Below are 144,179 nucleotides of genomic sequence, written 5' to 3' on the forward strand. Positions count from 1 at the left end.
AAATGTACACTGTTATACAAGCTGTTCACTGACTACTTTACAGGCATCAAAAGTATCATAGCTTCAGTATTGTCCCATTAAGGCTACTTACACACCAAGACGTTGCATTTTAGGGGACGTTATGGTCGCATAACGTGCCCCTAACGCAACGCATGGTGGTGCTGAAGTTGGACGTCAGATTGAGCTGCGTTATGCAGATCTCAAAGCAGACGCTTCAGGTTAGTGATAAGAAGTCCGGATCTTTTTAAGGATTCGTATCATTTGAATCGGATCATTGAAAAGATCCGGATCTTTTAACCGAATTATTTGAATCATTTTACTAGGGAAGCAGACTGGATGTAATGATTAGCAGGACAGGACTTTCCCTGCACTGTACATTCTGTATGTTCCTGTTTCTCCCAGACAGACATCCACTGTGAACCGAATGTTTCATTGTGATGATCCGGATGATTCGACTCACAAAAAAGATCCGGATCAAATGAAAAATTCGTTCATGATCCGGACAACACTACAGTTCCACCACGAGTCACCACAGTGCAGTGAATATTAATTAGACATGTGGCTGGCCGCAGAGGAGGAGGGGAGACCTCCTCCTCCAACATTACGGAGCATGTGCAAACAGCCTAATGTGGCTTAGCCCAGTATAACGTACAGCATGCAGCACTTTGTTTAAACGTGCTGAGTTACTATGTAACGCAACGTGTGCACTGTGAACAGCACATTGATTTTACAGTGCTGTGAGTTAGGCTGCGTTACTAGCTGCTGTAACGTGGGACTTTAACGTCCCGCTGTGAAACCAGCCTAAAAGAGATCATAAAATAATTACAAAAATATAAAAGGCGGACTCACTATTTTGAGATATTGTACAGTGGGATGCGAAAGTTTGGGCAACCTTGTTAATCGGCATGATTTTCCTGTATAAGTCATTGGTTGTTACAATAAAAAATGTCAGTGACCTCCTTAAATACTCTTTCTCATACTTGGATTCACCTGACTATGTAGGTCAGGGGGTCACTGAGCTTACCAAGCCAATTTGAGTTTCAATAATTAGTTCTAAAGGTTTTGGCATCAATAAACTTTATTTAAACAATTATTGCACACGTTCTGTAAATACAATAAACTTCATTTCATAAATATCACTGTGTGTGTCTCCTATATGATCTATTTAACCAACGATTTATACAGAAGAATCATGACGATTAACAACGTTGCCCAAACTTTCGCATTCCACTGTATGCTGTAAAATGCTGCAGAAGATGTCAGCGCTATATAAACACACAGCCATAAATAATAGATGATTGACCCTGCCCCAGTCTCGCATGGTGCATTTCCCGATCATGGACTTGGCAAAGCGCTGCTGCCAGGAAGCAGTTTATACAGAGAGATTTGAGAAGTAAACCTTACATTGGTGTGAAAGTTTTCCCGCTAGGTGACCAGGGTGCTGCGAGGGATTTGGGTGGCAGCGGCCCTGGGGACAGGATTTGGACTGACTGAGAAGAAGAGGCGTGACTGCTCAGAGGAATTCTTATCTGCAGGAATGCAAGCTTGTTATAACCCGTCCTCTGAGTGGCCTCCACCTCCTCCTGCTCCACCTTTGTCTGCTGCTGCTGCTGCTGCCGGACTGACAGGAAGCAGGTCTCAGGTAATCAGAACCTTTCTGCCAATCTTTATCCCGAAGTTCTGTCCACACACGTTACTGGGTTATCGACTGGTCTGCCTCTTCTATAGGGGGGGGGGGGGGAGGACTGTCTACACCATGCAAGGGTTAAAGAATGTCTAGCCATGAAATGCACAGTCCTGGAGACTATCCTGCCAGATAATGACGTAGCATTAAGAGATTCATATACACACTACATTCCAGCCTACAGGATCTGAGACACTCCACTGCTTGTGTGAGCTGTGACATGGCCAACGCTGTCATCTCTCCACTCGTGTGTGCGATAGACAGGTGACAGACGCCTGGAGAGATACCCCCCCCCCCCCCTCATATAGACAGGTGACAGATGCCTAGAGATACCCCCCCCCTCATATAGACAGGTGACAGATGCCTAGAGATACCCCCCCCCCTCATATAGACAGGTGACAGATGCCTAGAGATACCCCCCCCCTCATATAGACAGGTGACAGACGCCTGGAGTGACACCCCCTCTCATATAGACAGATGCCTGGAGAGACACCCCCCTCATATAGACAGGTGACAGACGCCTGGAGAGACACCCCCTCATATAGACAGGTGACAGACGCCTGGAGAGACACCCCCCTCATATAGACAGGTGACAGACGCCTAAAGAGACAACCCCCCCCCCCTCTCATATAGACAGGTGACAGACGCCTGGAGATACACCCCCCCCTCATATAGACAGGTGACAGACGCCTGGAGAGACACCCCTCTCATATAGACAGGTGACAGAGGCCTGGAGATACCCCCCTCATATAGACAGGTGACAGACGCCTAAAGAGACAACCCCCTCCCCTCTCATATAGACAGGTGACAGACGCCTGGAGATACCCCCCCCCCCCCCCTCATATAGACAGGTGACAGACGCCTGGAGATACCCCCCCCCCTCTCAAAGAGACTGATGAGAGGATTAGGTGAGGTGTAAAATGTGGCAAATTTTTGAGAAATGTTTAACTATTTCAAAATGTATAAAATTAGTGAGAAAAGAGAATTTGAGTCATTTACTATGATGTGTGTAAGACAGGTGTGTAGGGATGTTTCATAAAACTATATCTTCTAATTATGCTAACCCTAATATTCCCATATCCCTCATTCCCATATCCCTAACACTGTATTCCCATATCCCTAATATTCCCATATCCCTCATTCTCATATTCCTAACAATGTATTCCCATATCCCTAATATTCCCATATCCCTCATTCTCATATCCCTAATATTCCCATATCCCTAATATTCCCATATCCCTCATTCTCATATTCCTAACGATGTATTCCCATATCCCTTATATTCCTAACACTGTATTCCCATATCCCTCATTCTCATATTCCTAACGATGTATTCCCATATCCCTAATATTCCCATATCCCTCATATTCCTAACACTGTATTCCCATATCCCTCATTCTCATATTCCTAACGATGTATTCCCATATCCCTAATATTCCCATATCCCTCATATTCCTAACGCTGTATTCCCATATCCTTAATATTCCCATATTCCTAACGCTGTATTCCCATATCCCTCATATTCCTAACACTGTGTTCCCATATCCCTAATATTCCCATATCCCTCATATTCCTAACGCTGTATTCCCATATCCCTAATATTCCCATATCCCTCATATTCCTAACGCTGTATTCCCATATCCTTCTTATTCCCATATCCCTCATTCCTAACGCTGTATTCCCATATCCCTTATATTCCTAACGCTGTATTCCCATATCCCTCATTCTCATATCCCTAATATTCCCATATCCCTCATTCTCATATTCCTAACGCTGTATTCCCATATCCCTAATATTCCCATATCCCTCATTCTCATATTCCTAACGCTGTATTCCCATATCCCTAATATTCCCATATCCCTCATTCATTTGTTATGTACAGAATGTAACAGCATGCACATAATCACACATTTCACCTACTGGTAGATTCAGGACTCTCAACTTCCCCTTTAGATTTAGAAGCTTATGAGGAGATCATATCATTAAACTCAAAGTCCTGTGGTGTTTTTAAAGGATACCCGAGGTGACATGTGACATGATGAGATGTGTATGTACAGTGCCTAGCACACAAATAACTAGGCTGTGTTCCTTTTTTTTTCTTTCTCAGCCTGAAAGAGTTAAATATCATGTATGTAAGTGGCTGACTCAGTCCTGACTCAGACAGGAAGTGACTACAGTGTGACCCTCACTAATAAGACAACAACATAGGAAATCCCATCATGCTTTGCACAGCATCAGGGAAAAAAAGCCCGGGCAGTTTTCTTTGATGGGTGGAGCTTAGCTAAAAATGCATCTAAAAATTATGAAGTTCTGATGCTGTGAAACTTTTAAAGAAACACCAAGCCTTTTCAGTTCTGAGTAGATTTTTAGTCTGGAGGTTCACTTTAATTGGTTTAAAAAAAAGTTCTGTTACCTTGGGCTTCTTCCAAGATTCACCCCCTCACAGTTTCAGAGGAACCTCGGTGTCCTCCCGATAACTCCCCTCCCCTCTGTTATGCCGCTGTCCCCTGAACTACTGCGTATACCTCCCGATCGCACTTCCATGGACGGGAGCATTCTGCCCATGTGTAGTTGCAGGATGTATGAACTGTGTATGTACAGAATGTTCCCAGCCACAGGAGTATGATCGGGGAGGTATACACAGCCAGGACAATGCACAGCGTAGGGGACTGGCAGAACACTGAGGGACCCCAACACAACAGGGCTGAAAGAAGTCCCAGGAACGTTTAACTTCTTTTCCCTGGCTAAGGTTTACTTTAACAGCTTAAAGACCAGGGCTTAAACCCCCTCTAGTGACCAGGTCATTCTTTACAAATTAGGCCACTGCAGCTTTAAGGACGCGCTGCAGGGCCGTACAATTCAGCACACGTGACCCCCCCCCCCTTTTTCTGCCCACCAACAGAGCTCGCTGTTGGTGGGCTCTGATTGCTCCTCCAGTGTTTATTTTTATAAATATTTTTGTTTTTATTTTCACAATAGATTTCCTTATTTATTTATGTATTTTTTCCCATATCTTCCCTCCCTCCCACACTCAGCCTATGGCAGCAGATCGCTCCTGCGTGTCTCATGGGGACAGCCGTGTCAGACGGCAGTCCCCAGTACAGCGCTGCCGTAGATCGCAGTGCTGTACACAGTAAATAGACGCGGTTTCGCCGTTTAACAGCAGTCTAGAGACTGATGACGGAGTGGAGCTCTATCATCCAAGTGGAGATGCGTGCGATCTCCTGCAAATCCCCGCCCCAGGACCTAACACCGATCGGTCATGGTGCTGCCGCCATGGTCATGCCGATCAATGTGATGCGGTCGCCTGCAGGTTAAAGTACACCTGCAGTGAGAGGGCTATGGAGACTGCCATATGTGTTTCCTTTTAAACCATACCAGTTGCCTGGCCGTCCTGCTGATCTCTTTGTCATCACACCTAAAACAAGCATGCCGCTAATCCAGTCCATTTTCGGTCTGGAACCTTTGATCTGCAAGCTTCAGTTCAGGGTGTATGGCTAGAAGTACTAGAAGCAGTGTACCAGAAAATCAGCCACGTAATGTGCATTGTTTAGAAGGAAATAAATATGGCAGCCTCCATGTGTCTCTCACTTAAGGTGTCCTTTAAGATGACTTGTATGGTTGCCTAATGTTTGTGTTGCTGGCTGCGTTTGGAGTGACATGTCTAGCTTTAATGTCACTTTTCTATTTGGGAAAGGGGGGGGGGGGGTTGCAGGAGTTAACATTTATAACAGTAACAACAACAATATTTGTTTTTACGCATTTGCTGTTTATCTGCAGATGTACGATAGCCAGCATGGAGCCGGCAAAAAATGTAGTGAAGATCGCCATCCAGATGATGGGCGCCTACCCCCAACTCATTGAGCTCAACCAGGTAAGTATGATCTGTTCTCACTGGAAGCGTCAGGCAAACCAGAATCATTTTATTTAACTTTTAGTGATGTCATTATTCTGACGCAAAGAGTTATGGGTAAGTTTTGTTACAAGGTATGCGCCCCCAATACTTACATACACTTTTTTTCTATTTCAGAGCAAGCCTCTGTCTGCAGTCCTGAAAGATGTTTGTGATGCGTAAGTCATTATTACTGGTCATAGTGGTGTTAAGGGGCCCATACACTCAGCCGATTTTCTGGCCGACCGATCGATCCAGATCGATTGATCGTTTGCAAATCGGTTGGCCAATCGACCGATCGATGGCCGATTTCGATGGATTTCCATCGAACTAGCAGGGTGGAAAATTTAGGTCGATCTGATGAGATTGCTTATCAGTTTGCATTGGCCTTAATGGAAATCTGATGGCAAAAAAATGCCATCAGATCGAATTTCAATAGATTTGAAACTGAAATCTATTGGAATTCTATCCTGGTAAAAAATGTTCTAAAAACGCATCCGATAGATCATCAGATGCATTTCTTATCTATCTGCTGCCAATCTGACGGGTGTATAGGCACCTTAAGTTGCAGTCATTTAAAACAAAGTAGATTAGCTGAGTAGTGACCGGCACTACTTGGAGGATTGGCCCTTTAGATTAGGCGGGACGCATTTTGCGACATCAAACCCATGGGTGTCTAATCTGCGTGCTCAGGATGACTGCGTGCAGCATTATGACAGATAAACAAAAGAGAAGTGAAAAACATCTGGCACTGCAGCGATTTAAAGTTGCGTTTAATCCAGACTGTGTTCAAGTGGAATGCATACGCATAGTGGACGAGCCTCAGAAGAAGCACCGCCGTGCGAAACGGCCGTTAGGCTGCCCAAACTACACCCAGCGCCCACTGCCACGCAACACACCCATGGTAGGACTGTAATGTTCCTTATATAGTACTGTTTGCTGTATGCATTCCACTTGAACACAGTCTGGATTAAACGCAACTTTAAATCGCTGCAGTGCCGGATGTTTTTCACTTCTCTATTGTTTAAGTTGCAGTCAGGTGGGGACATGTCACAGTTGATCCCCAACTCAATAATTACTGCTTGCATGCAAACTTAATGCAATTTTATGTAGATAAAGAGGAACTGTAAGCAAAGTTTTTTTCTTTTTTTTTTAACAAAACAAAGGAAAGGAGAGTGTGGTATGAGAGCCTTTGTTAAGAACTCTTTTACAGCTGTCCTGAACAATGAGATGGAGGAAGATTGCGAAGATGTGGAGTCCGTTTGGGTAAATATTCATGGTGGAAATAAAAGTTGCCAATTGCTTATTGGGGTATGCTACAGGCCACCTCTTATTAATGAAGCTGCAGAACTGCGATTACTACAGCAGATTGAAAAAGCTGCAGGTAAAAATAAGGTCATAATTATGGGCGACTTCAACTTTCCAGACATTGACTGGAGTATTGAGGCTACCCACTCTGGTAAAAGCAGCAGATTTCTGGCAGCACTACAGGACAATTACTTGACTCAAATGGTAACTGAACCAACTAGGGGGAATGCGTTACTGGATCTGATCATTTCTAATAGACCAGATAATGCATCAAATGTGCAGGTTCAAGAACATTTGGGAAATAGTGATCACAACATGATAACGTTTGATCTGGTGACTGATAGGCTGTGGGGCTGCTGGAGAGATATGCAAACAGCGTACTTCTCCTGCGTAGACTGGAGCCGAGTGACGGGACCTGGTTCCCGAAGCGGAGGGCGGCGGCATGGGAGCGATCCGAGCGGATGGGGCTGGAGGAAGCCCCAGGCATATATACATTTTTTTACTTATTTGAGCTCTGGTACAGCTAAATGACCAGCAGCAGCAATAATGATGGAGGAGTGACCATGGGGTGAGAGTGTGAGTGATGCTCAGATCATTAGACATTAGAGGCGTGAGCACATAATACTGCGAGTCTAATACATGGTCTGTATGGTGCAGGTGGAACATCAGTAACTCGGAGCAGTACGCCCTGCAGTATGTGGACGGGCATCAGGCATACATCACTGAGCTGGTGAGTACCCTGGCAGGAGGGCACAGAGGTGGCTTGGGGGGAGGAGCACAGAGGTGACTTAAGGGGGATGGGCACAGAGGTGACTACTGTAAAAGTGGGTTTCCTGTATAATTTACTGCATTCTGCTATATGTCACTACAGGGCCTCTTTACTGCATTCTGCTATATGTCACTACAGGGCCTCTTTACTGCATTACTGCATTCTGCTATATGTCACTACAGGGCCTCTTTACAGCATTCTGCTATATGTCACTACAGGGCCTCTTTACTGCATTCTGGTATATGTCACTACAGGGCCTCTTTACTGCATTCTGCTATATGTCACTACAGGGCCTCTTTACAGCATTCTGCTATATGTCACTACAGAGCCTCTTTACTGCATTCTGCTATATGTCACTACAGGGCCTCTTTACTGCATTCTGCTATATGTCACTACATGGCCTCTTTACTGCATTCTGCTATATGTCACTACAGGGCCTCTTTACTGCATTCTGTTATATGTCACTGCAGGGCCGCTTTACTGCATTTTGCTATATGTAACTACAGGGCCTCTTTACTGCATTCTGCTATATGTCACTACAGGACCTGTTTACTGCATTCTACTATATGTCACTACAGGGCCTCTTTACTGCATTCTGCTATATGTCACTACAGGGCCGCTTTACTGCATTTTGCTATATGTAACTACAGGGCCTCTTTCCTGCATTCTGCTATATGTCACTACAGGGCCTCTTTACTGTATTCTGCTATATGTCACTACAGGGCCTCTTTACTGCATTCTGCTATATGTCACTACAGGACCTCTTTACTGCATTCTCCTATATGTCACTACAGGGCCTCTTTCCTGCATTCTGCTATATGTCACTACAGGGCCTCTTTACTGTATTCTGCTATATGTCACTACAGGGCCTCTTTACTGCATTCTGCTATATGTCACTACAGGGCCTCTTTACTACATTCTGCTATATGTCACTACAGGGCCTCTTTACTGCATTCTGCTATATGTCACTACAGGGCCTCTTTACTGCATTCTGCTATATGTCACTACAGGGCCTCTGTACTGCATTCTGCTATATGTCACTACAGCGCCTCTTTCCTGCATTCTGCTATGTCTCTACAGGGCCTCTCTACTGCATTCTATTATATGTCACTACAGGGCCTCTTTACTGCTTTCTATTATATGTCACTGCAGGGCCTCTTTACTGCTTTCTGCTATATGTCACTACAGGGCCTCTTTACTGCATTCTGCTATATGTCACTACAGGGCCTCTTTACTGCATTCTGCTATATGTCACTACAGGGCCTCTGTACTGCATTCTGCTATATGTCACTACAGCGCCTCTTTCCTGCATTCTGCTGTATGTCACTACAGGGCCTCTTTACTGCATTCTGCTATATGTCACTACAGGGCCTCTTTACTGCATTCTGCTATATGTCATTAGAGGGCCTCTTTACTGCATTCTGCTATATGTCACTACAGGGCCTCTTTACTGCATTCTGCTATATGTCACTACAGGACCTCTTTACTGCATTCTGCTACATGTCACTACAGGGCCTCTTTCCTGCATTCTGCTAAATGTCACTACAGGGCCTCTTTACTGCATTCTGCTATATGTCACTACAGGGCCTCTTTCCTGCATTCTGTTATATGTCACTACAGGGCCTCTTTACTGCATTCTACTATATGTCACTACAGGGCCTCTTTACTGCATTCTGCTATATACCACTACAGGGCCCCTTTACTGCATTCTGCTATATGTCACTACAGGGCCCCTTTACTGCCATCTGCTATATGTCACTACAGGGCCTCTTTACTGCATTCTGCTATGTCTCTACAGGGCCTCTTTACTGCATTCTATTATATGTCACTACAGGGCCTCTTTACTGCTTTCTGCTATATGTCACTACAGGGCCTCTTTACTGCATTCTGCTATATGTCACTACAGGGCCTCTTTACTGCATTCTGCTATATGTCACTACAGGGCCTCTTTACTACATTCTGCTATATGTCACTACAGGGCCTCTTTACTGCATTCTGCTATATGTCACTACAGGGCCTCTTTACTGCATTCTGCTATATGTCACTACAGGGCCTCTTTACTTCATTCTGCTATATGTCACTACAGGACCTCTTTACTGCATTCTGCTATATGTCACTACAGGGCCTCTTTACTTCATTCTGCTATATGTCACTACAGGGTCCCTTTACTGCATTCTGCTATATGTCACTACAGGACCTCATTACTGCATTCTCCTATATGTCTCTATAGGGCCTCTTTACTGCATTCTGCTATATGTCACTACAGGGCCTCTTTACTGCATTCTGCTATATGTCACTACAGGGCCTCTTTACTGCATTCTGCTATATGTCACTACAGGGCCTCTTTACTGCATTCTGCTATATGTCACTAGAGGGCCTCTTTACTGCATTCTGCTATATGTCACTACAGGGCCTCTTTACTGCATTCTGCTATATGTCACTACAGGGCCTCTTTACTACATTCTGCTATATGTCACTACAGGGCCTCTTTACTGCATTCTGCTATATGTCACTACAGGGCCTCTTTACTGCATTCTGCTATATGTTACTACAGGGCCTCTTTACTTCATTCTGCTATATGTCACTACAGGACCTCTTTACTGCATTCTGCTATATGTCACTACAGGGCCTCTTTACTTCATTCTGCTATATGTCACTACAGGGTCCCTTTACTGCATTCTGCTATATGTCACTACAGGACCTCATTACTGCATTCTCCTATATGTCTCTATAGGGCCTCTTTACTGCATTCTGCTATATGTCACTACAGGGCCTCTTTACTGCATTCTACTATATGTCACTACAGGGCCTCTTTACTGCATTCTACTATATGTCACTACAGGGCCTCTTTACTGCATTCTGCTATATGTCACTACAGGGCCGCTTTACTGCATTTTGCTATATGTAACTACAGGGCCTCTTTCCTGCATTCTGCTATATGTCACTACAGGGCCTCTTTACTGTATTCTGCTATATGTCACTACAGGGCCTCTTTACTGCATTCTGCTATATGTCACTACAGGACCTCTTTACTGCATTCTCCTATATGTCACTACAGGGCCTCTTTCCTGCATTCTGCTATATGTCACTACAGGGCCTCTTTACTGTATTCTGCTATATGTCACTACAGGGCCTCTTTACTGCATTCTGCTATATGTCACTACAGGGCCTCTTTACTACATTCTGCTATATGTCACTACAGGGCCTCTTTACTGCATTCTGCTATATGTCACTACAGGGCCTCTTTACTGCATTCTGCTATATGTCACTACAGGGCCTCTGTACTGCATTCTGCTATATGTCACTACAGCGCCTCTTTCCTGCATTCTGCTGTATGTCACTACAGGGCCTCTTTACTGCATTCTGCTATATGTCACTACAGGGCCTCTTTACTGCATTCTGCTATATGTCATTAGAGGGCCTCTTTACTGCATTCTGCTATATGTCACTACAGGGCCTCTTTACTGCATTCTGCTATATGTCACTACAGGACCTCTTTACTGCATTCTGCTACATGTCACTACAGGGCCTCTTTCCTGCATTCTGCTAAATGTCACTACAGGGCCTCTTTACTGCATTCTGCTATATGTCACTACAGGGCCTCTTTCCTGCATTCTGTTATATGTCACTACAGGGCCTCTTTACTGCATTCTACTATATGTCACTACATGGCCTCTTTACTGCATTCTGCTATATACCACTACAGGGCCCCTTTACTGCATTCTGCTATATGTCACTACAGGGCCCCTTTACTGCCATCTGCTATATGTCACTACAGGGCCTCTTTACTGCATTCTGCTATGTCTCTACAGGGCCTCTTTACTGCATTCTATTATATGTCACTACAGGGCCTCTTTACTGCTTTCTGCTATATGTCACTACAGGGCCTCTTTACTGCATTCTGCTATATGTCACTACAGGGCCTCTTTACTGCATTCTGCTATATGTCACTACAGGGCCTCTTTACTACATTCTGCTATATGTCACTACAGGGCCTCTTTACTGCATTCTGCTATATGTCACTACAGGGCCTCTTTACTGCATTCTGCTATATGTCACTACAGGGCCTCTTTACTACATTCTGCTATATGTCACTACAGGGCCTCTTTACTGCATTCTGCTATATGTCACTACAGGGCCTCTTTACTGCATTCTGCTATATGTCACTACAGGGCCTCTTTACTTCATTCTGCTATATGTCACTACAGGACCTCTTTACTGCATTCTGCTATATGTCACTACAGGGCCTCTTTACTTCATTCTGCTATATGTCACTACAGGGTCCCTTTACTGCATTCTGCTATATGTCACTACAGGACCTCATTACTGCATTCTCCTATATGTCTCTATAGGGCCTCTTTACTGCATTCTGCTATATGTCACTACAGGGCCTCTTTACTGCATTCTACTATATGTCACTACAGGGCCTCTTTACTGCATTCTACTATATGTCACTACAGGGCCTCTTTACTGCATTCTGCTATATGTCACTACAGGGCCTCTTTACTGCATTCTACTATATGTCACTACAGGGCCTCTTTACTGCATTCTGCTATATGTCACTACAGGGCGTCTTTACTGCATTCTACTATATGTCACTACAGGGCCTCTTTACTACATTCTGCTATATGTCACTACAGGGCCTCTTTACTGCATTCTGCTATATGTCACTACAGGGCCTCTACTGCATTCTGCTTTATGTCACCACAGGGCCTCTTTACTGCATTCTGCTATATGTCACTACAGGGCCTCTTTACTGCATTCTGCTATAGGTCACTACAGGGCCTCTTTACTGCACTCTGCTATATGTCACTACAGGGCCTCTTTACTGCATTCTGCTATATGTCACTACAGGGCCTCTACTGCATTCTGCTATATGTCACCACAGGGCCTCTTTACTGCATTCTGCTATATGTCACTACAGGGCCTCTTTACTGCATTCTGCTATAGGTCACTACAGGGCCTCTTTACTGCACTCTGCTATATGTCACTACAGGGCCTCTTTACTGCATTCTGCTATATGTCACTACAGGGCCTCTTTACTGCATTCTGCTATATGTCACTACAGGGCCTCTTTACTGCATTCTGCTATATGTCACTACAGGGCCTCTTTACTGCATTCTGCTATATGTCACTACAGGGCCTCTTTACTGCATTCTGCTATATGTCACTACAGGGCCTCTTTACTGCATCCTGCTATATGTCACTACAGGGCCTCTTTACTGCATTCTGCTATATGCCACTACGGGGCCTCTGTACTGCATTATACTATATGTCACTACAGGGCCTCTTTACTGCATTCTTCTATATGTCACTACAGGGCTTCTTTACTGCATTCTGCTATATGTCACTACAGGGCCTCTTTACTGCATTCTGCTATATGCCACTACGGGGCCTCTGTACTGCATTATACTATATGTCACTACAGGGCCTCTTTACTGCATTCTTCTATATGTCACTACAGGGCTTCTTTACTGCATTCTGCTATATGTCACTACAGCGCCTCTTTACTGCATTCTGCTATATGTCACTACAGGGCCTCTTTACTGCATTCTGCTATATGTCACTACAGGGTCTCTGTACTGCATTCTGCTATATGTCACTACAGGGCCCCATTACTGCATTCTGCTATATGTCACTACAGGGCCTCTTTACTGGATTCTGATATATGTCACTACAGGGCCTCTTTAATGGGAATGCAAGAAAAGCTCATAGTAATTGCAGGAAAGATACAGCATGTACATGTATTTATGTTTTGTGGAAAAACTGACATTATTGGAAAGTGGCAACATGAGCGATGCTGTACAATTTTCTTGCAATATTCTTGTGCTCATTTTTTGTTTTGCTTGCTTACCAATCTGCAGAAAAATACGATCACGCTGTAAAACTGATCGATTGCACGAAAAGCTCACTAAAACACACAGGAAAAACAGACATGAATGGTGGAAAAGTTGTACAGACTATTACAGAACTATTATAGCTCAAAGAATGCCTTTATTTCATGCATACTTTTTACCTATGTCAATCATTTACAGAAGGTAGTAAAAACAGATTTGACAGGTTTTGGACTAGTCCATCTCCACTTGGGGGATTCTCACAGTTTCCTTTATTTTTTACAAAAGCAATCACTTGAAAAGATCTATACAAATCAGTCAGCAGCTTCTCAGCTGGTTTGACAAACGATTTTGGCAGATGGACTGAGCAACTGCCGGAAATACAAACATAATGGCAAATTCTCCATGAGGAGGTGGGCTAGTCCAAAACCTGACAGATCTGTCAGATTTTCACTAGCTACTGTGACAGCTACATAAGAGTAAAATAATTAATAGTAAGTTTTACTTTGGAAAAAAAATGTGCAGTTTATATGTACGTATTTTACATTTATCTGCTATAGTTGCCCTGGATCAAACACAGTTCAGAATCTTCTGTTCTCGAATGATCAGAATTCTTCCTGTTCTCATTTTCTCTTGCAGAACAGGATGGAAATAAAGAACGGCAGCATCCTGAAGCTGGCCACAGCCCCGGTGAGAGCATGACAGAAGAACCACAGAAACCCCATTTATATTAAATGACGTAGCAGAGGAATCTGCAGCCTTACAGTGTAACTCCATCGGCCATGTTTCCAAACACCAGCATTGTATCTGTGCAGTCACACTGTAGCAGCTGCTCTCCTGAATGCCAATCAGCACTCATAACATTTCTGTGTGACTGCACAAACACTCCTGACTGCAGGAAAGGGACGGAAAGTCCAATAGGTTGTCATTTCTCTGTGTGGGAGCTGGTTGGCAAACAGCAGCCATGTTTGTGCAATGTTAGATTTGGCTGAACCTTCACATGTAGTTTTGAAAATATGAATCGGGGACCCCCGAGAAATTCTGTGTAGTATTATTGCTACAGATACAATTGGAGCGTTGACTACATGACATTACACTACATTGAGCAGTACAGCGCTTGCGGTTCGATCGATGCTCAATAGATTTCTGCTGACCTCCATATACAGTAGATTGGAAAGCATAGTATAAGCGCTTTTAGGGCGATTTGTACAAATCACCTGCGCTTTAAAATTACAAAAAACGCCTCTAGTGTGAACTAGAGCGTCACGTGTAGAGGAAGAATTGATCGCTATTTGATCAAACTCCAATTGTATAGGGATTAATCAGTTTGGTGTATCGGGTGTGGTTGACCTGCGTATGGCCAGCTTCACCGAGTGTAATCCGAGCTGGAGAACTGACGGTTTGCCTCTTCTGACCCTCCCAGCCCCCTCCCTCCCCTCCCCCTCCCCCATGCCTTATAGATATAAACCGCTATTGTGTGTATGATGCCAGCACATGCAAGGAAATGGATGCATTGATTGCTGCGGGCTGCAGTATGAGCAATGCCTGAGCTAAGCACAGCCCAGGTTCTACAGATCCCTCTAGCAATAATGTAAGTAGTAAAGATGGAGACCGGCAGGCTCATTGTGGATCAAACAACCGGAACGAATTACACGGCAAATATCATTCCTTGATCTCTCTTATATTTTTTAAAGTGAACCTGAGACCACAAATTAAAGCATTTAGGTGTGCATGGGGGTTTTTCTCCACCCCCCTGTAGGGCCTGGGCTCCCTTGCCATCCTCCCAGGTTGCCTCAATCCTCTGATGGCCGGCCTGGTAAATCATCCTCAGTCGCAGTCTACTGCACATGTCCTATCGTGCTCATCGCTGGGAGCGTTCTGCACCTGCTCAGTACTAACTGCAGACACACAATACTCTCAGTGATGGGAGAGCGACTGGAGGGTATACCTGGGCTGGCCAGGATCAGAGTGGCCCAGGAGGATGGCAGGTGAGCCCACAGTCTACAGAGGGCTAGAAGAAGCTCCAGGTACATACAAATGATTTTATATTTTGGTCTCAGATTTTCTATAACTTCTCACTTTGCAAAGTATTTATTTATTTTTACCCCTTTACTAGCTTTTGGTAAACTTCCCTTAAAGGGGAACTGAAGACAGAGGTATATGGAGGCTGTCATGTTTATTTCCTTTTAATCAATACCAGTTGCCTGGCAGCCCTGCTGGTCTATTTCTCTGCAGTAGTATCTGAATAAAACCAGAAACAAGCATGCAGCTAGTCTTGTCAGATCTGACTTATAAGTCTGAACCACTGAAACACCTGATCTGCTGTATGCTTGTTCAGGGGCTATGGCTAATAGTATTAGAGGCAGAGGATTAGCAGGGCTGCCAGGCAACTGGTATTGTCTAAAAGGAAATAAACATGACAGCCTCCATATACCTCTCTCTTCAGTTCCCCTTTAAAGGACAGGTGAAAATAAAGTAATGAAATAAACGATTGTATCTATCTTCCTTCTCTTAAAAATGACTTTTTAAGATATTTTAGTTTTATTTTATGTTTAAATCTACTTTTTAAGTTTTAACTGTTTTATTGTATTTGCTCAATGACGTATTCATTAATGTATGCCAGAACTAAAATCTATGAACTATTGAACCTTTTTATCTCTTTCCTGCTCTCGGAAGCCATTTTCTGCTAGGAAAGTGTTTTATAGTTGTAATTTCTTATACAGTGTGAGGGTCACACTGTAGTCACTTCCTGTCTGAGTCAGGACTGAGTCAGACAATTACAATACCTTATATTTAACTCTTTCAGGCAGAGAAAGAAAAAAAGGAACACAACATAGTTCTTTGCATGCTAGGCACTGTACATACCCATGTCAATCTCATCATGTCACCTCGGGTATCCTTTAAGCACTGACACCTTCATCCCCTCACTAGTTTCCAGGTACCACCTCAATCTCCACTCTGCACACAACCTTCTTCTGTCCACCTCTATAATCTCCTGGCATTCACATATACAAGACTTTCCACATGCTTCACCCCTGCACTGGAATCCCCTTACAAAACACATCTATCACTCTCCAACCTTTGAAATCTTCAAGCGCTTCCTCAAAACTCCTTTTTTTCGACAACCACACCCTCTAACTTAGGCCATTTCCCTTCAACCTCTGGCCTAATTGTGCTCCTTACTACATAACCTAACAACACACTGCCTCTAGGTATAAGAGGTTACATTTGTTACTGTTACTACTTCGTCTACCAATTCTGTATTATGTACCAATGTCTATATTTTGTGTATACTATTGTCTGTATTATTACGTACCCCATGTTTTGTTCTTAGGGCCGGTTCACACTCGGGCGATCAGCAAAACGCTGCTACTAATGTATCCATATGGATATATTCACACTGCAGCATTTGCGATTTCGATCATTCATAAATGATGCATGCAGCGTTTTGGGGGCGATTGTGCTGTTATTCTCGTTCTATTGCACGGGAATCACAAGCGCAAATCACGCTGAATTGCAAGCCGAATGCAATCGCGGGCAAGCGGTGCTCCAAGCGCCGAGTGTGATCCGGCCCTTACTCTGTACAACACCACAGAATATGTTTTTGTGTTTTATAAATCAATAATTATAATGGTGACCGGTCAGAAGAGCTCACAATCTAATCTGTTGATGCCTCTGTTTCTCCTGGAAGGATAAAGAGGCGTCCAGCCTGTGTGCCGGCGTTCAGAGCCAAAATCAGGACGTGAAGTCCGAGTCTCTGAGGAAGCTGGCCACGCTGTCCTGCGATGTCACCTTCTCCCAGGAGTTCATCAGCAAGGACGGCCTGATTATTCTCGCCAGGGCCGTGGAGGGGGAGAAGGAGTAAGTAGCTCTAAACATGGAAGGATCTATCAATATGGATGTAGGGATAATAAGTACAGCAGTCACAGCTGCTCCCAGCCTCAGCTTATTACACTCACTCTGTCCATCTCTGATGGAGCAGAACTGGCTCTGCAGACTCCTCCAGCATCACTACAGTACACAGCACTTGAGGAGGGGTGGAGAGGTTGGGGGCTGGTCACTGTACACAAGAGCCTGTTGCACACTGAACAGGGACTGTCTACAAATCTTGGACTACAAAACTTTGTATGATTCCTTATCAGTGGCTGAGCAGGTGCAGTCATTAGAACAATTGTGCAGAGAGCAGAACGTTTTTTTCTCTCAGTGCCCTTAGTTGTCAGTCTCTCAGGACAGGTAAAAGAAACTTCTTCCCACGGGGTCCCAGCACCTTCTGGTCCCCCCTGTGGCTGCATCCCTTGCAGGGTTTATTGTTACGCCCCTGGGCAGGTCCTTGTACCTTCATCAAGCACCAGAGCTCAGGGAAGGGTTCTAGAAGGTATACGGTGGGGGACAAAGCTAAATAACTGGGTGCGACCAGATGCTGAGCCTGCAGGAAAGCTGAGTATTGCAGCGAAACTTCTCAACGCTGTAAATGAGCAAATAGTTTAGGGATCCTCTCCTGTAGAAATTGGCATCACTGACCCTGAAGGGAGGTTTTGCCATCTCTGATTATACTGAGGAGGTGTCCTGTCCAGCTCAGGTCTTCCTCTACATCTGTGGAGGGAAGTGTAAGTACCGGTCTATATTAGGGCTCTTCCACACTGCGATTTTTGAAGCGCATGCATTTTGCCATTTGCAAGTGCACGGTGGTTAACATAAGTATTGGCGGGGCCCTGTACAGAGTGGTGCGATTCGTTTACCCAATTGCAAACTTAGTGCCTGCTGCAGTTCGCCTGCTTTTACGATTAGACGCATAAACGCAAAACGCAGAGCTACTATATATGATTTGCTTTGCGATCTCTCATTTGAAGAAAGTTCTTGGTTCTGTGTACGTAACCAAAGTAATGCACATGGGGCTAATGGGTAAATGGCCAGTGGTCCCCCTACACTAGCACGCTCCTGTACCGGAATTTACTGCATCAGGCCCCATGAGCATACCGCCTATGGGGCCTGCATGCTGTAGTGTCCTGTCAGCCCTGGGGTAGGATGCTGTCGCTCATGTGGGGGCAGGGATCAAGGTCTCAGTAAAATCATCTTATGGTGCCCCATAACAGAACGGAGGGGTGGAGGAGGGCGGCGATGACGGAGGCCACGGTACTTATGGGGCTTATAGATAACCATCTCTGGTTCACTTTAGGAAAGAGTCTGCACAGACCAAGAAGTATTGTTTATTTCTTTGTATACCGAGGACTGATCAGATGATTTTAGCTGGCTGACATTCCCATTTACACTTTTTTTTGTATCTGGTGGTTTTTTTTTGTATCTGGTGTTTATAAAAGCTCATACAAATAAGGTGAGCAAGCAAAAGTATTATTTGCTAAAATCCTTGCGATAAATAGTGAAGACTGCTTTAACCATTAGACTACTGCTCCACGCCAATTGGCGTGCACGTGGCGGCTGCCCCAGGACCGCCTAACGTCAATCGCCGTGCAGTCATGGGGGCGTGTTTTGCAGGGGATCGCATGCACCAATGTGTGTGCATCTCCGTATGAATGACCAAGCTCTGCTCCGCCATCAGTCTCCCAGCGGCGATCTCTGCCAGGAGACTGTTAGACGGCAAAACCGCCGTCTAATGACACTGTACAGCGCTGTGATCTAAGGCAGCGCTGTACTGGGGACAGCCATGTGACACGGCTGTACCCCGGGGGAGACAGGAGCGATCGCTGTAATTGGCTGGCTGTGGGAGGGAGGTTGTTTTACAAAATAGAAAAATACAATATTTATGAAAAAATAAATAAACATACTGGGAGAGATCACAGCCCACCAACAGAGTGCTTTGTTGGTGGGCAGAAAAGGGGGGGGGGGGAGGAATCACTTGTGTGCTGAGGTGTGCGGCCCTGCAGAGAGGCCTTAAAGCTGCAGTGGCCTATTTTGTAAAAAATGTCCTGGTCTTTAGGGGGTTTAAGCCCAGAGTCCTCAAGTGGTGAAACTAAAATTCATCCATCACCCTCTGGGTGGGACGGTGGATAATTGTCTGGTACAGACTTAGATCCGAGCCTGACGCTGTCTTTATGGAGTGTGCGTGCTTCCCATGTTTATTGTGTTCTCCCAGTGTTTGTATACCTTATATACTCACGTATAAGCCTAATTTTTCAGCACAAAAAATGTGCTGTAAGTTACCCCCTCGGCTTATATGTGGGTCAGTGGAGCAGAACGGAGGGTGGAGCAGGTTTTGTTACTGGCAGAGGAGTGTAAGGATTGTGCACTAGTGATCCTGCTCTTACCAGCTGGCTCCCTGCTGTGTCCCCCATCCCCTGCAGCATGGTGTGCAGAGTGCGCTGCTCAACACTACCTGTGTCCCCGGCTTGTGGAGCGGAGCGTGCCAGCAACGTGTCAGCAGTGCAATGATCAGGATTCTTCCTGTGTGGCAATTGCTGTGTCTCATATCTATGACGCCATCTAGTGGCATCTTGAGACACAGCTGTATCATCCTTGGGACACATCTGGCTATGGAGAGGGGACATGACTTGTACTGGAGTCACATCTGGCTACTGTGGAGAGGGCTATACTGGGAAGGGGGCTTATACACGAGTCAATCACCTTTTCCTGGTTTCTTGGGGAAAGTGGGTACCTTGGCTTATACATGGGTCGGCTTATATGCGAGTATATACAGTAAGTTTCCTACAACCCTCCCCTTCTCCTCTCCCCAAAACACACACACTGTAAGTAGGGACATCTTAGCAATACCAATTATTCAACTTTCTCTGCAAAATGCTGTTGGCGTTGCCGGAATTTCTTCATGTATTTTTCTAATCTTCAGATACCACAAAGTCCTTTGCTATGTGAAATGTTTGGTAAGCATGATAGTAAGCATGATATGTGTATGTTCTCACAGCCCCGGAGAGGTGATGTGTTACACCCTGAAAGCCATTGCAGAGCTGATGGAGCATGGCTTTGTGTCCTGGGAGACATTCAACACAGCCTTCATCTACAAGGTATGATGGGACTGCCTGACTGACTGCAGGGACTGGAGGTGCAGGACTGACTGACTGCAGGGACTGGAGGTGCAGGACTGACTGACTGCAGGGACTGCCTGACTGACTGCAGGGACTTCCTGACTGACTGCAGGGACTGCCTGACTGACTGCAGGGACTGCCTGACTGACTGTATGGACTGCCTGACTGACTGTATGGACTGCCTGACTGACTGCAGGGACTGCCTGACTGCAGGGACTGCCTGACTGCAGGGACTGGAGGTGCAGGACTGACTGACTGCAGGGACTGCCTGACTGACTGCAGGGACTGACTGCCTGACTGCAGGGACTGCCTGACTGCCGGGACTGAATAACTGCAGGGACTGACTGACTGACTGTAGGGATTGCCTGGCTGACTGCAGGGACTGGAGGTGCGGGACTGACTGACTGGAGGGACTGACTGACTGACTGCAGGGACTGGAGGTGCGGGACTGGCTGACTGCAGGGACTGGAGGTGCAGGACTGACTGACTGCAGGGACTGCCTGACTGACTGCAGGGACTGACTGCCTGACTGCAGGGACTGCCTGACTGCAGGGACTGACTAACTGCAGGGACTGACTGACTGTAGGGATTGCCTGGCTGACTGCAGGGACTGGAGGTGCGGGACTGACTGACTGGAGGGACTGACTGACTGACTGCAGGGACTGGAGGTGCGGGACTGGCTGACTGGAGGGACTGACTGCAGGGACTAGAGGTGCGGGACTGCCTGACTGACTGGGGGGACCGAACGTCCAGGACTGATTGGGGGGGTTGAATATTGCTTCTCTCTGCTTGCTGCTTCCTGACATTGCTTCGCTCTGCTTGCTGCTTGCTTCCTGACATTGCTTCGCTCTGCTTGCTGCTTCCTGACATTGCTTCACTCTGCTTGCTGCTTCCTGACATTGCTTTGCTCTGCTTGATGCTTCCTGACATTGCTTCACTCTGCTTGCTGCTTCCTGACATTGCTTCGCTCTGCTTGCTGCTATCTGACATTGCTTCGCTCTGCTTGCTGCTTCCTGATATTGCTTCGCTCTGCTTGCTGCTTGCTTCCTGACATTGCTTCGCTCTGCTTGCTGCTTCCTGACATTGCTTCACTCTGCTTGCTGCTTCCTGACATTGCTTTGCTCTGCTTGATGCTTCCTGACATTGCTTCGCTCTGCTTGCTGCTTCCTGACATTCCGCCGCTCTGCTTGCTGCTTCCTGACATTGCTTCGCTCTGTTTGCTGCTTCCTGATATTGCTTCGCTCTGCTTGATGCTTCCTGACATTGCTTCGCTCTGCTTGCTGCTTCCTGACATTCCGCCGCTCTGCTTGCTGCTTCCTGACATTGCTTCGCTCTGTTTGCTGCTTCCTGATATTGCTTCGCTCTGCTTGCTGCTTCCTGACAAGTGCCGTATCCCCGCCCTGACTATTGGCTGCTTGCTGTGCCCAGGTGGTGACCTTCGTGAACATGAATCTGATGCGGGTGGAGATCACACAGCTGGCACTCGTCATCCTGGAGAGCGTTCTGCAGAGTAACACCAAGCAGGCTGATCTGGTGCGACAAGAGGTCCCTGTGGAGCGCCTGCTCTCGCTCCTACAGGTGTAAGTCCCGCCTTACTGCCTGATCCCGCCTGGTGAAGAGGGCAGTCCTACCAATGTTTGTTGTCCAGTTTTGGCTAGGCGGAGTCACACTATCCACACTGTCATGGGGGGGGGGTCTTGGTTACCACATGTGTTTTTTTGGTAGGCGGAGCGGAGTCACGCTATTATTACACTATTATGGGGGAAATGGGAGGGTTCTACAGAGCAGTGGGGCAACAAGAGGGGATGCAGAGGTTGGGACCGCACCGGGGCCCCTGGACCAAAGGGGCCCTCCTTCATCCATCTTATTAGCTTTTCATTGCTGCTATGCTCGAAATGAACTCTTATATAGATGCATGCATTTATTAGTATTAATCCTTACCAAACTGTTTTCTTACTCTAAATACACCTCTCTCTGACACTGCAGCTGTCCTTAGTAGGTTTCGGAGCTTCATATCAATAAGAGTGCTTGGGGACCCGTGTAAAACTCACACTGGGGCCCCAAGCTCCTCAGTTATGCCACCGCTAGAGAGCACTGCCGGGGGGTCATGGGAGCTACACTTGTTATGGGGAGGTGTAGTCACAGTAGCCAGACTGTTATGGGTGGGGTTATGGTGGGCACACTCGTTATGGGTGGGCGGAGTCACAGTAGCCAGATTGTTATAAGTGGGGTCATGGTGGCCACATTTGTTATGGGGAGGTGGAGTCACAGTAGTAATACTGAAATGGGTGGGGTTATGGTAGCCACACTTGTTATGTGTGGGTGGAGTCAATAGCCACACTTTTATGGGTGGGGTCAGGGTGGGCACATTTGTTATGAGTAGGTGGAGTCAGTAGCCACACTTTTATGGGTGGGGTCAGGGTGGGCATATTTGTTATGAGTAGGTGGAGTCAGTAGCCACATTGTTATGGGTGGGGTCAGGGCGGACACATTTGTTATGGGTAGGCGGAGTCAGTAGCCACACTGTAATGGGTTGGGTCATGGTGGGCACATTAGTTATGGGTGGGCGGAGTCAGTAGCGACACTTATGGGTGGGGTCAGGGTGGGCACATTTGTTATGAGTAGGCGGAGTCAGTAGCCACACTGTAATGGGTTGGGTCATGGTGGGCACATTAGTTATGGGTGGGCGGAGTCAGTAGCGACACTTATGGGTGGGGTCAGGGTGGGCACATTTGTTATGGGTAGGCGGAGTCAGTAGCCACACTGTTATGGGTGGGGTTATGGTGGGCACACTTGTTATGGGTGGGCGGAGTCAATAGCCACACTGTTATAGGTGGGGTCATGGTGGGTACATTTGTTATGGGTGGGCGGAGTCAGTAGCGACACTTATGGGTGGGGTCAGGGTGGGCACATTTGTTATGGGTAGGCGGAGTCAGTAGCCACACTGTTATGGGTGGAGTCATGGTGGCCACACCTGGGGGGCGGCATGGAGGGAGCATGAAGAGGGCGAGAACATGGGGGATTTTTTGTTGGTGACCCATAACTTGTAGCTGTATAACTTGTAGCTGTAGTCCTCCATACACCTCAGTGATATCTTCTCCCTCCATCTCTGGCAGGAACAACCAACCTCTGCAGATCAAAGTGATGGCTCTGATTGTGGCGCTGCTGCAGAAGGTCGGGAACAAGGAGCGAGCGGTAAGAGAGGGTGGGTGAGTGACTGGAGGGAATGTGAGCGGAGTTCCTGCAATGGTGTGTGTGAGGAGGAAGCTTGTCACTGGAGGGAGTGGTAAGAGATGGTGGGTGAGTGACTGGAGGGAATGTGAGCGGAGTTCTTGCCATGGTGTGTGTGAGGAGGAAGCTTGTCACTGGAGGGAGTGGTAAGAGAGGGTGGGTGAGTAACTGAAGGGAATGTGAGCGGAGTTCTGTGTGAGGAGGAAGCTTGTCACTGGAGCGAGCGGTAAGAGAGGGTGGGTGAGTGACTGGAGGGAATGTGAGCGGAGTTCTTGCCATGGTGTGTGTGAGGAGGAAGCTTGTCACTGGAGCGAGCGGTAAGAGAGGGTGGGTGAGTGACTGGAGGGGATGTGAGAGGAGTTCTTGTCACTGGAGGGAGCGGTAAGAGAGGGTGGGTGAGTGACTGGAGGGAATGTGAGCGGAGTTCCTGCCATGGTGTGTGTGAGAAGGAAGCTTGTCACTGGAGCGAGCGGTAAGAGAGGGTGGGCGAGTGACTGGAGGGAATGTGAGCGGAGTTCTTGTCACTGGCCGCAGCTGACTGTCTCCTCTCACAGGACATCCTGGACTTCCTCTGGAAGAAGAATATGCGGCAGTTCATACATAAGGTGAGACAAAAAACACTCCTCCTATCCTTGCCAAGCCCCAAATCAGCTGACTAATAGGGGCGGTCACGGGCGGCTCCGGTAATTTCTTTTAGGGGGTGCTCTGCAGGTGCTGGATCTTTTCTAGCGGTAGCTATGAACCCGTCAAAACCCCCCCAAAAAAACAAAAAACACGGGGCGTTGCCAAAAGGGGTGTATCTGTGCGCTGGAAAGTGGGTGTTTATAAGTAATAAAGTTGCCCCAGTATAGGTAATATAGTTCCTCAGCATAAGTAGTATAGTTTCCCCAGTATGGGTAGTATAGATGCCCCAGTATAGGTAGTATAGCTGCTCCAGTATGGGTAGTATAGATTCCCCAGTATACGTAGCATAGCTGCCCCAGTATAGGTAGTATAGCTGCACCAGTATGGGTAATATAGCTTCCCCAGTATAGGTAGCATAACTGCCCCAGTATAGGTAGCATAACTGCCCCAGTATAGGTAGCATAACTGCCCCAGTATGGGTAGTATAGCTGCCCCAGTATGGGTAGTATAGCTGCCCCAGTATAGGTAGTATAGCTGCCCCAGTATAGGTAGTATAGTTGCCCCAGTATAGGTAGTATAGCTGCCCCAGTATAGGTAGTATAGCTGCCCCAGTATAGGTAGTATAGTTGCCCCAGTATAGGTAATATAGCTGCCCCAGTATAGGTAGTATAGCTGCTCCAGTATGGGTAGTATAGATTCCCCAGTATAGGTAGTATAGCTGCCCCAGTATGGGTAGTATAGCTGCACCAGTATGGGTAGTATAGCTGCCCCAGTATAGGTAGTATAGTTTCCCCAGTATAGGTAGTATAGCTGCCCCAGTATAGGTAGTATAGCTGCCCCAGTATAGGTAGTATAGCTGCCCCAGTATAGGTAGTATAGGTGCCCCAGTATAGGTAGTATAGTTGCCCCAGTATAGGTAGTATAGTTGCCCCAGTATGGGTAGTATAGATTCCCCAGTATAGGTAGTATAGCTGCACCAGTATGGGTAGTATAGCTGCCCCAGTATAGGTAGTATAGCTGCGCCAGTATGGGTAGTATAGCTTCCCCAGTATAGGTAGCATATCTGCCCCAGTATAGGTAGTATAGCTGCCCCAGTATAGGTAGTATAGGTGCCCCAGTATAGGTAGTATAGTTGCCCCAGTATAGGTAGTATAGTTGCCCCAGTATGGGTAGTATAGATTCCCCAGTATAGGTAGTATAGCTGCACCAGTATGGGTAGTATAGCTGCCCCAGTATAGGTAGTATAGCTGCGCCAGTATGGGTAGTATAGCTTCCCCAGTATAGGTAGCATAACTGCCCCAGTATAGGTAGTATAGCTGCACCAGTATGGGTAGTATAGCTGCCCCAGTATAGGTAGTATAGCTGCGCCAGTATGGGTAGTATAGCTTCCCCAGTATAGGTAGCATAACTGCCCCAGTATAGGTAGCATAACTGCCCCAGTATGGGTAGTATAGCTGCCCCAGTGTAGGTAGTATAGTTGCCCCAGTATGGGTAGTATAGCTGCCCCAGTACGGGTAGTATAGCTGCCTCAGTATGGGTAATATAGTTGCCCCAGCATAGGTAGTATAGCTGCCCCAATGTAGGTAATATAGCTGCCCCAGTATGGGTAGTATAGGTGCCCCAGTATAGTGGTATAGCTGCCCCAGTATAAGGAGTATAGCTGCCCCAGTATAAGGAGTATAGCTGCCCCAGTATAAGGAGTATAGCTGCCCCAGTATGGGTAGTATAGCTGCCCCTGTATGGGTAGTATAGCTGCCCCTGTATGGGTAGTATAGCTGCCCCAGTATGGGGAGTATAGCTGCCCCAGTATGGGTAGTATAGCTGCCCCAGTATGGGGAGTATAGCTGCCCCAGTATGGGTAGTATAGCTGCCCCAGTATGGGTAGTATAGCTGCCCCAGCGTAGGTAGTATAGCTGCCCCAGCGTAGGTAGTATAGCTGCCCCAGTACGGGTAGTATAGCTGCCTCAGTATGGGTAATATAGTTGCCCCAGCATAGGTAGTATAGCTGCCCCAATGTAGGTAATATAGCTGCCCCAGTATGGGTAGTATAGGTGCCCCAGTATAGTGGTATAGCTGCCCCAGTATAAGGAGTATAGCTGCCCCAGTATAAGGAGTATAGCTGCCCCAGTATAAGGAGTATAGCTGCCCCAGTATGGGTAGTATAGCTGCCCCAGTATGGGTAGTATAGCTGCCCCAGTATGGGGAGTATAGCTGCCCCAGTATGGGTAGTATAGCTGCCCCAGTATGGGTAGTATAGCTGCCCCAGTATGGGTAGTATAGCTGCCCCAGCGTAGGTAGTATAGCTGCCCCAGCGTAGGTAGTATAGCTGCCCCAGTATGGGTAGTATAGCTGCCCCAGCGTAGGTAGTATAGATGCCCCAGTGTAGGTAGTATAGTTGCCCCAGTATAGGTAGTATAGCTGCCCCAGTATAGGTAGTATAGCTGCCCCAGTGTAGGTAGTATAGTTGCCCCAGTATAGGTAGTATAGCTGCGCCAGTATGGGTAGTATAGCTTCCCCAGTATAGGTAGCATAACTGCCCCAGTATAGGTAGCATAACTGCCCCAGTATGGGTAGTATAGCTGCCCCAGTATGGGTGGTATAGCTGACCCAGTATAGTAGTACAGCTGCCCCAGTATAGTAGTATAGCTGCCCCAGCGTAGGTAGTATAGCTGCCCCAGTGTAGGTAGTATAGCTGCCCCAGTGTAGGTAGTATAGCTGCCCCAGTGTAGGTAGTATAGATGCCCCAGTATAGGTAGTATAGTTGCCCCAGTATAGGTAGTATAGTTGCCCCAGTATAGGTAGTATAGCTGCCCCAGTATAGGTAGTATAGCTGCCCCAGTGTAGGTAGTATAGTTGCCCCAGTGTAGGTAGTATAGATGCCCCAGTATAGGTAGTATAGTTGCCCCAGTATAGGTAGTATAGCTGCCCCAGTATAGGTAGTATAGCTGCCCCAGTGTAGGTAGTATAGCTGCCCCAGTATAGGTAGTATAGATGCCCCAGTATAGGTAGTATAGTTGCCCCAGTATAGGTAGTATAGCTGCCCCAGTATAGGTAGTATAGCTGCCCCAGTATAGGTAGTATAGCTGCCCCAGTATAGGTAGTATAGCTGCCCCAGTATAGGTAGTATAGCTGCCCCAGTATAGGTAGTATAGCTGCCCCAGTATAGGTAGTATAGCTGCCCCAGTATAGGTAGTATAGATGCCCCGGTATAGGTAGTATAGTTGCCCCAGTGTAGGTAGTATAGATGCCCCAGTATAGGTAGTATAGATGCCCCAGTATAGGTAGTATAGTTGCCCCAGTATAGGTAGTATAGCTGCCCCAGTATAGGTAGTATAGCTGCCCCAGTATAGGTAGTATAGCTGCCCCAGTATAGGTAGTATAGCTGCCCCAGTGTAGGTAGTATAGTTGCCCCAGTATAGGTAGTATAGCTGCCCCAGTATATGTAGTATAGCTGCCCCAGTGTAGGTAGTATAGTTGCCCCAGTATGGGTAGTATAGCTGCCCCAGGATAGGTAGTATAGCTGCCCCAGTATAGATAGTATAGTTGCCCCAGTATGGGTAGTATAGCTGCCCCAGGATAGGTAGTATAGCTGCCCCAGTATAGATAGTATAGCTGCCCCAGCGTAGGTTGTATAGCTGCCCCAGTATGGGTAGTATAGCTGCCCCAGCGTAGGTAGTATAGCTGCCCCAATGTAGGTAGTATAGTTGCCCCAGTATAGGTAGTATAGCTGCCCCAGTATAGGTAGTATAGCTGCCCCAGTATAGGTAGTATAGCTGCCCCAGTGTAGGTAGTATAGTTGCCCCAGTATGGGTAGTATAGCTGCCCCAGTATGGGTAGTATAGCTGCCCCAGTATAGGTAGTATAGCTGCCCCAGTATAGGTAGTATAGTTGCCCCAGTATAGGTAGTATAGCTGCCCCAGTGTAGGTAGTATAGCTGCCCCAGTGTAGGTAGTATAGTTGCCCCAGTATAGGTAGTATAGCTGCCCCAGTATAGGTAGTATAGCTGCCCCAGTGTAGGTAGTATAGCTGCCCCAGTGTAGGTAGTATAGTTGCCCCAGTATAGGTAGTATAGCTGCCCCAGTATGGGTAGTATAGCTGCCCCAGTATAGGTAGTATAGCTGCCCCAGTATAGGTAGTATAGCTGCCCCAGTATAGGTAGTATAGCTGCCCCAGTGTAGGTAGTATAATTGCCCCAGTATAGGTAGTATAGCTGCCCCAGTATAGGTAGTATAGCTGCCCCAGTATAGGTAGTATAGCTGCCCCAGTGTAGGTAGTATAGTTGCCCCAGTATGGGTAGTATAGCTGCCCCAGTATGGGTAGTATAGCTGCCCCAGTATGGGTAGTATAGCTGCCCCAGTATAGGTAGTATAGCTGCCCCAGTATAGGTAGTATAGCTGCCCCAGTATAGGTAGTATAGTTGCCCCAGTATAGGTAGTATAGCTGCCCCAGTGTAGGTAGTATAGTTGCCCCAGTGTAGGTAGTATAGTTGCCCCAGTATAGGTAGTATAGCTGCCCCAGTATAGGTAGTATAGCTGCGCCAGTATGGGTAGTATAGCTTCCCCAGTATAGGTAGCATAACTGCCCCAGTATAGGTAGCATAACTGCCCCAGTATGGGTAGTATAGCTGCCCCAGTATGGGTGGTATAGCTGACCCAGTATAGTAGTACAGCTGCCCCAGTATAGTAGTATGGCTGCCCCAGCGTAGGTAGTATAGCTGCCCCAGTGTAGGTAGTATAGCTGCCCCAGTGTAGGTAGTATAGCTGCCCCAGTGTAGGTAGTATAGATGCCCCAGTATAGGTAGTATAGTTGCCCCAGTATAGGTAGTATAGTTGCCCCAGTATAGGTAGTATAGCTGCCCCAGTATAGGTAGTATAGCTGCCCCAGTGTAGGTAGTATAGTTGCCCCAGTGTAGGTAGTATAGATGCCCCAGTATAGGTAGTATAGTTGCCCCAGTATAGGTAGTATAGCTGCCCCAGTATAGGTAGTATAGCTGCCCCAGTGTAGGTAGTATAGCTGCCCCAGTATAGGTAGTATAGATGCCCCAGTATAGGTAGTATAGTTGCCCCAGTATAGGTAGTATAGCTGCCCCAGTATAGGTAGTATAGCTGCCCCAGTATAGGTAGTATAGCTGCCCCAGTATAGGTAGTATAGCTGCCCCAGTATAGGTAGTATAGCTGCCCCAGTATAGGTAGTATAGCTGCCCCAGTATAGGTAGTATAGCTGCCCCAGTATAGGTAGTATAGATGCCCCGGTATAGGTAGTATAGTTGCCCCAGTGTAGGTAGTATAGATGCCCCAGTATAGGTAGTATAGATGCCCCAGTATAGGTAGTATAGTTGCCCCAGTATAGGTAGTATAGCTGCCCCAGTATAGGTAGTATAGCTGCCCCAGTATAGGTAGTATAGCTGCCCCAGTATAGGTAGTATAGCTGCCCCAGTGTAGGTAGTATAGTTGCCCCAGTATAGGTAGTATAGCTGCCCCAGTATATGTAGTATAGCTGCCCCAGTGTAGGTAGTATAGTTGCCCCAGTATGGGTAGTATAGCTGCCCCAGGATAGGTAGTATAGCTGCCCCAGTATAGATAGTATAGTTGCCCCAGTATGGGTAGTATAGCTGCCCCAGGATAGGTAGTATAGCTGCCCCAGTATAGATAGTATAGCTGCCCCAGCGTAGGTTGTATAGCTGCCCCAGTATGGGTAGTATAGCTGCCCCAGCGTAGGTAGTATAGCTGCCCCAATGTAGGTAGTATAGTTGCCCCAGTATAGGTAGTATAGCTGCCCCAGTATAGGTAGTATAGCTGCCCCAGTATAGGTAGTATAGCTGCCCCAGTGTAGGTAGTATAGTTGCCCCAGTATGGGTAGTATAGCTGCCCCAGTATGGGTAGTATAGCTGCCCCAGTATAGGTAGTATAGCTGCCCCAGTATAGGTAGTATAGTTGCCCCAGTATAGGTAGTATAGCTGCCCCAGTGTAGGTAGTATAGCTGCCCCAGTGTAGGTAGTATAGTTGCCCCAGTATAGGTAGTATAGCTGCCCCAGTATAGGTAGTATAGCTGCCCCAGTGTAGGTAGTATAGCTGCCCCAGTGTAGGTAGTATAGTTGCCCCAGTATAGGTAGTATAGCTGCCCCAGTATGGGTAGTATAGCTGCCCCAGTATAGGTAGTATAGCTGCCCCAGTATAGGTAGTATAGCTGCCCCAGTATAGGTAGTATAGCTGCCCCAGTGTAGGTAGTATAATTGCCCCAGTATAGGTAGTATAGCTGCCCCAGTATAGGTAGTATAGCTGCCCCAGTATAGGTAGTATAGCTGCCCCAGTGTAGGTAGTATAGTTGCCCCAGTATGGGTAGTATAGCTGCCCCAGTATGGGTAGTATAGCTGCCCCAGTATGGGTAGTATAGCTGCCCCAGTATAGGTAGTATAGCTGCCCCAGTATAGGTAGTATAGCTGCCCCAGTATAGGTAGTATAGTTGCCCCAGTATAGGTAGTATAGCTGCCCCAGTGTAGGTAGTATAGCTGCCCCAGTGTAGGTAGTATAGTTGCCCCAGTATAGGTAGTATAGCTGCCCCAGTATAGGTAGTATAGCTGCCCCAGCGTAGGTAGTATAGCTGCCCCAGCGTAGGTAGTATAGCTGCCCCAGTATAGGTAGTATAGCTGCCCCAGTGTAGGTAGTATAGTTGCCCCATTATAAGGAGTATAGCTGCCCCAGTATAGGTAGTATAGCTGCCCCAGTATAGTGGTATAGCTGCCCCAGTATAAGGAGTATAGCTGCCCCAGTATGGGTAGTATAGCTGCCCCAGTATAGTGCTATAGCTGCCCCAGCGTAGGGAGTATAGCTGCCCCAGTATAAGGAGTATAGCTGCCCCAGTGTAGGTAGTATTGCTGCCCCAGTATAAGGAGTATAGCTGCCCTAGCGTAGGGAGTCGGGGTTATACATCTCCACCTGCTTCTAGTGGTCAGTTGCCGTTCTGCAACCCACCTTTGTGAGTATAATCCATCCGCATATTTTACATACTTCTGGTACTGTGACCTACTGCACCATTTGGGCTTCTTTGTCTCTGTGTTTTCTTTCTGCAGGGTGCAATTTTTATTATCCCTACTTTTTGTGGTCACCAGCTGTTTTGTAACAATTTTGTGTCGGAATGGGGGGAGGGGGCCAGGCAAAGCTGAACTGTAATTCGGCTGTAAACTGTTTACTTTACACCGTGAGGCAGAGAGACACACAGGCAGAAACCCAGAGCTTCAGCTGATGATTATTTACACACATTTGAAGCTATATTTCTGCTTTCTATCATTCTGAACTGATTCCAGTCAGTGAGGACTGTTTCTGTATGCTGGATGTGCTGGGTACAGTCCTCCATAGAAATGCCCACAGTGAGAACTGTTCTCTGTAAATGTCATATTCTTCATATAAAACATGAAAAGATGAAAAAAGCCTTTGCTTTGCTATTTGCCAGTAATTACAGGACATATATGTAGCATTTAGAATTTTAATTAACTTTGATAGTTGTCCTTTAAGGCCCCCCCGCTAGTGGTTTGCCACACTCAAGTATAAGCGCACGTTACAGTGTCACAGATATAGGACAGCACTGCTTGACATGTGCGCTGTTATTATGGGACACCCTTATCATTGTGGCCTAAAGTAGTGTGTGCTCCTCCTGCCTGACACCAGCTGCTGATTCTGCTTCTATAAAGAACCACTATCCCGGAAAAATGTAAAATACATGTAATAACATACAAATAAGAAGTACATTTCTTCCAGAGTACAATGAGCCATAAATTACTTTTCTCCTATGTTGCCGTCACTTACAGTAGGTAGTAGAACCTGACAGGTTTTAGGCTAGTCCATCTCTTCATGGGGGATTCTCAGCATGGCCTTTATTCTTTACAAAGATGCTTGCCAGCCTCCCTGCTCACCGTATACTTTTTTGGCACTTGGACCGTGCAACTGCTATTCACTAAGTGCTTTTGAAAATAAAGAAACACCTGAGAATCCCCTATGAGGAGATGGGCTACTCCAAAACCTGTCCATTCTTTCAGATTTTTACTCCCTACTGTAAGTGACAGCAACATAGGAGAGAAGTAATTTTTGGTCCATTTTACTCTGGAAGAAATGTACTTCTTATTTGAATGTGTTTACATGTATTTTTAATTGTATGATTTTCGCGATACTGGTCCTGTAAACAGATCAGGCCAGAGAGATGCACCGATAGCTTCACCTCTGATGTGCAATCTGCTCTCTCTTCATCTCTACTGCTTAGTACAAACGGTGCAATTTTCGTACTCGAATCGATTATTTCAGACAGGTCCGATCTGTTTTCCGATTGTTTTTCGGATCGATTTTGTATAGAAATGATCGGAAAACTGATCATAAAATCGATCGGAAATCAGATTGAACCTCTCGGAAATAATCAATTTACCCGTCAGTCTGACTGAAGGCGGCAGATATTGCCCAGATCCTGCGGAGATCGTGCAGTTGTGACCAAAATAGAACATTCTTTATTTCTTTCTTCATGATGTGGGGAAGGGAAGGAATGGTAGAAATGGCTGGAGAGCGATCCGTATGCTTAAAATTCTTTTCTTTTTCCAGCAAATTATTCACGGCTGGTCGTCGCTGGGTGATGAAATGAGCCACTATCTCTACGTCCTCCAGTGCCTGAGCCTCGGCCTGCTGGAAGAGCGCGTGAGGACCGCCATGGACCCCAATGATGCTGTAAGCAATACACCGCCATGTGGCTGCCCCTCCTCCGCATTCATCCGGCTGCCCCTCCCCCTCCTCCGCATCCATCCGGCTGCCCCTCCCCCTCCTCCGCGTCCATCCGGCTGCCCCTCCTCCCTCCTCTGCATGAGGACTGCCATGGACTCCAACGATGCTGGAAGCAGTACACCGCCATCAGGCTGCCCCTCCCCCTCCTATGCATCCATCCGGCTGCCCCTCCCCCTCCTCCGCATGAGGACTGCCATGGACCCCAACAATGCTTTAAGCAGTACACCGCCATCAGGCTGCCCCTCCCCCCTCCTCCGCATGAGGACTGCCATGGACCCCAACAATGCTTTAAGCAGTACACCGCCATCAGGCTGCCCCTCCCCCCTCCTCCGCATGAGGACTGCCATGGACCCCAACGATGCTGTAAGCAGTACACCGCCATCAGGCTGCCCCTCCCCCCCACATCCATCCGGCTGCCCCTCCCCCTCCTCCGCATTCATCCGGCTGCCCCTCCCCCTCCTCCGCGTCCATCTGGCTGCCCCTCCCCCCTCCTCTGCATGAGGACTGCCATGGACCCCAACGATGCTGTAAGCAGTACACCGCCATCAGGCTGCCCCTCCCCCTCCTATGCATCCATCCGGCTGCCCCTCCCCCTCCTCCGCATCCATCCGGCTGCCCCTCCCCCCTCCTCTGCATGAGGACTGCCATAGACCCCAACGATGCTGTAAGCAATACACCGCCATCAGGCTGCCCCTCCCCCCTCCGCGGAACGTACAAAAAAGAGGGAAAGGGAGGTACAAAGGGGCGTGGCCAAATCAAATGCAAATCAGTATTCACACACATCAATGAACACTGCCAGATAAAATGGTGGATCTCCTACCTCCACAAATGCTGCAGCATCCTCAAAAGTAAAGAGAACCTGTTATATAGCTTGTAAAAAAAATTATGAAAAGTTCTGTCTTAGAGCAGCAAGCATCGGGGGATGTCTGCTGCAGTAACTCCTCCGCAAGACGGCCGCAGCCATTTTTATCAGAAATGTGCCAAAGCTCTTCAGCCGCAAACACCATAGCGGTTTATTCGAAGGGGGGTGGAGTTTAAGACGTCTAATGACTAGCGCTGACACCCACCGATCCTTGCAGCTCCGACATAGAGCTTTACATTCAAAGTTTTACAAATTATAAAAAAGGTACGCTTTAAGCTAGCCCATCAAAATTGTCCAGTTTCCCTCCTTAGATTGGTCCACTAACACAAGCAATGCAAGCAGACAATTCATGCATGCAACTTAACATTTGGACTGGGAGAAACTATGGTTCTTAAAGGGAAACTGAAGTGAGAGGGATGTGAAGGCTGCCATATTTATTTCATATTAACCACTTTAGCCTACGGGTGTGTTCACTTCGGGAAGAGATTAATTTAAAGGGAACCCAAGCTGAGAGGTATGTGGAGGCTGCCATATTTATTTCCTTTTCAGCAATACCAGTTGCCTGGCAGTCCTCTTGATTCTCTGCCTCTAATACCTTTAGCCACAGCCCCTGAACAAGCATGCAGCAGATCAGGTACTCTGACTTTACTAGATTAGCTATATGCTTGTTCCAGGTTTGACTCGGGCTCTCCTTATACCAAAAGATCAGCAGGGCTGCCAGGCAACTGGCATTATTAAGAAGGAAATAAATATTGCAGCCTCCATATCCCTCTCACCATTTTTCACCACTAGATGGTACTAAAAACGCTATCCTGGGTTACCAGGAAGGGTTCATTTTTTTTTTTTTTTTAACTTTACTTCCTTTATTATGAATGGACATGGCCTCTGATCGGGGTCATGTCCATTCATTCCAGGCACTGCGATTGGCCTTCACCAATCGCCGCCACATAAATGCCAGGAATGAGCGGTGGGCTCGCACTCGCTGCGGCAATACTGGGCATGCATGGCCAGATAGAGCACAGCGGCTCCTAACTGGACGACAATAATCGTCTAGTTAGGAGCCAGGCAACTGGTTTGGTTTAAAAGGAAAGGAATATGGCAGCCTCCATATCCCTGTCACTTAAGGTTCCCTTTAACCTTTCAATAAAAACAACACACATATAAATATATGCATCCAACCAGCCATTCAAGGTGCTACAAACTCTACAATTTCCCCCTCCCTGAAACTGAGCATGTAACCAAAGAATGAGCTGGGCGTGTCCTTAGTGCCCCTCCTCTTCTGTGACATCATCTTCATAACATGTACCGTGTGATAGCTCCTCCACCACATTATACACAGTGACAGCTGACAGCCCATCAACCAAAACGCATAGCAATATGGCCTAAGAATAAGAAGGAACCACACAGTGGCGGTCAATGCGGTGCAAGGAATTCCAAGTTGATGCAAATTCTATGCAGATTTCTGCAGCTTCGAAAATGCATCTAATTTGCATCATCTTATATTTAAATAGTCTCACTGACCACCAGTCCCTTGTGGAGAGTAGAAAAGTTTCTGATTAAACTGCTCTAAGAATAATTACATTTATTTTAACTCTTAGGGCCTGAGCCAACTAACGCAGTTGTGTTCAGCATCTGTAACATTGATGTATAACTGAAAAGCGGACACGACTGCATCAGTGGGCTCAGGCCCTTAGTAAAATTCCCTAATCCAAAAAGTTCTATAGAAATTATTATGCCCGACATTCACTAAGGCTGCTAGTTCTCATTAGGGTCGGTCAATGACGATTTAATACTAATTTTATGCAAATATATGCAGCTAGGGAATTTTATTGGTCCATTTTTGAATAGCATATTTTTGCATAAAGTTTGCATCAACTTAAAATTATTAGTTTATCACTGAACATCCCCACCCTTCAGTGTAACTATCTACCTCACAGGCCAGGTAATTTGTAGATACTCTTCATTCACATATTGTATTTCTTCACCATTGTTCTCATCCAGAACATGTCCAAGTCCTGCCTGCTTCCACCTGCACAACATTTCCAAAGTACCCATCTCTCTAATCGAGCCTGAGGATACCTGAAAAGTTACATTCCTCTGCTTGTCTCAGATCTTTCCCTCACCTCAGGGCCCATATGCAATTCACGTTTTCAACTGAGTTTTCTCCTAGGATAAGATAATTTTTCATCTTCAATTTAAAATAACTTTCCAGCATTTTTCAATTAAAAAAGTACCAAAAAGTGGTTAAAAAGTACTATCAAAATTATTTTAAGTATTTGCTTGCTTTCTAGAGGCTTAAAAGGCATTTTACTGACAAGTTTAAAAATATCACCTAGGAGAAAACTCAGGAGAAAAAGAGAATTACACATGGCCCCAGGTGTTCTCTTTGTCTCAGTCCTTCCCCTCATCTCCGATCTTTCCCTCATATCTGATCTTCTCGTTTCAGGTCTTCTTCTTGTCTTGTTTTAATATGATTGGTGTAATCTATAGTGTAACTCGTTTTTGAATTGTCTTTCTGCAATTTTTTCATCAGTCCTGATTGTGGCCAGCTCTATTTCTTCTTCTTCTCGTCTCCCCTCATCTCAGGTCTTCTACTCATCTCAGATCTTCCCCTTGTTTCAGATCTTCCCCCTCACCTCAGGTCTTCCCCTCATTTCAGGTTTTCTTCTCGACATACTGTAGGTCTTCCCCTAGTCTCAGGTCTTCTCCTCGTCTCAGGTCTTCTCCTTGTCCCAGGTCTTCTCCTCATCTCAGGTCTTCTCCTCGTCTCAGGTCTTCTCCTCGTCCCAGGTCTTCTCCTCATCTCAGGTCTTCTCCTAGTCTCAGGTCTTCCCCTAATCTCAGGTCTTCCCCTAATCTCAGGTCTTCCCCTAATCTCAGGTCTTCCCCTAATCTCAGGTCTTCCCCTAATCTCAGGTCTTCCCCTAATCTCATGTCTTCTCCTCGTCTCAGGTCTTCTCCTCGTCTCAGGTCTTCTCCTTGTCCCAGGTCTTCTCCTTGTCCCAGGTCTTTTCTTTGTCCCAGGTCTTCTCCTTGTCCCAGGTCTTCTCCTTGTCCCATGTCTTCTCCTTGTCCCATGTCTTCTCCTTGTCCCAGGTCTTCTCCTCGTCTCAGGTCTTCTCCTTGCCCCAGGTCTTCCCCTAGTCTCAGGTCTTCTCCTCATCTCAGGTCTTCTCCTCATTTTCCCTCATCTCAAGTCTTTCCCTCGTTACAGGTATTTTCCTCCACACAGGTCTTTTCCTCCACACAGGTCTTCCCCTCAACTCAGGTCTTCTCCATGTCTCAGTTCTTCCCTTCCTCTCTGGTCTTACCCTTGTCTCAGGTCATCTCCTCATTTCAGGGCTTTCCGTCGTCTCAGGTTTTCCCCTCTCAGGTCTTTCCTTTGCTTCAGGTCTTACTCTTGTTGGTATTGGCAGGAAGTCCCTAAGAATAAGGCAGCTCACAAGCACATAGGTATATCCAAGTAAAGCAAACCCCGCTGCTGTAATGTTTTCCAAAATCTGTTGCCTGTGCCAGCGGCTGTGGTTACACTTTCATAATGGAATAAATGGGATATTTCCGTTACAGTTTTATGGATTGTAAACTCTTCCCACTGTTCCTCATCTGTGGCTCCTCTCTGCCGGTCACTTCTCTGGCTTCCACCTGAGAATGAAAGTCACGCCAATAAGATTTGCTGGCAAATCTCATAACACATGTCTGGCTGCCTCTAGTTCAGATCTAATGCTCAGATACACCCCTCGCTCATAAACCACCCGCTAGGGCCAGATCTCCCAGCAGGCACAGTAGGGGCAGCTGAGGCGGGAAGTGACCCCGCCCCCATTAATCGGTATTATGTTACTTTGTCTCTTTCTTGCAGGAGCAGCGCCAGCATCTGCAAAATCTTCGTCTCTCCGCGTTTCCGAATGAGGCCGAAGAAGAGAGCCACCTGAGTGCAGAGAAACGCCGTTCGCTTTGCGCCAAGGAATTCCGCAAGCTTGGTTTCACGGTAGGTGCTTCTGGGTGTGTCATGGGCCATCATTCTCTGTCTGCTGCAAATCCAGATAGGATTCTAAATGCGCCATCTCATAATAGGGAGATACCTGGTGCAGCAATTCATAGATTTTCACCTCAGCCTCACCTCGCCTCCAGCTGTCTGCCAGCTCCTCCCCTCCCAGTCAGTCTAAAACCAGAAATGCCTACTAGAGACTAACTGTCAGCCATGATAGGCGATCAGAAAGCAGCAGGGGCAACTCCAGGATTTTCAAGGGGGGGGGGAGGTTCCTGAAAGGTCTCACTCAGCCACGCACAATACAGTATAATATTATGGTAGGACATTATGCTGGGTACACATATTGCAATTTCCCGTTCGATCGACAGGATCTGACAATTATTTCCTAAATGTACGATCTGCTCGTGATGACAATAGGATCGATCAGGAGCAGTTTTGATACAGATAATAATGAGGACAGCCGACAATGCTAATGAAGGGGAAAGTGAAGCATTCATACAGCAGAGCACAGGGCTGTGCAGATACCTGACTTTAAGTTCCCCAGAGCTGCTCCATGCTCTGTATACACACTGCTGCTCTATGCTCTGTACACACGTTGCTGCTCCATGCTCTGTACACACGCTGCCGCTCCATGCTCTGTACACACGCTGCTGCTCCATGCTCTGTATACACACTGCTGCTCCATGCTCTGTACACACACTGCCGCTCCATGCTCTGTACACGCTGCCGCTCCATGCTCTGTGCACACACTGCTGCTCCATGCTCTGTACACACGCTGCTGCTCCATGCTCTGTACACACGCTGCTGCTCCATGCTCTGTACACACACTGCTGCTCCATGCTCTGAACACACTCTGCTGCTCCATGCTCTGTACACACGCTGCTGCTCCATGCTCTGTACACACACTGCTGCTCCATGCTCTGTACACACGCTGCTGCTCCATGCTCTGTACACACGCTGCTGCTCCATGCTCTGTACACACACTGCTGCTCCATGCTCTGTACACACACTGCTGCTCCATGCTCTGCACACACACGCTGCTGCTCCATGCTCTGCACACACACGCTGCTGCTCCATGCTCTGTACACGCTGCTGCTCCATGCTCTGTACACACGCTGCTGCTCCATGCTCTGTACACACGCTGCTGCTCCATGCTCTGTACACACGCCGCTGCTCCATGCTCTGTACACACGCTGCTGCTCCATGCTCTGAACACACTCTGCTGCTCCATGCTCTGTACACACGCTGCTGCTCCATGCTCTGTACACACACTGCTGCTCCATGCTCTGTACACACGCTGCTGCTCCATGCTCTGTACACACGCTGCTGCTCCATGCTCTGTACACACACTGCTGCTCCATGCTCTGTACACACACTGCTACTCCATGCTCTGAACACACTCTGCTGCTCCATGCTCTGTACACACGCTGCTGCTCCATGCTCTGTACACACTCTGCTGCTCCATGCTCTGTACACACGCTGCTGCTCCATGCTCTGTACACACGCTGCTGCTCCATGCTCTGTACACACACTGCTGCTACATGCTCTGCACACACGCTGCTGCTCCATGCTCTGCACACACACGCTGCTGCTCCATGCTCTGTACACACGCTGCTGCTCCATGCTCTGTACACACGCTGCTGCTCCATGCTCTGTACACACAATGCTGCTCCATGCTCTGTACACACGCTGCTGCTCCATGCTCTGTACACACGCTGCTGCTCCATGCTCTGTACACACGCTGCTGCTCCATGCTCTGTACACACGCTGCTGCTCCATGCTCTGTACACACGCTGCTGCTCCATGCTCTGTACACACGCTGCTGCTCCATGCTCTGTACACACGCTGCTGCTCCATGCTCTGTACACACGCTGCTGCTCCATGCTCTGTACACACGCTGCCGCTCCATGCTCTGTACACACGCTACTACTCCATGCTCTGTACACACACTGCTGCTCCATGCTCTGTACACACAATGCTGCTCCATGCTCTGTACACACACTGCTGCTCCATGCTCTGTACACACACTGCCGCTCCATGCTCTGTACACACGCTGCCGCTCCATGCTCTGTACACACGCTGCTGCTCCATGCTCTGTACACACGCCGCTGCTCCATGCTCTGTACACACGCCGCTGCTCCATGCTCTGTACACACACTGCTGCTCCATGCTCTGAACACACTCTGCTGCTCCATGCTCTGTACACACGCTGCTGCTCCATGCTCTGTACACACACTGCTGCTCCATGCTCTGCACACACACTGCTACTCCATGCTCTGCACACACGCTGCTGCTCCATGCTCTGCACACACACGCTGCTGCTCCATGCTCTGTACACACGCTGCTGCTCCATGCTCTGTACACACGCTGCTGCTCCATGCTCTGTACACACAATGCTGCTCCATGCTCTGTACACACGCTGCTGCTCCATGCTCTGTACACACGCTGCTGCTCCATGCTCTGTACACACGCTGCTGCTCCATGCTCTGTACACACGCTGCTGCTCCATGCTCTGTACACACGCTGCTGCTCCATGCTCTGTACACACGCTGCTGCTCCATGCTCTGTACACACGCTGCTGCTCCATGCTCTGTACACACGCTGCTGCTCCATGCTCTGTACACACCCTGCTGCTCCATGCTCTGTACACACACTGCTACTCCATGCTCTGAACACACTCTGCTGCTCCATGCTCTGTACACACGCTGCTGCTCCATGCTCTGTACACACGCTGCTGCTCCATGCTCTGTACACACGCTGCTGCTCCCTGCTCTGCACACACACGCTGCTGCTCCATGCTCTGTACACACGCTGCTGCTCCATGCTCTGTACACACGCTGCTGCTCCATGCTCTGTACACACACTGCTGCTCCATGCTCTGTACACACACTGCTGCTCCATGCTCTGTACACACACTGCTACTCCATGCTCTGAACACACTCTGCTGCTCCATGCTCTGTACACACGCTGCTGCTCCATGCTCTGTACACACACTGCTGCTCCCTGCTCTGTACACACGCTGCTGCTCCCTGCTCTGCACACACACGCTGCTGCTCCATGCTCTGTACACACGCTGCTGCTCCATGCTCTGTACACACACTGCTGCTCCATGCTCTGTACACACACTGCTGCTCCATGCTCTGCACACACACGCTGCTGCTCCATGCTCTGTACACACACTGCTGCTCCATGCTCTGTACACACGCTGCTGCTCCATGCTCTGTACACACGCTGCTGCTCCATGCTCTGTACACACGCTACTACTCCATGCTCTGTACACACACTGCTGCTCCATGCTCTGTACACACGCTGCTGCTCCATGCTCTGTACACACGCTACTACTCCATGCTCTGTACACACACTGCTGCTCCATGCTCTGTACACACGCTGCTGCTCCATGCTCTGTACACACGCTGCTGCTCCATGCTCTGTACACACGCTACTACTCCATGCTCTGTACACACACTGCTGCTCCATGCCCTGTACACACGCTGCTGCTCCATGCTCTGTACACACACTGCTGCTCCATGCTCTGTACACACGCTGCTGCTCCATGCTCTGTACACACTGCTGCTCCATGCTCTGTACACACGCTGCTGCTCCATGCTCTGTACACACGCTGCTGCTTCATGCTCTGTACACACACTGCTGCACCATGCTCTGTACACACGCTGCTGCTCCATGCTCTGTACACACTGCTGCTCCATGCTCTGTACACACACTGCTGCTCCATCTAAAGTCAACTGTAGCAGGGAAAGAAGGGGGGCGGTGCTGTGAGCTGCAGGATGCCTGCAGATATTCTGGTGTCTCAACTTGTGCCTGTCCCCAGACACTGCACCATCCCTGGTCTGAGGGGGATTCTGGGCAGCTGTAATCCCCCCCCCCCTCCCAAGCAGGGAGGTGTGTCTCCAAAGCAACCATACTCCCGTTGCATGCTCATGTGACTAAAGAGAGGGTCTTTCATACTGACTGGTAGGGGAACAGTGAGCAGACACTAGTCTGGTGATCTATGAATTGTTGTAACAGGTATTTCTATCCCCCCCCCCTTATTTTTTTTTTTAATTCACACACACACACACACACACACACACACACTGTATACACACACACACACACACACACACACACACACGCACGCACACACACACACACACACACACACACACACACACACACACACACACTACACCACACACACACACACACACACACACACACACACACACACACACACACACACACACACACACACACTGTATATATACACACACACACACACACACTGTACACACACACACTGTATACACACACACTGTACACACACACACACACTGTACACACACACACTGTATACACACACACTGTACACACACACACTGTACACACACACACTGTATACACACACACACTGTACACACACCCACTGTATACACACACACTGTACACACACACACACACACACACACACACACACACACACACACACACACACACACACACTGTACACACACACACTGTACACACACACACTGTACACACACACTGTACACACACACACACACACACACTGTACACACACACACTGTACACACACACACTGTATACACACACACTGTACACACACCCACTGTATACACACACACTGTACACACACACACACACACACACACACACACACACACACACACACTGTACACACACACACACTGTACACACACACACTGTACACACACACTGTACACACACACACACACACTGTACACACACACACTGTATACACACACACTGTATACACACACACTGTACACACACACACACACACACACACACACTGTACACACACACACACACACGTACACACTGTACACACACACACTGTACACACACACTGTACACACACACACACTGTACACACACACACTGTATACACACACACTGTACACACACACACACTATACACACACACACACACACACACACCTATCTATCTATCTATCTATCTATCTATCTATATATATATATATATATATATATATATATAATTTTTTACAAAATGTCTTTATAGTCAATTATTGTTGTTAATACTTATCAAATTCATATAAAAAATGCCAGATTTGAGTTGAGAGATTCTTGCTGTGGGGGCTGCACATGTAAATCCCCCGAGTGTGGAAAGTCGCTTACAGAGGAACTGTAGTGAAAATAAAGAAAAGCATAGTAATTGTACAGTTTATCTACTCTAAAAGCTGCCATTGCATTTTATTGCATAGCTGCTGTATTTATATATTACAACCCATCTAGAGATCACTTCTTAACTGCACACATACTAGAAGCAGCGAGAACTCAGTTCCAGCAGTTTGCTAATGTTTACATTACTTTTTCCGATACATTCAGTAAACAAAAGATAATGTTATCACCTCTTCAGAAGCTGCCTGAGCAAAGCAAGGAGCTTTCCTCTGAAGAACAAAGTGTTGTGTTTAACAGTTGGAATGCTGTTCTGCTACACATTTTTTAGTGTTAGTAGATTTTATGTTGTAAATCTTTTAGAGCAAAGAAGAAATGCCAAATTTCAAACCACTTTACAGATAATTTAATTGGATGCAGGGAAAGATTACGCGTTTCGCAGGACCTGCCCGTTTCCTCAGGTCTACAGGGCAGTGTATTATGCAGCTGCGCTATATGCCACTACAGGGCCTCATTACTGCATTCTGCTATATGTCACTACAGGGCCTCTTTACTGCATTCTACTATATGTCACTACAGGGCCTCTTTACTGCATTCTACTATATGTCACTACAGGGCCTCTTTACTGCATTCTGTTATATGTCACTACAGGGCCTCATTACTGCATTCTACTATATGTCACTACAGGGCCTCTTTACTGCATTCTGTTATATGTCACTACAGGGCCTCATTACTGCATTCTGCTATATGTCACTACAGGGCCTCTTTACTGCATTCTACTATATGTCACTACAGGGCCTCTTTACTGCATTCTGTTATATGTCACTACAGGGCCTCATTACTGCATTCTGCTATATGTCACTACAGGGCCTCTTTACTGCATTCTACTATATGTCACTACAGGGCCTCTTTACTGCATTCTACTATATGTCACTACAGGGCCTCTTTACTGCATTCTGTTATATGTCACTACAGGGCCGCTTTACTGCATTCTACTATATGTCACTACAAGGCCTCATTACTGCATTCTGCTATATGTCACTACAGGGCCTCTTTACTGCATTCTGCTATATATGTCACTACAGGGCCTCTTTACTGCATTCTACTATATGTCACTACAGGGCCTCTTTACTGCATTCTGCTATATGTCACTACAGGGCCTCATTACTGTATTCTGCTATATGTCACTACAGGGCCTCTTTACTGCATTCTGCTATATATGTCACTACAGAGCCTCTTTACTGCATTCTGCTATATGTCACTACAGGGCCTCTTTACTGCATTCTGCTATATGTCACTACAGGGCCTCTTTACTGCATTCTGCTATGTCACTACAGGGCCTCTTTACTGCATTCTGCTTTATGTCACTACAGGGCCTCCTTACTGCATTCTTCTATATGTCACTACAGGGCCTCTTTACTGCATTCTGCTATATGTCACTACAGGGCCTCTTTACTGCATTCTGCTATATGTCACTACAGGGCCTCTTTACTGCATTCTGCTATATGTCACTACAGGGCCTCTTTACTGCATTCTGCTATATGTCACTACAGGGCCTCTTTACTGCATTCTACTATATGTCACTACAGGGCCTCTTTACTGCATTCTGCTATATGTCACTACAGGGCTTCTTTACTGCATTCTGCTATATGTCACTACAGGGCCTCTTTACTGCATTCTGCTATATGTCACTACAGGGCCTCTTTACTGCATTCTACTATATGTCACTACAGGGCCTCTTTACTGCATTCTACTATATGTCACTACAGGGCCTCTTTACTGCATTCTGCTATATGTCACTACAGGGCCTCATTACTGTATTCTGCTATATGTCACTACAGGGCCTCTTTACTGCATTCTGCTATATATGTCACTACAGAGCCTCTTTACTGCATTCTGCTATATGTCACTACAGGGCCTCTTTACTGCATTCTGCTATATGTCACTACAGGGCCTCTTTACTGCATTCTGCTATGTCACTACAGGGCCTCTTTACTGCATTCTGCTTTATGTCACTACAGGGCCTCCTTACTGCATTCTTCTATATGTCACTACAGGGCCTCTTTACTGCTTTCTGCTATATGTCACTACAGGGCCTCTTTACTGCATTCTGCTATATGTCACTACAGGGCCTCTTTACTGCATTCTGCTATATGTCACTACAGGGCCTCTTTACTGCATTCTGCTATATGTCACTACAGGGCCTCTGTACTGCATTCTACTATATGTCACTACAGGGCCTCTTTACTGCATTCTGCTATATGTCACTACAGGGCCTCTTTACTGCATTCTGCTATATGTCACTACAGGGCCTTTGTACTGCATTCTGCTATATGTCACTACAGGGCCTCTTTACTGCATTCTACTATATGTCACTACAGGGCCTCTTTACTGCATTCTGCTATATGTCACTACAGGGCCTCTTTACTGCATTCTGCTATATGTCACTACAGGGCCTTTGTACTGCATTCTGCTATATGTCACTACAGGGCCTCTTTACTGCGTTCTACTATATGTCACTACAGGGCCTCTTTACTGCATTCTGCTATATGTCACTACAGGGCCTCTTTACTGCATTCTGCTATATGTCATTAGAGTGCCTCTTTAATCTTGTGCAGAACAATGGCAGCCCGTGGCAGGACTTGTGTCTCACACCGCCGGGACTTCTGGCTCTGGATAACATGGTTTACTTCTCAACACGCTGGCCGAGTGCCTACAGCCGGGTGAGTGCACGACGTGTAGGATGGGCAGGCAGTAATGTGGCCCCTTGTGGCAGCATCTGACGTTATCATCTTTTGGTGTTGGTACAGTTTGTGTTGGAGAACAGCAGCCGGGAGGATAAACATGTCTGTCCGTTCGCTCGCAGCAGCATTCACCTCAGCCTCATCCTGTGTGATATTCTGCGAGTCGGAGAAACAGGTACCCCTGTCTGACTAACGGTCACCTCGTCCTGTGTCACTGCCCTCTCTGCCCTGTATCCTCCTGGTCTGTGCACACCCCTTCCTCCACTCCCCACTGACACCTTCTGCAGCACATTACAGAGTACATAGTCATGTCACTGACTGTCCTCAGAGGAGCTCACAATCTAATCCTACCATAGTCATAGCCTAATGTCCTACCATATTATTATTATGTATTTATATAGCACTGACATCTTCTGCAGCACATTACAGAGTACATAGTCATGTCACTGACTGTCCTCAGAAGAGCTCACAATCTAATCCAACCATAGTCATAGTTTAATGTCCTACCATATTATTATTATGTATTTCTATAGCACTGACATCTTCTGCAGCACATTACAGAGTACATAGTCATGTCACTGACAGTCCTCAGAGAAGCTCACAATATAATCCTACCATAGTCCTAGTCTAATGTACTACCATATTATTATTATGTATTTATATAGCACTGACATCTTCTGCAGCACATTACAGAGTACATAGTCATGTCACTGACTGTCCTCAGAGGAGCTCACAATATAATCCTACCATAGTCATAGTCTAATGTCCTACCATATTATTATTATGTATTTATGTAGCACTGACATCTTCTGCAGCACATTACAGAGTACATAGTCATGTCACTGACTGTACTCAGAGGAGCTCACAATCTACTCCTACCATAGTCATAGTCTGATGTCCTCCCATATTATTATTATGTATTTATATAGCACTGACATCTTCTGCAGCACATTACAGAGTACATAGTCATGTCACTGACTGTCCTCAGAGGAGCTCACAATCTAATCATACCATAGTCATAGTCTATTGTCCTACCATATTATTATTATGTATTTATATAGCACTGACATCTCCTGCAGCACATTACAGAGTACATAGTCATGTCACTGACTGTCCTCAGAGGAGCTCAGTCTAATCCAACCATAGTCATAGTCTAATGTCCTACCATATTATTATTATGTATTTATATAGCACTGACATCTTCTGCAGCACATTACAGAGTACATAGTCATGTCACTGACTGTCCTCAGAGGAGCTCACAATCTAATCCCTACCATAGTCATAGTGTAATGTCCTACCATATTATTATGTATTTATATAGCACTGACATCTTCTGCAGCACATTACAGTGTACATAGTCATGTCACTGACTGTCCTCAGAGGAGCTCACACTCTAATCCTACCATAGTCATAGTCTAATGTCCTACCATATTATTATTATGTATTTATATAGCACTGACATCTTCTGCAGCACATTACAGTGTACATAGTCATGTCACTGACTGTCCTCAGAGGAGCTCACACTCTAATCATACCATAGTCATAGTCTAATGTCCTGCCATATTATTATAATAAAGTATATAAAATATAAAGTCACACCTCTCTGGTAATGGCCTATCATTGCCATCTGATTGGGAGTGAAGTGAAGTGGTGAAGTGAGCAGGCAGCTGTAGGTCACTGAGGAGCAGATCGGCTTAGCACACTAGAAGAATGAGGCAGTTGTACAGCGGCTGCTGGAAAAGATTTTCATTGCACACAGGGAAGACTACGCGTTTCGCAGGTTGACCCTGCTTCCTCAGGTCCGTAACAAGTTGTGCCAAATATTCCAGCGGTATAACATCCATACATTACAAGCTTGCCCATACCTATATACAGTACCTATAGTAAGTATATAAAGAATTCAAAGAAATATTACAGATTATTACCGAGACTGTTACATGTCAGATGAATTAAAAAATAATGATGATAATCATAAAAATAAAATTATTGAGGGCTGGTTCACACTATGAGCGTTTGTGGATTTTTTTTAGGCGCTGGCGATTTTAGAAATCACCCTAAAAGCGCTTGTGCAATGGTTCCCTATGGCCTAATTGTCCATTATTTTTTTTTAAACTATTTTTTTAACTGAAACATTTTAAGCATGACTACATAATTAATTTAAACTAACCCTGCATTTGATTGATTTCACTCGGGGGGTGTGGTTTAGAGCTGAGAATTATCAGCATGTCACTCGGGGGGTGTGGTTTAGAGCTGAGAATTATCAGCATGTCACTCGGGGGGGTGTGGTTTAGAGCTGAGAATAATCAGCATGTCACTCGGGGGGGGGGGGGGTGGTTTAGAGCTGAGAATAATCAGCATGTCACTTGGGGGGGGGTGGTTTAGAGCTGAGAATAATCAGCATGTCACTCGGAGGTGTGGTTTAGAGCTGAGAATAATCAGCATGTCACTCGGGGGGTGTGGTTTAGAGCTGAGAATAATCAGCATGTCACTCGGGGGGTGTGGTTTAGAGCTGAGAATAATCAGCACGGGGGGGGGGGGGGTGGTTTAGAGCTGAGAATAATCAGCATGTCACTCAGGGGTGTGGTTTAGAGGTGAGAGTAATCAGCGTGTCACTCGGGGGTGTGGTCAGAGACTGACGCTCTGACGATCTTTCAGCCTCAGAGACCGGCCAGGGGTTCCTGAACCTCTTCTACGCACAGGAGCATTTCCTGCATGAGCTCTTCTGTGTCTGCATCCAAGTGCTGAACAAGACGTGGAAGGAGATGAGAGCCACTCAGGAGGACTTTGACAAGGTGAGGTTACTGCAGACAGCAGTACATTTTACATAATCATAATTTCGTATTAAAGTTCGCATTTACGATGTGAAAGGTGAAATTTCCTGCCGACTCTTAATTTTACACGTATCTGTAATTATGTTCCGTGATATCGCAATTACGCAAAAATTAGAAATGTGATACTTTGGGAACAAGTCAAAAACATTTCTTCAAAAAGAACTTGTAGATTTTGAGAAAATCTATTTAAAACAATTCCAAGTCATTTTTGGGGGGAAACTCAGTAAAATTATATTTTGCTGCCGTACACTTTAATATACCGTATTTTTCAGACTATAAGACGCTCCTGACCATAAGATGCACCCAAGTTTAGAGGACAAAAACCAGGGGAAAAAAATATACTAAACCTGCTGCATCCATGGTGAAGGGGCATCTTGTGGATTATCCCCCCTTCTGCCTCTTGTGTCTCCCTGTGTCCACCATGTGTCTTCCTCTGTCCTCCTCTATGCCCCTTTGTGTCCCCCTGTGTCCTCCTCTGTATGGACACAGTACAGGGAATCCCCGACATTGCAGCGGGTTGGAGGTTTGTATTGGCAGGCAATCACAGGTCAGGAACTCCCTGCATTTGGACGCAGTGACTTTTTTCCCCACTTTTGGGGAAGAAAAAGCGAGATTTATAGTCCAAAAAATACAGTATACCATGTTCCCTATACACGTTATTAAGATAATGTACAGTGTGAGGTCTACCCCATCCCCCCCCCCCCCCCCCCCCCCAGCCTTGTTACCCTTTTTTCATCCATGTAGGCTGGTGTAGCAGAATTCTGAGCCTGGACTGCACCCTGAGCTATACTGCAATGCATGGTTGTGGGGGAGGGGTGTTCGTCCTCTACCCCAAAGCCCTTGTCCATGCTGAGTTTGCCGTGCCAGGTTCCTGCTGTGTCTCCCCGATGTCTTGATGTTCTCCCCTTCTTCTGATGATCACCTTGCTGTGCTGGTTTCCTTGCGCTGAGATTGCCGCGCCTTGTCTCGCCCCCCAGGTGATGCATGTGGTGAAGGAACAGATATCTCGGACTCTTGCTCTCGCTCCCACATCGCTGGACTTTTTCCGGACAAAGATTTCCGCCCTGAATTACAGTGAAATTCTGCGCAGACGTCAAGAGGAAAGGCTGATCCAAGATGAAGCTCTTTCTCCACCGGTGATGTGAGGAAACACGCGCCTTAGCCAACTTACAGCTAATCTCTTTTATATCTAAATGTAGCACAGTGCAGCACTGAGGTAGGTGTCTGAAGCCTGGCACACACGTTCAATTATAATTGGCCAATCACTGACCAATTTTACCACCTCCCTGTACTACGAGGGTTTATCTACACAATCTGCACATAGTATTCAATATCTGTTGAACCTCATACAACATAGAGGTGGAAACATTGGTGAATGATTGGCCAATCATATGTGAAAGTGTGTGCCAGGCTTTAAGGTGCGTACATACATCCAATTTTGATTTGCCAATCATTGACCAGTTTTATCACTTCCATGTAGTATTAGGTTCAAATTTTGAATACCATGAACAGATGGTGCAGGTAAGCTCTCATACTACATGAAGGTGGTCAAATCGACCAATGATTGGCCAATCAAAATTGTGTGTGTATGCATCCATCCATCAAGCTTAGTACACACTGGCAATTATGATTGGCCAATCACTAGCCAATCTGACCACCTCCATGTAGCTTGGGGGTCAGCAGATATTGAATACTATGAGCAGATTGTGTTTGTGGAGCTAAACCCTCATACTACATGGAATTGGTAAAATCGGCCAATCAGAATTGAATGTGAGTACCAGGCTTTACCCAGGACTTGATCCCTCAGGTGGCATTGCACAGCTGAGACTTTACAGATGCATCACCAGCCTGTAGCCTAGCAAGGTGTTGTATTGCTATGCGGGGGGAGGAGGAGGGCTGATGGAGAGGCGTGGTTGTGACGTCACATGGCGGGCAAGGTAAGTGGGCAGAACAGTGTTCTCAGCTGAGTTGATCCGCCAGGCTGCCCGGGGCATTGGAGGCGGCTGTACACAGGCCAGACACTCTGCAGACGCCAAGCTTCACCTAACGTAACTCTATACAGCAGGCTAGGCAGGCATAAGAGAGGAAGGTCAGATCCTTTCTCAGGTTATTTATTAAGGTGGCCACACACCATACAATATCTGTTCAATTTAAAAATTGCAATCAATTTTTCTGACTGATTGTAACATTTAAAAAATATGACTAATGTACCACACACATATGTTCAATTTTCCCTCAATTATGATAAAAATTATTGGAAGCTCAGAGAAAACTGCCAGGGCATGTATATTAATAAATTAACAATCCAACACACACCATACAATCTTTAGTAGAAATTGAAGAGAAATATCTGGCATTTCGGATCGATTTAAATCGGAAAAAAACAGGAAATCCGATCGGATTTTTCAGTCGAATGAAAAAAAAGCTTTCGATTTTTTTGAGAGATACGATCGTTTTTATTGAATTACTGTAAAATCTGATCATTTTATTGTATGGTGTGTGGCCAGCTTTAGGCATGAACCAGAAGGTCACACTGCACACAGAGGCCCCAAATTAATCTAAAGGTCATGAAAATAAAGCCTTCACACAGGAGACTATAGGATGTAAAGGACACCCGAGGTGACATGTGACATGATGAGATAGACATGTGTATGTACAGTGCCTAGCACACACATAACTAGGCTGTGTTCTTTTTTTTCTTTCTCTGCCTGAAAGTGTTAAATATCAGGTATGTAAGTGGCTGACTCAGTCCTGACTCAGACAGGAAGTGACTACAGTGTGACCCTCACTGATAAGGAATTACAACCATAAAACATTTTCCTGTCCGTAAATGGCTTCTGTGAGCAGGAAAGAGATAAAAAGGGTCAATAATTCATAGATTTTAGCTCTAGCATTCTTCAATGAAGGGGTCATTGAGCAGAGACAATGAAACAGTAAAAACGTAAAAACTAGATTTATATATAAAACAAAATTGTGGGATATCTAAAAAAAATCATTTTTAGGAGAAGGAGGATATATACAATTGTTTTTGTCATCAGTTTATTTTCACCTCGGATGTCCTTTAACCCACTTGCCGTTACAATTCTGGCGGCAAGGGGGAAGCGCAGCACTTTTTTTTATAATTTTCTTTTTTAAAATCATGTAGCGAGCCCAGGGCTCGCTACAAGATAGCCGCTGACAAGCGGCATCCCCCTATCCCCGGTCGCCATGGCGACCGGGCGGGATGACGTCACCGGCGTCATGGACGTCGGGACGTCAGAGGGAATCCCGATCCACCCCTCAGCGCTGCCTGGCACTGATTGGCCAGGCTGCGCAAGGGGTCTGGAGGGGGCGGCGCGGCGGGTAGCGGCGAATCGTCAGCGAGCGGCGGCGATTGGAAACTGCACGCAGCTAGCAAAGTGCTAGCTGCGTGCAGGGGAAAATTTTTTGGGAAAATCGGTCCAGCGGGGCCTGAGAAATCCTCCTACGCAGGTTACCCCGAGCTGAGCTCGGGATAACCGGCAAGGAGGTTAAACCTCATACACACATGCAATTTTGATTGCCCAAAGCTTGGCCAATTTTACCACTTCCGTGTAGTACGAGAGCCAAAAGGCATTCATGTAATAAAGGCGCCTGGAAAAAGGCGCAGGGGATTACTGGTAGTAGAATGTTGGCATAATTACCAATATTCTACTACTTAATTCTGATAGTAAGATATCAGTATTCTTTACCAATATTTTACTATGACTTACCCTAACCTTACTCTCAGAACCCTCCGTCTACTGATGCCTAACCCTCAACCATCCTCCTGGTGGTACCTAAGGTGTCTGATAAACTCGCAGGTGCCGAGGCTTACCGCTATGTAAATTGTGGCATTGCATGGCACTTGCCTTTATTGCTGAAAATCGCGGCTTTTGTAATGGGAGTTTATGGCGACGCCCTTTTTTCCCTGGCGGCTCTTGCGCCCATCCGGTTTCGGGACTACAGATTTTGAATGCTATTTTGCAGTGGAGTGTTCTCATGCACATGCAGCAGCTCTGGGTTAGTGTTTAAAGTGATCGCAAGCCGAAGCTCGGGCTCAAAACCAGATAGATACTTTAAAAGAGGAAAGCCTCAGGATCCCATCGAAGCTTCCCTCGCTGCTGTACAGCCCCCCGTTGCTGAGCGTCCCCCCTTTTCACATCGGGGTCGCGCAGCTCTTCTTCCGCATTAATCACACGAGCGCGCATGCGCAGTAGCATAGAACCCGTGGCTCTGGCTTAGTGCGTATGTGTGGGCGGGCTGGGTCGGCTATTCCGCGGTTGGCTATTGCGCGGCCCGGTTAGGATTAGTGACAATACATTCCCACTAATCTTCCGGGGGGCCGGAATGGCATCTGGGGACAGCACAGCAGGGAGGGAAGTCTCAATAGGATCCTGGGGCTTCCCTCTCTTTAGGTGAGTATCTGATGTTGTGTACACCAGCTTTGGCTCAGGAACTCAGGAATAAATACACAGTGTATTTTGTACATGGAGACAAGTTTGTATGCAAGAAACATTGTAGCTCAAGTCATTTGTGAGTAGGGGACAGTCTGTATGTGGATATGAAAGAAATAATTCTCATTAATACACAGGTGAAATGATTGTGTCTGTGCTCAGGCCCTGCAATGAGTTCCTTGTGTTTTGTCTTATTAGGGAGCTGAGGAAACAGCTGCAGCCGGAGCTCCTGAGTCTGATCAGACAGCAGAGGCTGCACTACCTGTGCGAGGGGACCAAGTTCAGGAAAATCAGCACAAGGCGGAGGCAGGGTAAATGTCTGCATGCATGACGGATCTGGGGAACCACGCTGGATTCAGATTATATACAACTCACCTCTCCACCACAAAACGTAACGCCCCCGCCTGCAACACAATCTCTGTTGATGGCACTTCAATTACTTCCATCCCTCCATCCTGCAGAGCTTGGAGAGCCTAAAGGGTTTTAGCCCCTTTTAGGTGCTCCAAGCTCAGCACCTTAGCGACCCAGACACAGCCTTACTTGATCTGTGGAAGCGGACTGTGGTCCGCGAAACGCGTTATCGTTTTTGTGTCTGAGTATTAAAATATCTCTCCTATATTGGCGTTGCCCCTTCTTCTTAGAGGTAAGCCATTTTACATTTATTACATCCATGGTTATTTTTTGGGCCGCCTTCTCCCTCCCAGTGATATTGTTTACAGCCCCCTAGCTAGAGGTTGCTGTCAATTGTTTGTTTTGTGTAACCAAACAATCGTTTTTTCTGGCGTGCGACCCATACATTTGAAGACAAAGAGCCCGAGTGGGGACGGGATTTCCTCACTGGTTTTTATATTGTGGTTGCTGGTCTTGCAACCCTCCTTTGTGAGTACCTCATCACTTTGTATTGATCCAGAACCTGACATTGATATACTACACCATAAGGGGCTCCTGGTCTCTCTCTGTGTATTTCCTGTATCTGTAGGAAGTCTTGGGACTCCTCTGGACTACACATGTTCCGCATTTGTGCCTGCATGGTTGCTAGCGTAGTAAATGCTGGATGCGTGCGTGTTTGACGTCACACGCACCCTGCGTGCAATGTACCGGCAACCATGTGGGGCGCAAATCCAGAAGAGGAGTCCAGACACATCAGAGAAACTTGGACAGTTAAAGTATCAATGCAGCGGGGGGGGGAAGGGGGAGGGTACACGTACATAGGTTAAAGAGAACCAGAGACGAAGCACCCTTGTGTATTTTACCATTTATATCAGTAAGAACATTAGAGAAAACACTTACCATGCGCTCTGTTTCATCCTCACTAATAAAAGTGTCTGTTATCAGCAGTCATAAGAATCCCAGACTGCGCATTCAATTTGGCTTTGCTAGGAATGATTATTGCTGAGTCATTATAGCAGAGCCACAAGGGGGCAGGCTTGGGCTTGAAAAGACACCAGAGAAGACAGACTCAGCTGTAATCTTTCCATAGCAAAGCCAGACTGAGTGATCAGTCGGGGATTCTTATCAGAGGTGATAACAGTCAGATTAAACAGAGAACAATGACAATGAAACAAAGAGCAGATTAGGTGTTTACTGTCCCCAATGTTCCCACTGATTTATAAGGTAAAATACAAGAGGGTGCTTCATCTCTGGTTCTCTTTAAAGGGGGGGGGGGGGGGGACACCGGCTAGGGGCTTTCGTTGCGTTCATCGTTCCCGATTATTGCATGCATTACTCTCGGGCTCCCAATCTAGCATGTCCAATCCATACATGCGACCAATTTTGGCCCGAAATTGGTTGCCTTGTCGATCAGGTATGCTTTTGGCGGTACTCCTTTTTTTTTTTTCATCCAATTCAATAATTATCGAATTGGATGGTCGATCGGCTGTCCATGTATACAGTGTACAGATAGCCACCTTAACGCAGCACTCAGCTCCGTCCTTTCATCTCTTTCGTTTCAGATAAGCTGTGGTTCTGCCGGTTGTCGCCAAATCACAAAGTGCTGCATTACGGGGACCTCGAGGATAACATTGATAACCCACCAGTAGAAATCCTGGCATCAAAAAGTAAGTGTGACAAGGTAGGAGGAGCCCCAAGCATGCAGGCAGTGCATTGTGGGTAGTTACAGATTGTGAGCTTGTGTGGGGAAGTGATGTAAGGACCTGATACTGGGCCAGGAAGCTGTGTTCAGCGACGGATTGCAGTCTCTCCAGGTCCATCCTAGTCTGTCACGGGTGAAGAATTCCTGTGACACCCTTTCCCATGTTATTGGTTACTAACTAAAAACATGGTTAGAAGCAAAACCATTGGTTAGTGGGTAAAATAACCACTCCCCCTCAAATCAGTGGCCAAGCGAGGCATTCTTGGAGCAACAACGGGAGGCTGAGCTGCTACAGTAAAAATGGCGCCAGTCTTTCTGTAACCAGCAGAGGCCCAACCAAAAGCCACCGGCGCAACGCTGGACCTCACTGCTGGATCTTCAGAGGTCTTAGTGTAGAGGATTAAAGGGAACCTGAGGTGAGAAGTATGTGGAGGCTGCCATATTTACTTCCTTCTAAACAATACCAGTTGCCTGGCAGTCCTCCTGATCCTCTGTTTCTAATACTTTTAGCCATAGCCCCTGAACAAGCATGCAGCAGATCAGGTACTCTGATTCAGCTGACTCAGGTTTTGCTGGATTAGCCATATGCTTGTTCCAGGGTTTTGGCTCAGACACTACTTATGCCAGACGATCAACAGGGCTGCCAGGCAACTGGCATTGTTTACAAGGAAATAAATATGGCAGCCTCCATATCACTCTCACCTCGGGTTCCCTTTAATGCCTTTGTGTACCTCCATAGGGTGTCCTGCCAAGTGACAGACTATTATGTGTTTAGTTTAGCCATAGGTGCCCGCAGTATAAGTTAAGAGCCCCCCCCCAAGTATAGGTAGCCAGATGTGTCCCCCAATGTTGGGTAGTCTCTCTCCATAGTATAGATATGTGCACCGCAGGATCCCTCCAGTATAGCCAGATCTGCCCCCAGTGTTAGGTAGCGCCCCCCCCTCCCCCCATACGCAGTGGAGCAGAAGGTAAGGGGTACGGCTCACCTGTCAGCACTGTTGGGAATTTCAGCATCTGTTCTTAACATCACAGATTTTATGCTTTCCATTAGATGTGAAATCTCTTTTGTCCTTTCAGTTGCTGTTGCGGATATAAAATACATTCTGACAGGAAAGGATTGTCCACACATGAAGGACAAGAGTTCTGGGAAGCAGAATAAGGTGAGTCCTCCGGATGGTGAGTCTCTGTCCTGTTCCCATTATTTCTGCCTCTCAGAATATTCTATATTTGTGCTGTGATACTATCATCTGACTACAAGGTCCCTGTAATACTCACACAGCTGGGCTCAGGAAATGACAGGTACTCTTCATAGTGGAGAAAGTGGCCAATTTGCACTGGGGCATTTCTCACTTTAGTACAATTTCTGTTACTGAACACTGATACAGTCACTTCCTCCTCTGTCCTTATAGCCAACCGCATTGATATACACAATACATGGACATTGGTGCATAATACAGAATTGGTAGACATATTAGTTACAGTAATTAGTGACAAATGTAGCATGGCACGGTGGCGTAGTGGTTAGCGCTCTCGCCTTGCAGCGCTGGGTCCCCGCTTCATATCCCAGCCAGGGTCAACATCTGCAAGGAGTTTGTATGTTCTCCCCGTGTCTGTGTGGGTTTCCTCCGGGCACTCCGGTTTACTCCTACATCCCAAAAACATACAGATAAGTTAATTGGCTTCCCCCTAAATTGGCCCTAGACTACAATACATACACTACATGATACATAGATAGACATGACTATGGCAGGGATTAGATTGTGAGCCCCTCTGAGGGACAGTTAGTGACAAGACAATATATACTCTGTACAGCGCTGCGGAAGATGTTGGTGCTATATAAATACTAAATAATAATAATAACATGATGATCAAAACATATAGCAAATTCCTTTCACAAAAGGGGGAGAGAGCCCTGTCCTTGTGAGCTTACAATCTAAAGCCCCATCTACACGATACGATTCTTTGTGCGATTCGATTACGATTCTTTTTATGATCTGATTAAATCTGACATGTCCGATCGGGATTCAATACAATTCGATTTGCCATTGCAAAACAATTGCAAATCAAATTGAATCAAATCCCGATCGGGTCGTAAAAAGAATCATAATCGTAATCAAATCGCACAAAGAACCGTATCATGTAGATGGGGCTTAAAGGAATAGAGGAAACAAGAGGTGGGGTAGTATTCAGTATGTATTCTTATAGACAGTGTGTTTTTACTAAGGAGTACACCTTGGCCAGAGGATGAAGGGGGATTGTCCTAAGTTACAGCGTGTGCTTATCAACATAAGTGAGTTTTGAGGGAGCCCTTAAGGGAAATCATAACTGAGAGGGATATGGATGTTTCCTTTTAAACAATACCAGTTGCCTGGCAGTCCTGCTGATTTTTGGCTGCAGTAGTGGCTGAATCACACACCTGAAACAAGCATGCAGTTAATCCAGTCTGACTTCAGTCAGAGCACCTGATCTGCATGCTTGTTCAGGGGCTGTGGTTACAAGTATTAGAGACACAGGATCAGCAGGAGAGTCAGGCAACTGGTATTATTTTAAAAGGAACAATCCATATTCTCAGTTTAGGTTCCCTTTAAGGGCTCAGTCACATTGCGTTCCGTTCGCGTGGCCGTCCACGTTGGCTGGGTTTTGTGGCATTTTTTTTTTTCGATTCCTGGCGATTACCTGCCTGCTGATTTTTTTTTTTAAATCAGACTCTACTGCAGCCAAATAGATCATCAGGGCTCCCAGGCAACTGGTATTGCTTAAAAGGAAAAAAAATGGTATCCTCCATATTCTTGTCACTTCAGTTGTTCTTTAACCTCCTTTTTTTTTTCTCCAATCATGTAACGAGCCCAGGGCTCGCTACATGATAGCCGCTGAGCGGCAGCATCCCCCCACCCACTCCGATCGCCTTCGGCGATCAGAGTATGCAGGAAATCCCGTTGAGAACGGGATTTCCTGCAGGGCTTCCCCGGTCGCCATGGCGACCGGGCGGGATGACGTCACCGACGTCACAGGGAATCCCGATCCACCCCTCAGCGCTGCCTGGCACTGATTGGCCAGGCTGCGCAGGGGTCTGGGCACGGGGGGCTCGGCGCGGCAGGTAGCGGCGGATCGGCGGCGATCGAATGTTACAAGCAGCTAGCAAAGTGCTAGCTGCATGTAACAAAAAAAAAAATTATGCAAATCGGCCCAGCGGGGCCTGAGAAATCCTCCTGCGCAGGTTACCCCGAGCTGAGCTCAGGATAACCGGCAAGGAGGTTAAAGGACAAGGTGAAAATAAACGGACGAGAAAAACCTAGTTATTTGTGTGCTAGGCCACTCCATACTGCGCAAGCACACTAGCGGCCTGTCTTAGCCAAAGTGCTTCCGAAGACTTCCAAAGTCTCCCCTACAGTGGCAGAGAGCAGTCTCCGACCCATCGTCCGGAGACTGCTACTGGGGGGCGCCAGCGCTGAAACAGGGCCAGGAGAGGAACAGGAAGGCTATAGGACCCAGAGCCTTCCCTCTCCTTAGGTGGGGGGGGGGGGGGGCACTGTTGCACACAAATAGGGAACTACAAAAAAGTGTTGGCCTAGGGGCTGAAAAAGTATAAATGCGGGCTTTGCTCAAGGGGTAGGTCAACACATCACCATGTATTATTCTGATGGGTTCCAGAAACAATGGAGGTCTGTATGGAGGGGTAGGAAGGTTTGGGGGTAGGTGAAGTAATGGTTGTGGTCGGAGCCATTTCATTGTGTGAACTTTGTGCTTTCTGCCTTGTAGGATCTCATTGAACAAGCCTTTTCCATCTGCTACGATGTGGACAGCTGTCTAAACTTCATCGCACCCTCAAGTAATGATGTAAGAATCTATATATATAATAGACTAAGTGCCTCAACCTTCGAGCAAGAAGAAGAAGTACTTTGCATGAGAAAATGTATGCGTGCTCAATCACCAAGTTTTAGGCTTCTTTTCCACGGACTGTTGAGCTGTGTGCTCAGCAAGCAGTTACCAGGCAGCAGCAAGCAGTTACCAGGCAGCAGCGAGCAGTTACCAGGCAGCAGTGAGCAGATACCAGGCAGCAACAAGCAGTTTCCAGGCAGCAGCAAGCTGTTACCAGGCAGTAGTGAGCAGTTGTAAGAGTTTGAGAGGCATGTTACTGCCTATCAACTGTCCATGGACAAGAGGCCTACCCTAGCAAGTCTGGCTTTGCAAATCTGGCCTAATTGGCTATTCATGAGGCAATGCTCATGCAAATATGCATTTGCTTTTGCATGCCAAACTATGCAGGGTCAAAAAACCAATACTGCAAAGCGGTCGCCCTGCTACATGCCAGTGATGAGCGAAAATGCAAAAATTTGTTTCGATAAATTTTTACCGAATTTTCGCCTAATTTGACAGGCAAATTTTCCATCTAATTTTTTCACGTTAATTTTCGCCTAAGGCCAGTCATTTTCGCATTACTTGCGTATGATTGCGGACATTTTCCACATAAGGGCATTAGCGCCCGCATTCAGAGAAGTTTCTTGCGCATTATTGCGGGCATTTTTCCGTATAAACGTCCGCATAGATTGAATTTCCATGCTGATTATTGTGGACATTTTTCCGCATAAGGGCATAAGCATCCGCATACAATGAATTTTCAATGCTGGTTGAAAACGCAAATATTTCTGAAGATTTTCGTGAAAATTTGCCAAAAAACGAAAACGGGATTTTCGAGGCGAAAATTCGCAAGCAACACTGCTACATGCTACATTAGCACTATCCAGGAGCGCCACGGGGAGGATTCCCAATGCCCCCCTTTTATACAACCAGGGGGACCACAGGGTCCCAGGCTCTCTCACTGCCTGGGAACCACAGCAAAACCCCGGAGGGGGAGGCGCAGGCGACCCCCCCCCCCCCCAAGCGTGGCCAGCGTCGGGGAGAGCCGTCCACACCCACCTCCCAATATTAAAAACAGGCACTTACCTTAACGTCCATTGTGTTCTGCTACATGCGCATTAACTTGGGGGCACCATATGAGAAAGGAGTGAAGCATGGGTCACCCCGAGCTTTAGAGCTCAGGGCTGGCTCACATACAGCACTCCAGAGGGGGGGGAGGACAGGTGCAGACAACTCACTGCAGGGCTCACACCACCGGAGCAAGCCATCCACCACCTGCCTCCAAAGGATACAAACTGCAAAAAATGATTTCCATGAGAAAATTAATGCGCATGTAGCATAACGCAATGGACGTTAAGGTAAGTGCCTGTTTTTAATATTGGGAGGTGGGTGCAGACGGCTCTCCCTGGCGCTGGCCACGCTTGGGGGGGTCGCCTGCGGCACCTAGCCTCCCCCTCCGGGGTGCCGCTGTGGTTCCCGCGGTCGCTCCAGTTGTATAAAAAGGGGGCATTGGGAATCCTCCCTGTGGCGCTCCTGGATAGTGCTAATGTAGCATGTAGCAGTGTTGCTTGCGAATTTTCGCCTAAGTCATTTTCGCATCGAAAATCCTGTTTTCGTTTTTTGGCGAATTTTCACGAAAATCTTCAGAAATATTTGTGTTTTCCACCAGCATCGAAAATTCATTGTATGCGGATGCTTATGCCCTTATGCGGAAAAATGTCCACAATAATCCGCATGGAAATATAGACTATGAATGTATTTTGTAGGTACTGATCTTTTGCAGGAACGGATCTTTTGCAGATAATGATCTTTTGAATGTGTACAGCAACTTTTGTGTGCAGCATCTTGCAAATATTTCTATCTAATGGGGAGTGCAGCTCAATAGAATAGACTGTGTAGGTGTGGCTCTCATACTACATGGAAGGGGGTAAGATTTCTGTCTGATGGGGAGTGCAGCTCCATAGAATAGACTGTGTAGGTATGGCTCTCATACTACATGGAAGGGGGTAAGATTTCTATCTAATGGGGAGTGCAGCTCCATAGAATAGACTGTGTAGGTGTGACTCTCATACTACATGGAAGGGGGTAAGATTTCTGTCTGATGTGGAGTTCAGCTCCATAGAATAGACTGTGTAGGTATGGCTCTCATACTACATGGAAGGGGGTAAGATTTCTGTCTGATGGGGAGTGCAGCTCCATAGAATAGACTGTGTAGGTGTGGCTCTGATACTACATGGAAGGGGGTAAAATTGGTCTGTGATCTTTCATTTTTCCAAAGACTTTTATCTGATGTGTGTACCCACCTTTATTCTTCTTGCTTCAAGGTTGAGGCACGTACTCTATTAGATAGATAGAAGATGCGGCGTATGCTACGACGCGGGACGGCTAGTGATGAGATATTGCTGTATTGTGTGATGCAGACAGCCTCTGCCCGTTCCTTTCCATATTCTCCAGCGCTTTAGACTGTAAATTAGGCACTAACGATGGGGAACAGACAGGGATTGGTCTCTGTAAACTGGAGATGGGTTACATGAGTGGGATTGGTCACTATATAAGAGAGATGGGGGACAGATGGATTAGTGTAGAGATTACTTTGGACACTGTATGGAGGAGGTTGTGTGCAGATGGGATTGGATGCTGTAGAGAGGTGATGGTGTAGAGGTGACATTGGACGCTGTAGAGAGGACATTGGACGATGTAGAGAGGACATTGGATGGTGTAGAGAGGTGATGGTGTAGAGAAGACATTGGATGCTGTAGAGAGGTGATGGTGTAAAGAAGACATTGGATGCTGTATAGAGGTGATGGTGTAGAGAAGACATTGGATGCTGTATAGAGGTAATGGTGTAGAGGGGACAGTGGACGCTGTAGAGAGCAGATGGCGTAGAGATGACATTGGGTGCTGTAGAGAGGTGATGGTGTAGAGAGGACATTGGACGCTGTAGAGAGCCGATGGTGTAGAGGTGACATTGGACGCTGTAGAGAGGAGAGGGCGTAGAGGTGACATTGGACGCTGTAGAGAGGAGAGGGCGTAGAGATGACATTGGACGCTGTAGAGAGCAGATGGCGTAGAGATGACATTGGACGCTGTAGAGAGCAGATGGCGTAGAGATGACATTGGACGCTGTAGAGAGCAGATGGCGTAGAGATGACATTGGACGCTGTAGAGAGCAGATGGCGTAGAGATGACATTGGGTGCTGTAGAGAGGTGATGGCGTAGAGAAGATATTGGATGCTGTGGAGAGGAGAGGGCGTAGAGATGACATTGGACGCTGTAGAGAGGAGAGGGCGTAGAGATGACATTGGACGCTGTAGAGAGGAGAGGGCGTAGAGATGACATTGGACGCTGTAGAGCGGAGAGGGCGTAGAGATGACATTGGACGCTGTAGAGAGCAGATGGCGTAGAGATGACATTGGGTGCTGTAGAGAGGTGATGGCGTAGAGAAGATATTGGATGCTGTGGAGAGGAGAGGGCGTAGAGATGACATTGGACGCTGTAGAGAGGAGAGGGCGTAGAGATGACATTGGACGCTGTAGAGAGGAGATGGCGTAGAGATGACATTGGACGCTGTAGAGAGGAGAGGGCGTAGAGATGACATTGGACGCTGTAGAGAGGAGAGGGCGTAGAGATGACATTGGACGCTGTAGAGAGGAGAGGGCGTAGAGATGACATTGGACGCTGTAGAGAGGAGATGGCGTAGAGATGACATTGGACGCTGTAGAGGGGAGATGGCGTAGAGATGACATTGGACGCTGTAGAGGGGAGATGGCGTAGAGATGACATTGGACGCTGTAGAGAGGAGAGGGCGTAGAGATGACATTGGACGCTGTAGAGAGGAGAGGGCGTAGAGATGACATTGGACGCTGTAGAGAGGAGATGGCGTAGAGATGACATTGGACGCTGTAGAGAGGAGATGGCGTAGAGATGACATTGGACGCTGTAGAGAGCAGATTGCGTAGAGATGACATTGGACGCTGTAGAGAGGAGAGGGCGTAGAGATGACATTGGACGCTGTAGAGAGCAGATGGCGTAGAGATGACATTGGACGCTGTAGAGGGGAGATGGCGTAGAGATGACATTGGACGCTGTAGAGAGGAGATGGCGTAGAGATGACATTGGACGCTGTAGAGAGGAGATGGCGTAGAGATGACATTGGACGCTGTAGAGAGAGGGCGTAGAGATGACATTGGACGCTGTAGAGAGAGGGCGTAGAGATGACATTGGACGCTGTAGAGAGGAGATGGTGTAGAGATGACATTGGATGCTGTAGAGAGGAGAGGGTGTAGAGATGACATTGGACACTGTAGAGAGAAGATAGTGTAGAGATGACATTGGACACTGTAGAGAGAAGATAGTGTAGAGAAGACATTGGACACTGTAGAGAGAAGATAGTGTAGAGATGACATTGGACACTGTAGAGAGAAGATAGTGTAGAGATGACATTGGATGCTGTAGAGAGGAGATGGCGTAGAGATGACATTGGACGCTGTAGAGAGGAGATGGCGTAGAGATGACATTGGACGCTGTAGAGAGAGGGCGTAGAGATGACATTGGACGCTGTAGAGAGAGGGCGTAGAGATGACATTGGACGCTGTAGAGAGAGGGCGTAGAGATGACATTGGACGCTGTAGAGAGAGGGCGTAGAGATGACATTGGACGCTGTAGAGAGGAGAGGGCGTAGAGATGACATTGGACACTGTAGAGAGAAGATGGTGTAGAGAAGACATTGGATGCTGTAGAGAGGAGATGATCATCATTAGTAGAGCAGGTGCTGGAAGTTGGACATTGGGCTATATGAAGATAATGGAGAGGCCTCAATCTCTGTAGTGAAGCCCTGGCTGCTGTAGTTTGGGGATGACTTAGAGATGAAGAGGTGTATTCTTTAAACCCTAGTTGTTATGCGTGCTTTTTACGTAGCACTATACGTAATTTGCATACCTCGCGTTATATATGCAACACATTGCTTGTGTAACAGGATTAGTGAATATACCCCAAGTGTGGCCCTTGTATAGCCAGAATCTTAGTGATGAGTTTCCTCTTGTTTCCACACAGTTCTGTCTGTGGATCGATGGACTGAACACCCTGCTGGGTCGAGAAATGCCCAGTGAGCGCTGTCGTACTGACCTAGATCTGCTGCTCAACACTGAACTCAAACTGCGGCTACTGGACTTGGAAAACATCCCGATTCCCGATCAACCACCACCCATCCCACCCCGTCCCCAGAACTACGACTACTGCTACCACTTCACCTCCGCTGAGGCCTGAACATCATTACAGCACCTACAGGGGCGGCAAAACGCAAAGTGCGCTGAAGACCAGGAACTGATTATTTATTGTAAAACTGTTCAAAGGAAATTACATAAAAAAGCCTTTTACACAATTTTATGTTAATAAAAATTATATTTACAATTCAGCCAGATTAGAATTTCCAGAAGTGATGGGCGAGAGCAATATCAATCATTGTGTCAGCCATCTTAACCCAAGTGAGTGCCTAGAGCAGCCTTTTTTAACCTTTTATGTCAGGAACCAGCTCCACGGCACACCTGCAGATACGGTTCCCGACTGCGGGTTTCACCAGATCGAGAGGGGAAGCAGCCTTATTCAAGCTAACACAAGGCTGTCGCCCCTCAAAGCACTTCTCACTGCCACCACTAGCTGCTGCTAGACACTTCAACAATCCCCACTCTGCTGTCGAGTGGTCTGCACTCCAACGTTTTCGTATTTGGGTCAGCTATGCGCTTGGCCAAATACGGACACACACACACACACAATACAATCGTACAGTAGCAAGGCACAATCAGGCACTGAACTTGTAATGTAAATTACACTGCAGTCTCTTTCTAGGCTGTGAGCTGTTATTTAATAAGCCTGACTTCTGATGTACTAAGTATTTAATATTCCAAAAAGTGGAACAGTGCAGACAAGAATATATACAAAAGATTTACAAAAACAAAGTAAAAATTACAAAGATACACAGGAAACAAAGATACATCCAAGACAGTTTGCATAAAAATAAAACCGGGAGTAAACGTTACCAGTACGGGGTCTAACTTGGTTGAGGGAAGACACAAATTTCTGATTCGATCAGGATCATCTCTAGCTATGCGCTACCTCCAAGAGAAGATGGTTTGTGAAGGTCTTATGCTGGCTCTTATACGCCGATTTGTTGCCCGGGGCAATTGATGTTCAGCCTCACAACTAATGCAATTTTCCCCAAAGTGTGACATCACCGTCTGCCAAGCCCCCTGTCACATCTGGGATAGCTGTGACATGCAAATTCCAAGGCTTTCCTGTCCCACTTTGAACTTTGCAGACTCACTTAGTCAGATTGTATTTTGAGAACAACAAGTATCCTGTTTACACGTACAGACTTCAAAGAAATTCAAACACTTCCAGCCCAATATTCAGACAAACAGGTAGCCGATCACCTGTATAGGCTTCAAAAGTGGTCCGGTAATTGTCTAATTAAGCGTTTCCTTGTTAGAGGCTAGGTAGACATTTCCTAATTAAATGTCCAAGTTCCTTTGCCTATTCAATGTAACTGGTCTATTCAATGCAGACAATGTTAGATTCCTTGCTGGACACTGAATGGAAATGTCATTTACACTGACATACAGAAACTCACATTAGCAGCTTCCATCAGCCAGGTGACTAATTATACCCTGAAGCCAGCTGCCATACACATGTGACATAATACACAGCAGACAGAAAACGGGAAAGTATGCTTCTGTATTATCCCAACATCATAACTAGCTGCTATATCAGGACAGTTTTAACCCTGTAAATACTTTTTGGATCTCAAGGAACCCCTGCATTTATTTTACAGGCGCTATGGTCTTTAAGGGCTCGTCTACAGCTTAGCGCTAGCGTTTTGCGCAAGTGATATTTATACTGTGATTAGCGTGGTAAAAAAAATCACTGGACACTTCCGAGATTCAGAGCGAGTTCGGTCAGCGCTGTATTAAGCACTGCGCCGTGATCGCTCCAAAATCGCTGCAAAAATGCGTTTTGCGATTTGCGCTAATTGCAAAACACCCGCGATTAGCACCAATCACAGCAGTAAGAACACTGCCATAGGGTAAAATAGCGCTAGCGCTTTAGCAGGAATCACCCACTAATCGCTCAAGTGTGAATGGGTCTTAACCCTCCTGGCGGTTTAAAAAAATCTGCCAGGGGGCAGCAAAGTAGTGTTTTTAAATTTTTTTTTTTATGTAGCGAGACAAAGTCGCCGCCGACAATCGGAGATCAGGAGATCCCGTTCAAAGAACGGGATCTCCTGGAGGGCTTCCCCCGTCGCCATGGCGATGGGCGGGATGACGTCATCGACGTCGTGACGTCAAAGGGGACTCCCATCCACCCCACAGCGCTGCCTGGCACTGATTGGCCAGGCAGCGCACGGGGTCTGGGGGGCGGCCGCGGCGCAACGAATAGCGGCGGATCGGCGGGTAGCGGCGGCGATCGGATGCTACACGCAGCAAGCAAAGTGCTAGCTGCGTGTAGCAAAAAAAAAATAAATTATGCAAATCGGCCCAGCGGGGCCTGAGCGGTGCCTCCCGGCGGCATAGCCCGAACTCAGCACGGGCTTACCGCCAGGGAGGTTAAAGCTGGTGTGGCAGTTTATGCCGTTACTATAGTGCCCTTCGTTAGGTCTCTTTATTCTAGTGTTTTTTATTAATGTGCTCATTATTATTCTGACCCCCAATTTAGTGCTTCTTGTTACAGTAGCCTCCTATTATAGTGTGCTCTATCATACTTCCCCTAACCCCCAGGATGGGGAAAATGCCAGGGAACCCCTGCAGAGTACTCAAGGAACGCTGGTTGAGAAAGCCTGGCCTAGGGCCTGGTGAGTGTAAAGGGCCCCAGCAGCCACCTACCTGCCCTCCCTCATCTTACCCTGCAGAGCCACAGCTGTTTCCTTCCCCTCGAATCTCAGCTTGCATTCATCTATTGCTGCTACCACCATATATTTATATATTTCCCATGTTCTCGTGTTTTTCCAAGTTCACCTCCGCTGCTTGTCCCCCCCCCCCCCCCCCCCCCCCCACTTGGGAGCTGCTATCTTGCTGGTAATGTCAGCACTATGCACAGAAGAGAGAATTCACAGCCTTCTAAGTCTTCCTACAACCCATATACTAAAGCGAAAACAAAAAGTTTGCATACAACTTGAAATATTCATAAATTTGCAATTAACATGAAATATTCATATATTGCAAATATAAATCTAATCATAAAGTGCCTTTATTCTTAAAAGAAACCTAAACTGAGAAGGATATGGATTTTTCCTTTTAAAATAATACCAGTTGCCTGACTCTCCTGCTGATCCTGTGTCTCTAATACGATTAGCCACAGCCCCTGCACAAGCATGCAGATCAGGTGCTCTGACTGAAGTCAGACTGGATTAGCTGCATGCTTGTTTCAGGGGTGTGATTCAGCCACTACTGCAGCCAAAGAGATCAGCAGGACTGCCAGGCAACTGGTATTGTTTAAAAGGAAAAATCCATATCCCCCTCAGTGTAGGTTCCCTTTAAGATAAATCAACATACAATCAGTGTAATCAAGCAGTACCATAAATTTGCATACAACTTTCAATATTCATAATTCTGCATACAACTTGCATTATGCATATATTGCAAACAAATATAAGTCTTATAATAAAATGCCCTCATTGTTAGAGTTTGATTGGTCATATAGCCTGATATGTGTAACTAACAATCTCATTACTCCCATATTCACATCAAAGCAGATATCCAGCCTAAAATGTACACTTCAGGGCTGCTCTTGTAAAGTTATAATTACCTGCAGTGACTTGTCTCCCAAAGCCGCCTCCCCCTTCTGTTTTCTCTACCAACAAAGATATTTAACATTAAAAGATTACCCAAGAAGTGTACTTTTTGTGCTGGATATCCACTTTTAAAGGTGTGAGACTATGGAAGATGCCATATCTATTTCCTTTTAGGCCAGAATCACAGTGGTCAGTTGCATACCGCATGCATTGAAATGGGTGTGAACTGCAATGGAGACTTAGCGTAGACTGTAATACAAAGCGTGCCTGCAGCGAGTTAGAATAACGCGATCAGTTACAGCACAGTTCTGTGAACAGGCCCATAGCATTGTATGGGCAGTGAGCTGACATACAGAATTATTCTGCAGCGCAACTGAGCACTGTGAACTAGGCCTTAAACAATGCTAGTTGCCTGGCTGTCCTGCTAATCTTACTTGTCAGTAGGGTCTAAATCACACACCTGAAACAAGCATGCAGATAATCTCGTCAGAATTTGTAATAGACATCTGATCTGCATGCTTGTTCAGGGTCTATGGCTGAAAGTGAACCTTACATGCAAGTATATCAGTTTCTCCTCTGGCTCTGAATGCATCTCGAGAGCCACATAGACTCATACGTATAAAAATCGGCGCGGGAGACTTGGGCGCAGGATACAGCCGATATACGGCTTATCCTGCTGCTGCACAAGTCCCGGCGGTGTTCATTACTATTCCCCCTCCAGGTCCATGTGGATGGTGGAGAATGATGTAATTCAGCTTCCAGCTGTTGCTGGCGGAGGCATTACAGTGTTTTAAAAGTAACTTCAGCTCAGTCCTCTGACTGCACTGAAGTTACTCCCTGTGCGCCGCTATAGCCGTAATCCCTATTACAGCCTATGGTGGCGCCGGCTGCACCCAAATCTGCTGCACTGTTATTCCAGCGCTCGGCATAAACCGGCATGGCGTGGTGCATTGAGCCGTGGGCTGTGTTTGACACCTGTGGGTTAGGGCATACAGTATATGAATGGAGCAGGCTCTGCACTGCTGGCAGGTACAGAGAACAGGTGCGGCAGATAATAGAGGAAGAAGTATAACCTCTTATCTACTTCTGCTATTCTGCACTGTATGGAATGAGTAATAAAACACGTTTTATGCTGCTCCCTCCGTGTCATAAAGCAGGAATACTCCTGTGTCACATGTCACACCTGCCAGCATTGTCTCATCAAAGGGACATATAAACACCTTTATTGGAGGTGACTCACACCTGGTGACAGCGACACCTAATGTCACATACTGAGTGTTGGTTGCTGCAGAAGTCGATAAGAGAGGGGGACCCAGACATTGCTCAATTGTCAGCATCGATATCCAGCCAATTCAATCATAATGATCGAATCTACCAGATATTGACGGCACTTTTGCCAATTAACTCAAGACCAATGGATTAGTCGTGTTGTACCCCTTATTATAGGGGGGAGTAGGTACCCCCAAGATTGGCCTAGTAATACAAAAAAATAGAATGGGTTACCTTGCTCAATGTCATTCAAAAATACAAACTTTTATTCAAAATTTCAAACATTACTGAATGCACAATAGGATTTAAAAACATGCATTTGAATGGCCTTGTTCTAACCTGTGCACAATATACATGCAGATAATGGTGTGTACACACTTAAGATCAGACCAATTTTACCCCCTTCCATGTAGTATGAGAGCCATACTCTACACCAGGGGTGCCCACACTTTTTCGGCTCGCGAGCTACTTTAAAATTCGCCGAGGCCAGGAGATCTACCGACGTTTTAAATGCACCAACCCCCCCCCCCCCCCCCCGAAACGTAGCTAGGTACAGGTCCCCCTCAGTACAGGTTAGCTAGGTATAGGTCCCCCTCAGTACAGGTTAGCTAGGTATAGGTCCCCCTCAGTACAGGTTAGCTAGGTATAGGTCCCCCTCAGTACAGGTTAGCTAGGTATAGGTCCCCCTCAGTACAGGTTAGCTAGGTATAGGTCCCCCTCAGTACAGGTTAGCTAGGTATAGGTCCCCCTCAGTACAGGTTAGCTAAGTATATGTGCCTTCTTCAGTACAGGTTAGTTAGGTATAGGGCGGGCACATGTAATCACTTACCTCCCTTCAACTGTGGAGGCTTGTCATCTCCCCGTACAGGCCTCCCCGTACAGGCCATGTGCAGCAGCGATGCGGGCAGCCATGACACCTCGTGCGCGCAGCCTTCATCACACAGGCTGCTGAGGGAGCGCTCCAGCGGCCAGCGTGAGAGGAGGCGGAAGTGTTGCCTCCAGCGCCGCCCCCAGCCATGACACTGCCGCCCTGGCCTCTCAGCCGCACCTCGCTCCTCTCCTGAACAAATCAGCGGCCAGCAGCAGAATCTGATAGGACGCGGCCAAGCAGCCGCATTCTACAGCTGCTGGCCACAAAATTCAATGGGATGCGGCCATGACGCCGCGATCTACCAATCAGGCGGTCGCGATCTACCGGTAGATTGCGATCGACCTATTGGGCAGCCCTGCTCTACACAGTCTATTCTATTGAGCTGAACTCCCCATCACTCCCCATTGCAAGATGCTGCACACAAAGATGCTGTACACATGCAACAGATCAGTATCTGCAAAAGATCTGTTCCTGCAAAAGATCTGTTCCTGCAAAAGATCTGTTCCTGCAAAAGATCTGTTCCTGCAAAATGCATTCATAGTCTATGATATCTGCAGATCCCATACACACCTTGTTTAACTGACATTCATCTGCAGATCAGATCCACCAGGATGGATCTTCAGATCTGCAGATGATTGTCAGATATGCAGATGAATGTCTGTTAAACAAGGCGTGTATGAGGATCTGCAGATATAGACTATGAATGCAATTTGCAGATACTGATCTTTTGCAGATACTGATCTGTTAAATGTGTACAGCATCTGTGTGTGCAGCATCTTGCAAAGATTTCTGTCTGATGGGGAGTGCAGCTCCATAGAATAGACTGTGTAGGTGTGGCTCTCATACTACATGGAAGGGGGTAAGATTTCTGTCTGATGAGGAGTGCAGCTCCATAGAATAGACTGTGTAGGTGTGGCTCTCATACTACATGGAAGGGGGTAAGATCTCTGTCTGATGGGGAGTGCAGCTCCATAGAATAGACTGTGTAGGTGTGGCTCTCATACTACATGGAAGGGGGTAAGATTGCTGTCTGATGGGGAGTGCAGCTCCATAGAATAGACTGTGTAGGTGTGGCTCTCATACTACATGGAAGGGGGTAAGATTTCTGTCTGATGAGGAGTGCAGCTCCATAGAATAGACTGTGTAGGTGTGGCTCTCATACTACATGGAAGGGGGTAAGATCTCTGTCTGATGGGGAGTGCAGCTCCATAGAATAGACTGTGTAGGTGTGGCTCTCATACTACATGGAAGGGGGTAAGATTTCTGTCTGATGGGGAGTGCAGCTACATAGAATAGACTGTGTAGGTGTGGCTCTCATACTACATGGAAGGGGGTAAGATTGCTGTCTGATGGGGAGTGCAGCTCCATAGAATAGACTGTGTAGGTGTGGCTCTCATACTACATGGAAGGGGGTAAGATTTCTATCTGATGGGGAGTTCAGCTCCATAGAATAGACTGTGTAGGTGTGGCTCTCATACTACATGGAAGGGGGTAAGATTTCTGTCTGATGGGGAGTGCAGCTCCATAGAATAGACTGTGTAGGTGTGGCTCTCATACTACATGGAAGGGGGTAAGATTTCTGTCTGATGGGGAGTGCAGCTCCATAGAATAGACTGTGTAGGTGTGGCTCTCATACTACATGGAAGGGGGTAAGATTTCTGTCTGATGGGGAGTTCAGCTCCATAGAATAGACTGTGTAGGTGTGGCTCTCATACTACATGGAAGGGGGTAAGATTTCTGTCTGATGGGGAGTGCAGCTCCATAGAATAGACTGTGTAGGTGTGGCTCTCATACTACATGGAAGGGGATAAGATTTCTATCTGATGGGGAGTGCAGCTCCATAGAATAGACTGTGTAGGTATGGCTCTCATACTACATGGAAGGGGGTAAGATTTCTGTCTGATGGGGAGTGCAGCTCCATAGAATAGACTGTGTAGGTATGGCTCTCATGCTACATGGAAGGGGGTAAGATTTCTATCTGATGGGGAGTTCAGCTCCATAGAATAGACTGTGTAGGTGTGGCTCTCATACTACATGGAAGGGGGTAAGATTTCTCTCTGATGGGGAGTGCAGCTCCATAGAATAGACTGTGTAGGTATTGCTCTCATACTACATGGAAGGGGGTAAGATTTCTGTCTGATGGGGAGTGCAGCTCCATAGAATAGACTGTGTAGGTATGGCTCTCATACTACATGGAAGGGGGTAAGATTTCTGTCTGATGGGGAGTGCAGCTCCATAGAATAGACTGTGTAGGTGTGGCTCTCATACTACATGGAAGAGGGTAAGATTTCTGTCTGATGGGGAGTGCAGCTCCATAGAATAGACTGTGTAGGTGTGGCTCTCATACTACATGGAAGAGGGTAAGATTTCTGTCTGATGGAGAGTGCAGCTCCATAGAATAGACTGTGTAGGTGTGTCTCTCATACTACATGGAAGGGGGTAAAATTGGTCTAAGATCTTTCATTTATTTTTCAAGTGTGTACACAACATTAGAATTACTGGCTGCTCAGTTATTTGTAGTTCTCATTTGAATTCCTGAAGCTGATTGGACGGTCAGTATGGCTAAGAACTTCTGGGTGACTTTTAAATATAAGAAGAAATGACCAGCTAATAATACTAGCACGCTTGCAGATGTAAAGGACAGCTATTAGCTTAATTTAAGCTGAGATGGGAATAGCTTGTCTAGGTGTTCCCAAGTACTGCTGTATATCTCCCCCTGCTTATCTATTCCTTTAAATGTTTAAAAAAAAAAAAAGTCTTATGCTGTGCATACATGAATTGATCCGGCGGCCGATTAGCCGCCAGATCCACCCCTGCCGCGTGGATCGATTCCCGCTCGTCCCTGCCGGTGGTCCTCATCAGCCGCTCGATTCCCTGAATATTATCAGGTGGTCGATACATGGTACAGAAACGTACAGTGTATCCCCAGCATTACTGATGGGTGTAGGGGACAGGTGTCAGACCAGTGAGTTATGAAAGGGGGAGGGGGGGGGGAATCCATCTCCCTACATCTGTTAACCCTGTGTGTTCTTTCTAGCTCCTGCATGTGACGGCAGGTCTCACTAGCTTCTGATTGTCGCCATGAATGAGCTGCATAACATGAGCACAGATAACATGTGACGCTTTCAGGGAGAGCTGAAGTCTTTGAGAAAAACTGGTGTGCAGTGTGAGGCTACATTTCAAATAAAAAAAGAATCACCTCTGCTAATGGATGCAGATGAAATCTACACAAAACAAAGTACAGCTTTTGGCTCTGATTTTTAGCATGAAAAGTAGGAAGCATGCGTATACAGCTATTAAATAATATTTAGACATTACTTGTACATTGTAGTTTTAAACCACTTGCTTATTGATAGTTGTCCTTTAAGGCTATGTTTTAGGCGGTCTACAAAATAAATAAATAACAAAGGCGAAAAACTAAAAGGAATCCAAAACCGCCAAACAATTTTTAAAGTATTTACCCTTTAAAAAGGACCTTGATCTACGCGTGCTCCTACTAGTGCATTTCTACTTTGGAGCAGACGCAGGCAGCTGCAGCCGTACGGTGCAGATTCTCTATAGAGTACCTGTATGTGAAGGTTGGACAAAAATAATAATACAAAAAAGTTTAAGATAAAACATTTTATTTAAGTAACTTGTAATTCCATCTGTAACAATTACACCACCACCAACCCCCCCCCCCCCCCTCCCTCTCCCGCATCAGATATCCGTGTGTATAAAGAGAGTAAAAAACAAAATAATAATGACAATAATGAGACAGAGATGTGTGCGTCAAACGATGCGGCCATCGCAGCCTCCCGATGTGCTCATCAATGGCTTCAATTCACAAAGCAATACCGCATTCAGCAAGGCAGAAAACAACTGATTTTACCAAGCATTTTATGAAATGTCAATTCACTAAAATGTGTTTCCTCGCGGAAAATTACAATTACAGACTAGTGAGGAAAATCTCACTAATATTATAAATGCGACAGTTTGGATGTTTGTTACTCGATTACACAACAATGGCTGAGCGGATTTGAATGAAATTTGGCGCACACATAGTACATGACCTGGAATAACATACAGGATACTTTTTATTCCCAGAACCAAAAAGAGGGTGGAGACAAATACAAATTTCACTAGGAAAATGTAAACTGCAGCCATTCTTACACTGTTACTGGCAGAGTTCTCAAACTTTGCACAGTTGGTCATTGGGTGACTGGGATTATTATTCAGAAAAGTGGGTGGAGCCACAAACAGCCAATCAGATTTGTTTCATTTCAATGCAAATTATTGATGCCAAAAACAGCAAAGCTCACAAACTTGGTCATTGAGTAATTGTGTGTTAAGGGGCCCATACACTGATCAATCTCAGCCATCGACCGATAGAATCCATACAATCGATCGTAAATAGATTCTTTCAAAACAGTCAATCGATCGATTTGCAGCGGATTTTGACAGATTTGTTCGATCGGTCCGGGCGGAAAATCTGGGTCAATAGACTACTGGCAGTCGATCGATGGCCCATAGAGCTGCATTGGATCTAATTGTCCAATAATGCTTTTCGATCGAATTTCAATAGATTTCATTCTGAAATCTATTGGAAATCTGTTCCTACTGTGTGGTACTCATCAGATTCCTGTCAGATTTGACCTGATAGGCATCTGACAGAAATCTGATGGTCGAATCTGCTGCAATTAGTGTATGGCCACCTTTAGGGATAGAAAAAGTGGGTCGCAGCCAACACCAGCCAAATACGTACCCGGGCAACGCCGGGCCATCAGTTAGTACCTCATAAATGTCAATTGACAAAGATTAGAGCATGCGGTAGCACAAGTGAGATGTTTGGCATCTCCAGCCTGGAGCTGTCTAACTATTACCCATTCGGAAGGTTATAGTGAACCCGAGGGGTGAGTGATATGGAGGCTGCCATATTTATTTCCTTTTAAACAATACCAGTTCCCTGGCAGCCCTGCTGATCTATTTGGCTGCAGTAAAGCCTGAATCACACCAGAAACAAGCATGCAGATAATCTTGTCAGATCTGACAAGAATGTCAGAAACACATGATCTGCTGCATGCTTGTTCAGGGGCTATGGCTAAAAGTATTAGAGGCAGAGGATCAGCAGGGCAGCCAGGCAACTGGTATTACTTAAAAGGAAATAAATACGGCAGCCTCCATATACCTCTCAACTCGGGTTCACTACAGAAGGGAGGAAACAGAGCAGAGAAAAGGGGAAAACTAAACTATTCAGGAAAATAAAGTCAATAAAAACATATTTCCTTAATTTCACAAAATTATTAGGTGGTAGTTAAAAATCGTTAAGAAATAATAATGGTTTATGATTTATGCAGCTTGGAGTTGCACTTTACTAGTCAGTATAAGAACACCTTGCAATAATTCATCAAATACTGAATAAAAAAAATAAAAATAAATAATAAAAAAAAACACATGTGAAAATCTCAGTGAATATTCAGAATAAAAGTCTAAAACAAGGAATGCGGTATTTTACCGGCCCTTTATTTTTCACTGAAGGTGTCTCCATGAATTGAAGCCAATGTCAGGAATGATCGCATAACCTCCAACCCAACCACTTCTGGAATGTGTTTAAGGTTTCTCTGAACATTTTTGGGGCTGTACCGATTACTTCCAAACTGCTCCTCCTCCTCCCCTCTGGCTGAAGCAAAAATAAACGTGCGAGATGATGGACTGTATGGGTAGTAAACATGGAAAACAGAACTTTATTGAAATCTCATTTCCTTAATTACAGTTTAGGGGCTGCAGTTCTAAGTGCGAAGAATAAATAGCAGCCATGTCAGTGTGACATAAATCTGGCACATTCAGCTTCCACCTGGAGAAATCATGACCTTTTGAGCACTATCCTGTTATCAGGAATGTTTGTTCAGCCAGATGCAAGTGTTTTGGCTTTCAATTATCTTTCAGCATACCTGCAGATATAATTCGACTTCTCCAACTGCACAGATAAAGCTCCGATTCATTAACTCTTATGAGGGGAAAAAAAAAGAACACAAATAAGTTCTAAATAGGATTGGTACATTTGCATCCTTTATTATGTCACTTCAGATGCATACACAAAAAAAAGGGCTGCCACAAGTATCATTGCCAGTTTATGCTTAAAATGAACCTGAGATGAGGGGGAATAAAATATATATATAGCTTCCTCCAGCCCCCTCCGCCTCCTAGATCTCTTGGTAGCAGCCCTGTTCTCCACGGCTAGTTGGGCGTACTGTGTGGGAGCCATATGGGGGAGCACTGCACCGTCTGGCCCCGACTTGCCACAGAGAACAAGGCTGCTGCCGGAATAATCTAGGAGGCTTTAGACCGCAGCAAGGGAGCGATCTGTGCGGAGGGGGCTGGAGGAAGCCCCAGGTATGTATAAAACGTATTCCCCCCATCTCAGATTCACTTCAAAGTAGAATTGTAGGGAAAATCCTGGGGGGTAGTTACCTCAGGAAAGGGAAACCTCTGCACCCTAATGAGACTTCCTTCATGTCCCTCTGCCAGTCCGATCCAGCGCTGGCAGCTCTGAACGCAGAGCCACAATATTATTTACATTGCCTGCCTTGCACAGGTGCAGTATCGGCTCTCCACTCGGACTACAGCAGAAATAATCACGGCTCTCACCTGCACAGTAGAGCGGACCCGACCGGGCTTTGCTATTGTCCCCCCCCCCCCCGGAGTCCGCGTGGAGAGCCTTTACTGCACCTGCGGGAGGCTCCTGTGAAATCTTTGGGGGTGCCGGATCCCCTCTGTGCGGAGGAAGAAGGGGAAGCCTCTTAAGAGTCCAGAGGCTTCCCCCTCCTGAGACAAGCACCCCTTAGGGCAGGGGTCTCAAACTCAATTTACCTGGGGGCCGCAGGAGGCAAAGTCAGAATGAGGCTGGGCCGCACAATGGGCGTGATCATGACATCATGTGGGCGGGGCTAACTAATGTAGTTGCATAAAAAAATATGAAATAAATGCACATCATGACTGACAGCGTTACCCCAGTAAATGCACATAAGAGACAGCGTTACCAGTCCAGGGGAGTGCTTACTCAGAGTCAGGCAGGCCTGATGGTGGTGCCTGCTGCTGGTGCTGCTAGGCCGCTCAGCACAGGAGGGCAAAAAAACTATTTGGAAGTTGGCTGGCTACAGGACAGGAGTCAGGAGGACACCCACCCACCTACCTACCGCACCCTGCACCCACCTTGTCTCGTCGGAGTTCCGACTTAAAGTGACTCTGTAACAAAAATTACGTTTTTTCTACCATCCTACAAGTTCCTAAACCTATTCTAATGTGATCTGGCTTGCTGCAGCTCTTTCTACTATAACCATCTCTGTAATAAATCAATGTATCTTTCCCCTGTCAGACTTGTCGGCCTGTGTCTGGAAGGCTGCCAAGTACTTCAGTGTTGAACTGTTCCTCTATGCACACTCCAGTGTGTGTTTTATTTACATAAGCCAGCAGCTTCTCTGCTATCTTATCAGTGATAGAAGAGAGCTGGATAAAAATCCTCCTCTGGAGGCTGTGAAAGGAGCTGGTCTGTCACATACTGAGGAATTAACGACATAGGCAGAGCTGTCTGCAGGAAGCCTGTAATGTTCAGTGCATGAGAGAAGCTGGGGACAGAAGGTAAACACACACAAGTGATCTCTTGAGATTCAGAAGTAAGGCTGTATACAGCCTGCTTGTGTATGGATGTATTTTCTATGTGTGGACATGCTGTACATCAACCTACTTCCTGTTTTGGTGGCCATTTTGTTTGTTTATAAACAAACTTTTTAAAACTGTTTTTGACTACTTTTAATGCGGCGGGGAGCGGTAATTTTGTGACAGAGGGTAATAGGAGATGTCCCCTAACACACTGGTATGTTTACTTTTGTGCGATTTTAACAATACAGATTCTCTTTAAGTTCCGAGTCCTGCCTGCCTCTGCCTGGCTGTCTAGCTGAGCTTCCGGGGGGCTTCAATAGGGTCTAATGATGCGCCAGCCGGGGCTGAAGCCTGGGTAAGCCCCAGCATGGCGCCGCCCCTGGCTGCAGAGCCCCCAATTCCCCCGGGGGGCAATCTGTCCGGCATTTCCTGGAAGGGGCAGAGCTTTCAGCTTCAGCTCTGCCCCTCCTGAGGCTCTGCCCGCCCCTCTCTCTTCCTTCACAGAGAGGGCGGGCAGAGGCGGCGATCCGCTGCGATTGATGTCAGGAGGGGCAGAGCTGAAGCTGAAAGCTCTGCCCCTTCCAGGAAATGCAGGCGAATTGCCCCCTGGGGGAATTGGGGGCTCTGTAGCCCTCATTTTGTGGCGGGGACAGGCGGATTAACTATGGGAGCACTGAATCGAACAAAAGTAGTTCGCTTCAGTGTCTTGCCGGCGCGGTCCGCAAATCAATGTAACGAGGGCCGCAAATGGCCCGCGGGCCGCCAGTTTGAGACCCCTGCCTTAGGGGCACTTTTTCACTAAAGGTACACTTTAAAGCAATTCTGAATTGGACCAAAGAAGTAGATTTTTTTTTTTTTTACCAGGCTTCTTCCAGAACCCTGTATGGGCCCTCTGTTTCCTCCCGGTGCCCTCTGTTGTACCGCTGCCCTCTCTGAAATATCTGTGACTAGTGCTCCAGTTCTGGCACGCCTGGTCCCATCTGCGCACCTCCTCGCTCATGCTCCCTTCGCGGGGAAAGTTATGGGGGCGGTACAGTTATTTTGAGACTCGCGTACGTGCAGAATTCTCCCAGCGGCGGAGGAGGCAGGCGGACAGGACATGTGCAGTAGCCCGCAACCGGAATTCTAGTCGCAGATCTTTCGGAGGGGTAGCGGCATAACTGTGGGGACCCGGAGGACACCAAAGGACCCGACGGGCTGGAAGAAGCCCCAGGGACGTAATAATCTACTTTTTTCTCCAACTCAAGTGTGCTTTAAAGAATGCTTGAGGGGACATAGGGGAGTATTCACTTAACTGCAGTAAGCACAACAGCATGCAGTCTTACATTCCTGAAGTAGATGTAATGCATTGCATATAATGTATTGCCTTCTGCTCTAAGACGTTATCACGCTAATCTGCTCACCGCAGTTAAAGGACAACTGAGGTGACATGTGACATGATGAGATAGACATGTGTATGTACAGTGCCAAGCACACAAATTACTATGCGGTGTTCCTTCTTTTTCTTTCGCTTCCTGAAAGAGTTAAACATCAGGTATGCAAGTGGGAGTTCCTGTCCCGATTGGGACCGGGTCAGACTACAGTATAACTCTCACTGATAAGGAATTATACCCATAAAACACTTTCCTGTCATTAAAAATGTCTTCTGAATGCATTAAAGATATAAAAAGGGTCAATAATTCATAGATTTGAGCTCTGGCATACGTCAATGAAGGTGTCATTGAGCAGAGACTATGAAACCGTAAAAAAAAAAAACAAAAAAAAAAAAACTAAAAACCTTAAAAACTGGATTTAAATATATAATATAACAGTGGGATAGCTAAAAAAAAAAAAAAAAAAAAAAAAAAAAAAGTCATTTTTAGGAGGAGGAGAATAGATACAATACACCGCATAGTGAGATAAACATGTACACATACCGTACCATTCCTACTTGCACCTAGGCTATGCTCTTTTATTTATTAACTTTTCCATTGCAAGGGTTAACAAACTAGTGCTTTATCTATGCAGCAGGGGAAGCTGGATTGCAGCTGCAGCACTCCCGAAAACTAATTAAAGGTCATGAAGCCTCTGTGTGGCTGTTCCAGCCCCAATGACAGCAGGATAATGGGATCAACAGATCATCGTTTCTCTGTGTGGGAGCTAGATGTGAGGGAGGTCATCGCTTCTCTGTGTGGGAGCTGGATGTGAGGGAGGTCATCGTTTCTCTGTGTGGGAGCTAGATGTGTGGGAGGTCATTGTTTCTCTGTGTGGGAGCTAGATGTATGGGAGGTCATAGTTTCTCTGTGTGGGAGCTAGATGTGTGGGAGGTCATCGTTTCTCTGTGTGGGAGCTAGAGGTGTGGGAAGTCATTGTTTCTCTGTGTGGGAGGTCATCGTTTCTCTGTGTGAGAGCTAGATGTGAGGGAGGTCATCGTTTCTCTGTGTGGGAGCTAGAGGTGTGGGAGCTGGATGTATGGGAGGTCATCGTTTCTCTGTGTGGGAGCTGGATGTGTGGGAGGTCATTGTTTCTCTGTGTGAGAGCTAAATGTGAGGGAGGTCATCGTTTCTCTGTGTGGGAGCTAGATGTGTGGGAGGTCATCGTTTCTCTGTGTGGGAGCTAGATGTATGGGAGGTCATCGTTTCTCTGTGTGGGAGGTCATTGTTTCTCTGTGTGGGAGCTAGATGTATGGGAGGTCATTGTTTCTCTGTGTGGGAGCTCAATGTGTGGGAGGTCGTTGTTTCTCTGTGTGGGAGCTAGAGGTGTGGGAAGTCATTGTTTCTCTGTGTGGGAGCTAGATGTGAGGGAGGTCATTGTTTCTCTGTGTGGGAGCTGGATGTGTGGGAGGTCATCGTTTCTCTGTGTGGGAGCTAGATGTGTGGGAAGTCATTGTTTCTCTGTGTGAGAGCTAGATGTGAGGGAGGTCATCGTTTCTCTGTGTGGGAGCTAGAGGTGTGGGAGGTCATCGTTTCTCTGTGTGGGAGGTCATCGTTTCTCTGTGTGGGAGCTAGATGTATGGGAGGTCATCGTTTCTCTGTGTGGGAGCTGGATGAGTGGGAGGTCATTGTTTCTCTGTGTGGGAGCTAGATGTGTGGGAGGTCATTGTTTCTCTGTGTGGGAGATAGATGTGTGGGAGGTCATAGTTTCTGTGTGGGAGCTAGATGTGTGGGAGGGTCATAGTTTCTCTGTGTGGGAGCTGGATGTGGGGGAGGTCATCGTTTGTGTGAGCTAGATGTGAGAGAGGTCATCGTTTCTCTGTGTGGGAGCTAGATGTGTGGGAAGTCATTGTTTCTCTGTGTGGGAGCTAGATGTATGGGAGGTCTTTGTTTCTCTGTGTGGGAGGTCATTGTTTCTCTGTGTGGGAGCTAGATGTATGGGAGGTCATCGTTTCTCTGTGTGGGAGCTAGATGTGTGGGAAGCCATTGTTTCTCTGTGTGGGAGCTAGATGTATGGGAGGTCATTGTTTCTCTGTGTGGGAGCTGGATGTGTGGGAGGTCATCGTTTCTCTGTGTGGGAGCTAGATGTGTGGGGGGTCATTGTTTCTCTGTGTGGGAGCTAGATGTATGGGAGGTCATAGTTTCTCTGTGTGGGAGCTAGATGTGTGGGAGGTCATCGTTTCTCTGTGTGGGAGCTAGAGGTGTGGGAAGTCATTGTTTCTCTGTGTGGGAGCTAGATGTGTGGGAGGTCATCGTTTCTCTGTGTGAGAGCTAAATGTGAGGGAGGTCATCGTTTCTCTGTGTGGGAGCTAGATGTGAGGGAGGTCATCGTTTCTCTGTGTGGGAGCTAGATGTATGGGAGGTCATCGTTTCTCTGTGTGGGAGGTCATTGTTTCTCTGTGTGGAAGCTAGATGTATGGGAGGTCATTGTTTCTCTGTGTGGGAGCTGGATGTGTGGGAGGTCATTGTTTCTCTGTGTGGGAGCTAGAGGTGTGGGAAGTCATTGTTTCTTTGTGTGGGAGGTCATTGTTTCTCTGTGTGGGAGCTAGAGGTGTGGGAGGTCATCGTTTCTCTGTGTGGGAGCTAGATGTGTGGGAAGGCATTGTTTCTTTGTGTGGGAGCTAGATGTGTGGGAGGTCATCGTTTCTCTGTGTGAGAGCTAAATGTGAGGGAGGTCATCGTTTCTCTGTGTGGGAGCTAGATGTGAGGGAGGTCATCGTTTCTCTGTGTGGGAGCTAGATGTATGGGAGGTCATTGTTTCTCTGTGTGGGAGCTGGATGTGTGGGAGGTCATTGTTTCTCTGTGTGGGAGCTGGATGTGGGGGAGGTCATCGTTTCTCTGTGTGAGCTAGATGTGAGGGAGGTCATCGTTTCTCTGTGTGGGAGCTAGATGTATGGGAGGTCTTTGTTTCTCTGTGTGGGAGGTAATCGTTTCTCTGTGTGGGAGCTAGATGTATGGGTGGTCATCGTTTCTCTGTGTGGGAGCTAGATGTATGGGTGGTCATCGTTTCTCTGTGTGGGAGCTAGATGTGTGGGAAGTCATTGTTTCTCTGTGTGGGAGCTAGATGTGTGGGAGGTCTTTGTTTCTCTGCGTGGGAGGTCATCGTTTCTCTGTGTGAGAGCTAGATGTGAGGGAGGTCATCGTTTCTCTGTGCTGGAGCTAGATGTGTGGGAGGTCATCGTTTCTCTGTGTGGGAGCTAGATGTGTGGGAGGTCATCGTTTCTCTGTGCTGGAGCTAGATGTGTGGGAGGTCATCTTTTCTCTGTGTGGGCGCTGGATGTGAGGGAGGTCATCGTTTCTCTGTGTGAGAGCTAGATGTGAGGGAGGTCATCGTTTCTCTGTGCTGGAGCTAGATGTGTGGGAGGTCATCTTTTCTCTGTGTGGGCGCTGGATGTGCGAGAGGTCATAGTTTCTCTGTGTGGGAGCTAGATGTGTGGGAGGTCATCGTTTCTCTGTGTGGGAGGGTCATTGTTTCTCTGTGTGGGAGCTGGATGTGTGGGAGGTCATCGTTTCTCTGTGTGGGAGGGTCATTGTTTCTCTGTGTGGGAGCTGGATGTGTGGGAGGTGATTGTTTCTCTGTGTGGGAGCTAGATGTATGGGAGGTCATCGTTTCTCTGTGTGGGAGCTAGATGTGTGGGAGGTCATCATTTCTCTGTGTGGGAGCTAGATGTGTGGGAGGTCATCATTTCTCTGTGTGGGAGCTAGATGTGTGGGAGGGTCATCGTTTCTCTGTGTGGGAGCTAGAGGTGTGGGAGGGTCATCGTTTCTCTGTGTGGGAGCTAGATGTGTGGGAGGTCATTGTGTGGGAGCTAGATGTGTGGGAGGTCATAGTTTCTGTGTGGGAGCTAGATGTATGGGAGGGTCATTGTTTCTCTGTGTGGGAGCTAGATGTGTGGGAGGTCATCGTTTCTCTGTGTGAGAGCTAGATGTGAGGGAAGTCATCGTTTCTCTGTGTGGGAGCTAGATGTGTGGGAGGTCATCGTTTCTCTGTGTGGGAGCTAGATGTGTGGGAGGTCATTGTTTCTCTGTGTGGGAGCTAGATGTGTCGCTTATAGTGCCAGAAGTTCATTACACTTCTGTACTGTTCGAAAACGCAACTTCAATTAAAAAGAATATACAGGATAGAGAGAAAGGCCAGTCAGTAGGGGAGTGTCATGAACTGGAGGGGAGGGGCTCTTCGTATTCTGATTTACGGTTTGAACTGCTGAAGGGTATGCGATCATAAGAACTGGTCTGCTATGTGTGCGTGGACTCTGTCTAATGATACAATGCTGTGTTTACTTGATAAAACAAAACAATAAAACCTTTGAATTAGAAATAGATGTATCGGTCTCTGATGCACATTTTTCAATGCTGATCAATACCTGAGCAATGCCTGAGTTTTCCTGAAAATATTTGCTACATTCAGCGCACTGGAAGGATTTATGGGTTGTGCATATTCTTCCGTGGCTGATCAGAGGAGTACCACGTACCACACTCCCGGCGTGGCTGCAGCTCCACCTGCAAGAGGGTTTTTCTTTGGCACGCATAAACTAGCATTGCTGTCAAAACCCCTCTTTGCATTGGGAACAAAGAAATGGGCTTTGACGGGCTTGGTGGATGGCCCAGCGTGGTACATGCTTGCAGAACATTAGAGAGAACCCAAGGTGGGTTCTGACAATGCAATCCACATACAGAGGCTGGGTCTGCCTATACTGCCCAGCCTCTGTTGCTATTTCAATCCCCCCCAAGCCCCCCCGCGCTCTGCTGGCCCCCATAAATCCCAGCCACCCTGTCGACACGCAGCGTGTCGCAGCGGGTTGTGTTTATCTCTGTACTGTCAGGCTGCTGCTCCCCCGCCTCCTGCAGAGCTCCAGTCCCTGCCTGCGTCCCTTCCCTCCCCGCTGATTGAAGGGACGCGGGCGGGACTGGAGCTATGCAGGAGGAGCATGCAGAGTGACAGTACAAAGGTAAACACAGCCCGCACAGCGCGGCTGTGATTTATGGGGGATTGCAGAGAGCAGGGGGAACTTAGGGGGGATTGGGATAGCAACAGAGGCTGGGCAGTATAGGCAGACCCAGCCTCTGTTTGTGGATTGCATGGTCAGAACCCCACCTCGGGTTCTCTTTAAGAACTTCTCTCCAGCAGGATTTTCAGAAGCTGCACTTGGTAGGACTTTGTCCTGAAACTGGTGGTCATGCATGTTGAGGACCACGGAGGATCTCCTCAGGAGTGATAGCGCAGGTGAAGCGCCAGGTGCGATTGATTCACAAACACTTTTCCACATTCCATGCAGTCCCAAAGCTTCTTGCCGGAGTGGATTCGCTGATGTGCGGCACAGGCAGTCTTGCTTGTGAACGGTTTCCCGCAGTCAGGACACTGGAATCTCTCCTGGCCGGCAGCAAACCTCTCGGGCTGGTATGATAGTTCAGACGAGGAATACGGCTTTCCCGTAGAATGTACCCGAGCGTGTTCCTGCAACAGGAAATCACTCCTCAAATACTTCCCGCACTCACCGCAAGTCAGTCTCCGCCGCTCCGCATGCATCTTCTGGTGGGAGGCCAAGTGCGAGTTACACACAAAACTTTTCCCACATTCTGAACACCTGAAAGGCTTTTCCCCCGTGTGAGTCCGCTCGTGTATGACCAGATCGGGCCTCCTGATGAAGGCTTTGCCGCACTGGCCACACTGGAACGGCTTGACGCCGGTGTGAATCTTCTCGTGGGCCACGAGGTGCGCTTTGCAGGAAAAGCTCTTGCCACACTCCGTGCAGGTGTACGGCCGCTCCCCGGTGTGCCGCCTCTGGTGGATGACCAGCCGCGACTTGCGGAAAAATCCTTTCCCGCAGTCTGAACAGGTCCAAGGCCGCTCGCCAAAGTGGAGCTTCTGATGCGCCAGGAGGAGGGAGTGCGTATCGAAACTCTTCCCGCATTCTGAGCACACGGTCGGATCCTCTGCACTGTGGATCTTCTCGTGTTTAGAGAGTTCCAGAAAACTGCCAAAACGGCGCTGACAGAAGAGGCAGCTGTACACGTTGGACATAAAGTTATCCATTTCATCAGTACTGGTCTTCACGTGATCCCCATCGGCCTCTGAGCTATCCGCGCTGTGAAGCGCAGGGCCGGCGATGTCTGGAGGAGTGTAAGTGTTGCGGTTACTCTCTGACGGTTCTTCCATGTCAGGGGGGACATTGATCCCGTCTCCGCGCAAGTCAGACTCCATCTTGTATTCAGCATAATCTGCAGACAAGTAATTATCAGCTCCCGAGAGGTTTTCTTCACTGCAAGAACTGGAATCCTCCTTACCGTAACCATAATCATCCTGTAGATGATCGATAAGTGTACCATTATCTGTGTCTATCTGTTCATACTCCTCACATGGGTGGGGTTCCTCCTTAACATAAGTAATGAACATTTCTTCATCGGCTGAACTGGGCTCGTCTTTAATACGAGTAACTGTGATTTCTGATTCAAGGAAGTTTGGTTCTTCTTTAACATATGGAGTTGTGTATGGTGTGTATTGGCCGGAGGTGTAGACTTTACCTTCTGTAAGAGACCAGCGATGTTCCTCAGAAGTAGAAGATGCAGAATGGTTGCTGTCTTCACGTGAGCAGGGTTCCTCTTTAATTAGCATAGCTTTATGTGGCGTATGATCTCTGAAGGAATATGTGCTGGGGTTTGGGAAGTCTCCTTGGCAGGTATTGGGTTCCTTATAGTTCTGAAGACTTCTCCCTTGACATGACTCTGGTATCCTGTCTACAACGGATGAAGGCAAGGAGGTATAGACAGAGTCCGGCAGATTTCTCCCTTCACATGAAAGGGGAGTATCTTCTATAAGAGGTGGATGATGTGTACGGTCTCTGGAACTATAGACAGAAGGGGGGAGACTGCCCCGTTCAGATGAGTGGGGTACCTCCTCCATATGAGATGACTGCGTTGCACGTTCCTCTGATGTACAGACGTGAAATTCTTTGCCGGGTTCTGCCACAACAGACGCTTCTAGTGTGTGGATTTTAGAGGTGGTGGTCTTTCCTCCTCCTTTGTCATCAGGCCTCTGATGGTGGCGGACTCGTCCAGGAGAGGCTGGGCCTGTAGTGAAAGTCTGGGACTCCTCAGCCAATATTTCAATTTGGTCTTCACCTGGAAGGATGAGATCAGTTGTATGAAAACACTATGTATTTATACGCGCACGCACGCACGCACGCACACACACACACACTAGCTAGAGTCTCACTTTAACCACTTCACCTCCAAAGGTTTTTCCCCTTAAAAAGCACAGCAATTTTCCCCTGTCAGCGCTCCTTCCATTCATTTGCTTATAACTGTATTACTACGTATCGCAACAAAACAATCTATATCTCGTTTTTTTTCGCCACCAATTAGGCTTTCTTACGGTGGTACTTTTTGCTAAGAATTATTTTATTCTAACTGCATTTCAGTGGGAATAATGAGAAAAAAAAATGGGGAAAAAAAATTACTATTTCTCATTTTTTAGCCATTATAGTTTTAAAATAAAAACGCTCTTCTGTGGATAAAACCCACACATTTTATTTTCTCATTTGTCCCGGTTATTGCAATGTTTAAAATATTTCCCTAGTACAATGTAGGCGCCTAAATTTTTATTTGTAAATAAATGTGAATTTTTTTCAGTTTTGCGTCCATCACCAATTACCCATAATTTAAAAAAATAACAGTAATATCCCCTCTTGACATACATATTAAAAAGTTCAGTCCCTAAGGTAAGTATTTATGTATTTTTTCCTCATTGTGATTTTTTGTTAATGCATACATTTATTTGCGTACCATGCGAGAGAAGTTTATTTTAAATGTAAGTGTGTCTTTTTATTAAAATGAATGTATGTAGGTATTGGCCACAAGATGTCATTGTGCATCATTTCCTATCAGTCTATTATAAGTACGTGAATAGGAAGTAAGGCGTGGCTGTGTTAATCCGGAAGTTACAATGACCGCAGGTATCTCATTGATGCCGGCAATCATTGAGACGGGGACTTTGATTAATGAATGGGAACTGCACCCTGTGTCGTTATGCGTCCTGTGTCCTTCTGCATCCTCCAGAGGTCCTATATCCTCTGGATTCCCTGTCCTCACGTGCGCTATCCACGATTCCTGTCCCCTCCAGTGTCCCATACACATGGTGCATGCCGCTGATTGCCAGTATCTGCACAGCTTCAGGAAGCATCTACCAATCGGGGGATAATGAAATTAGTGCGACTTAATACCGTGGGCACGCAACTCAAGCTACTGGCAGTACAGCGTGTTCCCCTTAGCAACAGCCGATACTTGTAAATGCCACGTGATAGTGACGTATCGCTACCACGGTACTTCACTAGCGCAGCCACTACTACTTACAAATAACGCTGCCAGTAGTATGCGTAGCACGCCTGCGGTATGATTACGTCGCACTATTTTCCTTAACGCACGTAGGAAGATTTAACTCGCGCGGTTTCAGCACGATACCCTAATGAATCAAGGCCATACAATTTTTTCCCTTGGCTTCCAATATTACCAAATTTGAAGTCTCTACACTCAAGAGACAATGAAAACATTTCTTCATTACAATTTGGTAAAATCCTAAAAAAACTGAAGTTTACAAGTTGGTTTCACTTTGCAGGGAACACTGAAAGGGTTAAACCACTTCGCTATTGTCGGTGAAAGCAGCTCTCAGTACCCCGAAGCATTTTTTTCCCCCCTTTTTTTGCCAAAAAATAAATATATAAATAAAGCATCATTTTGAAATTAATGTTTCTCACTTTGACACAACAAAAAAGTATATTTGAAAAAGGGACGTCAACTTGTACTTTTTTTTCCGCTAAAACTATTATTTTAAACCACAAAAGTTATCATGCTGTGGCTAATCTTTTACAGTAGAGAGCTTTGAGTTTAGTTTCACTTTAAGGTATACTGTAGCTGATATTTAGAGTAATAAATCTATATATCTGTTGTATAAGGCGTTTCCACAATGCCTGAGGTGAGAAGATGACAAGTGATGGGCTGACTTATTAAAGAGAACCTGTACTGAGTAAAAATATTTAAAATAAACACATGAGGTAACTTTAAATGAACATTACAGAGTTACCTTGCCATCAGTTCCTCTCAGAAGCTCACCATTTTCTTCTGACAATGATCCCTTCCAGTTCTGACAAGATTTTGTCAGATCTGAAATATATCAGTTGCTGTCAGTAAAACATCAGTTGCTGTCAGTTATAGCTGAGAGGAAAACGGATGTACCAGGTAATGTTCATGTTTCCCTATGGCTCAAGTGGGCGATGTTACAGTTTAACTGTGTGCTGACCAGAAAGCTGTTATGGGGTAATGGCTATTTTCAAAATAGAGGACGGAAAATTCCCTTGATCACAGTGAACAAACAGGACGCGGGACAGGAGAAAGACACTGAGGAGTAGACTACATGGAAGGTAAGTATGACTTGTGTATGCTTATTTTGACTTTTATTTTCAGTACAGGTTTTCTTTAAGACAGATGCAGAGACAACCGCAGGACAAGAGGAGCCTAAAGCAGCCAGTTACACTTCAGCTGCTGAATGAAACAGGAATCCTGAATTTGTGTGTCAACTGGGGGCAGCTGCAGGATAACATAAAGGACTCTGATTGGTTCCTTGGGGCAGCTGCTGAATGAAACAAGCATTCTGATTGGATGCTCAGGGCAGCGGCTTTATTTCATGCTCTCTGCATCAGTCTTGATAATTTGCCCGCTCTGAGACAGGATGGTAGCTGATCTTACCCGGTGGTGAGAGTGTCCAGCCATCGCTCATGTCCTTGTATCCTTCCAAAGACCCCTAACAAACAAAGAGACAGCATTACCTCAGTCCTAACACAGAGCCTGGGAACAATGCCTGGTTGTGTGACAGGATTTGCTTGCTGGTTTCATTTTCTTACAGCAGTAAAGAGGCCCTGTAGTGACATATAGCAGAATGCAGTAAGGAGGCGCTGTAGTGACATATAGCAGAATGCAGTAAAGAGGCCCTGTAGTGACATATAGCAGAATGCAGTAAAGAGGCCCTGTAGTGACATATAGCAGAATGCAGTAAAGAGGCCCTGTAGTGACATATAGCAGAATGCAGTAAAGAGGCCCTGTAGTGACAAATCGCAGAATACAGTAAAGAGGCCCTGTAGTGACATATAGCAGAATGCAGTAAAGAGGCCCTGTAGTGACATATAGCAGAATGCAGTAAAGAGGCCCTGTAGTGACATATAGCAGAATGCAGTAAATAGGCCCTGTAGTGACATATAGCAGAATACAGTAAAGAGGCCCTGTAGTGACATATAGCAGGATGCAGTAAAGAGGCCCTGTAGTGACATATAGCAGAATGCAGTAAAGAGGCCCCGTAGTGGCATATAGCAGAATGCAGTAAAGAGGCCCTGTAGTGACATATAGCAGAATGCAGTAAAGAGGCCCTGTAGTGACATATAGCAGAATGCAGTAAAGAGGTCCTGTAGTGACCTATAGCAGAATGCAGTAAAGAGGCCCTGTAGTGACATATAGCAGAATGCAGTAAAGAGGCCCCGTAGTGGCATATAGCAGAATGCAGTAAAGAGGCCCTGTAGTGACATATAGCAGAATGCAGTAAAGAGGTCCTGTAGTGACATATAGCAGAATGCAGTAAAGAGGCCCTGTAGTGACATATAGCAGAATGCAGTACAGAGGCCCTGTAGTGACATATAGCAGAATACAGTAAAGAGGCCCTGTAGTGACATATAGCAGAATACAGTAAAGAGGTCCTGTAGTGACATATAGCAGAATGCAGTAAAGAGGCCCTGTAGTGACATATAGCAGAATGCAGTAAAGAGGCCCTGTAGTGACATATAGCAGAATGCAGTACAGAGGCCCTGTAGTGACATATAGCAGAATACAGTAAAGAGGCCCTGTAGTGACATATAGCAGAATGCAGTAAAGAGGCCCCGTAGTGGCATATAGCAGAATGCAGTAAAGAGGCCCTGTAGTGACATATAGCAGAATGCAGTAAAGAGGTCCTGTAGTGACATATAGCAGAATGCAGTAAAGAGGCCCTGTAGTGACATATAGCAGAATGCAGTAAAGAGGCCCTGTAGTGACATATAGCAGAATGCAGTAAAGAGGCCCTGTAGTGACATATAGCAGAATGCAGTAAAGAGGCCCTGTAGTGACATATAGCAGAATGCAGTAAAGAGGCCCTGTAGTGGCATATAGCAGAATGCAGTAAAGAGGCCCTGTAGTGACATATAGCAGAATGCAGTAAAGAGGCCCTGTAGTGACATATAGCAGAATGCAGTAAAGAGGCCCTGTAGTGACATATAGCAGAATGCAGTAAAGAGGCCCTGTAGTGACATATAGCAGAATGCAGTAAAGAGGCCCTGTAGTGACATATAGCAGAATGCAGTAAAGAGGCCCTGTAGTGACATATAGCAGAATACAGTAAAGAGGTCCTGTAGTGACATATAGCAGAATGCAGTAAAGAGGCCCTGTAGTGACATATAGCAGAATGCAGTAAAGAGGCCCTGTAGTGACATATAGCAGAATGCAGTACAGAGGCCCTGTAGTGACATATAGCAGAATACAGTAAAGAGGCCCTGTAGTGACATATAGCAGAATGCAGTAAAGAGGCCCCGTAGTGGCATATAGCAGAATGCAGTAAAGAGGCCCTGTAGTGACATATAGCAGAATGCAGTAAAGAGGTCCTGTAGTGACATATAGCAGAATGCAGTAAAGAGGCCCTGTAGTGACATATAGCAGAATGCAGTAAAGAGGCCCTGTAGTGACATATAGCAGAATGCAGTAAAGAGGCCCTGTAGTGACATATAGCAGAATGCAGTAAAGAGGCCCTGTAGTGACATATAGCAGAATGCAGTAAAGAGGCCCTGTAGTGGCATATAGCAGAATGCAGTAAAGAGGCCCTGTAGTGACATATAGCAGAATGCAGTAAAGAGGCCCTGTAGTGACATATAGCAGAATGCAGTAAAGAGGCCCTGTAGTGACATATAGCAGAATGCAGTAAAGAGGCCCTGTAGTGACATATAGCAGAATGCAGTAAAGAGGCCCTGTAGTGACATCTAGCAGAATGCAGTAAAGAGGCCCTGTAGTGACATATAGCAGAATGCAGTACAGAGGCCCTGTAGTGACATATAGCAGAATACAGTAAAGAGGCCCTGTAGTGACATATAGCAGAATGCAGTAAAGAGGCCCCGTAGTGGCATATAGCAGAATGCAGTAAAGAGGCCCTGTAGTGACATATAGCAGAATGCAGTAAAGAGGTCCTGTAGTGACATATAGCAGAATGCAGTAAAGAGGCCCTGTAGTGACATATAGCAGAATGCAGTAAAGAGGCCCTGTAGTGACATATAGCAGGATGCAGTAAAGAGGCCCTGTAGTGACATATAGCAGAATGCAGTAAAGAGACCCTGTAGTGACATATAGCAGAATGCAGTAAAGAGGCCCTGTAGTGACATATAGCAGAATGCAGTAAAGAGGCCCTGTAGTGACATCTAGCAGAATGCAGTAAAGAGGCCCTGTAGTGGCATATAGCAGAATGCAGTAAAGAGGCCCTGTAGTGACATATAGCAGAATGCAGTAAAGAGGCCCTGTAGTGTCATATAGCAGAATGCAGTAAAGAGGCCCTGTAGTGACATATAGCAGAATGCAGTAAAGGGGCCCTGTAGTGACATATAGCAGGATGCAGTAAAGAGGCCCTGTAGTGACATATAGCAGAATGCAGTAAAGAGACCCTGTAGTGACATATAGCAGAATGCAGTAAAGAGGCCCTGTAGTGACATATAGCAGAATGCAGTAAAGAGGCCCTGTAGTGACATCTAGCAGAATGCAGTAAAGAGGCCCTGTAGTGGCATATAGCAGAATGCAGTAAAGAGGCCCTGTAGTGACATATAGCAGAATGCAGTAAAGAGGCCCTGTAGTGACATATAGCAGAATGCAGTAAAGGGGCCCTGTAGTGACATATAGCAGAATGCAGTAAAGAGGCCCTGTAGTGACATATAGCAGAATGCAGTAAAGAGGCCCTGTAGTGTCATATAGCAGAATGCAGTAAAGAGGCCCTGTAGTGACATATAGCAGAATGCAGTAAAGGGGCCCTGTAGTGACATATAGCAGAATGCAGTAAAGAGGCCCTGTAGTGACATATAGCAGAATGCAGTAAAGAGGCCCTGTAGTAACTTATAGCAGAATGCAGTAAAGAGGCCCTGTAGTGACATATAGCAGAATGCAGTAAAGAGGCCCTGTAGTGACATATAGCAGAATGCAGTACAGAGGCCCTGTAGTGACATATAGCAGAATGCAGTAAAGAGGCCCTGTAGTGACATATAGCAGAATGCAGTAAAGAGGCCCTGTAGTGACATATAGCAGAATGCAGTAAAGAGGCCCTGTAGTGTCATATAGCAGAATGCAGTAAAGAGGCCCTGTAGTGACATATAGCAGAATGCAGTAAAGGGGCCCTGTAGTGACATATAGCAGAATGCAGTAAAGAGGCCCTGTAGTGACATATAGAAGAATGCAGTAAAGAGGCCCTGTAGTGACATATAGCAGAATGCAGTAAAGAGGCCCTGTAGTGGCATATAGCAGAATGCAGTAAAGAGGCCCTGTAGTGACCTATAGCAGAATGCAGTAAAGAGGCCCTGTAGTGACATATAGCAGAATGCAGTAAAGAGGCCCTGTAGTGACATATAGCAGAATGCAGTAAAGAGGCCCTGTAGTGACATATAGCAGAATGCAGTAAAGAAGCCCTGTAGTGACATATAGCAGAATGCAGTAAAGAGGCCCTGTAGTGACATATAACAGAATGCAGTAAAGAGGCCCTGTAGTGACATATAGCAGAATGCAGTAAAGAGGCCCTGTAGTGACATATAACAGAATGCAGTAAAGAGGCCCTGTAGTGACATATAGCAGAATGCAGTAAAGAGGCCCTTTAGTGACATATAGCAGAATGCAGTAAAGAGGCCCTGTAGTGACATATAGCAGAATGCAGTAATGAGGCCCTGTAGTGACATATAGCAGAATGCAGTAAAGAGGCCTTGTAGTGACATATAGCAGAATGCAGTAAAGAGGCCCTGTAGTGACATATAGCAGAATGCAGTAAAGAGGCCTTGTAGTGACATATAGCAGAATGCAGTAAGGAGGTCCTGTAGTGACATATAGAAGAATGCAGTAAAGAGGTCCTGTAGTGACATATAGAAGAATGCAGTAAAGAGGCCATGTAGTGACATATAGCAGAATGCAGTAAAGAGGCCTTGTAGTGACATATAGCAGAATGCAGTAGAGAGGCCCTGTAGTGACATATAGCAGAATGCAGTAAAGGGACCCTGTAGTGACATATAGCAGAATGCAGTAAAGAGGTCCTGTAGTGACATAGCAGAATGTAGTAAGGAGGCCCTGTAGTGACATATAGTAGAATGCAGTAAAGAGGCCCTGTAGTGACATATAGTAGAATGCAGTAAAGAGGCCCTGTAGTGACATATAGCAGAATGCAGTAAAGGGGCCCTGTAGTGACATATAGCAGAATGCAGTAAAGAGGCCCTGTAGTGACATATAGAAGAATGCAGTAAAGAGGCCCTGTAGTGACATAGCAGAATGCAGTAAAAAGAGGCCCTGTAGTGACATATAGCAGGATGCAGTAAGGAGGCCCTGTAGTGACATATAGTAGAATGCAGTAAAGAGGCCCTGTAGTGACATAGTAGAATGCAGTAAAGAGGCCCTGTAGTGACATATAGCAGAATGCAGTAAAGAGGCCCTGTAGTGACATATAGTAGAATGCAGTAAAGAGGCCCTGTAGTGACATAGCAGAATGCAGTAAAGAGCCCCTGTAGTGACATATAGCGGAATGCAGTAAAGATGCCCTGTAGTGACATATAGCAGAATGCAGTAAAGAGGCCCTGTAGTGACATATAGCAGAATGCAGTAAAGAGGCCCTGTAGTGACATATAGCAGAATGCAGTAAAAAGGCCCTGTAGTGACATATAGCAGAATGCAGTAAACAGGCCCTGTAGTGACATATAGTAGAATGCAGTAAAGAGGCCCTGTAGTGACATATAGCAGAATACAGTAAAGAGGCCCTGTAGTGACATATAGCAGAATGCAGTAAAGAGGCCCTGTAGTGACATATAGCAGAATGCAGTAAACAGGCCCTGTAGTGACATATAGCAGAATGCAATAAAGAGACCCTGTAGTGACATATAGCAGAATGCAATAAAGAGGCCCTGTAGTGACATAGCAGAATGCAGTAAAAAGGCCCTGTAGTGGCATATAGCAGAATGCAGTAAAGAGGCCCTGTAGTGACATATAGCAGAATGCAATAAAGAGGCCCTGTAGTGACATATAGCAGAATGCAGTAAAGAGGCCCTGTAGTGACATATAGCAGAATGCAATAAAGAGGCCCTGTAGTGACATATAGCAGAATGCAGTAAAGAGGCCCTGTAGTGACATATAGCAGAATGCAGTAAAGAGGCCCTGTAGTGGCATATAGCAGAATGCAGTAAAGAGGCCCTGTAGTGGCATATAGCAGAATGCAGTAAAGAGGCCCTGTAGTGACATATAGCAGAATGCAGTAAAGAGGCCCTGTAGTGGCATATAGCAGAATGCAGTAAAGAGGCCCTGTAGTGACATATAACAGAATGCAGTAAAGAGGCCCTGTAGTGACATATAGCAGAATGCAGTAAAGAGGCCCTGTAGTGACATATAGTAGAATGCAGTAAAGAGGCCCTGTAGTGATATACAGCAGAATGCAGTAAAGAGGCCCTGTAGTGACATACAGCAGAATTCAGTAAAGTGGCCCTGTAGTGGCATATAGCAGAATGCAGTAAAGAGGCCCTGTAGTGACATATAGCAGAATGCAGTAAAGAGGCCCTGTAGTGACCTATACCTGAATGCAGTAAAGAGGCCCTGTAGTGACATAGCAGAATGCAGTAAAGAGGCCCTGTAGTGACATAGCAGAATGCAGTAAATAGGCCCTGTAGTGACATATAGCAGAATGCAGTAAAGAGGCCCTGTAGTGACATATAGCAGAATGCAGTAAAGAGGCCCTGTAGTGACATAGCAGAATGCAGTAAAGAGGCCCTGTAGTGACATAGCAGAATGCAGTAAAGAGGCCCTGTAGTGACATATAGCAGAATGCAGTAAAGAGGCCCTGTAGTGACATATAGCAGAATGTAGTAAAGAGACCCTGTAGTGACATATAGCAGAATGCAGTAAAGAGACCCTGTAGTGACATGTAGCAGAATGTGGTAAAGAGGCCCTGTAATGACATATAGCAGAATGTAGTAAAGAGGCCCTGTAGTGACATATAGCAGAATGCAGTAAAGAGGCCCTGTAGTGACCTATACCTGAATGCAGTAAAGAGGCCCTGTAGTGACATAGCAGAATGCAGTAAAGAGGCCCTGTAGTGACATAGCAGAATGCAGTAAATAGGCCCTGTAGTGACATATAGCAGAATGCAGTAAAGAGGCCCTGTAGTGACATATAGCAGAATGCAGTAAAGAGGCCCTGTAGTGACATAGCAGAATGCAGTAAAGAGGCCCTGTAGTGACATAGCAGAATGCAGTAAAGAGGCCCTGTAGTGACATAGCAGAATGCAGTAAAGAGTTCCTGTAGTGACATATAGCAGAATGCAGTAAAGAGGCCCTGTAGTGGCATATAGCAGAATGCAGTAAAGAGGCCCTGTAGTGACATATAGCAGAATGTAGTAAAGAGGCCCTGTAGTGACATATAGCAGAATGCAGTAAAGAGGCCCTGTAGTGACATATAGCAGAATGCGGTAAAGAGGCCCTGTAGTGACATATAGCAGAATGTGGTAAAGAGGCCCTGTAGTGACATATAGCAGAATGCAGTAAAGAGGCCCTGTAGTGACATATAGCAGAATGTAGTAAAGAGGCCCTGTAGTGACATATAGCAGAATGCAGTAAAGAGTATGCACGCACTGCGGCAGTAAGACATAGCTGGCGTGCGCAGTCACCTGACCTGGACTTAGAGCGTTCCCATGCACCGTATGTCCGCGTGCACCAAATACGTCTTCCCTCGGGAGTGCGCGTAATCCTACAGGTATAATGTGTCTGCGCCGACTAGAGCTTGTGAACGGGGCTGGTTACAACTGAACGGAGATGGACGCCCAAATGACGGAGGTGCGGTAAGCCTATGCGTCTCCTCACACACACAGGGCATAGATTTCCGAATCAGTTCAGCACTAAGGTATCCTTTACGGTGGCAATATTGCACCTCGCTTATGTTCTGAGTAAGAGGTTTCTATTGGTCCATAACATAAAATCCTGATGCTTCTGGGTCTCCATGAGGTAATGGTGTGTCTCGTGTCATTGCATATCAGTGATTTCCCACAATTCCCTGCTCACCTCTCCAACAAGCAGCTCGGTGATCTTTCTGGTCAGTTCCAGGATCTTCCGCTCGCTGTGCTTTTCAGGCCTGACAGAGAGAGTTGGCGCCACCATGAGGAGACTCTGAGTCTTGCTGATGGGTGTGACAAACTCCCCAGATCTCTTCATAATAATGTAGTCCTATAGATTGGGATAACAACAACTGTCACTTGTGTAGACAGACACGTTCTGTACAGTCCTATCCCAGAATCCTCCTCACCTCTCTAGTCAGGTGTGACTTAGGTCATGTGACCAGTGGTGGAGCTAAGTAGCTAGGGGCCCCAGTGCAAGTTTTACATTGGGCCCAACTAAAGCAATTGATATGGAGCACCAAGATCTGCCAAAAACAGCTGCAGGGATAGAGAGTTATAAGCAGGAAGACAGCTTGCTAATGAATAACACTATTTAAGGCACATATAGAGGTAATCATTACCAGCATAGAACAAATGAAGCACTAATAGAGAAGTTGAAGGAGGGCCCCTATGCTAGTTGCCACCGCTACACCCCCTATTGCTACGCCACTGCATTCGACACTCCCAGAATCCACCTAGTGACGAGAGCCAGGGGTGTGCAGCACCATAAACAAAACTTTAAAGGGGAACTTCAGCCTAAACAAACATACTGTCATTAAGTTACATTAGTTATGGTAATTAGAATAGATAGGTAATATAATTTTTTACCCACCCTGTTTTAAAAGAACAGGCAAACGTTTGTGATTCATGGGGGCTGCCATCTTTGTCATGGGGGCAGCCATCTTTTTGGTTGAAAGGAGGTGACAAGGAGCAGGAGACACAGTTCCAACTGTCCTGTGCCCTGATAACCCTTCCCAGCTGCACACGCTAGGCTTCAAATGTCAAATTAAAAATGTAAAAAAAAAATTTGCACCAAAACAGCAGAACGAGAGCAACAACATCAGAAATCCCATCATGCTTTGCATAGCATCAGGGGAAAAAAGCCCGGGCAGTTTTCTTCTGTGCAGCTAAAAATGAGGCTTGGATAAGAGAAACAAAGTTCTGATGCTGTGAAACTGTTAAAGAAATACCAGGCCTTTTCAGTGCTGCTGAGTCGATTTTTAGTCTGGAGGTTCACTTTAAAGGGAACCAGAGACGAAGCACCCTTGTGTATTTTACCATGTATATCAGTAAGAACATTAGAGAAAACACTTACCATGCTCTCTGTTTCCTCCTCACTGCTAAAAGTGTCTGTTAACAGCAGTCACAAGAATCCCAGACTGAGCAATTAAATCTGGCTTTGCTGGGAATGATTATAGCTGAGTCATTATAGCAAAGCCACAAGGGGGCAGGCTTGGGCTTGAAATAACACCACAGAATACAGACTTAGCTATAATCTTTCTGTAGCAAAGCTAGACGGAGCAGCCTGACTTCTCAGTCGGGGATTCTTATCAGACGTGATAACAGTCAGATTACACAGAGAACAATGAAACAAAGGGCAGATTAGGTGTTTACTGTCATGTTCCCACTGATTTATAAGGTAAAATACAAGAGGGTGCTTCATCTCTGGTTCTCTTTAAGGCCTCTTTTCCACGAGCAGTTGATAGGCAGTGAAAGGTCTCTCAAACTCTAATGACTGCTGGCTGCTGCCTGGCCACTGCTCCCTGCTGCCTGGCCACTGCTCCCTGCAGCCTGGCCACTGCTCCCCGCAGCCTGGCCACTGCTCCCCGCAGCCTGGCCACTGCTCCCCGCTGCCTGGCCACTGCTCCCCGCTGCCTGGCCACTGCTCCCCGCTGCCTGGCCACTGCTCCCCGCTGCCTGGCCACTGCTCCCCGCTGCCTGGCCACTGCTCCCCGCTGCCTGGCCACTGCTCCCCGCTGCCTGGCCACTGCTCCCCGCTGCCTGGCCACTGCTCCCCGCTGCCTGGCCACTGCTCCCCGCTGCCTGGCCACTGCTCCCCGCTGCCTGGCCACTGCTCCCCGCTGCCAGGCCACTGCTCCCCGCTGCCAGGCCACTGCTCCCCGCTGCCAGGCCACTGCTCCCCGCTGCCAGGCCACTGCTCCCCGCTGCCAGGCCACTGCTCCCCGCTGCCAGGCCACTGCTCCCCGCTGCCTGGCCACTGCTCCCCGCTGCCTGGCCACTGCTCGCAGCAGCCGCCTGGCCACTGCTTCCAGCAGCCGCCTGGCCACTGCTCCCTGCCGCCTGGCCACTGCTCCCTGCCGCCTGGCCACTGCTCCCTGCCGCCTGGCCACTGCTCCCTGCCGCCTGGCCACTGCTTCCTGCCGCCTGGCCACTGCTTCCTGCTGCCTGGCCACTGCTCCCTGCTGCCTGGCCACTGCTCCCTGCTGCCTGGCCACTGCTCCCTGCTGCCTGGCCACTGCTCCCTGCTGCCTGGCCACTGCTTGCTGAGCACACAGCTCAACAGTCCGTGGAAAAGAGGCCTTATAAGGCAATAGGTTACAAAGCTATCTGAAAATACAAAATGTAGGCCCCTTTTCCACAGGCAATTGAAATGCAAGCTGAGTGAGCAGTTACCAGGCAGCAGCGAGCAGTTACCAGAGTTTGACAGTCTTTTCACCGCCTATCAACTGCTCGTGGAACAGGGTGTTTTGTACACATATACTATACTGTATGTAGGTAGAAAAAAAACAAAGTCTTGTAAAATTAATACCTTTTAATGGCTAACTGATAAAGTTAAATAAAAGGTATTACTTTTGCAAAGACTTACAGCTTTACTGTAACAATACATGAAATCTACTACACCAAAAACGCTTCACAAAACCGCAAAATGCTAGCTGAAACGCTACAGAAAAAAAAGAAAAAGCGTTTCAAAGTCTGCTAGCATTTTGCGGATCTGCTAGCGGTTTTTGGTCTGCACCAGCCTCTAAGGCCTCTTTTCCACAGACTGTTGATAGGCAGTGAAATGCCTCTCAAACTCTCACCACTGCTCACTGCTGCCTGGTAACTGCTCACTGCTGCCTGGTAACTGCCCACTGCTGCCTGGTAACTGCCCACTGCTGCCTGGTAACTGCCCACTGCTGCCTGGTAACTGCCCACTGCTGCCTGGTAACTGCTCGCTGAGCACACAGCTCAACAGTTCATGGAAAAGAGGCCTTATTCACAATAATTCACCACGTGATTCAAATGTCACCAAAAGTTAAAAACACTGCACTAGACAAATAACTCTGCTGTATACATGTGTGTAACTGTAACACTAATGTGCTGAATGCATTTAGATTGATGTTGGTCTAAGTATACATGTGTACAATACATTTCATATTTTCAGATAGCTTTGTGACCAGTTGCCTTTTAAGTGTGGTTTATGTTTTATTAAGGTTTGCGGAGCCCATTATCTGGTGGACTATGGAGATAATAGTATTTTATTATATTTAGACACGAGCACAAGTGCATTTCGTTTTGGTTTATGTGTGCAGCATCAGGCCAGCGCATAGAGGCTCCATGCTCAGATATACTCATAGTGAACAAAGCTCAGGAGGCACCCGGCTGGCAGCTGCCACAACACAGGAGGCACCCAGCAGGCAGCTGCCACGTCACAGGAGGCACCCAGCCGGCAGCTGCCACGTCACAGGAGGCACCCAGCCGGCAGCTGCCACGTCACAGGAGGGACGGGCAAAGTTACGACACCATGTTTCGCAGGCGTCCCCTGCTTCCTTAGGTCCATGTACCAAGTGAAGGTGAATGGGTGTGAGCGCCTCAGACCCGACGCATTCATCGCACACACACCCGTGACCTGCCCGGCAAATGGCTGCTCTAGTGAATAACTACATTTACAGAGCTTTTAGAGGGCTATCGAGATAACAGCGATGTAATAAGATGCTCTCACCTCTCCGGTCAGCAGGTAGATGATCTCCAGGGTGAGGTGCAGGATCTGCTTGCTGTTCTGGTCCATGCTGGGAGGGTTGGACACAGGGGTCCGGGTGGGTCTCCGCTGATAGCTGAATCTGTCCAGTGTTGTGTCCTGCAGGAGGAAAGACGGGAGGAAGTACTTATATGTTATGAGCTCTGTACAATCCATGCTGGAATAACGGCTCAGACCCCGTAATAGCCAGAAAAACTGTACACATTATCAGCTCCCCCAAGATAAGTTATAAATAAACACATAATCCTGACACAGATCACAAATATACAAAGTACATTACAAGATATCCCTTTTTGTTAAAGGAGTACTGTAGGAGGGGGGGGGGGGGGGGGGGGGGGGTTGGGGGAAAATGAGTTGAACTTACCCAGGGCTTCTAATGGTCCCCGCAGACATCCTGTGCCCGCGCAGCCACTCACCGATGCTCCGCCCCCGCAGACATCCTGTGCCCGTGCAGCCGGTCACCGATGCTCCGGCCCCGCCTCCGGTTCACTTCTGGAATTTCAGACTTTAAAGTCTGAAAACCACTGCGCCTGCGTTGTTGTGTCCTCGCTCCCACTGATGTCACCAGGAGTGTACTGCGCAGCACTGAGCCTGTTGCTGATTGCGGCTGAACGGCAGACTGCGGAAGGACTGTGAGGGACTCAGACATGTTTATACAGCTGGAGGAAGCTGCGGGTGAGTATCACATCTTTTTAGGATATCTCTGGTACACTTTAAAGAGAATCTGTATTGTTAAAATCGCACAAAAGTAAACATACCAGTGCGTTAGGGGACATCTCCTATTACCCTCTGTCACAATTTCGCCGCTCCTCGCCGCATTAAAAGTGGTTAAAAACAGTTTTAAAAAGTTTGTTTGTAAACAAACAAAATGGCCACCAAAACAGGAAGTAGGTTGATGTACAGTATGTCCACACATAGAAAATACATCCATACACAAGCAGGCTCTATACACCCTTCCTTTTGAATCTCAAGAGATCATTTGTGTGTTTCTTTCCCCCTGCAGCTATCTTCCACTGAAGTGTCAGGCTGTTTCTTTCTGCAGAGTGCAGACAGCTCTGCCTGTATGTAATTCCTCAGTATGTGAAAGCCCAGCCAGCTCAGAGGAGGATTTATCCAGCTTGTAAATATAAGAGAGAAGAGAGAAGCTGCCCTAATCTAAATAATACACAGGCAGTGAGCAGAGAGGGGCCTGGAGGGGGGAGATGCATCACAGAACCACAACACTGAAGAACTTGGCAGCCTTCCAGACACAGTCTGACAAGTCTGACAAGAGAGAGATAAGTTGATTTATTACAGAGACTGTGATAGTAGAACGTGCTGCAGTAAGCCAGAACACATTAGAATAGCTTTTGAAACTTGTAGGATGATAAAAAACAGGATGCAATTTTTGTTACGGAGTCTCTTTAAAGGGACCCTAAACTGAGAAGGATATGGATTTTTCCTTTTAAAATACCAGTTGCCTGACTCTCCTGCTGATCCTGTGTCTCTAATACTTTCAGCCACAGCCCCTCAACAAGCATGCAGATCAGGTGCTTTGACTGAACTGAAGTCAGACTGGATTAGCTGCATGCTTGTTTCAGGTGCGTGATTCAGCCACTACTGCAGCCAAAGAGGTCAGCAGGAAGCCAGGCAACTGGTATTGTTTAACAGGAAACATCCATATCCCTCTCAGTTAAAGGGGAACTTTAGCCTAAACAAACATACTGTCATTAAGTTACATTAGTTATGTTAATTAGAATAGATGGGTAATATAATTTTTTACCCACCCTGTTTTAAAAGAACAGGCAAATGTTTGTGATTCATGGGGGCTGCCATCTTTGTCATGGGGGCAGCCATCTTTTTGGTTGAAAGGAGGTGACAAGGAGCAGGAGACACTCTGTCCTGTGTCCTGATCACCCCTCCCAGCTGCACACACTAGGCTTCAAATGTCAAATTCAAAATGAAAAAAAAAAAAAAAAAAAAAATTGCACCAAAACAGCAGGACGAGAGCACCAACATCAGAAATCCCATCATGCTTTGCACAGCATCAGGGAGAAAAAGCTCGGGCAGTTTTCTTCTGTGCAGCTAAAAATGAGGCTTGGATAAGAGAAACAAAGTTCTGATGCTGTGAAACTTAAAGAAACACCAAGCCTTTTCAGTGCTGCCGAGTCGATTTTATAGTCCGGAGGTTCACTTTAAAGGACATCAGAGGTGAAAATAAAACCGATGAGAAAAACAATTGTTTCTGTCCTCCTCCTAAAAATGACTTTTTTATATCCCACAGTTTTATTATATATTTAAATCTAGTTTTTAAGTTTTTACTGTTTTGTTGTCTCTGCTCAATGACACATTAATTGAAGAATGCCAGAGCTCAAATCTAAGGCCTTATCAGTGAGGGTTATGCTATAGTTCGACCTAGACAAACTGTCACTTGCATACCTGATTAACTGTTTCAGGCAGAGAAAGAGAAAAAGGAACACAGCCTAGTTATTTGTGTGCTAGGCATCTTATCATGGTACCTCATGTCCTTTAACACATTTCCCTACTCATTCACAAACAATAGATACGGTATACAACATCTAATCAGTGCTCTGGTGTCCATATTGTCCCCTTTCCATGGACCTCACCCTATCTGAGAATATTGGGTCTGGAGTGACACTATTGGGCTCTATAGGTTACATGATACATGTTGAAGCTTTCGTTTTGCTGCTAGTCTACTTTAAGGGGGACTCTGCATGAAACCTCATAGGGGAATTCAGCTAACGTGATCGGGTGGGGAGCATCCTCTCGAACTGCTAGGTATCCAATAGGTTGTAGTAAACTCCGCCCACACTATTCAGCCAATCACAACGCTTTGTGCTGTCAGAGGGTGCTGTGATTGAAGAACTGTCCCCGGTGAGGTTTCCTGCTGGGTCCCCTAAACTAGACTAGCGCCTTTATTTCTGTTATACACACACAGACAAAACATTTCCTTTTGGTTTCCTATCACTGATGCGCAGCACAACACCAGGTGAAAAAAAATATTATTTTGCCTTCAAAATGTTGATAACGGGACGGCTTTCTAGTGCTCGTCATCATTTGGACACTGCTGTATTTTTCAGTGATTCTATGCTCCTCACGTCAAGTCTCAGGCTGCCTGTCATATGCATGTGTGGCTGGGAACAATGTGATGCCACCTTATTACACCACCCTTAAAGAGAATCTGTATTGTTAAAATCGCACAAAAGTAAACATACCAGTGCGTTAGGGGACATCTCCTATTACCCTCTGTCACAATTTCGCCGCTCCTCGCCGCATTAAAAGTGGTTAAAAACAGTTTTAAAAAGTGTGTTTATAAACAAACAAAATGGCCACCAAAACAGGAAGTAGGTTAATGTACAGTATGTCCACACATAGAAAATACATCCATACACAAGCAGGCTGTATACACCCTTCCTTTTGAATCTCAAGAGATCATTTGTGTGTTTCTTTCCCGCTGCAGCTATCTTCCACTGAAGTGTCAGGCTGTTTCTTCCTGCAGAGTGCAGACAGCTCTGCCTGTATGTAATTTCTCAGTATGTGAAAGCCCAGCCAGCTCAGAGGAGGATTTATCCAGCTTGTAAAAGATAAGAGAGAAGAGAGAAGCTGCCCTAATCTAAATAACACACAGGCAGTGTGCAGAGAGGGGCCTGGAGGGGGGAGATGCATCACAGAACCACAACACTGAAGAATTTGGCAGCCTTCCAGACACAGGCTGACAAGTCTGACAAGAGAGAGATAAGTTGATTTATTACAGTGTCCAAGATGTTTAAGGACAGGGAAGACTCGGACACACCTCGTCAAATAGACAACACATTTATTCATGCATCAAGGGCCGTTGATACAGGCATCATCAGAGTAATGCTACAGATCATTAGCACACAGCCGATTTTATAGGGTTACAAGTATGCAAAAATATACACTCCCTGGGCAGTTCAGGATGTCCATCAGTGTTACAAAAACCAATCACAGTTCAGTAATCAGTGCAGACATGAAGCAGTTAACATTTAATTCTTAGAACTCTCCACCCATATTATAATGAGTTTCACCACCCACTGTTCTCTTACTCAACCTTCTGTTTAAGGTCACAAGGGGAAGTGGTTCAGTCTGGACAACACATCACTTGTCTAAATCTGTCAGTGGGGCCCCTTTTCCACTAAAAGTCAAGGAAGCTAGGACATTGCAAAATAACAGTAAATCTACTATTAGGACATGTTCAAGAGTAGCAAGTGTCCCTGAGCACGTACACATCATGTGGCCTTCTTCTAACACAAATTGTTTACATATCACCAAATGGAGCTAATTTAAAACAAAATGTCCTTTATATAAACCAGACAGGTATCACAGCTTTGTCACTCCCTCCTCTAGTTCATCCCTGTGAACTACTTATATTAAAAAGTTTTTATCACAGTATTCTTGTAGTCAGGGCCTCCAGCTATATCACCTCTGGCTCTATTCTTGTAGTCAGGGCCTCCAGCTATATCACCTCTGGCTCTGTGGTACATATGTTGTAGTGCCATCCTCTTCACCTTAATAAGAGCCACCTTTTTGGCTAAGAACTCATCTTAAGGCAGTGCATCCTCTTCACCTTAATAAGAGCCACCTTTTGGCTAAAAACTCCTCTTAAGGCGGTGCATTCTGGTGGAACGTTTATTATGGGTCCTGATCTGCCTCACAGTCAGGGACAAGTCTATCTTGAACATATGTTAAAAAGAAAGTGATCTCTGGTTTCCCACCCAGCCTTTTTTTTTTTAAATGCTCCTGAACCGGAGGAATCATTCTGTGGTACATGGTATTACACAGTTCGTCCAAGGTATGCCAGTATGTGTCTATCACCAGGGGTGGATGAATTGGCCTAGCGTGCTCAAAATAGTGCAGGCTAGTAGGACTCATTCCCTTAGTACCATGTACATGCATATACCCTCGGTAAAAAAGTGGATATCTTGGCACTAGTCTCCCTTGTTTACATTCAACCTTATGCAAGTGGGCAGGATCCCAGCCTTGTGGTTTCACCCCCCACTTACCATATGATGCTGGTGGCACCCAAGGTTGCTGGTGGTGGCTAGAGGTAGTTTGTCCCTCAGCACCTTTGAATATACATGACAAACAACATGCAAGACAGACTAACATAAATGCCCCTGGTGGCATGTTTGCATTAATCACTTTTGCGTATCTTCTTGCAATGAGAAGCATGGATCCAGGGAAGTGGCCTGTCATATGGGGCTGGGGTATATTCATGGGGAATACTCCCTACTACTTTACTTGTTCCATACGCTGGTGGTGGTGTTTCCTCCCTTAGCTGTGTAGGAGCTGTGGGTTTGTTTAACTCATTAGTCAGTCCTGAATACAACGAGGATTGGCATACAGATGTAGAGTCATCTCTCTCTCTGTCAGGTTGTATGTGGGCCAGCCTGTCACTGCTACTGTGTGTTGTCTCTAATGAGGTCTGCGTTAGCTGTCTGTTGTCGCTGTGTGCCTGTACTTCCTCTTTCTTAGTGAGATCACCTGGTGGCTGTGTGTCAGCACTGTCATCAAGAGCTTCTGCAGCAGCTCTGTGTTTCACATGCTGAGACACGGCCTTATCAGTCTGCCTACGAGAAGACCCGGACATAAGTGCTGTCCAAGCCTGGTGTGCTCCCATATCCAGCACATCAGTGTCTTCAGTCCCCTCATCTTCTAGCCGTGGTGACCCTCCTGTGCCTGATTGTTTTACTGTCATGATGGTGACGTCTTCGGATCGGCGAATCGCCTCCATCATCCACCTACTCCATGCTTCTCGCTCGTTTGGGCGAGTCATCCTTACCCTGTGGACATCCCACAAATTTTCCCACACCTTTGGTTTAAAAGTTCCCTTTCTGGCATATTTCTGGTTAGTCCATCGCTCCCAGTCCTCCAAGTATCGGGAGACCCACGGTCCATACTTGCTACACATCTCTTCTCGCGGCGTCAAATGCTGCGGCTCACCGCGATTTGACGCTCGCTTCTGAGCAATTGAATTCCCCATAGTATGGACTGTGTTTTCCCCTTGAATTCCAAGCAATTCTCACACCAGAGATGGCCAATCTCTGGTTTCGCCTGGGAGCAACTTGAGCAACAGGTTCTCTCCCTGTTGCTACCGTGTGAACCACTAAGCACACTGGAGTCAGCCAATCCCGTCACCCCTCTGTTGATTTTCACAAGGGTCAGCAAGGTTTTACTGATGTTATTCAGCAATATTGTGCTCACTCCAGCACGTAGTAGAGGGAGTCACAATAGTCACACTGTCTCACGTGGTCTGGCAAGTAGCAAGGTTTTATGTTTGTCCTTGCTGCCCAACAGGTCACCCGATCCTTTACTGTCGCCCAGTAGGCATTGGTCTGGTGACCATTGCCAACCCTGAGAAATCCAAACTGCAATAATTGTGCGGGTGACAAGCACTTAGATCTGGCTGAGTGGACCCTTCACTGGCTTGGTCTGACAGAGGGTCCCCTCCCGATGGACTAACCTCAACACCACCATTTACAACCTCTATTGAATGGCAACTGACCGAGTCTAACTGATTGGGCTCGTTTCTGAAGTGGCACTGAGTTTGCTCTCCTGATGCCCTTATACCAAAACCGAACCTCAATGCTCTCTCTGACTCAGCCCTGGTTCCGTATACTTCAACCAAATCAGGACAACACAACTCCCTCTAGCGACAATAACACCAGGAAACCACTAGAAACACCACAGCGCAGGCTGCAACAGCAAACCCATAAGTCCACACACCACAGCCTTGCTCAGAATAGGGTGTATATTCTATAGTCATTTAGTCAAGGGAAGAAACCTGCTAGTGGCATCACCAGTCTAGCCAGTAATTTATGCAAAATTCATATTTACAGATTTTCGGGTTTTTGAATTATTTGAGCCCGTCTAGCCCTTAGGTAGCGCTCAACACTTTCCTGCACCTGTGGGATAGGGCGGTGGCAGGGAGCAATTATTGGCAAACTCTCAAACTCGTCAGATTCCTCTGAGCTTTTTGAGTCCTGTGCTTGTTCTCCAGGTATCTGGGGATTGGATAGGTTCCAGGGTGCATTCAGCAATGCCTAATTCGCTGCACTCCCAGGGCGCTGAATACAAAGAGAATGTATAGCTGACTGGTGGCTGCAGCGAGCCAGGTGGCTTGTAAGATTCTATCACAACTGGCTTACGTTTATCTAGAAAGGTGTTTGGGATACCACAGGTTATTCTTCTTCTGACCAAATAACCAACAATACTAAATATTTTTCGTAACGGTGTTAGGCACTCAGGACATGTATAAAATTTCCTATACAGTGTTGTACAAGCCGGACACAAAGCTGGTAAATTCACTCTCCTCCTCTCCATTCATCACCCCAGTGCACCGCAGTGATTGGCTGGCTAAATGCCTTCCAACGCGATGTATCACTGATATTTTATGCTATTAAGGTGATCAATGGAAAGGAGACAACGACTCACCAACACATACTGGTGAACACAATGATCAGCACTAAGTGCAAGCACTTATATCTTGACCAACCAAATACTTTCACTATATGCAACAGAAACTTCATAGGAACAACACAGTTTGACCTTATTTTCAGACTACACCCTGCCGTGAACACTTCGTGTCCCTATATGTTAATTTACTAACATTACTGATAGTCAGCGATACTAATTAAGAATCCTATTTTGCTCTAAAGTTCTATTAGGGATGTCCGAAGTGTCTCAACAGTATGTATCCTGAGGCAATGCTTAGAACACAAATAATGGCATGAGTCATTCACATATTTACATCAGAAACTGCAGCACAGTAATATATCACTTATGCTTATTCTCTATATTTTTCAAGCAGCAAGCTAGTTAACAAAAAGACACGGTATGCACACAGGAAAAAAGTTATAAAACATACCAGAACATACCACATTCTAGGAGGAAGCCGTCAGAAGGTGATCCATATCAGATATCGGCCGAGCAGAGGATGAATTCGTACGCAGCACAGGGGTGCAATATCAGATTTAAGGTAATAACGCTCACCTTTTACAGCGCTGTGAAGATCCAATATTTGGACCCCTGAGCTGATGCTAGTCCGATCTCCGCTCTCCCAAAATCAAAAGGATCCCTTCAGAGATGTGCCACAGTGTCCCTATCTGTCTGTGTTTTATAGTTAGACTGAGGTGTGTAGCTACACTGTTTGATGAAATGCCCTGGGTTTCCACACCTGTAACATACTCTCAAACCTCGCTTACGAGGTCTAGGTGGATAGACAATTTTGAGTTGGTTTGTCAAAGCGTTCGTCCAAAAATATCCCTTTTCACTGGAGTCCTGTGACACTTCCCTCGGTATAAATGTCTTGCTGACTATTTCCTTCAGGTCCCTCTCCCCGCACACCCTTGTGATAAGTCGAAACATGTTTCCCCATGTGGCCTTGTAGCACGTCTGTGTATCTATTAGTCCTTTTGCAAATTTGGCAGGGTCAGCTCGTGGGTGGGGTATGACACTCAAAAGTCCCCTTATTTCTGAGGGGGTCCAGGGTATATGGTATGGTAGTACCTGTCAGCCTGTCATGGTTATTTGACAATACTTGTTCCCTTACTGGATATATCATTTCAGCAGGGTGCTGCTGTTCCCAGTTGGGTTTAGCAGGGGCTCCTGACAGGTTAGTCTCCCTCTGTGACTCACTGGGATTATGTTTCTCCTGCGTTTGCCTTAAGGGGATTGGCTTTTGCCTGAAAGGGTTAGTATCACTTACCCAGGATGGTTGACTGCTGCCTGACTGTGGTGTAAAAGGGGCAGTATTAGGACTAAGCTGCAAAGTGCCTTGGGGTGTGCCATTTAAACTATCCAGGTCGGTTAAGTCTGTATTGTCACTGAAGGGACTAGGTGACAGTCTAGTGTCAGAGAGAGAAGGTGTCACTTCCCCTTCTTGGCTTTGACTTAGGTGTTGCTGCCAATCTGGTTCTGGCACCCTTGCCGTGGTAGTGGGCTGAGAGGGCATAGGAGTAAGCTGTGGGAAAAATCGATTTCTAATTTGAGATAGTAATGGATGATCCATGAAGGGGGAGGGCTGCATGTAGTGTGTTAAGTAGTTGCTTATATTACTAAGATGAGTAGGGATTAATTCATAAGGGGAGCAGTGAGGGATGCCCGTCATCATTGGTTGGAGGGGGTACATCCTATCATTTGGATTCAGAGCATAGTTGAGGGAAGTGTATTCTGACACTCTCCCTGTCTCATATGCAGGTGGTGATTCTTCCCTTAACTGTGCTAGGGCAGTTGGTGTACTTACTTCAGTGGTTAGCTGAGGATCTATAGTGGGATGACGCAGTTTCCCTAGCTCCCCTCTTCCCCCGTGAGCTCCTAGGCTTGCTGACTCTGGCACATCCTGTCTCTGCCTCTGATCTATGTGAAACTGTACTTCCTCTGTTTCAGTGAGGTCAATGAGAGGCTGTGTTGCAGCATTGCCTCTTGTAAGAGGTTCTGCAGCAGCTCTATGGCTCACGTCTTGTGACGCAGTTCTGTTGAATGACTCATGCAGCTCCCCGGACATGATTGCAGACCAAGCTTGGTATGCTCCCATCTCCATTACCTCCTTCTCCTCTATTTGCTCATCCTCTGACCCATACAATTGTTCAGTGCTTGCAGTTGTAGGTCTCATCTTACCTGTGACAGTTGCAGATTGTGTCACTGTCAATATGTTCACATCCTCTGATCTCCGGATGGACTCCTTCATCCATCTACTCCATGCCTCTCTCTCATTAGGATGACTCATTCTCATTCTGTGTGTGTCCCACAGATTTTCCCAAATTTTTGGCTTAAAGGTACCCTTTTTAGCAAACTTGTGGTTCGTCCACCATTCCCATTCCTCTAAATATCGTGACACCCATAGTCCACATTTGTCAGACATTTCCTCTCGAGGGGTCAAATACTGTGGCTCTCCACGATTTGACTCTCGTTTCCGGGAAATTGAGTTCCTCATAATAAAGACTATGTGTTCACCCTGAATTCCACGCAATTCTCACACCAAAGGTGGCCAATCCTCTGGTTTCGAATGGGAACAACTCAAGCAACACTCTCTGTGTTGCTTCTGTGCAATACACTTATTGACACAAGGGTCAGCCAATCCCGCCAATCTTCTAGTGACTTTCACAATAGCTTGCGATGCCTCACTTAGACCCCTTCAGCTACAGTGAAAGTTTATAAAGCTCTCACTGTGCTGCCTGGTTAGCCTGCAAGACACCAGTACCAGTGAGGTTTCACAAAGGCTCACTTGTCTGCTTGAGTGGCCTGGGGAGCAGCAAAACCCTAAGTTCGGCTGCACTGCCCACCTGGTCACCCAATTATGTCTAGCAGGCAGTGGTCTGGTGTGCATCACAATCCCTGTGAAGTCCCGACTACTGTCACAAAAGTCTGCAATGCCCCACTTAGATCCTCCAGCCCCAGTGAGAGCTCACAAAGCCTCCACCTTGCTGCCTGACTGGCCCGCAAGACACCAGTACCAGTGAGGACTCACAGAGCACCCACCTGTCTGTTTGAGTGGCCCGGGGAGCAGCAAAACCCCAAGTTCGGCTGCACTGCTCACCTGGTCGCTCAATTGTGTCTAGCAGGCAGTGGTCTGGTGTGCATCACAATCCCTGTGACATCCAGTAATCTATTGATCGGCAATGAATTGGATCTGGCTGAGCGGAGACTTCTCTCTCGTGGTCGGGAAGCTCCTCCCCCGGTGGACAAACCTCAAAGCCAAACCTCAAAGCCTCCTCTAAGGCAGCTTGAGTCTCATATATATCAGCCAAATCAGGACAACACAAATTCTTCCACCAGATATAACACCACTAGACTATCAGAATGATTATACTGTTAACTGTAGCAATGAGCCAATAAATCAGTGTCTCACAATCCCTCTCAGGGCAAATAACAGCACCCTATGAGAAATTTACATTTATTTGATCAGGATAAGACCTTTTGAGCATGCGGTCACTCCCTCACTCATCCAGGGGTGTGCACAGGCTATACTGTCTCAGATATGTGAGCCATCAGAGTCATCTGAACACTTAGAACCCTCAGGTAGTGGATCCAACCTCTCCACTAACTGAGGGATTGGATAATTTATTCCAGATCCTCAGAATTGTCTGATTATTCTGAGTTGTCTAGTCCCTGCCCCACCCTCTCTTAATAGTTGAGGGATTGGGAGGTCCCAGGGGGCGACTAATTTTGACAGAAAAAATATAATGCTGAGCGACTATTTCAGGCTTTGGCTGGTATTCAAGGCCCAATTTTGCACACTCCCAGGGTGTTGACTATAAGGGGAATTGAGTGCTGCCGGGGAGGCGTGGCACATAGGGCCTTATTACAATTGGCCTGTATCTGTCTAGAGAGATATTGGGGGTGCCGCAGGTCACTCTCCTCCTGATCAAATATTCAACTATACTGGGTACTTTTTCCAATGATATGAGACACTCTGGGCACACTCTAAAGTGTTTGTAGAGGTTAGTACAAAAACAGCATAGTTCAGGCAAGTTTAGTTTTCTCCCTTCCACACGCCAATTAAGTAGGCCCCCCCGATGAGCCCCACTATACTTTATGTAGTGTGACGTAATTTAATGTGTATTCCACCTTGGTGTTTGTTGGGAAGGAGAAAACAGTTGCCTACACATATAAGAGAACACTTAGTCAAATACAGTTATCTCTGAGCTGCACACACTAGGTACCTTGCAGACAATAAAACACCATTACACATCACCATAAGTTTAAACATATGTTCAATCTCCCTGCTACAAGTATCCCATCCAACGTTATGTTGTCTCAGGGGAGAGCCAGCCTACAAGTTCTCTGCTTTGAAGGAAGCGAATCTCCCCTCTGTCTATGAATTATGACCACGGTCTATAGATTTTCAACCTGTGGTTTCCTTCTGAAAACTTTCTCCACAGTGTGTATCCTGTGTGATAACTGTGTGTTGCAGCACCACAGGGCTATGCACACAATAGTATGCTGACTCACAGAGGTTATAATCTAGATTGGCTCTCCACCGTCGACTCCCAATACTCCGGATACCACATAGAATGTTCTCTTCAGAAATATGACATTACTCAGCATGAATCCACATATCATATACTATTGTAATGAATTCTAGTTACTCACACAACACTATACTCCATACAATAGCAACTAAGTCAGATTCCATGCACTAAGTTAATCACAGCAGACAGACGGCATGAATAACACATGTTAAATCTCAAGCACCAAGTTAATCAGAAGAAAGAGACGGTATGCATACAGGGTACAGAATAAGAAATAGAAGATGACATACCACATATCAGGAGACCGTTGTCATGGGAGATCCTCACGGAAACCCTGCTGAGCGGAGTAGGGTTGCAACCAGCAGGGAGGTGCAAATATCAAGTAGGTGATCAAGTCTCACCTGGTACAGCGCTGTTTAAGGATTTGATATCTGGACCTCTCCACGGCTGTTTCTCCAAGGTTCCGCTCCTCAAGATGTCCAGGGTCCCTCCAGAGGTGTGCCACAAAGTCAATCGTTCATTGCCCGCGTTTCTCCACCAAAACTGTCCAAGATGTTTAAGGACAGGGAAGACTCGGACACACCTCGTCAAATAGACAACACATTTATTCATGCATCAAGGGCCGTTGATACAGGCATCATCAGAGTAATGCTACAGATCATTAGCACACAGCCGATTTTATAGGGTTACAAGTATGCAAAAATATACACTCCCTGGGCAGTTCAGGATGTCCATCAGTGTTACAAAAACCAATCACAGTTCAGTAATCAGTGCAGACATGAAGCAGTTAACATTTAATTCTTAGAACTCTCCACCCATATTATAATGAGTTTCACCACCCACTGTTCTCTTACTCAACCTTCTGTTTAAGGTCACAAGGGGAAGTGGTTCAGTCTGGACAACACATCACTTGTCTAAATCTGTCCGTGGGGCCCCTTTTCCACTAAAAGTCAAGGAAGCTAGGACATTGCAAAATAACAGTAAATCTACTATTAGGACATGTTCAAGAGTAGCAAGTGTCCCTGAGCACGTACACATCATGTGGCCTTCTTCTAACAGAAATTGTTTATATATCACCAAATGGAGCTAATTTAAAACAAAATGTCCTTTATATAAACCAGACAGGTATCACAGCTTTGTCACCACGTTACGTTACGTTATAACGCAGCACGTCCTGATAACGTACTGCATGCAGTAGTTTATATGCGGCTAAGCCGCGTTAGACAGTTTGCACATGCTCAGTAGGTTTTTTTTTTTCAATTTATAGGCGGAGGGGAGGCGGGGAGAGGCCGCTACGTAGCCAGGCACATGGCTACTTATTATTCACTGCACTTGCAGTGTTTACATCCTGGAGCGGCCACGGATTGGCTGGCGGGACCACGTGATGCGGAGAGCTCCGCTCACGTGGTCTCCGCAGTGCCTCCGACAGAACAGGCGCACCAAGAGCTGCTTGTAACGCGGCTCTTGGTAGCGTCCTGCTCCAACACCACCAGGCGTTGCGTTAGGGGCACGTTATACGACCATAACGTCCCCTAAAACGCAACGTCCCACTGTGAAACCAGCCTAAGAGAATTGTGGCATTTAAAGCCAGCACATGAAAGCAAATAAAATGAATAGTGACAGTGAACACCTTCTTACACAGCATATGGCACAAAAATGAATGAAAAGGATAGAAAACAAACACCTGGGTTACCTGAAGAAGAATTTCATTAAAAGGGATACAATCCTCTAATGGCTGAGACCCAAATCAAGAAAGCTAACAACATCCCTAGGACTCAGCTCCAGGAGTACAAGCAGAACCAAGAAGAGAGCCGTGTCCCACTGGTGGTCACCTACAACCCACGCCAGGAAATCTTAAAGAGAACCCGAGGTGGGATTTAATTATGCTAGTGGGGCACAGAGGCTGGTTATGCACACTAACACCAGCCTCTGTTGCCCCATGGTGTGCCTCCAAGACCCCCCTGCGCGCCGCTATACCCCCCGCAGTGCTGGCGACACGCTGCGCACAATGTTTACCTAAGCGATGTCTGTCAACGCCGCTCCCCTGCATCACTTCCCTCCAATCAGTGGGAGGGAAGGGACACAGGCGGGTAGCGCCGATGCGGAGGAGGCGGGGGGAGCGGCGCTGACAGACAGCGCTTAGGTAAACATTGTGCTGGCGACACGCTGCGTGTCGCCAGCACTGCAGGGGTATAGCGGCGCGCAGGGGGGTCTTGGTGGCACACCATGGGGCAACAGAGGCTGGTGTTAGTGTGCATAACCAGCCTCTGTGCCCCACTAACATAATAAAATCCCACCTCGGGTTCTCTTTAAGAAAGATTGCAAAAGAACTTCATCCTGTTCTACACAAGGATCAGAGACCGAAAAAGATATTCCCTGAACCTCCCCTCCTAGCGTTCCGACAGCCACCCAATCTTAAGCAGATGATAGTCCAGAAAAGAATGGAACATTCCCTGGCCGAGGGAAAAGGTGTGGGACCTGTAAACACATCCATTCCACTGACAGGATACTAATACCAGGTACACAACAGGAATACAAAGTACAAGGCACCTTTTCCTGCGACTCATCTAATGTGATATACGTGATCATGTGTGCAAAATGCCCCAAAGGAATTTATGTGGGAGAAACAAGTCAACCACTGCGGGATCGCATGACACACCACAGATCCACTATTAACAACAGGAAAAAGGATATTACAAAATATGCTGATCTCCCGATACCAACACACTTTTGTTTACCTGGACACAGTTTAAGCGATTTTCGCATCACTGTATTAATGGGTGGCTTTAAATCGGGAAACATGAGACTAACACAAGAAACAAAGTGTATACATTGGTTCAAAACTGTAGAAGATGGTACGACTTAACGACCGCCTAACGCCGATAGGCGTCGGCAGGTCGAAGTGGTGTTACCATGGGAGCGGCCTTTCCATGTCAGTTCACGGAGGGTGTCTCCGTGAACAGCCTGCGAGCCTCCGATCGCGGCTCGCAGGCTAAATGTAAACACGCGGGGAAGAAATCCCCGCTGTTTACATCATACGGCGCTGCTGCGCAGCAGCGCCGTGACGTGGATCGGCGATCCCCGGCCTCTGATTGGCCAGGGATCGCCGGCATCTGATAGGCTGAAGCCTATCCTAGGAGGCGCAGGACGGATCGCCGTCCTGTGCCGCCCATAGGAAGGAGGGGAGGGAGGAGGAAAATCGCTGCTGGGGGGGGGGGGCTTTGAGGAGCCCCCCGCTGAACGAAAATAGCCGGCTGAGATCACACCCCCCAGTGGAGAAAAAAAAAAAAAAAAGGTGTGGGGGGGGGGGATTAGTCTGGTCGCCCTGGCTACCTGCTGATCTGTGCTATGGGCTGGAGAGCCTACGCTGCACAGATCAGTGCAAACAAGCCCGGTCCTTATGTGGTTAAACAAGGACTCCTTGTGCTGGTATGATGGGTTTTAAATGCCACAATTTTTAATTTTTCTATCTTTTAATTCATTTTGTATGCCACATGCTGTGTAAGATGGTGCTTACTGTCATTATTCATTGTATTTGCTTTCATGTGCTGGTTTGTTTTAAATGCCACAATTATCTTAAAGGGATACTGTAGGGAGGTCGGGGGAAAATGAGTTGAACTTACCCGGGGCTTCTAATGGCCCCCCGCAGACATCCTGTGCCCGCGCAGCCACTCCCCAATGCTCCGGCCCCGCCTCCGGTTCACTTCTGGAATTTCTGACTTTAACCTGCTGAGCGGTCTGGACGAGCTCAGCTCGTCCAGTACCGCCGGAGCCTGCCGCTCAGGCCCTGCTGGGCCGATTTGGCTCAAATAAAAAGCAGCACACGCAGCCGGCACTTTGCCAGCCGCGTGTGCTGCCTGATCGCCGCTGCAGTGTGGCGATCCGCCGTGTGCAGCGGCGAAAGAGGGTCCCCCCAGCCGCCTGAGCCCAGCGTAGCCGGAAAAAAAAAGTTCCGGCCAGCGCTAAGGGCTGGATCGGAGGCGGCTGACGTCAGGACGTCGGCTGACGTCCATGACGTCACTCCGCTCGTCGCCATGGCGACGAGGTAAGCGAAACACGGAAGGCCGCTCATTGCGATCAGAAGAACGCCTCCGGAGCGCCCTCTAGTGGGCTTTCGTTCATTGTAATGATGATTCGTTCATTGTAATGATACGGATGATTCGACTCACAAAAAAGATCCGGATCAAAGATCCGAATCGTTCATGATCCGGACAACACTACTGCTCAGCTGATAGGCTCTGGGGAAAACACTAGACCGAGTCTTGGCTGTTCGGCTCTCTGTCTCTTCAATCGGCTCTTGTGACTCACTCTGTGTTCGGCTCTCTTCACAGAGACATTTCAAAAACCTGTGAGGACCTGTCCGGGGAAAAGAGGACATCTGGTCAGCCTATGCTAAGCTATCTGCCTGCAAAATCACACCAGAAACAAGCATGCAGCTAATCTTGTCAGATCTGACAAAAATGTCAGAAACACCTGATTTGCTGCATGCTTGTTCAGGGGCTATGGCAAAAAGTATTAGAGGCAGATGAACAGGATAACCAGGCAACTGGTATTGCTTAAAATGAAATTAATATGGCAGCCTCTATATACTTTTCACTACAGTTCTCCTTTAAAGCCTTGTTCCCCAACCCTGTCCTCGAGGCACACCAACAGTGCATGTTTTGTGGAAATCCACAGAGGTAATTAATTAGCTCTGTTGAGACACTAATTACCTCACCTGTGCATGTTTGTGGTTTCCTGCAAAACATGTACTGTTGGTGATACTTGAGGAGAGGGTTGGGGAACTCTGCTTTAAAGGACATCTGAAGTGAGAGTGATATGGAGGCTGCCATATTCATTTCCTTTTACACAATACCAGTTGCCTGGCAGCCCTGCTGATCTGTCATGCACCAGTAGTACCGGTATCTGAATCACACACCTGAAATGCGGTAAATGTAGGCAGACGCCAGTCAAACATCTGATCTGCATGTTTGTTCAGAGTCTATGGCTAATCCTCATACTCACCGCAATGACCCAGGAAGATGGATCCAGCGACGGCTCGCTCACAACAAGCATCCGGCAATTCACCTTCCTGCTGGTTGGTCACGTGACATTATAGGACGGCAGCGATCGCGGTACTTCGTCAGGGACCTTAACTATCTGATCCACCATGACGGTCTTTTAGTGCAGCATGACAATCAATGTTTGCGTAACTGTGCGGCTGGAATAGTGGCTGGATGGTGTAATGGTTAACGGCTCTGCCTCTGACACAGGAGACCTGGGTTCGAATCTCGGCTCTGCCTGTTCAGTAAGCCAGCACCTATTCAGTAGGAGACCTTGGGCAAGACTCTCTAACACTGCTACTGCCTATAGAGCGCTTTGAGTCCGCCAGGAGAAAAGCGCGATATAAATGTTATTTGTCTTGTCTTGTCTACCCACGTCACAAACAACTGCTCGCTCAAAAACATTGCCAGTCGGGAAAATTGTTGGCAACCTTGTGAAATGGGTACATAGCTCAGGCTGGGAGCACACATAGCAGGAACGCTAGCGTTGCGGAAATCGCTGCATTTTTGCTGCTAATGGAAGTCTATGGTCCGCAGGAAGAAAAACGCATAGGAGGTTTTGATGACACTGGTTTTGTTGCACAATATTCTAACACACATCAAAAACGCACATAATGGAAAGGCAATGGTATGCGTTTTTATATGCGCTTTCCCCCCCAAAATGTTTTGTGATGTATTTCAGGTTCCTGTTGTCTTACTGGTGATTTTCATAAATTCAAATATAAAAACGCATACAAAACATATGCAAACCGCATTTATACGCATGCAAAATGCTTGAAAAAAAAAAGCATCTGCAGTAAAAAACGCACACAACATAAAATGAAAACATGACATAAAACACAACCTTTCATGTTCTGTTGTGTGCACCCAGCCTTATACACAAAGCATCAACAGGACAGCCAGGCAACTGGCATTGTTTAAAAGGAAATAAATGGCAGCTTCCCATATATCCCTCTCACTTCAGGAGGAAACCAGAGTATCCAGAGAAAACCCATGAAGACATAAGGAGTACATGCAATCTCATGCAGTCAGACAGTGCAGAGAGGTAGGATCAGCAGCCACACAGGGCATAACAATCATACACACACATGCAGCAGCCATATACACACACACATGCATTGCATTCAGGGGGGTAACACACAGTCACACACTGACTATGACCTTCTCATGACAGATATCACCACAAACCCTTCTTACAGCTGAGGAAGGACTCCACATCCCCCTCTGTCTGCTCTCCACACCCAGGAATGTTGGGGAGCGCCGCTGGGAACTCTGGGAGATGTAGTTCCTCTAGCCCAGCACTAGTTTAGCATCTGGTCTCTCATTACAGCCGGCGGCGGCCATTTTCTTGTAGACAAAGATCTCCAGCAATCTGCAGTCACCGAATTCTATGGCTCTGCGGGGAAGGAATGCTCTGTCAGGGGAAGCCACACGTTTATAGACGCCGACACCGATAGTATGTCCATCCTTACTAGAGCTGTCCGCTCAGAGGCCGCCATATTGTGTGAGACAAGTCACGTGATGAACCCCGGCACTTCCGGTCAACCAGCCGCGCTTCAATAGAATGCCCTGCGGCCACGTGGGGATAACGTGTGCATGCGGCGACATCTAGCGGTCACTGTGGAGTACTGCAAACCAACTTCTAGAAATATTTATTATTATTAATTATTATTATAATCATAGCTCCCAACTGTGCCTCTTTTGGAGGGACAGTCCCTTTTTGGGAGCCCTGTCCCTCTGTCCCCCTCATTTGTCCCTCTTTTGGGACAATATATTTCTATACCAAAAAATGTGTTTGATTGACTCTAAACTTGATTCCCATCCTTTAAATTAATATATTACTCATTTTAAAATGTTACTATGAAGAAAAATGAACCAGGATAGAAAGGACCAGTGTGGTTTGAATTACAGTGGTTTGCAAAAGTATTTGGCCCCCTTGAAGTTTTCCGCATTTAGTCACATTACTGCCACAAACATGAATTAATCTTATTGGGATTCCACGTGATAGACCAATACAAATTGGTGTACACGTGAGAAGTGGAACGAAAATCATACATGATTCCAAACATTTTTTTTACAAATAAATAACTGCAAAGTGGGATGTGCGTAAATATTCTGCCCCCCTTGGTCTGAGTACAGTCAGTTGCCCGTAGACATTGCCTGATGAGTGCTAATGACTAAATAGAGTGCACCTGTGTGTGATCTAATGTCAGTACAAATACAGCTTCTCTGTGACGGCCTCAGAGGTTGTCTAAGAGAATATTGGGAGCAACAACACCATGAAGTCCAAAGAACACACCAGACAGGTCAGGGATACAGTTATTGAGAAATTTAAAGCAAACTTAAGGCTAGTACACACTAGCAATTTTGATTGACCAATGATTGCTCAATTTTACCACCTCCATGTAGTATGAGGGCCAAACAGATTTTCAATTCTATGCAGATTATATAGGTAAATGGTCATACTACATGGAGGTGGTAAAATTGAGCAATCATTGGTCAATCAAAATTGCTAGTGTGTACTAGCCTTTAGGCTACAAAAAAGATTTCCAAAGCCTTGAACATCCCACAGAGCACTGTTCAAGTGATCATTCAGAAATGGAAGGAGTATGGCATAAAGGTAAACCTACCAAGACAAGGCCGTCCACCTAAACTCACAGGCCGAACAAGGAGAGCACTGATCAGAAATGCAGTCAAGAGGCCCATGGTGACCCTGGACGAGCTGCAGAGATCTACAGCTCAGGTGGTGGAATCTGTCCATAGGACAACTATTAGTCGTGCACTGCACAAAGTTGGCCTTTATGGAAAAAAGAAAGCCATTGTTAACAGAAAAGCATAAGAAGTCCTGATTGCAGTTTACCACAAGCCATGTGGGGGACACAGCAACCATGTGGAAGAAGGTGCTCTGGTCAGATGAGACCAAAATGGAACTTTTTGGCCATAATGCAAAACACTATGTGTGGCGGAAAACTATCACTGCACATCACTCTGACCACACCATCCCCACTGTCAAATATGGTGGTGGCAGCATCATGCTCGGGGGGTGCTTCTTTTCAGCAGGGACAGGGGAGCTAGTCAGAGTTGATGGGAAGATGGATGGAGCCAAACACAGGGCAAACTTGGAAGAAAACCTCTTGGAGACTGCAAAAGACTTGAGACTGGGGTGGAGGTTCATCTTCCAGCAGGACAATGACCCTAAACATAAAGCCAGGGCAACAATGGAATGGTTTAAAACAAAACATATCTATGTGTTAGAATGGCCCAGTCAAAGTCCAGATCTAAATCCAATCGAGAATCTGTGGCAAGATCTGAAAACGGCTGTTCACAAACGCTGTCCATCTAATCTGACTGAGCTGGAGCTGTTTTGCACAGAAGAATGGGCAAGGATTTCAGTCTCTAGATGTGCAAAGCTGGTAGAGACATACCCTAAAAGACTGGCAGCTGTAATTGCAGCAAAAGGTGGTTCTACAAAGTATTGACTCAGGGGGCCGAATAATTACACACACCCCACTTTGCAGTTATTTATTTGTAAAAAACCGTTTGGAATGATGTATGATTTTCGATCCACTTCTCACATGTACACCACTTTGTATTGGTCTTTCACGTGGAATTCCAATAAAATTGATTCATGTTTGTGACAAAATGTGGAAAACTTCAAGGGGCCGAATACTTTTGCAAACCACTGTATAAAACAACATATTTTTCTTATGAAATCCTTATGGTATGCACGACTAGTGGTGGGGGTGTGATCAGGGGTGTGGCTTAAGTGTCTCATCTCAAAAAGTTGGGAGGTAGGGCTGTACAACTCAGCACACAAGTGATCCCCCCTTCCTTTTCTCCCCACCAACAGAACTCTCTGTTGGTGAGGTCTGATCGCTCCCCCAATGTTTTTCTTTTTTTAATAAATATTTACTGATTTTTTAACCACTTCTGTGCCAGGTTTTTTTTTGCTGATCGGTGCTGCGTGGGCTCTCCAGCCCGCAGCACCGATCAGCTAGCAGCCAGGGCGATCAGACTTCCCCCCTTTTTTCCCCACTAGGGGGATGTCCTGCTGGGGGGGGGATTTCCGTCCTGCGCTTGATGGGATAGGCTTCAGCTTATCAGATGCCGGCGATCCCCGGCCAATCAGAGGCCGGGGATCGCCGATCTCCTCTACGGCGCTGCTGCGTAGCAGCACCGTATATATGTAAACACCGGGGAAGATCTTCCCCGTGTGTTTACATTTACCCTCCGTGAACTGACATGGACTGATACGAGCGGCCGTTTCCATGGAATCCACTTCAGGATTCAGGGGCGTACTTAAGCGTACGCAGAATCCTGAAGTGGTTAAAAAATAAAATCTTGTTTTTTAATTCACTTTACTACCCTCCCTCCCCTGGCCAGCCAATCAGCGCGATCGGCTGTGATAGGCTTCAGCCTATCACAGCGGATCGCTTCCCTGTGTTTCAGGGGGACAACCATGTCACACGGCTGTCCCCAGTACAGCGCTGCTGCGTCTAAGTAATTAGACAGTGGTTTCGCCGTCTAAGTCTCCTGAGTGGCAATCGCCCCTCGGAGACTGAAGGCGGAGCCCCCCGAGCAGGAGATGTGCGCGATCTCCTGCTAGCCCTATAGACGGCCGTTCACACCAATGGGTGTGGAGTGGTCCTGGGGCTGCCGTACTGCTCACGCCAATGGGCGTGGAGCAGTCGGCAACTGGTTAAAGGATACCCGAGGTGACATGTGACGTGATGAGATAGACATGTGTATGTACAGTGCCTAGCACACAAATAACTAGGCTGTATTCCTTTTTTTCTTTCTCTGCCTGAAAGAGTTAAACATCAGGTATGTAAGTGGCTAACTCATTCCTGACTCAGACAGGAAGTGACTACAGTGTGACCCTCACTGATAAGAAATTCCCCTTTTATCTCTTTCTTGCTCTCAGAAGCCATTTTCTGCTAGGAAAGTGTTTTATTGTTGGAATTTTTTATCATACACATGCCTATATCACCATGTCACTTCAGGTATCCTTTAAAGGGAACCTAAAGTGAGAGGGATATGGATGTTTCCTTTTGAAACAATACCAGTTGCCTGGCTGTCCTGCTGATCTCTTTAGCTGCAGTAGTGGCTGAATCACACACCGGAAACAAGCATGCAGCTAATCCAGTCTGACATCAGTCAGAGCACCTGATCTGCATGCTTGTTCAGGGGCTGTGACTAAAAGTATTAGAGACACAGGATCAGCAGGAGAGTCAGGCAGCTGGTATTATTTTAAAAGGAGAAATCCATATCCTTCTCAGTTTAGGTTCCCTTTAAATTGATATATTTCTTACTTTAACCCTGTCCCTCTTTCCTCCTCATTTGTCCCTCTTTCAGAACAGACATGGTAAACTGTATTTAAACATCTATGTCCAGCTTCCAGTTACTCCCCACAGAGCATTAAAGGACACCTGAAGTGAGAGGCATACACAGGCTGACATTTATTTCCTTTTAAACAATGCATATTGCCTGGCAGTCCTGCTGAGCCTCTGCCTCTAATACTTTTAGCCACAGACCCTGAACAAGCATGCAGCAGATCAGGTGTTTGTAACTGAACTGAATAGACACATGCTTGTTTCAGATACTACTAGTGCCAAAAAGAGCAGTAGGATGCCAGACATCTGGTATTGGTTAAAAGGAAATAAATATGGCAGCCTCCATATCCCTTTCACTTCAGGTGTCCTTTACAAAAAAAAAAAAAAAAAGGTAAATTGGACCCCCTAAGCAAGATGTTCAGATACAATTGGTATGAAGACTGCAGCCAACCCAATCCACACAAAGCTATAAACAGTGATGTTATCTTCTGTCTACTTAAAGGGACACTTAAGTCAAACAAAAAAAAATGAGTTTTACTCACCTGGGGCTCCCAATAGCCCCCCGCAGCTGTCCGGTGCCCTCGCTGTCTCCCTCCGATCCTCCTGGCCCTGCCGGCAGCCACTTCCTGTTTCGGTGACAGGAGCCGACAGGTTGGGGACGCGAGTGATTCTTCGCATTCCCAGACACATTAGCACCCTCTACGCTGCTATATGATATATGCTATAGCAGCATAGATGGCGCTATTGTAGCCGGGAACGCGAAGAATCACTCGCGTCTTCAGCCTGTCAGCTCCTGTCACCAAAACAGGAAGTGGCTGCTGGTGGGGCCAGGAGGATCGGAGGGAGACGGCGAGGGCACCGGACAGCTGCAGGGGGCTATTGGAAGCCCCAGGTGAGTAAAACTCATTTTTTTTGTTTGACTTAAGTGTCCCTTTAAACGGCAACCTACACCAAAGTGAAAAAAAAAGTTTCACTTACCTGGGGCTTGTACCAGTCTCCTGCAACCACCCAGTGCCCACGTAATCCCGGATGATGCTTTGGTCCCACGCCGCAGCTCAGTTTCGTTTTCAGAGGCCGACCAGTCGCCCAGCCACTGTGCCTGCCCTGGCCGTGCGTCCTTGCTCTCGTCGCTTTTGTGTGCATGTGCAGGACGGCGCCGCGAGTGATGACACGCATGGCCACTGGTCAGTCACCGATAATACTTAGCTGTGGCTGGGGGACCTTAGCATTGTTTCAGGATTGCGCGGGCACAGGGCGGCTGTTTCAATTACCTGGGGCTCGATCGATTTCGGGCGGAAATAGATCGTTCGGTCAGCGTTTGCACAACAATTTCACAGCAGATTCCATCACAGTGATCAAATCTGCTGTATATCAGCGGGAAATCGACTAAGTGTATGGGCCCCTTTAGTCTTCTTGATCCCCCTGCTGTCCTATTCAGAACTGGCAGCTTTGGGACTCCTCGGAAAGGACTCGGAGGAACTCGTGCCCCTGAGTGCTTCCAATAACGGGCACATGCATTATGGAGCCGCTCGTCTTCGGAAGCACTTGGGGAGACAAGTCATTGTGAAGGCTGCCAGGGGAGAGATAAAGACATGCTTGACCTGCTGAATAATTTCCCCGGGGAAGCTGTCCGGGAACAAAAACAAGGAGAGAGGACCAGGAAAAGCGCTCTTGGATGCAGATCTTAGGTAAGTATCAAAGTCCTTTTTTCTCTTGCTTCAGGACTGCTACAAGAGGGAAAGGGAGGGGTCACAGGAGGAAACATCACTGCAAGCCCGCCTTTTCCTGTCTACAAATTTGACTTTAATCAGAAGTCAAATTATTTAAAAAGTGATAACAGGGATGGGAGACAAAGATAGTAACGGATAATGCACAGCTAGCTAAGGTCAGGCAGCATTTAAAGGGAACCTTAACTGAGAGGGATATGGATGTTTCCTGTTAAAGGGAACCAGAGAGGATGAAGAAAAGCTTTTATACATACCTGGGGCTTTCTCCAGCCCCATACGCCTGGATCGCTCCCACGCCGCCGTCCTCCGCTGCCTGGATCCGCCGGTACCGGGTCCCGTCATTGCCGCGAGTCGGCCACGGCCAATTCTCCGCATCACACGGGGCTCCCTCCATACAGGTACGCGTGTGGCTGCTTACTGCGCATGCGTACGGGTATGGAGGGAGCCCCTGTGATGCGGACAATTGCCCGCGTCCGCCGGAAGTGACGGGACCCGGTACTGCCGATACAGAAAGCGGAGGATGGCGGCGTGGGAGCGATCCAGGCTTATGGGGCTGGAAGAAGCCCCAGGTATGTATAAAATCTTTTTTCTATTTTACCAAAGCATTCCTCTCTGGTTCCCTTTAAACACTACCAGTTGCCTGGCAGCCCTGCAGGTCCCTTTGGTTGCAGTAGTGGCTGAATCACCCCAGAAACAAGCATGCAGCTAATCCAGTCTGACCTCAGTCAGAGCACCTGATCTGCATGCTTGTTCAGGGTGTATGGCTAAAAGTATTAGAGACACAGGATCAGCAGGAGAGTCAGGAAACTGGTATTATTTTAAAAGGGAAAATCCTTATCCTCAGTTTAGGTTCCCTTTAACCACTGCATTTTAAATGAGATGGTAATGAAGTGTTGGGGTGACTTCAGCACTAAGGGGTTCCCAAGCAAAGAAGGGGGAGAATTTAGGCGGGGTGGAGTAGGAGCAGTTTTGGGTACCTGGAGTTGGAGTCAGTGGATTCATAACTTGAGGAGTCGGATGATTTTGGTACTGACTCCACAACCCTGGTTTATACCCACCACATCTTATTATGTAGTGCTGGGAGACAGGGGTATAACAACATGCAGTCCATTAAGGTGTTATAGAAGCCTCCAAGGCTGTGGAGTCGCTACAAATATCATCCGACTCCTCAGTTTATGAAACCACCGACTGATTGATCTTCCACAGCTCTGGAAGCCTGTGCCGGAGGCTGCTGTTCCCTGGTGGGTGGGTATGGCACTCCAGCGATCTCCATAGAAGCGTCACAACAGGTTTATCTTTCCCGCTGCAGGATCAGCAGAGCTCAGGAGACGCCGCTGCTTCTATCAGAGGCTTCTCGCACAGGCAGTTTGCTTTGTGGGCTTTGTGTACTAGAAAGCCAGGCCCTCCTGGTTAAGGAGCCCATACATCACTCGATATTGCGGGCCGATTGACCTTCCAATTCGATACATTTATTGAATCGGAAAAGGATCGGTGCCACAAAAAGGGCTAAAAAATAAATAAATAAATAAAAAAATCTTTCAATCGATTTTGAGCCATAAATCAGTGAAAGGGATAAATCGGGAATGCTGGCAAAATCTTGGTCGAAAGGGGTCAGTCGGGTGCTTGCCGGTTCCACATCAAGATTCAACATCGTGATGACCGACGGACCCCACCCAGGTGTACATGTGTCGTCACCCCCCCCCTCCCCAGCAGCTCCCTCCGGTATTCGGCGTCACCGCAAGCTCCTGTTCCACGTGCCATATGTTGCGGCAAGGCATGTGGTACTGGCGCTCAATGGTGATGCCAAACACCAGAAGAGGCCATGAGTCATGTCAGCGGAGAGGTGAAACTTAAAGAGAACCCGAGGTGGGTTTTAAAAATCCTAATTGCACACAGAGGCCGGGTCTGCATATAATGCCCAGCCTCTGTTGCCATATTGTCCCCCCCCCCCCCCCGGAGTACATTTGAAATCGGCGCCGGTAGACTTGGGCGCAGGATACAGCAGTATACGGCTGGTCCTGCTTCTGCACAAGTCCGGGCCGATTTAATTACTATTCCCGCTCCAGGCCGACATGGATAGTGGGGGAATGAAATAATTCAGCTTCCAGCGATTGCTGGAGGCCGAATTATTATGTTTTTAAGCAAACTCGGCTCCGTCTTCTGACAGCGCCGACGTTACTCACTGAGCGCTTCAATAGGAGTGATTTCTATTGTAGTCTATGGAGGTGCTGGCTGCGCCCAAATCTAGCAGCGCTGAAAAGCACTGCTCCGCCCCCCCCCCCCCCGCACCAGGCCCCCCTTGTGCTTTGCTGTCCCCCATAAATCAAACCGCCATACTAGTGGCATGCAGCATGTCGCTAGCAAACTGTTTACATCCACACTGTCACTGTCCGCCGCTCCCCCGCCTCCTCTATATCACCGCACCCCGCCTGCGTCCATTCCCTCCAATCAGCGGGGAGGGAAGGGACGCAGGCAGGGAGCGGCGATATGGAGGAGGCGGGGAAGTGGCGAGAGTGACAGTGTGGATGTAAACAGCCAGCTATCGACATGCTGCATGCCACTAGTATGGCGGTTTGACTTATGGGGCAAGCAGAGCGCAGGAGTGGCCTGGGGAAAGGGGGGGGGGGGGGGGAACAATATAGCAACAGAGGCTGGGCATTATATGCAGATCCAGCCTCTGTGTGCAATTAGGATTTTTAAAACCCACCTCGGGTTCTCTTCAAGCACTGCACAAGGGGGAGGGACACACACTTATATACTTGGTTGGGGTGGAGTGGCCGGCAGCAGGCGACAGTTGGACAATTACCTATAGATTTCATGCTGAAATCTATTGGAAATCTGTGTGCAGTGTATGGGCTGCCAATAGATCCCTCCCTGATCAGAGAGGGATATCAGAGAGGGAGCTAATGGTTAACCTTGAGGCCTTGTTCACATAATAAAATCGACAGCGCAATTGCAATGCGATTAATTGAGCGATTTTGTTAGCGCTTTTCTAATTGCTTTCAGAGCACATTTTCTCTTAGAAAAGCACCTTTGTTTTTCTTTTTTTTACTTCCTGACGTCAGTCAGGAAGTGAACTCTTTCCCCCGGAAATGAATAAATACAATGTATTTATTCATTAAAAGCGCCCAGGAATCGTTTTTCAAAGCGCTTTGCGATTTCCTTATCCTTTCTATTGAATCGCAAACGCTCAGAAAATGATGCAGGCACCGCGTTTGCGATTGGATAGAAAGCTCATCACTCATGTGAGAACACTCACATAGAGCAACATTGCACAAGCACTTTTAAGGCGATTTTTTAAATCGGCAGCACTATAAAAAACCCAAAACAAACAAAATCGCCCCGAATGTAAAGAAGCCCTTGCCATGTCTTCCCCTGGCCGCCCCGTACAGAGTGCTGTACCCCAAATCCCCGCCTCCTGGAAATGCAGGGCTGTGTGCGTCTCCCCCGGGGCCGGCTGGGCCTCATCTCCCGGATGACATCACAGGAGTCTGATTGATCTTTCATACAGACATACACTGTCAGATGAGCCCCTTGTCATATATTTATTCTGTAACACGTGATTGTGAGTCCATAGATCACACGATCTGATGTGTGTGGCGGTCTCCAGGTCCCAGCTCGGAGAGCAGCACCGCACTGTACTATTAAAAAATAAAAATTTCATCCAGTTTCTGCTGCATCATTTGTGATCTCAACACTGTTTTTGTTTTCGGACAATTGTAAAGGCGTTTATTTGTGGTCTCAGAAGCGTTTCATCTGCCGCCTCTCCTGGCGTCGCTGCCGCTTCTCGTTCTGTTCCGGAGGGACATTGGCGCCGTCCGCGGAGGAGTCAGCGGTGAACCAGGGGCCGAGCACGTTAACCCAAAGTAAGTACGCTGCCCGGCCGGGAGCCTGCGGGACACAGGAGGAGAAATGGTCACCAACGATATACAACACGCTCTGGTCAGGCCTAATACACACGGGCCAATCATCACTTCACATTCAATCTACTAATCAATCAAATGATTAGATCGTCTGAAAATTGGGTGTAAATTCTGCAGCAGACAGATTGAAAGCAGCAAATATTGGAATCTGAGTGGAGGGGGGGGTGGGAGGGGGAGGATGAAGGACTGATTGTTGGTAACGTTGCACTGCAACGACAATTAAAACGTTTGTGATTTGATTGAGACAAATTAAAGGGGCACTATGGCGAAGAATTGTAAAATTTAAAATATGTGCAAACATATACAAATAAGAAGTACGTTTTTTTCTCCCAGAGTAAAATGAGCCATAAATTACTTTTCTCCTAGTTTGCTGTCACTTAAAGAGACTCCGTAACAAAAATTGCATCCTGTTTTTTATCATCCTACAAGTTCCAAAAGCTATTCTAATGTGTTCTGGCTTACTGCAGCACTTTTTACTATCACTGTCTCTGTAATAAATCAATGTATCTTTCCCTTGTCAGACTTGTCAGCCTGTGTCTGGAAGGCTGCCAAGTTCTTCAGTGTTGTGGTTCTGCTATGCACTCCCCCCTCAGGGGGGAAAGAAACACACAAATGATCTCTTGAGATTCAAAAGGAAGGCTGTATACAGCCTGCTTGTGTATGGATGTATTTTCTATGTGTGGACATACTGTACATCAACCTACTTCCTGTTTTGGTGGCCATTTTGTTTGTTTATAAACAAACTTTTTAAAGCTGTTTTTAACCACTTTTAATGCGGCGGGGAGCGGCGAAATTGTGACAGAGGGGAATAGGAGATGTCCCCTAACGCACTGGTATGTTTACTTTTGTGCGATTTTAACAATACAGATTCTCTTTAAAGTAGGCAGTAGTAATCTGACAGAAGCGACAGGTTTTGGGCTAGTCCATATCTTCATGGGGGACTCTCAGCATGGCCTTTATTCTTTATAAAGGTATTCCCTAAAAAAAGGATTTAAACAATGATGCTGGCCAGCTCCCCTGCTCGCTACACAGTTTTTTGGCAGTTGGACAGAGCAACTGCCATTCGAGTGCTTTTGAAATTAAATAAATCCCCTATGAAGAGATGGACTAATCCAAAATCTGTTGGTAATGTCCGCTTTCTACTACCTCCTGTAAGTGACAGCAACATAGGAGAAAAGTAATTTATTTTACTCTGGAAAAAACGTACTTCTTATTTGTATGTGTTTACACACATTTCAAATTTTACAATTTTTCACCATAGTGCCCCTTTAAGCTGAAATCTATCAAAGTTGAGTTTGCTGTAGGGTTGGATACAATCACTATCCAATCGAATTCCAACTGCATAAGGATTGATCGATTAATAAAATACCACCTTGCCCACCCATTGAGTTTAATTTAATAAAGGACATCTGATGTAAGAGGGATATGGAAGCTGACATATTAGTTTGCTTTTAAATAATGCACATTGCCTGGCTCTCCTGCTGAGCCCCGGCCTCTAATACTTTCATCCATAGACCCTGAACAAGCATGCAGCAGATCAGGTGTTTCCGACTGAAGTCTGACTGCATTAGCTGCATGCTTGTTTCAGGTATAAGATTATGATTCAGACACTACTGCAGCCAAAGAGATCAGCAGGACTGCCAGGCAATGTGCATTTCCTCTAATACTTTCTGCCACAGCCCCTGAACAAGCATGCAGATCAGGTACTCTGACTGAAGTGTGACTGAATTACCTGCATGCTTGTTGTAGGTGTGTGATTCAGCCACTACTGCAGCCAAAGAGATCAGCAGGACTGCCAGGCAACCAGTATTGTTTAAAAAGAAATATGAAAGGCTCCATATCTCTGTCACGTCTCCCGTTACCCTCCTTGGCAGTATTCCCGAGCGTTGCTTTGATGGTACAAGCTACACGCATGGTTACCGCCAGGAGGGCTGAGTGCAGCGATTGCAGCAGAGCTGTAGGATCTCTCACCTTGCTGGGATCCAGAAGCAGCAGCTCCAGTCTTCTCTATGTCCACCCAGGGGCCAATCACTATGCGGAAAACACTGTCACATGACGACAAAGAGGTATCTCAGCACAGAGATGCAGCACCTCCGCAGGACAGGAGGAAGACTTCCAGGATGTGGCCGGATCTCCGGGAGGTGAGTGATGAAGGCTCCGCTGCACACTTTGCATAAGGGGTGGGGTCACTATCTGGCAGCCTATACAGAAAGAGGGGAGGGGCACTATCTGACTACCTAAAATGGGGAGGGGGCACTCTCTGCCTATCTAAACTTTGTGGACCTATCTGGCTATCTATACTTGAGGAGGGGGACACTTACTCCGGGTACACACTGACTTCCTAATCTTGGGGTAAACTTAGCGGTAAGATTCTTTCCAGATAAAACATTGTACCACTTTTGGAAACTAAATCTGGAAAGAATCGTACCGCTAAGGAGGTTAAAAGACAACTGAAGTGAGAGGGATAAGGAGGCTGCCATATTTATTCCCTTTTAAGCAATAACTGTTGCCTGGTAGCCCTGCCGGGCCTCTGCCTCTAATACTTTTAGCCATAGCCCCTGAACAAGCATGCAGCAGATCAGGTGTTTCTGACCTTATTAGATCTGACAAGATTAGCTGCATGCTTGTTTCTGGTGTGATTCACACATTACTGCAGCCAAATAGACCAGCAGGGCTGCCAGGCCTGGGCTGCTTAAAAGGAAATAAATATAGCAGCCTCCATATACCTCTCACTATAGTTGTCCTTCAAAGCAGCTGCAACACAAGACTGGCTGGCCACCTGCACTCCACAGAATGTACACCCGAAATAGTGAAGATACAGGTCGCGCTTAGTAGGATAGAAGGGATTATAGCTACGTATGTAAAGAACACTCACCAGCAGCCAGAAGTACCAGACATACAGAGACAAGCAGCTGAGGACCTGGATGATGGCTGTCAGCAGAATCACGTCCTTCAGGTGTCTGGGGAGGGGAAGAGAAAACGTGAGTTTGTGGAAATACTTAGTGAAGATCTGTATGGCCACAGAAACACTTTACAAGGATGGACAATATAGTAGGTGCAGCTGGACATAACACCACCTTCCATCCATGCATGGGTACTCTGCAGAGGCGGGGCATATCACACTGGATGGGAGGGAGTGCATGGATACTATGCAGAGGCGGGGCATATCACACTGCATGGGAGGGAGTGCATGGATACTATGCAGAGGCGGGTCATATCACACCGCATGGGAGGGAGTGTATGGATACTCTGCAGAGGCGGGGCATATCACACTAGATGGGAGAGAGTGCATTGATACTCTGCAGGGGTGGAGCATATCACACTGGATGGGAGGGCATGTACGGATACTCTGCAGAGGCAGGGCATATCACTGGATAGGAGGGATTGCCTGGATACTCTGCAGGGGCTGGACATAACACACTGGATAGGAGGGAGTGCATGGATACTCTGCAGGGGCTGGACATAACACTGGATAGGAGGGAGTGCATGGATACTCTGCAGGGGCTGGACATAACACTGGATAGGAGGGAGTGCATGGATAATCTACAGAGGCGGAGTATACCATACTGGATGGGAGGAAGCCCATGGGTACTCTGCAGAAGTAGAGCATATCACAATGGATGGTAGGGAGTGTATGAATACTCTGCAGGGGTGGAGTATTTCACTATAATGCCATGGATGATGAATAATCTCCAGAGGTGGAGCATATCACTACAGATCCGCATAGGCGGTGCATATTGATCTGCTTAGGAGAGTCCGATATCACTGGAGAGGTTGGACAATGTGAATATTGTGCAGATGGAGGATGTAACGCTGGAAGGGAAGGAGCATACAGAGAATCCTCAGTGTAGTGCCAGATCCACTGGCTGTTTGAGATTCCACAGAGTAACATGGAAGGACTCTGTAGTACAGTTATTTTGCTGTGGCGGCAGCAATCACAGAATAGCGGTTACTCTGCCATTCCTTGCTCCATGTTCAGGCCTATGCCTCCAGAGGCGGGGCATATCACTGGATGGGACGGAGTGTATGGATACTCTGCAGAGGCGGGGCATATCACTGGATGGGACGGAGTGTATGGATACTCTGCAGAGGCGGGGCATATCACTGGATGGGAGGGAGTGTATGGATACTATGCAGAGGCGGGGCATATCACTGGATGGGACGGAGTGTATGGATACTCTGCAGAGGCGGGGCATATCACTGGATGGGAGGGAGTGTATGGATACTCTGCAGAGGCGGGGCATATCACTGGATGGGAGGGAGTGTATGGATACTATGCAGAGGCGGGGATATCACATCGGATGGGAGGGAGTGTATGGATACTCTGCAGAGGCGGGGCATATCACTGGATGGGACGGAGTGTATGGATACTCTGCAGAGGCGGGGCATATCACTGGATGGGACGGAGTGTATGGATACTCTGCAGAGGCGGGGCATATCACTGGATGGGAGGGAGTGTATGGATACTATGCAGAGGCGGGGGATATCACATCGGATGGGAGGGAGTGCATGGATACTCTGCAGAGGCGGGGCATATCACTGGATGGGAGGGAGTGTATGGATACTATGCAGAGGCGGGGGATATCACATCGGATGGGAGGGAGTGCATGGATACTCTGCAGAGGCGGGGATATCACACTGGATGGGACGGAGTGCATGGAAACTTACTCTGCCATTCCTTGCTCCATGTTCAGGTCTATGCCTCCATCCAGCAGGGAGCCATCTTCCGAGAACGAGGCCTGGGCCATGCCCCGCATAGAGCGATATGCCGCTGCATACACCACCCCGCTGAACACCAGGGATGCCTGCGTTTAGGAACAGGAAATTACATCATGTAACGTGTCATAGTGGAGACAGTGCGGCCTGGGCTATAGAGCAATATGCTACATGTACATTAGGGAGACTTGTGTTCAGGAACAGGAAATGACGTCCTACACGTAATCCCGCAAAGCATGAGCGCTGGGCTGCCGCTACAGTATACACCACTGAACACTGCGGAGGCGTGTTCAGGAACAGGAAATGACATCATCCTATATATAATGGTGGCAAGCATAAGGGCTGGGCTGCTGCTACAGCATACACCACTCCACTGAACACTACGGAGGAGTGTTCCTGGGGTAGTGAATTACATAATCCGATTAGAAAACACTGGAAAAATCAGATCGATCTTTTCGATCTTGCTGGTCAGACATGGGACACTATGATAGAATGATCGATCATATTTCTAATCTGAAATAACAGTTTTGGTGAATCCATATAATGCAGCTTTTTAATTGAAAGGTTGAAACTTCCTTTGCTATAGGATCTAAAATAGACGATGGTCTCTTGTAAGAATTAGGCACAGCAAAAGATTTATTTTTTTTCCAGCAACTGCAAACAAAAAAAAAACCAGTCTACTGTATCTATATCCATTTTATGGAACTCACGCTCCCCCCCCCCCCCCCCCCCAACAACCCCGGGACCTTAAAGTGAACCAGAGATGAAGCACCCTCATGTGTATATCAGTGGGAAGATTAGAGAAAACGCCTAGCTTGCTCTCTGTATCATCCTTCACTGCTCAGCCTGCTTGTTTTCAGCCCTGATAAAATACCCAACTGAGCATTCAGCCTGGCTTTGCACAGGAATCATTATAACAATCATTATAGCAGAGCCAGAAGGGGGCAGACTTGGGCTTGAAAAGACATCAGAGAAGACAGACTGAGCTATAATTATTCCTGAGCAAAGCCAGACTGAATGCTCAGTTGGGTATTTTATCAGGGCTGATAACAAGCAGGCTGAGCAGTGAAGGATGAAAGAGAGCAGGGTAGGTGTTTTCTCTAATGTTCCCACTCATATACAGTATATGGTAAAATACATGAAGGTGCTTTGTCTCTGGTTCTCTTTAAATACTCATCTAATCAACGCTGCACACCAAACATTTTCATAGCTCCATCCCCCTCCCTTGGACTTACATCCCACTTTCCCTATATGCGTCCCTCTCCCCCACCCCCCTTAGATTATAAGCCTATGTGGAATGGTCCTCCTCCCCATGTGCTCTTCTCCACCACCATATAGACTCAGTGACTAGTCTGCTATATTTATCCCTATATTGCAATCTATGTACATTGTGCACCTGTGTAGCATTGCTTATTGTTGTAATGCCCCCCTTATGTATCATATATGATAGGTTAGGGCTTTATATATAAAGTTAATTAACAATAAATCATTCAGACACCAGGCTGTGTGTGGCCAGCAATAAAGCTTGCTCCCCCCCCCCCCTTAGATCCCCCCAGATCTGGAATAGTTACACAGAACACTCACCCAGCTCCAGAAGGTGGATGAACTGTAGAAGACCCCGAGACTCACAGCTGCATATAAGACCTGACAGGGGAGACAGAGACATCGAAGGGTGAGATCATCATACCAACAAGCAAAACATCTTTAAAATCCATATACAATTATAATTGCACGTTTATAACGGTTTACAATGCTGCATCAGTCCACAGCTACAATGCTGCACCTGCATCCATGAAATATACATACTCACCTAACATAAGCCTCCTTGCTTGGTCCTGCCCAGAAGAGGCACACGGCTTGGCAATCTGGAGGTGACAAGCATTTCATTACCGTCAGGGGCTGCTTCCTCAGGTCTATGCTGTCTATTTCGCTGGTCCCTGCCGCAGATCCTGGTCATTGGAGTGCCTGCTGACACATTGATGGAGTTCATCTCCCAGCATGCATTGTGGTGGCTGGGGGGGCGAACGATAGAAGGTAGCATGGCGGCGTAGTGGTTAGCGCTCTCGCCTTGCAGCGCTGGGCCCCTGGTTCGAATCCCAGTCAGGTCAAAATCTGCAAGGAGTTTGCATGATCTCCCTGTTTCTGAGCGGGTTTCCTCCGGGCACCCTGGTTTCCTCCCATATCCAAAGAGATACGTTTATTGGCTCCCCCCCAAAATTGGCCCTAGACTACGATACATACACTACACGATACATAGACATAGGACTATGGCAGGGATTAGATTGTGAGCTCTTCTGAGGGACAGTTAGTGACAAGACAATATACTCTGTACAGCGCTGCGTAATATGTCGGCGCTATATAAATAAATATGAGCACGGCCACCTCAATCTCCAGGACCAGTGAAATGGCAGACAGCACAGACACAGGTAGTAGCCCCCCAAAAGTGATGAAATGCTTGGCTCCCCCCCCCCCCCCCAAGCCCACACCAACACCATGTAGGAACCTCTCTTGGGGGGGGGGGGGGGGGGTTGGTGTGATGCACACAGTGGCGTAGTGGATAGCACTCTCGCCCTGCAGCGCTGGGTCCTGGCTCAAGTGCCAGCCAGTTTGCATGTTCTCCCCATGTATGTGTGGGTTTCCTTCGGGCACTCCGCTTTCATTCCACATCCCAAAAACATACAGATCAGTTAATTGGCCCTAGACTAAAATGACATATGATGATAGGAATTAGATTGTGAGCCCCTCTAAAGGGACAGTCAGTGACAAGACAATATATACTCTGTACAGCGTTGCGGAAGATGTCAGTGCTACATAAATACTAAATAATTATAATATATATTTTGCTTAGATCCCTTTAAAGAAGGGGTGAAATAAAGAAGACAAGAATATATCACTATTAATCAGGGCCCCGTTTTAAAGCACTCCTGAAATGAGATATGGAGGCAGACATATTAGTTTCCTTTTAAACCATGCAATTTGCCTGGCCATCCTGTTGATCCTCTACCCCTAATTCCTTAAGCCATAGACCCTGAACAAGCATGCAGCAGATCAGTTGCTCTGACTGAAGTCAGACTGGATAAGCTGCATGCTTGTTTCAGGTGTGTGATTCAGCCACTACTGGAGCCGAAGAGATCAGCAGAACAGCCAGGGAATTGGTCTTGTTTAAAAGGAACTAAATATGGCAGCTTACATAGCAGTCTCAGGTCCCCTTTAAATACACTAAATACGAGTACACAGAATTCCAAGCAAAGAGATTGTCAGCATTTTATGCATGTTGAATTTGATTTAATCTTACTTTATGTACTGCCAAGAAATTGCAAACCCTTCTTGCAGAACTGCTGTAATTGGCGAGTTTCTCAAAAGCAAAGTCAGCTGAGGGGTTCCCGAGGTACCGCCTCTGACTGTGAAGCATGAGGTTGTGTGTTGGACTCCCGAGTCAGAGTTAAAAAAAAAAAAGCACGTAAACCAACATCCAAAAGAGAGAATCAACTTCAAAGTAGGTAAACAGAAAGTATTAAAGTAAATGTGAAGCGGTACAAAAAAAAAATGTGTTTGATACTTACCCAAGAAGAGGGAAGGCTCTGGATTCAATAAAGCCTTACCGATCCTCTTTACGTACTGCTTTCCCCGCCCTCCCCTCTATAAAATAGGCAGGAGGAGTGACCCGCTGATAAGCTTACCCTCCAATGAGCCACGCAAGTTCTCCATGCAGAGCGCGTGTTGGAAGTGCGTCCCTGCTACAGAGCGCCCTTTGACACGTTCTGATGAAGGCACAGCTACCTCTCCTTGCATATCTCTGGCAGCTTCTAAACAAGCCACTAGAGTTCTAGGCTCACTGTCATGTGATCAGTGTCATGTGACCACAGCGAGTCTGGAGCTCTAGTGGCCAGTAATGATAGTGCGCAGAGACACAAGGATGCAAGCTGGAGTAACGAGAGATAGCTATGCTTTCTGGAGCACATCACCCAGGGATAAGCCCACTGCCTTTCATTTAAAACTAAAATTTTTATGTCCTCTCTGCTTCTCTCCATGGAACTCAATAAGATAATTTGTGATAATAAAAACCAGATCTAGGTGCAGCATGTCCCCTTTGTATCTGTGTTGTTCTTATTCACTGTACTGAATGGGGTTGCACAATGCATAGAGTAAATGATGGTCATGCACGACATTGTGACTTAAAGGGGCACTATGGCTAAAAACTGTAAAATATAAAATATGTGCAAACGTATACAAATAAGAAGTACATTTTTTTTCCCAGAGTAAAATGAGCCATAAATTACTATTCTCCTATGTTGCTGTCACTCACAGTAGGCAGTAGAAATCTAACAGAAGTGACAGGTTTTGGACTAGCCCATCTCCTCATTGGGGGATTCTCAGGGATTTATTTATTTTCCAAAGCACTTAGTGAATGGCAGTTGCTCTGTCCAACTGCCAAAAAAACCTGTGTAGTGAGCAGGGAAGCTGGCCAGCATCATTGTTTAAATCATTTTTAGGGAATATCTTTATAAAGAATAAAAGCCTTGCTGAGAATCCCCTATGAGGAGATGGACTAGTCCAAAACCTGTCACTTCTGTCAGATTTCTACTACCTACTGTAAGTGACAGCAACATAGGAGAAAAGTCATTTATGGCTCATTTAACTTTGGAAAAAACATACTTCTTATTTATGTTTGCACATATTTTAAATGTCACAATTTTTTGCCATAGTGCCCCTTTAATGCACAGCCTCTCACACTAAGGTTATAATGAGAATTTCAGTATAGTTTGGAAAATGGTGTGGCTGTGCACTCTCCGACTCCCCTGCCTGCTGCCTTTCCTGGGTTTTTTTTAATACTCAAATAACTAATCTCAGGGGCAGCAAATACAGGCAGGGAAAAGAAAAGCACATTGCTCTGGTGTGAGCCATTCCAAACAAATACATTAGCCAAGCACTTTTCAAATTGCTAGCGTTTCTTTAAAAGCACTCAGAAGCGCTCTTGGCGAGCACCAACCCTGACATTGGTATTTCTACAGGAGCAGAGGCAGCAACTGAATGTTGGCAGGAGATGAGTAATCTCAGGATCAAAATGTTAAAATATAATGACAGCAATATCTAATAATAACATTACTAATAGTGTAATGAATTTTAGCCTGAGCTAAGTAATATTGTCCTAGGTGTGTGACCATAGACATGCTTTTACAGATGATAATGCTTTGAATACAAGGTGTGTATTTTGCCTCTAGGGGGCGCTGCACGCATCTGTTAGTAGTCATTTCAGATGCAGCCTGCGTAAGGCTGGTTTCACACCAGGACGTTGCGTTTTAGGGGACGTTATGGTCGCATAACGTGCCCCTAACGCAACGCCTGGTGCTCCCTGCTTTGGACGTCAGAGTGAGCCGCGTTGTGCAGCTCACTCTGGCGTCCGTGATGCCGTGATGCGTACTCTTGGACGCATGCGGCATCACGTGGTCCCGCCGGCCAATCGCCGCACAGAGCGGCCGCTCCAGGAAGTAAACACTGCACGTCACAACGTGCAGTGAATATTAATTAGCCATGTGCCTGGCCGCTCTCCGCTCCTCCCCAACATTACTGAGCATGTGCAAACAGTCTAACGCGGCTTAGCCACTTACAAAGTACCGCATGCAGTACGTTGTCTTGTGACGCAGTGTTACAATGTAACGCAACGTGGGCACTGTGAACAGCCCCATTGATTTTTCATTACTGTGCGGTGGGCTGCGTTACAGGCTGCTCTAACGTGCGCCTCTAACGTCCCACTGTGAAACCAGCCTTATAGATGAGATTGTACCATGTGTGCCCTCAGAATACTCACGGTGGCTCCTAGAATGATCCGCAGGTAGAAGCTCAGGGTTTCCTTGTTCTCCTCATAGATCTGCTTCTTGCCCTTTGTGCCGGGTTTTCCTTTAGGCTGGAAGAAGAGAAAGCAGATGAGAGATCAGATCACTCCTGCCCTAATGTAATAAAGGATGGAGAGCACATAAGTAATGCAGAAAACCTGAACCCAGCTATTTATAAAGCGTCTGCATCCCTCGGCTGGGTTATATCAGAACACAGCGAGGATTGCTAGAAGGTCAGGGAGTCAGGATTTGTGCAATTATGGCAGCACACGGCAAGTCAATGGAGGAGTTTCCAAAAAATAAGAATGACCCGCAAAACGCTCTTTGGTGTGTCAGGGCCCTAACATGCAAATCTCTGACTCATGCAGCGGATGTATGCTAGAAAGTGGGAGCCGGCAAGGGATAGTACCATTCATGTGTTATTGCTATCAGGGTCCCAAATGTTCAGGTTTTCTCACTTTCGTGACTCCCGTGAAGTGAGGAAAGCTTCTAGAAGGGAAAACAAAAAGTGTTTTTCCTTTTATTAAGGTCCACAACAGCTATAATAAAAAAAAAAAATCCTGCTAACCCTGACAGCAATAACTCTCTAGAGCAGGGGTCAGGAACCTTATTGGCTGAGAGAGCCATAAACGCCACTTATTTTAAAATGTAATTCCGTGAGAGCCATACAATATTTTTCAAACTGTGACAGTAGGGCTCACGTCCCTGTTGCCATGGTGATGTGTATACAGTTGATCCGCCTGGCAGCGGAAGTGTCAGACACGTCTTCAGCTTCTCTTGGGTTTCAGCAACATCAGCAATTTCCCCGAGAGCCAGACAGGAGAAATACCGACTAACAGCTTGTGCAATTAGCTAGCTGACTTTGTGGTTGATTCACTTTGTGGGGCGAGATCCCCACACTTTGGCCCAATAGGCTGCCTGTCAAGTGACTATTGGACCAATGAAAGTGCTGGGATCTCGTCCTACAAAGTCACTGAACCTGACAGGAACCAGAGTGGGACAATTGGAGCAGCCGTTAGTTTTGGGGGAAGTGCGAGTAAGTTAGTAGTGCATGCTACAGCAGTAGTGTGCCTACTTTGAAAATCTAACTTGTGCTGCCACACTAAGCTGCGCTGCTTGATCACTGTAGCTCAGTGAACCAACCCCTAACTGATTTGTATGTGAGCCAGATGTAGCCATCAAAAGAGCCCCATCTGTCTCCCGAGCCCTAGGTTCCCTACCCCTGCTCTAGGGCCTCGTTCACATTGTACCGGATGAAAAACTGATCCTGTAAAAACTGATCTGCAGTCACTTTAAACTGGTCAATTTGTTATTTTAGGCGTCAGTTTTCCCGCTCCATATGTCGCCACACCTGTCACCATCACATTTCTGTTTCACTGCCGATCGAGTCCAATGTACATCAGAGGGATCAGGCCTCCACTGGATTGCAACAGACCAATGCGAATCCTCAAACGATGGAGGAATCTGATTGGTCTGTTGGAATCCATTGGGAGCTTGAAGCTTCCGATTGGGCTCAGACCTGAATACCAGTGCTTCTCTTGTACGGTGGACTGAGCAGTGGAGGAAATCTAAACATGACTGCAGCAAATGAGTAAAAAAGGCTAAACTCGCGGTGACCAACCTATTGACTATCCAGACGATGTGGAAAACTCATGCAGGACCCATACCAGCTGTTCGTCAGTATGGACCAAACGGATACGTTCCAAACAGACTAATGTGAATGGATCCTGTTGCTCTGTATAGGATCTGTTTGGTTCCACTAAACAACTTTTTTTTGTGGCAATGTAAATGAGGCTTTTCCCTTCACACTTAAAGCACACCTTAGTTGAGAGCAATAAGGAGGCTGCTATATTTATTTCCTTTTAAACAATACCAGTTGCCTGGCTCTCCTACCAATCTTTTTGCCATCAGTAGTGTCTGAATCATACACCTGAAACAAGCATGCAGCGAATCCAGTCGTACGTCAGTCAGAAACACCTGATCTGCGTGCTTGTTCAGGGTCTATGGCTAAAGGTATTAAAGGTAACCACTAACGATACAATTTGCCAAACAATCAAAATCAATTATTCACATGAATCAATCAGAAGGGATTGTTTGGGACCACTAATAGACACAAATCTGACCAATTCGATCAGTTTAATGAAGTTGATCTGTTTTTCAGATCAATACCATCAATCTGATTGGTTATATTAAAATATTTGTCAATTAGTGGTCCCAAAAAGTCATTTGACTGTTCCTACAAATAACCGTTCATGAACGATCATTCAGCAAATTGTATTATTGGCACTCACTTTAAAAAGGAATGTTCAGGCAAGCAAAAGGGGTAAAAAAAATCATCTACTTACCCAGGGCTTACTCCAGCGTATACATTTGAAATCAGCACCGGTAGACTTGGGCGCAGGATACAGGCGGTATATGGTATATACAAGTCCGGGCCGTATTAATTACTATTCTCCCTCCAGGACGCAATGGATAGTGGGAGAATGATATAATTCAGCTTCCAGCGATTGCTGGAGGCCAAATTATTATGTTTTTAAGCAACCTCGGCTCCGTCTTCTGACAGCGCCGACGTTACTCACTGAGAACCGCTCAGTTGCGATTCCCATTATAGTCTATGGTGACGCCGGCTGCGCCCAAATCTAGCGGAGACGAAAAGCACTGCTCCGTACTCCAGCCCCTTGCAACCAACATTTCCTTTGCTGCTCTGCTCCCAGCCGCCAACCTGGGTTCCCCGCCAGTGCAGGGGCCGTCCTCGCCTGCGCAAGTGCCGCTGTCAATAAAGTCCACATTGTCCGGAGAGTAATGCGCAGGCTGCAGAACTACTTGGGAGGTTGGCCTCTTCACCGGCGGGGACCCCGGGTTGGGACGTCAGCTGCAAGTGACTGGAGAAAGCCTCAGGTAAGTACATTTTGGTACTTATCCGTTAGCCGGGCGCATTCTCTAGGTGGCGACAAAACTCCACCAGAGTTACATCTTTCCCTACCATCCATGTCGGCCTGGAGGGGGAATAGTAATTAGCGCCAGCCCACCTGCCGGATGCGCCCGGCTAATGGATAAGTACCTACATTTTTTTTATTGCTTGCCTGGGCATTCTTTTTAAGAAGCAGAGAATAAGCAGAACAGCCAAGAATTACACATGACAGCCTCCATGTCCCTCTCCCCTCAGGGGTGCTGTAAGTAAAGTTTAGGTGTTATTGCTGAGCCTTCCTGTCAGCTCCCCTTAGCAGGCAGCTATCAGCTGTCAGGCAGCTCCTCCTCAGCCCCTCAGAGCTATAATTGGAGCAGGTGGCCCCAGACTCAGCACACTGTGCAGCCATCAGTAACAGCAGAGACTGGGCTGCCCACAGTAAAGATGGCGGTATCAGCCTGCACACCGTGTACTCCACCGCCTCTCGTACACCCCTCTATCCCTCTCCCCCTCCGCTCTCACCGCCATCACCGCAGCTGCATCTCCAGCTCAGCATACTCTGCACATCCGGCGCTCACATGATGACGTCACCCTACCGGTGTGGGCGCTGCCAGTGCGTCTGCCACTTCCGCCCTCACTCCTCAACGCCATCATCGTGTGTGAACGCTGGGGTGGATAACTCCGCCCCCTTGCGCGTCATTGACAAGAGCACGCCATATACGGCGTGTCAAATAATCTCTAACGTCCCACTGAGCATGCGTAATACTCAGTGAGAAAGGGAGCTTTCGGGCTGCACTATCTGATATTACGGCGGCCCTGCGTGAAATGGGCATGCGCAGTAAGACTCGTCGGCAAAGGTTAATAGATGCAAAGTTCGGATCTTTTCAATGATCCGGATGATTCGAATCGAATCATTGAAAAGATCCGGATCTTTGATCCGAATCTCGGATCATTTTACAAGGGAAGCATTCAGGGGTGAAATGAATAGCAGGACAGGAGAAGGGGAGGGGGGTGGACACACAGAGAAGGGGAGAAGATGGACAGAGTGCAGGGAGTGGACAGAGAAGGGGGGAGGGACGAGCAGAGAGCAGAAATGTTTGCACGTAATACCCACATGCTGCAATCATATGCTTTACATATATTTCACCTATATGTTCATCTGTGTACTCTGAATGCAAACGTCGCACAGTGAAAGAAATCATTTCCCGAAGTGAAGTGCAGCTGTATAGAGCAGTGCAGGAGGATCATATTGCACAGCAATCACAGTGCCTGCCCTGTTCTAGCCCAGCATGCTGTCTGCAAAGTTACTGAGCTGTGCTGAGCTGTACCAAAAGTTTCCAATTTGTTCACTGTGCACAACTACGGAACAGACAGCCTATAATGAGCAGCACGTTATAGCCAGTATGTGTGCTCAGAGCCGGGACAAGGTCCTCCAGCACCCAAGGCTGAGACATCAATGTGCGCCCCTCCATCCCTCCACCCCAGCCGTCACACACTGATTGCTATTAGACTAAGAGGCACCCCACGGCCCCCAACACCTTAATCTCTAGTTATCTGGCTTGTAGTCACTTCCATGTATCTCCTTTTCTTATTTCTTTCTGCTTTAAACGCAATTAGGAATGACAGCTGAATGAATTGTGCGCCCCCTCCTACACTGCGCCCTGAGGCTGGAGCCTCTCCAGCCTATGCCTCGGCCCGGCCCTGTGTGTGCTCTACACATATCTGGCAGTGGCACCCATGTCCCCTCTCTCTCATCTACCTGTCCCTGCAAGGCTGGCTTCCCTCCAACAGAGCGATCCATCTCTGCTCTGCTTCCAGGACCCAGCTGAGAGGGGGGCGTCCCGCTCCTGGCCCTGCCCCATTTGCGATCCGAATCACTCATTTTGATGATTCGGATGATTTGACTCACAAAAAAGATTCGGATCAAAGATCCGAATCGTTCATGATCCGGACAACACTAATTCATAACTCCTTGACAAAGGGACAACTTTTAGAGCTCCCAACTACACTTGTAGACACGCCCCTGCCACACTTCTAATCGTGCCCAGTCACACCCCTAGTCGTGCCAAGCCACACCCCTTTATTATTTATTCATTATTCATAATAAAATATTTTTTTGTAGATGCCAAAACGTAATACATTAAATGGAAGATTCACGGACATGTTTAAAAATAAAGATACTAATCCACTTACCTGGGGCTTCCTCCAGCCCATGGCAGGCAGGACGTGCCCTCGGCGCCGCTCCGCAGGCTCCCGGGGGTCTCCAGTGGCTCACCCGACCTGGCTAGGCTGGCTTCCTGGTCAGGCTCTTGTAGTGGCTGGATGGTGTAATAGTTAAAGGGGAACTGAAGAGAGAGGTATATGGAGGCTGTCATGTTTATTTCCTTTTAGACAATACCAGTTGCCTGGCAGCCCTGCTGATCCTCTGCCTCTAATACTA

General features: G+C 46.9%; 3 protein-coding genes across 8 annotated transcripts; 1 reads left to right on the top strand and 2 right to left on the bottom strand.

The window, feature by feature from the left end:
* The first annotated feature begins 1,491 nt into the window (after positions 1 to 1,491).
* Positions 1,492 to 64,519, top strand: ELMO3 (engulfment and cell motility 3). Of its 3 annotated transcripts, XM_068261277.1 has the most exons (21): positions 1,495 to 1,642; positions 5,465 to 5,558; positions 5,715 to 5,755; positions 7,542 to 7,614; positions 14,127 to 14,177; positions 17,179 to 17,348; positions 20,362 to 20,461; positions 21,911 to 22,062; positions 23,599 to 23,677; positions 24,268 to 24,318; positions 32,920 to 33,042; positions 37,815 to 37,943; positions 45,746 to 45,850; positions 45,938 to 46,046; positions 48,527 to 48,663; positions 49,680 to 49,843; positions 53,355 to 53,467; positions 55,109 to 55,213; positions 56,326 to 56,408; positions 59,008 to 59,085; positions 64,159 to 64,519. In XM_068261277.1, exons 2-21 carry the CDS (start codon positions 5,481 to 5,483, stop codon positions 64,369 to 64,371), a joined length of 2,154 nt encoding a protein of 717 aa, XP_068117378.1. In that variant the 5' UTR covers positions 1,495 to 1,642; positions 5,465 to 5,480; the 3' UTR covers positions 64,372 to 64,519. The 3 variants fall into 3 exon arrangements, with proteins under 3 accessions (XP_068117379.1, XP_068117378.1, XP_068117380.1); XM_068261278.1 differs by lacking the exon at positions 59,008 to 59,085 and having other exon boundaries at positions 1,492 to 1,642; XM_068261279.1 differs by lacking the exons at positions 1,495 to 1,642; positions 5,465 to 5,558; positions 5,715 to 5,755; ... (6 more) ...; positions 24,268 to 24,318; positions 32,920 to 33,042 and adding an exon at positions 33,600 to 33,623.
* A 10,943-nt stretch (positions 64,520 to 75,462) lies between these two features.
* On the bottom strand, positions 75,463 to 118,790 carry LOC137538875 (zinc finger protein 3 homolog). Of its 4 annotated transcripts, none has more exons than XM_068261276.1 (6): positions 118,496 to 118,790; positions 100,231 to 100,365; positions 96,415 to 96,576; positions 88,817 to 88,871; positions 84,575 to 86,197; positions 75,463 to 75,719 (listed from the first exon to the last, which is right to left on the bottom strand). In XM_068261276.1, exons 1-6 carry the CDS (start codon positions 118,514 to 118,516, stop codon positions 75,571 to 75,573), a joined length of 2,145 nt encoding a protein of 714 aa, XP_068117377.1. In that variant the 5' UTR covers positions 118,517 to 118,790; the 3' UTR covers positions 75,463 to 75,570. The 4 variants fall into 4 exon arrangements, with proteins under 4 accessions (XP_068117377.1, XP_068117375.1, XP_068117376.1 ...); XM_068261274.1 differs by lacking the exon at positions 75,463 to 75,719 and adding an exon at positions 116,426 to 116,612 and having other exon boundaries at positions 84,162 to 86,197; XM_068261275.1 differs by lacking the exon at positions 75,463 to 75,719 and adding an exon at positions 116,426 to 116,612 and having other exon boundaries at positions 84,162 to 86,197; positions 118,487 to 118,790.
* A 9,094-nt stretch (positions 118,791 to 127,884) lies between these two features.
* Positions 127,885 to 142,378, bottom strand: TMEM208 (transmembrane protein 208). The gene is made up of 6 exons (XM_068259520.1): positions 142,262 to 142,378; positions 138,807 to 138,902; positions 134,582 to 134,641; positions 132,950 to 133,086; positions 131,157 to 131,241; positions 127,885 to 128,249 (listed from the first exon to the last, which is right to left on the bottom strand). Exons 1-6 carry the CDS (start codon positions 142,265 to 142,267, stop codon positions 128,100 to 128,102), a joined length of 534 nt encoding a protein of 177 aa, XP_068115621.1. The 5' UTR covers positions 142,268 to 142,378; the 3' UTR covers positions 127,885 to 128,099.
* Positions 142,379 to 144,179: the final 1,801 nt, after the last annotated feature.

The sequence above is a fragment of the Hyperolius riggenbachi genome, chromosome 11 (assembly GCF_040937935.1).
Source record: "Hyperolius riggenbachi isolate aHypRig1 chromosome 11, aHypRig1.pri, whole genome shotgun sequence".
In the NCBI taxonomy this organism is placed as follows: Eukaryota; Metazoa; Chordata; class Amphibia; order Anura; family Hyperoliidae; genus Hyperolius; species Hyperolius riggenbachi.

Excerpts from the sequence above, each read along its gene's own strand:
- LOC137538875 (XM_068261273.1), bottom strand. The coding sequence starts at position 118,516 with ATGTGGAGTCCTTCCTCAGCT. Across the intron at positions 100,366-118,495 it reads TGTGGAGTCCTTCCTCAGCT|GACACAACACTGGACAGATT; the intron begins GTAAGAAGGGTT and ends TTCCTCCTGCAG. Across the intron at positions 96,577-100,230 it reads TCTACCTGCTGACCGGAGAG|GACTACATTATTATGAAGAG; the intron begins GTGAGAGCATCT and ends CCCAATCTATAG.
- TMEM208 (XM_068259520.1), bottom strand. Across the intron at positions 133,087-134,581 it reads CATCCACCTTCTGGAGCTGG|GCATCCCTGGTGTTCAGCGG; the intron begins GTGAGTGTTCTG and ends TCCTAAACGCAG. Across the intron at positions 128,250-131,156 it reads TCTGGTACTTCTGGCTGCTG|GCTCCCGGCCGGGCAGCGTA; the intron begins GTGAGTGTTCTT and ends TGTGTCCCGCAG.
- ELMO3 (XM_068261277.1), top strand. The coding sequence starts at position 5,481 with ATGGAGCCGGCAAAAAATGTAGTGAAGATCGCCATCCAGATGATGGGC. Across the intron at positions 24,319-32,919 it reads TGCGGCAGTTCATACATAAG|CAAATTATTCACGGCTGGTC; the intron begins GTGAGACAAAAA and ends TTCTTTTTCCAG. Across the intron at positions 45,851-45,937 it reads GGCCGAGTGCCTACAGCCGG|TTTGTGTTGGAGAACAGCAG; the intron begins GTGAGTGCACGA and ends GTGTTGGTACAG.